The 144,179-nt window shown below is 37.9% G+C and overlaps 1 protein-coding gene across 1 annotated transcript; it reads right to left on the reverse strand.

Moving 5' to 3' along the window:
• Nucleotides 1-2,033: 2,033 nt before the first annotated feature.
• Nucleotides 2,034-97,661, reverse strand: TNFRSF19 (TNF receptor superfamily member 19). The gene is made up of 10 exons (XM_043998307.1): nt 97,121-97,661; nt 75,101-75,188; nt 72,419-72,529; nt 56,542-56,720; nt 52,936-53,021; nt 16,533-16,697; nt 15,881-16,006; nt 12,499-12,601; nt 11,081-11,483; nt 2,034-5,721 (listed from the first exon to the last, which is right to left on the reverse strand). Exons 2-10 carry the CDS (start codon nt 75,161-75,163, stop codon nt 5,713-5,715), a joined length of 1,245 nt encoding a protein of 414 aa, XP_043854242.1. The 5' UTR covers nt 75,164-75,188; nt 97,121-97,661; the 3' UTR covers nt 2,034-5,712.
• Nucleotides 97,662-144,179: the final 46,518 nt, after the last annotated feature.

Below are 144,179 nucleotides of genomic sequence, written 5' to 3' on the forward strand. Positions count from 1 at the left end.
TATTATGCAGGGTGTCACAAATGTGCAGTTGTAAGTTGCTAAAGCTTAAAGTTGCACTAAGACTTTTAGGTTACTCTGTATTTTAAACATCTTGAGGGGAGGGATAATGTTGTTCTTCACATTTGTAATCCCAGTGTCTAACCTACTAGCTGTGTGACCCTGGGCAAGTCATTTAACCCTTTTGCCTCAGTTTCCTCATCTGTAAAATGAGTTGGAGAAAGAAATGGCAAACCAATTCAGCATCTTTGTAAAGAATACCCCAGAAGGGGTCAGAAAGAATCAAACACAACTGAAATGACTGAGCAGCAATAACATCCCCAGTGCCTAACAAGGTAATAGGTACTTAATAAATATTTCTTCAATTGATTAGAGAGCACCCTTGTGTAATTGTGGACACATAGCTGAACTGTAGAATACAGAATCCCACTTTACATGATTGTTGATTCTAAAAAAAGCATTTGATATGGTAGATAAAAATGCCAGGCAGGTGGATAGAGCACCGGCCCTGGATTCAGGAGGACCTGAGTTCAAATCCGGCCTCAGACAGAACACTTACTAGCTGTGTGACTCTAGGCAAGTCACTTAACCCCAGTTGCCTCACAAAAAAAAAAAATTTTTTTCTTTAAATAAATGACACCTTAAAGACTCTCCTAGAGTCCCTGATACATGTATCAAAATCATACAAGAGTCTTTTAAAGACATAACAACAGAGATAACTTTGATGACCCTGTGGTTATTGATATCTAGTGAAGCATACAATGGGGAGATATATATGCTTACCAAAGGTGTTGGCTACTGCTGTGGAGCAGGTTCAGGGGATTTCCCCATAGATAGTGAGGTCCTCTAGATATTCCTGTTTTGTACTGATTGTATAAAAGTCTAAAAAATTGCAAAGCTTCCTAAAGAGATCCATAAGCAGTCAAAAGTATTTGGCTTGGGGGCAGCTGGGTGGCGTAGTGGATAAGGCACTGGCCCTGGATTCAGGAGGACCTGAGTTCAAATCTGGCCTCAGACACTTGACACTTACTAGCTGTGTGACCCTAGGCAAGGCACTTAACCCTCACTGCCCCACCAAAAAAAAAAGAAAAGAAAAGAAAGAAAAAGTATTTGGCTTAACTATCCCTAGGAAAAACCAAATGGATGAATGGTACCTGTTAAGATTATGATATGAAGTTGGGAGGATAACCCACAAAACTCTTCTCTGTGCACAATGAGGTGTTCCCATTACTAAATAGAAACAGGAGTGTGAATTGAATTTCAGCTGAGAATTTGCAGAGATCTTTTTAATATTCTAAAGCTTCCCTCTGAAAAAAGGTCCATATTTTTAACAGTAATATTCTTCTCTCAATGTTGTATGGTTGTGAGTCATAATATGCTCCAATTTCTGGTGAACTAAAGTTGAGGTTCACTCAAAGGGCAGTGGCAATAGACGAATGTACATTGAAAATGACGAGTCATGAAGTGGTATGGGGTAAAGGATGCCATTGATCGAAGAGAATGATAAGAAAAAAGGGTGAAAAGGTCACATCACCAAAAGGATGGATAGTTCACATGCCCTACTGATAACCATCTGATGTTAAGAGAATTTGAGGAAGAGCCCTATCACTTCCAGTGGACCCCTGTGGCAGATTTATAGGAAACATTCCATGATGGACAGGTGTGAGCAGGAGGATATGATCTACAACATGGACAAGGGTATCCAAATTGGTGAGATCACAGATCCATTGTGGTCATGAAGAACACCCTTATTTCCTTTATAGCATGGGAAAAAATATCGGATCACGCTAAAATGCATGCATAGCGAAATGTAGAGAGTAATTGATTTGGAGTTGATACACTTGGATTTCAGAATTTACTCTCTATAAGCCTCAGTTTCTTTACTTGTAAAATAAAGGGTTTGGATGAGATGACTCCTATAGTCCCTTTCAAGCCTAAGTATATGAGTTTATGGACTTACAAATCTTCCCTTTTCCAGCTTTAAATATTATCATTCCATGAAATAACTTCTTAATTGGACACACAAATAAGAACAATTTAAGTAACAACTTTATTCACAAATAAAAAAGCATCACACAACTATTTATACAAGAAAACTATAATTTATAAAATTAAAAAAGTTTCATATGCAAAAAAAGCAATGATGCAACCTAAATTCATTCAAGCTGATGCCCTTAAAGTGGCAATGGACATTTTCTACTGGCACAGACCACAGTGCTTGACCTAAGCAACATAAACAATAGCAATTCAAAGTAGAAAAATCTATTTTTAAAAAAAATATGTACAATTTACATTAAGGGGGGAGGGGAAGGGGAATCCTGTGCTTTAATTCAGTGATCTCAATAGACACTTCATTCTTCTGAATGAATTTCATGCATAATGCTGTTACTTAGTAAATGTTTAACAACCAGCTCTCCAAAACAAAAAAGTATGCATGACACACTTTTAAGTTAAATCTGCATTATTAACATTTTTCCTGACACTTTATTAAGTTGAGACAACCAACAAGACAATAAATCAAGTCCTGATTTCCAGCATTTGCTGATTTTCAAGGTGTAAATGCTCACACTGGAAATTTAATAATCAGCTCTTGAGAACTGTGCAAGTTGGCTCCAGCACACTCACAATGCTTGAACCCAAATGCTCTCCCAGATTGTAAACTCCAACAGGCTACATGCCTTAAATCATGAATTATATGAGTTCCTTTGAATACACACCCTGAAAGGTCAGCTTGTTGACTACCATGCAACATTCCAACAATATCTTTAAGAATCTGAAGTGTGCACTGCATTTCTCTATTAACTAAGCTAAGAGAGTCAGCAGAACATTATTGTATGCTTCCTCAGCAGGTGTTAACAAAATGGCACTGAAACTCAAAGCATTTCTCCATTGATCAGAAATGATGTTTTGAGATCCAAGGCCAAAATCTCATTCACATCTTTGAGTGTTCTCTTGCAGGTGTCTGTCATTGAAGTCAGTAAGAGTTCTTCATATGGAAAAAAAAAATACTGAGAGGATCAAAGGGTGATTTAAAAAAAGGAAACAGTGCCACCACTCCTTTTCTTATAACAAAAGTAGAAGGATGTAGGGAGAAAAATATTGGATTGGGAGCCAGGAGCCCTGAGACCTGGTCTTGCCTATGTCACTAGCTAGCCATGTGACCTTGGACAAGTTATTTAAAGTCACTGGGCTGAGCTTCAGTTTCCTTACCTCTAAAATGAGAAGTTTGGATCTGGATAATTTCTAATGTTCTTTCTATCTCTAAATCTCTGAGTAGATGAAAAACCAATTGGAATCAATCACATGTGTGTATGAGTTACAGTAAATTCATACAGATGAATGCTGTTTCCTAATATTTCTTGGATACTTTCTATTTGTTGACCTAAATACAGTATGACTCACTTGTGGTGAGACTTTGATTATATTTTCAAAAGTATTTTTTAAAGATTCTGTGGAAAATGTCCATGAAAGGGGTTTTCCTGAAGATGATTTTCAAAAGGGTCAACAGTATTTACATGAGTAAAATGAGCTTAGACTTTTGACCCAATGATGAATTTCAGAATATCTCTACATATAGTCCTTTTAGCATGAAAACTAAGTTTCCTCTTATGGTTCTGCAGAATTTCTGTTAGCTCTTGGTTAGCAAAGTGTCTTGCAAAATAATACATACTGGAATTTCTTGTTAGTTACTATGTTTTTCTTAGTACTGTAACATACAAGATTGCTGTGATGCAAATATTTGACTTAATTGATAGTAATATTATATATACATATACATATATATATATTTTAAAAATATTTATTTATTTGTTAGTGAGGCAATTGGGGTTAAGTGACTTGCCCAGGGTCACACAGCTAGTAAGTGTTAAGTGTCTGAGGCCGGATTTGAACTCAGGTACTCCTGACTCCAGGGCCGGTGCTCTATCCACTGTGCCACCTAGCTGCCCCACATATACATATATATTTAAATTCAATTCTGTTTGTCCACGTGGTAGACATGGAAGATTATAGACTAGGAGAAACCACGTCATTTCCTTTTTCTGAGGTAATGAGATGGGAGAACAAATAAGACAAGCACACAAAGATGTACCTCAACCCCACATTGACTGGAGAGAGGCAAGAATACTTGTAAGAGGACACCTTATGTTTTCCACTATTGTCAAACCACAGTGTACAAAATGAGAGGGAAAAATATGCCTGAAAATATGGACTTTAAGAAGACTGGGGAATAAATGAATGTCAGCTTTCAACCTTATATACATAAAAGGACTGGGGGCGGGGAGAGGAAAGGGGCAATGCTGATGAGATAAAAACCAATGTTTAAAAAGTGCAAATGTGGCCAAGAGTTAAGAAGAATTAGTTAAAAGACACAGGGCAAGCCTGATTATCTAGGCTGTAGTAGTGAGACAGAGAGCCCTTTTTAACTACTCAGACAAAAGAAGAGGGAATGAACTCCAAAAACATGCCAGGCACATCTCCTTTTCACCCTGACAGGGCTATTTTTTCCCTAGCAAATCACTTCAGAGTTTCCAGTACACATCCAGGGGATAGAGTGAGTGCCTTTATGACTTTCCTATATGGTCCTATATTCAGTTAGTAATTATGATGGAGACAGGGAGAGGCTTTAATACCATAACATACTGGTACTGGTCAAGGGCCCCCTTCTAATGTAACTATGTACCACCAGCGTAAAATACCAAACTGTGAATTCTCTTCTGATTTCACTGTATTGTGGAGTTTTGCCAAAGGCTACTAACAGATTCTACACTCTCATGATGAATGGACCTCTATGTTACAGTTTATGAAGTCTTTGATACAAAATGCACTACTTTAATAAAAGCTCTTTATCCTAGCAATACTGTTTAACTATGTCATAGACATTTCTGAGCACTGGAAGATCAGCCTTGGAAACTGAGGTAACATAATTAAAAGCTTCCTCATCAATACATACATGTGTGTCTTGTCTTTTGTACACAAAGGTAATCCACTGCTAGTAAGGCATGTGTATTAAGTTAACTTGGGGGGGCAACAATGGTGATAAATTATGACCAAGAACATACATTTGTCAGCTACTTGGTTACCACTGGGGGTGTAGTCTATGTATGAGTTCTTCTATGTGAGAAGCTAACCAGTCTGGGCAGAGCCTCATTAGCACTCTAAGCACCTGGGCTAGGGATCTTAGACTACCAAAAAAGGACTTTTTTGCACAAGCAGAAGAACTCACTTTGGAATTCCTTCCACATCAAAACTAAACAATTTAAGCTTATGTCTAGTATGATGCCATTTACTGTCTGTTTTTTTCAAACAAAACATGGATGCCTCACATATGCCCCATCTTTTCAGTCTCATGCAGCCATTTGGCAGAGGAATATAAGTCCCAACTCAATTCTGTTTCCTGTTACATGGACATAATCTCCTTGGCTCCAAGATCAATCCTTTAGTCCTTTCATTCACTCATGTAGCAGGGAAACTGCTGGTTTGGAAGAGATGCAAAGTATCATGAATCTGCCATTAGTCTTTTCTCAAGTTATGCCCTGGGGTTTCAGCACCCAGCTGGTCTGGCTCAGACACAGTTGGCTGAAGGACTTGAAATGTGGCCAGTTCAATTCAGCTTCGTCAGAAACCATCCAAGGTCCAGACTGGGTTCGGTTCCCCAGTGTTAGCAGAGTGGCATTAGGGTTATGTACACTTCCATTCCTGGTAGAAAAGAGTCCTTTAGGCTTCCTAAAACCACAACAGAAGAAAAGACCATTTGTCAAATGCAAACCAAAGGAAACACAATGTAGATCAGAGACTTACGAAGAGCAATTGCATTTTCAAATGTCCCTTTTGCTCAAGTTTTGTGCTGGGGTCATATTGTATGAACAAAAGGACCTTCACTCGTTCTCTGATGTTGGATGATATAGTTTCAAACAGTGAGCAGTAGAGAAGGCTGGGAACAAAGTGGACATTTTCAGAGCTCCTAAAACACATCTAATGTTTGCAAACTCTAAACGTTAATAACAGTTAGAGACAGCAAATGATACAATAGCCATATTCCATAAATTCATTGAATCTCTAGTCTAATTGCTCAAGGTGGCAAAAACAACAACAAAAATAATAACAGCTAGCATCTATACAGTGCTTTCAGGTTTGCAAACAGCTTTACAAATATCATCTCATTTTATCTTCTCAATAACCTTGGGAGGGGGTGCTGTTATTATCCCCATTTTACAAGAGGAGGATACTGAGGCAGGCAGAAATGAAATGACTTGCTTAGGGTCACACAACTAATTATCTGAGGCAGGATTTGCCCTTGAGTCTTCCTGACTCTAGGTTCACCACTCTAACCTTGCTTCCTTAACCCACTATGCTGCTTAGTTGCTAAAATGCAAATAAGTGATACTTATCATTCCTGTATGTTGGACTCCTAAAGTATAAATAAGTTGCATTGGGGCAGAGTGGGGGAGAGAGGTTTATACTTTGCCTATTTTTCACAGAAATAGAAAGGAATCTATGTAAAATGCCTTGATTGATTTGCTAAAAGATACTGTAATCAATTAAGCAAAAGGAGAAAGTTTTCAGATAACTATGGGGAATGAAAAGACTTTTTTTTTCCCCAGTAGTCTCATGAGATTATGTACAATCAGCCTCTGACACATTTTTCTAGCAGGAAGGAACCTCTGACCTCTTGAGGGCAACTTGAGGAATAGGCACTTCAGGAGGAAAGAAAGCATTATGTTTGGCCCTCTCAAAATAGGATATTGACTTCCGGAAATCACAAAGCAAGGATACATTAGGCCAAAAGGAATAGCATATAAAAAAATAATAATAATGTGAATGAGCTGAATTAATGTAGTAAAACTACCTTAGTTCAGATGCTGCTAATCTGTGATGATTTAGATAAGACCTAGGCTGAAAATGACCTTTTGTTAATACCTATAAAGAGATTCGCCCAGCAAAACATTGTTGTGAACAAGAATGAAAGGGAAATAGAAATAGGTGCTTTCAAAGTGGTGGTTATCCCGAAAACATTTATTTTCTTAAGTAATTAAAGTTATTGACAGGGTAATTATAAGCCAGTCTTATTAAGATAAATTAAAAGATAAATGCTTATTAAGGTAAATCCTTAGAAGTATATACTAACAACACTGGTAGATTAAGTCACCATATGTATGTGAATTAATAAAAATAATAGCAAGCATTTATACGGGGATTTAAGGTTTACAACTGTCTTTACAATTATCATTTCACTTTATCCTTAGAAGAACCCTAGGAGTTAGGTGCTATTGTTATTTCCATTTTTCCATTTTAGAGATGAGGAAACTAAGACTGAAAAGAGTTAAGTGACTTGCCCAGTGTCTGAGGCAGGATTTGAATTTAGGCCTTCCTGATTCTAGGTCCGTGGCTCTCTCTACTCCACCACCTCTGAAAGTAATGGTTGTATTGGGAAGAAAAAAGAAAAGGTGAAATATTGCCTATAATTTAGATTTTTAATTGATTCATATGAATTCATAACTTTGATGACCAACAACCCTGACTTTCTCTAAAATTAGCCCAAATCAGTGAGACTTTACATCTTTAATATTTTCTAAAGCTGTGCTTTTATTGGTGGGGGCACTCCAAGCAAGGACACAAATGGTGACCCCATCCACACTTAATCAGATGATTTTTCTGGGTCTAAAGATGAGTCCCCTGGTTGTGATGAGCCTCTGGGCACTTCAGTGGACCTGGTCCTGAACGGGCCAATCTGTTATCAGGTCTCTTCCACCCAAGGCCTTTTCTGTTTGGTAAGACTTGCCTCTGGCCCTCTGCCAATGGCCTTACAGATCTCAGGGCCACCTTTCACTCCAGGATGAGGTCCTGGAGGAAGATCTTAGAGAAGGAACTTTCCTCTGCAATCAAATCCAGCCTCCAGTAATTTGGATTTTAGAGAGCTTTACCTGAGCTGGACTGAAGTATTACTAATACAAAGAGAAAACAGTTTGCCGAACATATTAACCACAGCTAGTAAGATTCCAAAGGGTACGCCTAGCCCTTAAATCTGAGGGAGTTATCTTTAAGGACTTTACTACAGTAATTGTTTGAATGCTAATGGGTATTATTAAATACAAATGAGGTATGGGTTTTTCTGGTCAGTAAGGCAAACTCATATATTCGAAATAATCCCATTGCCATATATTAGTGAGGTTTAACTTGTCCATATTCTTTTTTGGATTCTTCAAAAACAAATGTGTGATTTTGTAAGGCCTCTGAATCAAAATGAAAAAATGCAGATCTTCCTTAACGTGCTTTCCTTCCTATTACCCATCTATGCATCTCCTTTGTCAATCAAAAAGCATGTACTAATCAACAAATAGTAACAAGATGTTTCTGTTTGTAAGGTGTTATATAACTAAAACCTTAAGAGAATAGATGGGCCTGGAACAATATTGAGAAGACCAACAGACTTACACCTTCCTAGAGAAGAAATATTCTGGGAGACCTTTCTTTATCAGGCAACATGCCACAGTGGAACAGAATGCTAGACTTGGGATTGGGAAGACCTGGGCTGTAATCACATCTCAGACACTTGCTAGTTGTATAACCCTGGACAAATCAAGTAAAAACTCTTTGTGCCTCAGCTCCCTCATCTATAAAATGAAGGAATTGGACTAGAAGACTTGAGGCCTCTTCTAGCTTTAAATCTATGATCTTAGAATATTTACAAATTACATGTAAAAGGATTTTCAGTAATAATACAGATTACCTGACTAATATAACATTTATATATGAAATAATGTTATCATTACAATCATGTATGTTAGTGTTGAATGTTTTGTTGTCTAGAAGCAGCTAGGTGGAACAGAGAGCTAGATCTGAAATTAAGAAGATTTAAGTTTGAATTCAGCCTCAGATATTTACTGGCTTTGTCACTCTAGGCAAGTCATTTAACCTCTATTTCAGTTTCTTCAAATGTAAAATGGGGATAATAACAGCAAGCACCTACCTCAAAGTGTTGTTGTGATGATTAAATGAGATAATATTTGTAAACTGCTTAGCCCAGTGACTGGTACATAGTAGGCTTTTAATAAATGATTTTTTCTTTTCTTCCTTCTAGGTTTTGATAATTTATTTATTTTTTTTGCAGGCCAATGAGGGTTAAGTGACTTGTCCAAGATCATACAGCTAGTAAGTGTCAAGTGTCTGAGGCTGGATTTGAACTCAGGTCCTCCTGAATCCAGGGCCAGTGCTTTATCTACTTCGCCACCTAGCTGCCCAAGGAAGGGTAAATTAAAACAAAAAACACTGCCCCATTTATTGCATAGTCTAAGGGTAATATTATAAATTAATTTAAAAAAACCCTTCGCAATCACAAAGGCATGATAATTCTTCCATTCCACCACCAGGAAAATAACGTGAAAAAAAAATGACACAAGAAGCTCATATAGATAGGGCTTTTCACGGAAATATTTCTTTTCTGGAACCCTTATAGAACTAAGTCAAGGTTAGAATATGGAGAGTCCCCACCAATATTACATCAAGATATTTGATGAAAGGCCATGAGATAGTTGATAACTAATCATTTTATATACTGTCAACACACTTGGTTAAAACGAAAAAAAGCTTGGCTTAAGAGTTCTGTTGCTAGCATATACTTATTCTAATTATTCAGCCTCTCCCATAACAATGGTTGGCAACAAAGGGAATAACCAAAACCTGTCAATGGAAGAATCATAGACTGAGAGAATTTAGTACTGGGAGGGACTTTAGACAACATCTAGGTTAAACCCTTTATTTGAAAGCTGAAGGAACAGAGGCCCAAAGACTTGTTCCATACAATCAATTGGTTAAAAGATTCAATGTATTAAAGGTAATGTTAACAACTGAAAATTTGATCTGTGGAAACTGACAGAGATGCAAATAGTATTTTAGGTTTTAGAGAAATAGGGGATGTTAAAGACCTTCTAGGTCAATTATCTCATTTAACAGATGAGGAAATTGAGGCTAATTGACTTGTCAAAAGTCATACAGATAGTAAACAAAAGAGTCAGAATTCAAAGGTAGGTATTTTGATTTTAAGTACTCCTGATATTCCAAGATAGTATAGATGTTCAAATTTAATTTTCAAAGTATCATGACTCAGTATAAAAAGCCTGAGAAAATATTTCTTTAGTCAAATGAACATAAGCCACAAGGGGTCTGACTGTCTCTAAAAATGCATGTTAGATGGGATGGGAACTACTCCATCTTGCTGACCCTGTCTGATTATTATTTACTGCCCATTCTTCATAGCTGGCTTCTCTCAAAGCACACATTTGGTGAATACAGGGAAGGCATTATATGAACGGGCTCAAGCGACCACTGAGCCTCACTCAGAGAATTTGGGATGAACTCACTTTCTGGCCCCACTCCCTTCTCTGCCTCCCAGCTAGGGAAAGGGCACATCTGTTCTCTTCTACCAATGCATTGACCATTCAAAGACAAAAGTCCGCACTTTCTCCACCCACTAAAGAAACATATACACGTTATTCTAATTCATAAACTATTTTCATTCTGCAAACATTTGTTAAATGTCTTAAAAAATCAAAGACTTTTGATCCAGAAGAGATGTTAAGGGATCATCTAGTTTGGTTTACTCTTTTCAATATTTGTGTAGGGCCAAAAATTCTCATTGGAGTCTCCTGACAACGCCATGAAGCATGTCATGGAATCATTATCTCCATTTTACAAGGAAACCGAGACTCAGAAAGTTAAAGTGACTTGCCCAAGGTCATGGAGCTGCTAATGAGAGGAGTTGGGACTCAACTTCAAGCCTCCTGGACTCTAGTCCAAAAGTATTCTGTACTCAGTATTCTGCCCCAACCCTGAGGTTATGGAATATGTCATGAATTTTTATATATAGGAATTTAATATACTCAGAACACTTCCAGAAACCTGTTCCCATTATTATTATTATTATTTTTGAAAAAGAAACAGAATATTAAATTTCTCATCGATAGTACTCTGCGATCTGGGCAAACCCTATTCTCCAATAACTAACCTTGGACTAGCATTTCATTTCAAAGTTGATCTACTACATGCAGATGCTAAGTCAACACTGATATTAATCATCTTTTCTTACCTGGAGGGAATGTTGGGGGACCATGTCCATGGCATCCTCATTCTCTTGCTCCAGTTGGTTTCTAAAAGATAAAGTCTCCTGAGTTAGTGACGGGTCTGTTGGTGTGCTTTGTTGAGAACATTCAGTAGCTTCTGCCAAGTCTTCAGGATGAGACTGAAGTGGAACTGCTGTACCCACCCGGTCCTGGCTACTGTTTGAATCCAAAGTGGCTGAGTTTTCAGTTTCCAGGTTAAGCGAATTTCTTTCTCTTCCATTCAGTTCCAAGTAAGACTCAGAGAGAGAGAGTGTGTCGCTGCAAATGGGATTCTGCATGAGCGGCCAGGCATCTGAAAGCTCACCACAGGTAGAGTGGGGAATGGAACCAAAGAATGTTGGAAGCATTTCCCCCACTGAACTTGCATTCCTGAGAGGGCAACAAAGGGAAAGTAAAGTTAAATTTTAAAAGGAACATCAGAAAAACTGAATGGAGAAAACTTATTAAAGATTAATGTTCAGAGACATTACCAACTAGAACCTGTATGTGGTTCTCCCTGAATTGCAACTTTACTGCTGCCTGCTATTTTAATTTACTTACCTCACTAATTTAAGCTAAATTAGTTTATTTGCTTTCAAACCAGATCAGCTGACCAAATAAACATTTTTGAAATGCCTACTATGTGCTGTTTTTATTTGTCCTTTGTTCTTGAAGAGGACCATGACATCGGGGGTGATGACATGACTTGCAGTGAATTGGATTTAAGTGAGAGAAGGCTCTGCAAAGTCACCAATCTCACTCTCTCCTCTAGAGCCATCTGGGTCCAGTGGCAAGATATATATCAGCATGACTGGAGATGGCCCTGGATATTTAAGGCAATTGGGGTTAAGTGATTTGCCCAGGGTCATACAGCTAGTAAGTGTCTGAGGTCATATTTAAACTGAGGTCCTCCCTCAGGGGCAGTGCTTTATCTAATGCATGACCGAGCTGCCCCACTATGTGCTAGGCACTGTGCTAGGACCTAAGGATACACAGATGAAAATGAACAAGTCCCTGCCTCAAGGTGCTTATATTCTATTGGATATCCATAAAACCACCTAAACCAGGTAGTCATTGAAAAAGTCCATCTCCAGTAAAAATACATTTAGACTTAACTCAAAGCCTTGTATAGGGATTAAGTGTATTCAGTTGGCAGAAATAATAAAAGTCAAATGGAAACAGTACAAGTGGATGGTAAAGTATAAAGAGTGCTGGATTGTAAAGCAGCTCTAAGTGAATCTGCCTTCTTCAGGAATTTCCCAGAGGAGTAATCAGACACCTCATATGTGACTTCTCTTTTTAAGTTCAGCATTTGGAGACAGAGAGCTCTATTCTGGCATTTGTGAGTCAGTCAATTCATTGCTTGGCCTTGAAAACATGAAATGTCATGAATGCCCAAAGTTACCTTTCATGAAGGGTGGTCCTGGAGTGGAGGGCACAGCCATGAGTGCCACGATCCATGCTACAGGTCTCATCACAGCACAAGGAGGGAATCAAGTGAACTGGACCTGTGAAGAAGACAAGTGTTTTAAATAGGATCATGAGATTCCTTCAGGTAACTCCCATTGCAACATCCTTCAGTTCAGCAACTTGCCATGAATTTCTTAGGGCACTGGGGTTAGAACAGCAAAACCCACATAGTCTCTGCTGTCAAAAAGGTTGAAGGGGATTCAACATGTACACAGGAAAGTAATGTAATGATTGGAATGATGCCACCTACTGGAGACTTGCTGTGGGAAAGCTCCGCCATGAGGAAAATGCCTCAGAGGGCAAGGCCATGTGGCTGTTCCTTGGCGTCAGGAAGTGACGTTTGCTCATGGGTGCTGTCTATCAAGGCTACCAGCCAATCAACTTGAGGAGCCTCCTATTTTCTGGGAGGAGACAGGAAGGAGGAAAGAGGGCCTGCGTGGAGAGCTCTCACTTTTTTGGGTTCCTGACTTGATGGTGGTGGTGGCGGCAGAGGACTTCACAGGAAATTTGAGGAAAGATAGGAATGCCAGGCTGTTGGAATTCTGTTCTTAATCTTTTTCTTTCTATTTTTCAATAAATCCTTAAAAACCTAAACTCGTTTTATCAGTGATTTTAGTCAGTTTCCCCCAAAACTGGGGGAACAGATTAGAATCCACATTTAGAATCTTAAATTACACAGTTAATACAAAGGGTATACAGCATAATACAAAACAATTTCAAGAGGAAGAGAGGGCTAATAACTGGGAGCATCAAGAAAAGAAGCAAGGGATTCTATGTGGTGGAGGATTAGAAGGGAGTGCATCCCAGACATGGGGAGCCCTGTATACAAAGAAACAGTCACAAGAGATGAACTGTCATGTATGGAAAATAATCTTGCTCTTCTTAAAAAAAATTGGTTTTAGTTTGTCAGGGTTTTTTTCCCTCCCCTCCCCAACATCAGTTCAAAATGTATGTACATCCTTGAGTCTTTGTGTCAGCCAGACTAGGCTCCTCACTGTTCCCCACCCACAGGATGCCACCTCTTATTTCCCAGCCTTTGCGCGGGCTGGCTACTATGTTTGAAATATTCTTCCCTTTCCTGTCTTTTAGAACTCCTAGCTCCCTTCTAAGAATTGGGATTGCATTGGGATCACTAGCGCCTAGCGCAAAGCCTGGTACATAACAGGCCATTAATGAATGCTTCTTGGTTTATTGATTTCTTTGATTCTTACAACTGTAGTTAGCTTCTTTAAAATAACTTTAACCAGGGCAGCTAAGTGACACAGTGGATAGAGCACCCACCCTAGATTCAGGAGGACCTGAGTTCAAACCTGGCCTCAGACACTTAACACTTACTAGCTGTGTGACCCTGGGAAAGTCACTCAACCCCATTGAGAAAGAATGGTGCACCCAACTCAGATTGCCACCCACTAGTTCTTCAGTGGTTTACAAATGGTCTACAAATCAGAGCATTCAGAATAGGCAGCAGTTCTTAAAACTTTTTGGTCCCAAGAGTCTTTGGTATTCTTTTTTTAAAAAAATAATAAACATTTTTATTTAAAATTTTGCATTCCAAATTTTATCCTTCCTTTCCTCCCTCCCCTCATCCCAATCAAATATAGGTTATACATGTGCAACCCTTGGTATTCTTAATTCTTATGGGTTATCTCTATCAATGTTTATTGTATTAAAAATGGAAATATCTTAGTATTACTACGAAAACAGTTTTGACCTTGCAGGCTCCCCTGATAGTCTTAGAGATTCTCAGGGGCTCCCAGACTATACTTTGAGAACCACTGGTTAAGAGACAGGGACTTGGGGCAGCTAGATGGCGCAGTGGATAGAGCACTGGCCCTGGAGTCAGGAGTACCTGAGTTCAAATCCAGCCTCAGACACTTAACACTTACTAGCTGTGTGACCCTGGGCAAGTCACTTAACCCCAATTGCCTCACTAAAAAAAAAAAAAAAAAGACAGGGACTTAACCTGTGATATCATTTTTATAGGGAGCTTCCTGGTAAAGAAACTTCCCTTACCAATACAAGATTGTGTCTTCTCTGCACTTACAGTCTTAGAGAGTTGCCTAGCATGCTAAAAGGTGACATGATTTGCCCAGGGTCCTACAGTGACCACATGTCAAAGGTGGGACACGAACCCAGGTTTTCCTGGTTTTGAACCATCTCTCTATTCACCTTGCCTTTCTCCATCTAGAGTGTCTACCTGCATATATAATGTGTCATTGATATCATGAAATTCCAGAGTCCATCTGCCATTCATTCATTCATTCATTTATTCATCATATAAAAATTACTGAGCTCCTTGATACACACACATACACATATAGCTCATCACTATACCAGACACTACAGAGAATACAAAGATAAATAAAATCCCTAGCTTTATATGCAGCATGCTTTAATAAACTCAATGCCTTGTACTGAAGATAGACATATTTAATTTCCATTTGTGAGAAAATCCATAATCTTCTTGCAGGAAGAAATTAAAGTATTTAGGAAAATTAATTTTCTCACATTTTTAGCTTTATGCATATAGTTTTGTTGCATACAAGTATATTCTGTCGACTTTGTTCTCTGATGGACTTCGAACTGAGACCTTTTAGGTCTGTGCTTCACATTCTGAATCCTAGATGGGAGCCCATGAAAAGATTTTCCACTTGTTCCTCTGACAGGAGCAAAACTGTCAATCTTTGTAAAAACTCAAGATTCTTGAACTACCAGCCTCGTAGGTTATCCTCCTCATCATGTGAATAAGATTCTGGAGAATCATATCCTTTCTCTAGGATCCTTCTGGTTGCCTTGGTTTGGATGACTGATAGTCCATCAGTATGGTGATTAGAACTTTGGGGAGAAAACATTTTTGTATGAATATTTCTAAAAATCATTTGATTTCTTCAAGGTTTTCTGGGATGGAGGCCCATGTACACAATTCCTGGGTCTGAGGCCAAAAGATCTCACACATCAATTTAACTGTCAATGATTGAACTCCGAGAACTGCTTTATAGGGAAGGCAGGAAACAAACACTTGTCTAAACAGGCAGGGTGTCAGGTTGTTTAAGTGAAAGCTCCATTGACCCCAAGCAATGAAGATGAACTCACCCAGACATTCTAGGGTTTTAATGAGGTGGCAATTTTCTTTTACCACTTAGAATCAGAACCAAACCATCAGAGAGAAAGGAGGGATAATATGACAATACCCTTTTTAACTAGAAGACCAAGTAAAGCATCTCAATTCCTAGGTAAATGTGCCCAATTCTTTCTGTTCCCACTTCCTTTGGGCTACCCTTATTCCTCTAATATGTTTGTAATGAGGCCTTACTTACCACAAGTCTGTGCTGAATCTTGATGGCATTGACAACAAGTTCTGTGAGGATATTCATTAAGCTGAGCTCTGTCAAAACATGACAGCTCTGACCCATTGTACTGGATATCCTGTGATCTCATAGACCCTGTTGGTAAAGAGGGAAGAAGGAGAATGCATCAAGCTAACTCTTTGTTTCTGCACTTTCCTTTATGAAGCAGATATTAACATGAGAATGTGGAAAATTCCAAGCCAACCTTTTCAAGTTTTTTAAGAGGAGAGAGATCTAGCATTTTCAATGACTGGTAGGTTTAATCTTAAAATGAGATCACTAAACATGGAAAACCACTTGTCAAGAAATCCAAAAGTAGTAAGATGCTCAGGTTACAAAAAATTCCGAAGTTCATTTTTATCTAGTGGCATTAAGATGTTTCATACTTGTCAACATTTCTATAAAAATGCCACTCATTTCCTTCTGCACCTCCTCCTTCTCCCTGTCCTCGGGCCTCCCTGAGACTAAAAGACTATAGGGTTTATTTTCATTAATCTCCAATTACTTTAACAGTTCATTGGTTCTCATTTTAGGCAGGTTTCCTGTCAAACCCTTTAATGGCTCTGGTGATAATTCACTTCTCCAGTTTCTTACTTAGAAACAGAAATAGTGAGGGACTTACAGCGGGGCTTCTTCTCCATGAACTGCCTCTTACAGTAGATGACACAGAGGATGAGGAGGGCCAACAGAACGGTGGCAAGTGCGCTACAGATCACAGCCGCCAGAGCTGTGTCTCGAGGACTGGAGGTGGTAGACGGGATCTTCACAAGGTTCACTTTGGTTGTACCTGAAAGAGGCAGGAAAGACCATCAGCATTAATTATAACAAGTGGAACAAAGTTGGTGACTTGATAGTGAATAATCAATCATACTGCTGATCCTCTGTACTGGTCAGATCACATTTGGAACACTGGGGTCAGTCTTAGGCATCACATTTGAGGAAGGGCAATTAATGAGCTGGAGAACAACCAAATCAAAAGAGACCAAGTTGGCGAATGGCTTCAGGATGTTACCATATGAGAATTGGTTGAAGGAAACAGGGATCCTTAGCCTGAAGAAGACTCAGGGAAGGACACAACAGAGTGCTGGGAATAAAAAAACCTCAGTTCTAACCCCAGCTTGTCCCTTGCTATGCGACCTTGAACAAGTCATTTAATTTCTCTAGCCCTCACTTTCCTCATCTGTAAAAAGGGTATGTTGCAGGGGCAGCTAGGTGGTAGAGTGGATAAAGCACCAGCCCTGGATTCAGGAGGACCTGAGTTCAAATCTGGCCTCAGACACTTGACACTTAACTAGCTGTGTGACCTTGGGCAAGTCACTTAACCCCAATTGCCTCACCAAAAACAAACAAACAAATAAACAACAACCAAAAAAACCTAAATTAAATAAAATTTTAAAAGGGTATGTTGCATAAGAAAACTCTAAGTTCATAGCTCCATAGCTAAGGTCCTGATTCTATGAAGGGCTGCCATGCAGAAGAGGGGCTTTCTCTGAAGGATCTTCTCAGAGAGTGTGAGATTCTGAGATTAACCATTGTAAGCAATGTACGAATAAAAGGGAAGACTACTTATTTCCAAAGGCACGTCATATGCAATAAGTTTTTTAAAAAACCAGAAAAAAACCTTCCTGTCATATTTTGTAGGTTGTGCTGAAACACACATTTTAAAACCTCAGTAAAAAAGAAAATTCTTGGATTATTCCTGATCACATATGACATCTGAAAGATTCAAATATCCTCATGGCTATATTTGGTAAGTTGTAGGAATGTCTCCACCTGCTGAATTTTGGAGAAAAGATGGTCATAGCATAGAGTGGTCACCATAATAAAAGCCAAGTAAGCAACATTACCAAGTAAAAGAAACTGTTTCTAGTACAACTAAGGCATGTCCATATTCCTCCTTTAACTCTACCACATTCTACCACATATTATCCTTACCTATAGACAAGTCCTTCTTTTGCCTTACTGCTAGAACAGCTTGTCAATTCCTTGAGGAACAATGCATTAGACACCCAAACCATCCTGAACATAATTTTACATCACTTGCTGAATGAACTTTGGGTGGATATTTGAATGAAGGGAACATGCTTTATTATAAGGCACCTACTATGTGCCAGTCACTGTACTAAGCATTTTAAAAACATCTCATTTGATCCTCACAACAGCCCTGGGAGATAGGTACTACTATTATCCTCATTTTACATATGAGGAAACTGAGGCAAACAGAAGTTAAGGGACTAGCCCAAGATCACACAGCTAGAAAGTGTCTGAAGCTAAATTTGAACTCAGGCCTTCCTAACTCTAGATCCACTACTCTGTCTACTGTACCACCTAGTCACCTCTAGATAAATTTTTTTTTGGTAGGGCAGTGAGGGTTAAGTGACTTGCCCAGGGTCACACAGCTAGTGTCAAGTGTCTGAGGCTGGATTTGAGCTCAGGTCCTCCTGAATCCAAGGCCAGTGCTTTATCTACTGCACCACCTAGCTTCCCACCTCTTGATAATTTATGAGGAAACAGTACTAGCAGTAGGGATTAAGAAAGGTTTTAAGGGGGGCAGGTAGGTGGCACACTGAATAAAGCACCGGCCCTGGATTTAGGAGGACCTGAGTTCAAATCCGACCTCAGACACTTGACACTTACTAGCTGTATGACCCTGGGCAAGTCACTTAACTTTCATTGCTGGCCCCCCCCCCCCCCCCGGAAAGTGGCTTATGAAGAAGGCTGTGTTTGAATTGCATCTTGAAGAAACAAAGCAATTCTACAAATCAGAAATAAGGGTCAAATTCATTCTAGGCACAGGAGATGGTTTATGCAAAGTCCTAGAGATGAAGTGTCACATGTGAAGTTTATAAAGAGAAAGTGAGAGGTCAGTTGTCTGGTTGTACGGGAGTATGGGAAATGTATGGAATATGGGAGAAGGATATTGTACAATGATGTTGAAAAGACAGGTGAGGGCCAGGCTTTCAAGCCCAAACAGAAGAATTTACATTTGGGGAGCAACTGGTGGTGATTGAGTAGGGGAGTCACACCACCAGATTTATGCTTAAAGAAAATGCTTTGGCAACAGTGTGTGGGATGGACTGGGGTAGGGAGTAGCTTGGGGCAAGGAGACTCATTAGAAGGCTGTTGCAATAGTCCAGGTGAGAGGTGATGAGGGCTAAAGGAAGGCAGTGTGAAGAGAGAGAAGGTGTCATATCAGAGATGTAATGGGAGAAACAGCAAGATTCGGTGATTAGTTGTATGGCTTGAGTAAGAGTGGAGGTGGGGGAGAGGTCAAGAAAAATTCCTATTAGATCAAAGGATGGCCTTGCCTTTGAGTGAAGTAGGGAAGTTTGGAAGAAGGAAGGGTTTGGGGTAAGGGAGGAGATAATAAATTCTGGTTTGGACAGACTGAGTTTGAGATGTCCAGGCAATTAATAATGTGAGATCTGAACTCAGAGAAGGGATTGGGACTGGATATATAGAACTGTGAGTTATCTAAATAGACATGAAAATTAAGCCCACAGGAGCCATTTTAGAACCTGAATGTTCATTTACCAAGAGCTGATGTGTCTTAATGTGGCAGAAGGAACTAGATTGACAATGATTCCTAGAATAATTTGGACAAATCTGAAGTAGGTATCCAGTAACACCACTAACAAGTATTTTAAATAGCATTTACTTCTAAGTATGCCTGGTATTTACAAGTGTATTTTATCACTGAAAACCCTGTGGAGATATCATCATCAATTAAAAAAAAATCTTATTAAAACACTTATCTTTGTATGGTGCAAGCAGACATTGTCCCTAACCTCTTAGAGAGAGAAATCCATAACAGCTTATGTCAATGTGGACAAATGAATAAAAAGATACGTAAGCATTGTGGCAGCTGCACAAACATGGAAAACCAAATAACAACTAAAATATATATGCAATTAAAGCAAATTATGTTACAGGGTTGAAAGTGAACATGGAAATGTCAAAGTGGTACAGATGGTGCCAGGAAGACCCACCATCCTCTTTTCTGTTGTGTGAAAGTAAATTCTACTCGTATTAACTACCTTTAACTACGCATCTTCCTCAAGAAAATATGACATCTTAGAAATAGCTGGTTTGGGGGAATATAATTGGGCATTTTTTATATTGTTAGTTGCCAAACTCAAAGTCAGCTATCAATTATGTCCTAATGTGCCAGGTTCTGTGCTGGGCATCAAATACAAAAATGAGATGGTCTCTGGTCCCAAGGAGCTTATAATCTATGAGGCAAGACACAGTATTAACTATCATGTTAAGATCACTGATTGTCTGTAATAAATTCAGTAAGACTGAAATTAAGTGGAACATAATGGGGAATGGGAATGTTCTCATTGAATTTTCAGATTGATTATTAATTGCATAATGCTAGGGCCAAAAGGAACCTCAGATATCTAATTCCCTCATGCTACATATGAGAAAAGAGACAGCTAGGTGACACAATGGATAGAATGCTAGGCGTGGAGTTAGGAAGTCCTGAGTTCAAATCCAGCCTCAGATAATCACTAGTTATGTGATCCTGAGCAAATCACTTACCTCTTAATTCACTGGAGAAGGGAATGGCAAACCACTCCAGTATCTCTGCTAAGAAAATCCCATACAGGGTCTCAATGAGTCAGACATGACTGAACAACAAATGAAGAAACTGAGACTCAGAGAGGTTGTAATTGGCTCAGGGTCCTGGCTAGTTAGTAGTATTGATTCAGGGGTGAACAGAAAACCCTTTTTATTTCAATACTTGTTGGAAATCTTGGACTCAAACATTTATGAGTCTATTTTCTTTCTGAAGTAGAGTTTAATAAATACAATTTGATACTTCTTTCATGATTATTTTTGATATTTTAGATTTGTATAAAAATAAATTTTATTTATGCTTTTTGTTTTTACTTCACAGTCATTTTTGGATATACCCTCACTCACCCACTCAGTCAGTCTCATGTCATTACAAAGAAAATGAGTTATGCAACACCAACGGCCCCAGAGACTGCATGTGACAATGTATCAGCCTTATTATTTTGAACATTAATTATAACTGAAACATTCTTTCCACGTGGAGGGTATTCTTAAAATATTGGACTGAATGGGTGGTGACCTCAGAACACACCCAAAAAGCTGTTTCTTAAGATAAATCCTAAGTATCTGCTTGGATCTGTGGCATGAACTGCACAGGAAATAAAGTACTGGGACAGTGTGTGTATGTTTGTGTGTGTATATACACACATACACACACATATATGTATATATGGGCATATACATGTATGCATATGGAGATATAGACATATATACACATGCATGCACATGTATATGAGAGAGAGAGAGAGAGAGAGAGAGAGAGAGAGAGAGAGAGAGAGAGAGAGAGAGAGAGAGAGAGCGCCTGGGAGGACCTGAGTTCAAATTTGACCTCAGACATTTACTAGCTATGTGACCATGGGCAAATCACTTTACCCCTGTCTGCCCCTCTTGTAAAATGGGGATAGGGGCAGCTAGGTGGCGCAGTGGATAGAGCACTGGCCCTGCATTCAGGAGTACCTGAGTTCAAATCCGGCCTTAGACACTTAACACTTACTAGCTGTGTGACCCTGGGCAAGTCACTTAACCCCAATTGCCTCACTAAAAAAAAAAAATTAAAAAAAAATGGGGATAATATTAAGACCTAGTTTCCATGGTTGTCATGAAGCTCAAATGAGAAAATAATTGTAAAGCATTTAGCACAGTGCCTGGCACAAACTAAACACCATATAAATATTATCTGTCGTCGTTGTCATCATCATCAGTGGGTTGAGGATTGTGTTTATGCAGAATTCTGATTATCTGGTTATCTGCCAGTTTGTGTTAGTTGGATTCCAGTTGGTTTTAATCAGAATCCATTGGGAAATGGATTTGAAACCACTTCATATTTACAGCAAAAATCAAGCACTGTTTTCCTCATCTGTGGGTTTCTTCTATAATGAAACTGAGATTTCCAATTCTTTCACTCTAAGTGATACCACCCCCACACCTCTGCTAAGTTCCCTACCAGTATTTTATTGGGTATCTAAGATACCGCTAGTGATTTCTCCACCACCTCACCTCCAACCCCTCTATGATTTATTAGGGTTCTGATGGTGCTTTGGAGGAATGGGGTGTGTAAATTTGCACATCCTTTGTAAAGTTTTACCTTTACCACAAATGAAGTAATCTCTTTATTAAGCAGTAACTGAAGGCCCTGTGTTATGCTGAGCACTTTAGCAGAGGTTGTGGGGAGATATTTGTAAACAATAGATAGAGTTCATGCCCTTATAAATTCACTATCTAATAATCGGAGTGAGTGCACAAAAAATTATAAGTAACTGGCAAAATACATGCAAATCCCTGTATGTTCAATTCTTTGCACTTGGTACATGGAATTCAAAAGACTCAGAAATCCAAATAACAGATATGCCCCTCTCTCCGGCCAACTTCTCCCTTGCCCATAAAAAAAGTTCAGGCATGCCAACCGTATGTTTACCCTCACTCCCTTTTTTCCCCTGGCAACAAAGACAATCAAAACAAAATTGGAAAAATGTGACTTGAGGCAAACAAGGAGTGTGCTTGCCTAATACTGAGCTTTTGTGTGATGGTAATATCATTATGAGTGAAGGTCTCCACCTGTTGAAATCTTACCCATTCTTTAAGACCAAAGTGCTACATTCTCCATATCCTTAAAACACCATATAAAATGTGTTAGTTTAAAGGTTGGTCTGATTGCCCAAAGCAGAACTAAGTAATCACCGCATCGTAGGACCACAGATGTAGAGCCGAGAGAGGCCTTGGAGATTTTCTAGTTTAATTCCCGTATTTAACAGAATAGGAAACTGACACTCTGGCAGGCATCTTTTCCCAACGCTATGCTTTGTTCTTCATTATGAAGGATGACAAGTGCTCCAGGAGGAACCCTATGTCTGGACCTCCGCCTCTTTGGGTCCCTAGTTACTTCTGAAGCTTAACTGGGGCATTACCTGAATTGGGACCTTTCCTGATTCTCCTTGTTGTTCAGTCTTTCAGTCATATCCAACTCCTCATGACCTTATGGACCATAGCACACCAGGCTCTTCTATCCTCCACTATGTCCCCAAGTCTGTCCAACCTCATGTTCATTGCTTCCGCAAGAGATTCTTCTTCACCCCCAACCCAAATACTTCACACTTACATATGTGAATGTGTTATTTCTCTGCCCTCTCCTCTACAACTCCCAAAGAATTTAAGGTCTTTGTGGGAAAGAAATCTTTTTATTTGTCTCCCCAGAGCCAAACCTTGTACCTGGGAAATGGTAGCTATGCCTTACCTTCCCCCAAAGTTCCTTAAAGACAAAGACCATGTTTTATACATGTTTAAATCCTTCCCCCTCACTCCCCCACCCAAAACCTAGCTACACAGTATTTTGCATATGGAAGGTGATCAATAAATGTTTTCTCGGTTATGAAAGAATACTGCTATTATTTCAACCAATGATTAGCTTTGAGAACAGAAATGCAAACAAAATTTACAAATCTGAATTTTTTTCTCTTCTAAAGTTCTTTATCCTTTACATCTATTTCATATAAATTGCAATCAATTCTTTGGTTTTTAATGTTCTTCCAGCATAAAATTATATTTAATGAAAGTTTAAGGAAACCCAAAGCTGAATGAACCTATTTCTATTGACATTTTCAAGTGAAAAGTATTCATGTACAGTTCTTTACAATATCCAACGAGGCAAAGATAGAGTTTTTAGAGTGGAAGAAAGCCTTTTGTTAATCCACACTGGTTAAACAAAAATATCTCTGGTAACACTAAACATATGAAATCCAGATGTGCCACTAAAGAGCTGCCAATAAACAAAAGAGTTGAATTTTTTCAGTCGATTTGTACCAAGTGCCCTGACACTGGATAAATGTAAAATGAATGCCTTCCTCTTTTACTGCCTCTTCTCAAGAGTTTGGTCATAAAATTGGATTTTGTAGTTTAAGAACTTCTGGAAACTCTTTGCCTAAAATGATTTTTTGAGGGCTAGTCTATCTAAGTGTAACCATCCATGCATCAACAACAAATGTCTTATTATTGACATCAACGAATTGATAAATGGAAAGGAGTTTTCTGATTTTTTTTAATATAGAAAAAAGTCATTTTGTGTGGGGATTAGGTATCAACATCAAACTTTAACAGAGAGGGAAGAATTCACTAAATGTCTTCTATTATGACTAAGGAAACAAGCCTGCTATTCAGCTTAGAAGGGTAGCTAGGTGGCACCGTGGATAGAGTGCTGGGCCTGGAGTCAGAAAGACCTGAGATCAAATCTGGTCTCAGACACTAGCTGGACAAATCACTTAACCTTGCTGGCTTTAGTTTCCTCATTTGTAAAATGAGCTGGAGAAGGAAATGACAAACCACTCCAGATGGGGTGATGAAGAGTCATACATGACTGAAATGACTGGACAAAAAATTCAGCTTAAAACTAAACAATTTATGGGGGCAGCTAGGTGGCACAGTGGATAGAGCACTGGCCCTGGAGTCAGGAGGACCTGAGTTCAAAGCCTGCATCAGATACTTGACACTTACTAGCTGTGTGACCCTGGGCAAGTCACTTAATCCCAATTGCCTCACCCAAAAACAAAAACAAAAAAACTAAACAATTTATGACAGTACAATATCTGGCAGTGTGAAACCACAAACTATGATAAGAGAGGTAAACCCTAGCATTAGGTACTGGCAAATTGCCTGTCAGCGTTCATCATTTTAATAAGATTACCTAAAACAGGAAAAATACTCTTTTTAGAAAATGATTAAAGAATTTAGAAAGATATTAATAGTATTGGGATAGGGTGGTGGTGGTGGTGTTTAAAAGAACTAAAAAGGCATAGTCAGCGCAAAAAACTGGATTTAGTCAGAGGAACTGGGATTGAATCTCTACTCAGTTACTTACTGTGTAATCTTGCATAATCTTGAATGCTTCTTGTGTAATTTAATCTTTCTGTGTTTTAGCTTCCACATTGGTAAAATAGGGATGGGGTTAAGTTGGGAGATGGTGCTGGATTGGACAAAATACTTTCCAACCCTAAATCTATGATCGCATGCTAATTTCTAGCTCTAAAGCCTGTGATCCATTACCATCTTGACCCCATTTTTTTCTAACAACCCAAATAAATAATTTCCCTTTGTATCCTGATGTTTGCTGACAGGAGGTAAAGAGCCATCCTACACTGTGGTAAACACTGGAGATATTGTCTCCTAACATCTGTAATAGACAGTCAGTTGCATGTATGGCTAAGATCCAAGAGTTCATCATGTCAGACCACAGTTTTCAAATATGCTCCAAAGTGCTGACTTTGAAGCATTTGGTTTCCAAGTTAATGCCCTATAGTGTTTTTAGGTGGATTTTTTTAAACTTAGAACTTTTTTTTTAAGTGCAGCTATGCAAGTATCTTTTCATTTGTTTAAAAATCTTGCAACACTTGTTTATAAATACAGGACTTCAGAGCTTGATTTCTTCTTTTCAAGTATATTACTTTGACATAGTTATAATTACTGCCACTTTGATGGTTTAAATTTAAGTGAATCAACTCAGAGCCCTGAGGTAGTCTTCTATTTTCATTATTTTAACACTAAAAGTGAAGATCCAGACAGTTACTCTATTATGAGCAGAAACTCCCCAGTGAGTATGTTTAGATGTCTTTGATTTCCATTTGAACTTGAATATACTCATCATTCATTTCCTCTTTCAAAGTCTTTCTCTGGTGCTCCATCAGGACAAGGAGATGACCCTGACTTTTTGAAGACTGTTCCAGGGAAGTGTGCATGCTCTGACAAGTCCAACCAAGGGGCAAAGGCTTCAAGTCTGGGCTTGGTGACAGATTGTAGGTCTGTTGTCTCTGAGGGCCTGCCTGGCTCAGTTCAGAGAGATTCAACACCAAGTTGGCTGCAGAGCAATGAATTTTTCAGCCACAGAAACTCTCAAGGAGCAGCTAAGTTATAAAGGGGTTGTGACTGTGGTCACTGAAGAAAGCACCCATCTGATGAAACCATTGCTCTTTGAAGTATTAAATTTGCTCTCGTTTTATTATGCCTTACTTAAGGGTTGAACAGTTAGGTGGTGCAGTGGATAGAGCACTGGCTCTGGAGGCAGAAAAGCTCATCTTCCTGAGTTCAAATATTGCCTCAGACTTACTAGCTGTGTGACCCTGGGCAAGTCACTTAACCCCATTTGCTTCAGTTTCCTCATCTATAAAAATGAGCTAGAGAAGGAAATGGAAAACCACTTTGCTGAAAAATCTTTGCCAAAACCCCCAAATGGGGCCACAAAGGTTCAGACATGATTGAAATGACTGAACAACAACTTAATAAACTCAATAAACTGAGGCAGTATCCTTGGGGGGAAAATATCCCCATAAGATATGATTCAGAGAGATTAGTGAAAACACCTCCACCATGTGGAAGGTAACTTTAGGTTATTCACTATATTATAAACTGAACAAATGTTTGGATCCTTGAGATGTCTACCCAAGTCTGTATCAAGAGCCTCTATCATTCCATTTATCAATGGTATTTTTCTTAGGGCTGGTCTGATACTGCAACTAGTCTGTGTTGTGTCAACTAACTGCCAGATATGAAGGAGGAAGGATCTTAGAGTGGATTTGGTTCCAAAATTCTGTACTTTCTCTCTTCAATGGTGATACTATCATCAGCTGCAAGAGCTCCACTTCCATTTTCAAGAACTATAAAATTTCTCTGATTACAATCTTCTCTCATTCCATCTCTCTGTTACCCTTCCTATTATTAAACTTCTTTTTCTTTACTGGGACCTCTAACCTCTCCACCCTTCAGTACTTTCTCAGACATCACTCGTGCTCTGGCTACACTGTCCTCCCTTCCTAGTCACAACCCCTTAGTGAATCAGTTCAATTCTGTACTCTCCTTTATGCCAAGTGTCAAACACATGGCCCCATGAGGCCTGCTACAATACCAAGTATGGTCCAAACCAGATTAAAGTATCATTGGGAAATATTTAACAAAATAAAGAAAAACACAACAAAACATAAATAATATTTTTTAAACTATGTCAATCTGCCACCCACAGTGATACATAGGTGTGGATAAGTGACCCCTATTTCTATTTGAGTTTGATGCCCATGCTTTTATACTGAAATCCCTTGTTCCCTTGTATTCTCACCACCCACACCTTACCAAAGCCCAACCCTGGATCACTCCCCCATTCACTTCCTTTACTCCTATTCATATGGTGCTAAAAGGAACTGGATAGAAGTAACAACCATATTGACTAAGTTGCCTCCAAATTTATGTCATCTAATTTCAACTGGGCCCTCACTCCTGAAAGGCAATCCTTATATTTCTTTCTAGTTGGTTCTCTCTCTCTCTCTCTTTTTTCCGGGGCAATGTGGGTTAAGTGACTTGCCCAGGGTCACACATCTAGTAAGTGTCAACTGTCTGAGGCCAGATTTGAACTCAGGTCCTCCTGAATCCAGAGTCTGTGCTTTATCCATTGCACCACCTAGCTGCCCCCTCTAGTTGGTTCTCTATCCTACTCACTACAAGGACTATTCTAAACTGTTTCTCAGGCCTTCCATACAGTTCACTCCTCTATTTTCTCAATTGAGAAAATACTGTATCAAAAAAATTGAGGTCCTTCATAATGACTTCTCTCTTTTCTCCTTCTTCTCATCTTCCATCCCTTTGGCATTATCCTTCATGATCTTCCTTCCTATAATCTCTGTTGAAGGTGGCCCTTCTGTTTGCCAAGGTCAACACTTCTACATGAACCCTTGATCCCATCTCCTTCCACTTTCTCCAACAGTTTGCCCCCTCCCCCACTATGATTCCTTCACTTTCTAATTTTCAATCTCCCTATCTACTGGTTCCTTTCTTGCTGCCTACAAACATATCCAAGTCTCCCTAGCCTTAAAAAATAGTTTGTTATATACTGGCATTGTTACTAGCTTTTGTATCTTCTCTTTTCCCTTTTCTACTTAGACTCCTTAAGAAAAAAACACCTTTAATTGACGTCTCTAGTTCCTTTTTCTTCTTCTCTTCTAAATAGTCTATAATCAGTTTTCCTACCTCATCATTTAACTTAAAGTGCTTTCTCTGAGGTTACCGATGATGTCTTTTGTTTTGTTTTGGTTTTGTTTTTTAAATTTTTAGTGAGGCAATTGGGGTTAAGTGACTAGCCCAGGGTCACACAGCTAGTAAGTGTTAAGTGTCTGAGGCTGGATTTGAACTCAGGTACTCCTGACTCCAGGGCCAGTGCTCTATCCACTGTGCCACCTAGCTGCCCCACCAATAGGGCATATCTTAATAGGCATATCTATTTTTTGTCTTTATCCTTATACTTCTTGCCCATTCTCTTGCATTTAACACTATTGTCTACCATCTCCTTCTGCACATTTTCTCCTATCTCACTTTCATGACACAGCTCTCTCTTGGTTCCTCTCTTACCTTTCTGACCACTCCTCTGTGTCCTTTGCTAGATCTTCATTCTTCTGGATGCCTATGTAACTCTGGCTGTCCTTCAAGGCTACATCTTGGCCCTCTTCTCTTTTCTCTCCATACTCCCTTACTTAGGGACCTCATCCATTTCTATGGGTTTAATGATCTTATCTATGCAAGTGACTCTCAGATACACATATACAATAATATCATTTATGTAGTTCTTTATGGTTTGCAAACCACTTTACAAATATGTCCTTTCATCTTCACAACAACTCTTGGGAAGTACAGATGAGGAAACTGAGGCTGACAGAGGTTAAGTGACTTCCCTAGGGTCAAAAGTAAGTAAATGTCTGAGGCCATATTTGTTTTGTTTTGGTTTTGGGGGGCAATGAGGGTTAAGTGACTTGCCCAGGGTCAAACAGCTACTAAGTGTCAAGTGTCTGAGGCCAGATTTGAACTCAGGTCCTCCTGAATCCAAGGCCAATGCTTTATCCATTGTGCCATCTAGCTGCCCCCCCTGAGGCCATATTTGAAATCAAGTTTTCTTGACTCCAGGTGAAGCATTCCATCCACTGATCCACCTAGATGCCTAGTCTTATATCTAGCCATAGTCTCTCTTGTGAGACCCACATCCACATCACAAACTACCATTTGGACATTTAGAACTAGATACCTTATAGATACTTCAAACTCAATATAAAGAACTCCTTAATGTTTTGCATGACTACACATGTATAGCTTACATTGAATTGCTTGCTTTCTCGAAGGGGGGAGGTGAGGAGGAAGGGAGAGAATTTGGAATACAAAGTCTTAAAAATGGATGTTAAAAATTGTTTGTACATGTCATTGGGGAAAAATAAAATGCTAAAGAAGAATTCCTTATCATTTCTCCCAGAATCCATTACTTCTCTAAACTTACCTATTACAGTCAAAGGCACTGTTATCCTTTTAGTTACCCAGTTCACAATCTTAAAATCATCCTTGACTCTTCAATCACAAATCTGGTCTCAGACATTTACTAGCTGTGTGACACTGGGCAAATCACTTTACCTTCCTGTGTCTCCGTTTCCTTATCTCTAAAATGAAGGATCTGGCCTCAATGGCCTTCTAGTTATAAATCTATGATTTTGACCCTATGAGTAAAATGTGTAATATGCAAACAGATGTTAAAATGTAAAGTGTAAGTTTAATATGTAAAGAGATGTCACACAGCCAAGGATGTGTCTGGAAGATTTTATAAAGCCCAAATCCAGTTTTTTAAAAGGTTCACATTTTGAAGCAGAAATGCTAAAAGTTTGACATAAAACCTTTAATTTTATTTCTGAAAATTCACAATTCAACAAGCCTTTTTGGTATTTTTAAAATTTCTAGTAAATTTGGAATGTCTGACAGAATGCATCATTGTAAGAATTTTAGTTTCTGTCATGAATGACAAGATCTTAATCTTCCATTTCTACCTGACACATTATCTATTCTGTTAGAGAACCTTAACTAAAGTCAATAGTTTTAACTGACCCATTTTTTCAAAGAACAGCACATTGTAAAGTAAGGGAGATAAGGCATAATTCAAGTGTGGTAATTGACTAATAATAGGATACGTACAGACTGAACACTCCTGAAAATCAGTAGTTTAAAGATAAGAATGCAGTAGTGATACAGTTTATATAATAAAAGGGATAATTTCTACTTTTAATTAATTAGTAGTATCTCTTGAAAAGACAGAGGATACTTCTGCTTGTCTAAAACTGTTACTACACCACCAGCATATAATGGAGGGGTCTATATGGCAAACAACACAAAGAATGACAGCATGATAAATTCTTTCTGTATTGAAAACACATTCCATGAAGCTATCAGAACCAAGGGAATTCTGTCTTACAGAATACCAAATCATCCAGATGTTTTATCTATACGTGCCCAGCAACTGATTTTTTCTTTTTTTTTCTTTTTTTTCTTTTTTAGTGAGGCAATTGGGGTTAAGTGACTTGCCCAGGGTCACACAGCTAGTATTAAGTGTCTGAGGCCGGATTTGAACTCAGGTACTCCTGAATCCAGGGCCGGTGCTCTATCCCCTGCGCCATCTAGCTGCCCCCCAGCAACTGATTTTTAAGAAATGGAATTGACTCATTCTGCTTTGGTTTTGGTTTATCACACTTTAATACATATTAATCATTTTTCTCACTTCCCTTTGAAGGCGTATGGATTTGATTTCCAAAAGTTTGAGATAGAGGCATGCCTACATTGGCCCAATAAAGCATTCTTTAAAAATATCTCTACATGCTTACATCCAAATAGTCTGATTGTGTGATGATAGGAGGCTCACTACACTATTCTAGCAATTTCATACAGTTAATTTGTTTGACTTTTTTTTTTTTTGCGGGCAACAGGGGTTAAGTGACTTGGCCAGGGTCACACAGCTAGTAAGTGTCAAGTGTCTGAGGCCGGATTTGAACCCAGGTACTCCTGAATCCAGGGCCGGTGCTCTAATTTGTTTGACTTTTAAAAGCATAGTAAAAATATAGACTTCTCTGGGATATTACTTCAGTCAGTTAAAATTCTCTTAGCAATGGGCACCTGACATCATGTGATCATAGAGGAGCTTGGGAAACCAAAGGTTTTTGAATGAATGAGCACTGACTGCTCTTGAAATCTAGTCATTGAGTCTGATGTCTATCTCTATGTGATTTGACATTAAAAGTGGAAATGAAGAGGACAAAACATTAAGTTTCTCTCCAGATAAGGTTAGCTTCCACTTCTTCTAGACAAATGTGGTCTGTTATTATGATTACTAGTTTTTATTGATAGAGTACCTCACATGTAAAGACTCACAGGTCTTTACCAACATAATCCCTGTCTTCATATTAGCCCAGTGTGATTGACAATGGCATAGTGGAAAGAACACTGGACTTGGAGTCTGAGAACCTGTGTTTGCATATGGGGTCAGATGCTTGCTAGTAAGCGTGAGCCTCAGTTTACTCAACTATAGAAGGAGGTAATAATACTTGCACTACCTACCTTACAGAATTGTTAGAAGGGAAGTCCTATGTAAAACGTTATATACATGTGAGTTATTATTACTTTATACTTTAAAGGACTTGTGACTTTGATGGGACAATGTAGCAATGCAGATCCTAATCCTTTCATGCCTGAGTAGTAGTCTTCAAGAGTTGTTCTGACCAAAAAAATTGATCCCTTAAGTTGCTAATCTTTTGGTGATGAGCCTATCTTGTGGATTATATAAGTAGTGAGGAGTAAAGCCCAGTTTCAAACCCAGGTCTTCTAACTCCAACCCCAAGATCTTTTCCAATATATCACGACTTCTAGATAACTAGCTGCTTGTAGTCACCAGGACTTACAGGAATTTTGCTTTATTATTTTTATTTATTATCGCTATATTAGGCCACTGCTAAAAAAGGGGGGGGGGGCGGGATACTGGGGAAATCAAAATGACTTTGATTGCTATGTTTTCATCCTGTTAGGCAGGAAGCTCTGTGTCAGCATGGACTGTTTAATTTGAACTTTGTGGTTCCCCTAATGGCTACAGAGGTCTGTAGACAACAGGTTTTTAAGAAATGCTTGTGATGATGCAGTGGATAAAGTACCAGCCCTGGAGTCAGGAGTACCTGAGTTCAAAACCGGCCTCAGACACTTGACACTTACTAGCTGTGTGACCCTGGGCAAGTCACTTAACCCCCATTGCCCCGCAAAAAACAAACAAACAAACAAAAATGCTTGCATTGAATCAATTTTTTTGAATCATATTCATTTTGGTTATTAGGCACTTTTGCCATTATACAGGGCTAAAACTATGCTGCAGAAACATAATTAGCCATTTTTTTTAAAGAGAATGTGTACAGTTGATATAATCAATGGAAAAGCAAGAGAAATTATAGCATCTTCACTCTGACAACCTTCAGTCCACTTTCTTGGACAGCTGCATGGAATGCAGCAGAAGTTAGTACTATGATAAACAAGCATGGTCCTTTCTTAGGAGTCAAGGATCCCAGATAAAGGCTTGAGTTAAGTACTTAATAGTGTTAGGTGATGAACAAAATGAATTAAAAAAGCATTGAATTTGGAGAATTAGTAAGACTGGATTCATATCCCAATTCTTCTGCTTACTACCCATGTGACTTTGGCCAAATTCATCTCTATGAGCTTCAGTTCCCTTCTCGGTAAACTGAGTTTTGAATTAGATGGTCTTTAAAGTTCCCCTCCAGCTCCATGAGCCAGTGACCATGGCCCCTTGGTTGGATACAATCTAGGATAATGACATGTGGTTATTAAGGACAGTGAAAGGTAAAGAAGAGCACATAGAATTGTGCCTAAAACTTTGTCTTCTTTCCTCATAGATGTTAATTAATAAGTGTTTGGCTAATTGACTTGAATAAACTCAATACTTAAAGAATATGTAAATGATTGGTGCTGAGTAACAGGGGGTTCATGAGAGTTGTATCTCAGGGGAATTAAAGATGTAACTATTTAGTCAATATTTTTCCTAACCCTTTTCTATCTTTAGTTTCATTGTTGACATGAGCCAAAGAAAAGAAGATCATAAATCACAAGATCAAAGATCTAGAGCAAGAAGAGACCTTAGAAATCAATTAGTCCCACCCCCTTCATTTCTCAATAAGTAAAGTGAGGTCCAGAGAGGTTAAGCAACTTGCCTAATGTCACACAGGTAGTAAGTGGTAGAGCCAGAATTTGAACTCAGGTCTCATGACTCTAACTCCTCTCCCACATTGCCTCCCCACTATGAGGTATAATTTGCATATTTTATCTTATGAATAAACCAGTTTGATTTAGTTCAGTGAGATTGAGAGGCAACATGGTGGCAACTAAGGGGACAAGGACACTGGATAACCTTAGTTCAAATCCTGCCTCTGATATACATTGGATGTGTGACCGTGGCACATTACCTAACCCTGTTTTACTTCAAAGTATGTTCTAAGATTTTATATTGTAAGAGCTAGTGAAAATCTCTACTGTTAGAAGGAATTCCCCCACTAGGAATTTTCTACACAGATCTAGAAGAAAAGAAAACCCACACTAAACAAAAATGTACAGTCAGTGAAATTTAGATTAGCATCTTTAAAATTCTTATATGTAAAGAGGAAAAAAAAAAAGAGAAATTTAGGAGGTTGGTAGGGGAGTGGTGTTTAGTACATGGCTTATGAATGAAAAGTTCCCAGGACCTAAGGAAAATCTAATCTATGGAGGCAATATTTTCTACTATGTCTCTACTATTCTACTTCCTCTGTCCTTTATTCCTTATGTCATACACTTACAGCCTTTTAGATCCAACCCCTTTCTGATGAAGAAAGGAGGATCAGAGATCTGTTCTAGGTCATTCTTTTGTTCACAACTTAATACTGAATCGAAGTGAGTTTTTTAAATAAGAGGCCTCAAACATTTTTTATAGGGACACAAACAATTACCAAAATGATTATTAATTGTTTTTCTTCCCAGAACATAGTGGGATGGTATGCCAGTATTTTATTTTATTTTATTTTTTGGAATTAGGTACTTTCAGATTTTGGTCATAGTTGGAAAAGGATAAAAAGTATGAGAGTTATACCATCTTATTTCTCCCTTCACACCACCCTGGCACTTACATTTATCACTCTACCTCCCCAACCATAGTGAATCCTTAATAGAGGATCACTAAAAAAAATCCCTGCCCCCCACCCCTGCCAAAGTTCTATGTGGAATATGTAATAGGGGGTTTTAGAATTTACTGGAATCTTGGAGTTTGTACTTGAGAGGGACAAGTATCCCATCTCAGGCCACTTTACAAATATATTTAAATTAATTTTGTTTTGAGCATTTTAACTTTTAGGTGGTTACTGTTCGAGATACTGGGATACACAGTTAAGTGTTCTAGGATTAGGACTGAATTTCTAATCTAACCACTTAGTCATATGCTCATTATTCCCTATGATTGGTTGACCTTTGAAATTAATCCATAGACTATTCTGTTCTGACTCTAAAAGTAAATTTAACAACAGGACCTATATAATACTACAAAAGCAGTTGGATGGCTTAGTGGCCTTGGAGTTCGGAAGACCCGAGTTCAAATTTGACCTCAGACATTTAGTAGCCACATGACCCTGGGCTTAACTTCTGTATTAATCCACGAGAGAGTTTCATTGACTGATTTCCTGGCCAGTTTTTACCTCATTAGATTAGAGATAACCAAAATCAGTTACAACAGAATTCTAAGAAATCATATGGGATGTGGGAAATGTGTAAGAATTTAGGAAAAATAAGCTTTCTCTTCCCTTTGCTCAACTTTTTTCCCCCCACAATCAATCCACAAAAACACGGATTTACATGTATTTATATATCAAAGGATGTGAGCAAGCAGTTCTCAGAGGAAGAAATACAAGCTACCAAAAATGCTCTAAGTCACTAACAATTAGTGAAATGCAAATTAAAACAACAAATGTGAATTAAAACATCTCACACTAATCAGATTGGGAAAGAATATAAAAAAAGTAAAATTGCTTAAAAAAACCCCACCAATGTAGGCAGTATATTTCTATTTATTAATTCTGGCCTATAATGATAAATACTAAGTACAGTGTTCATTCCATTTCCATTATGCAAACCAAGTCCTTAATATTTTAACATGAAAAGTTTCCAATTTTGACCATTTATAACACTAAGAGAGAGAAAAGGGACCCATATGTCCAAGAAAGCAAGGTCTTTTAAGATTAAGATTAGTTAAGGCAGCAAAGAAGTGAAAACTAAAGGGATGCCTTTCAACTGGGGAACAGCTGAACAAACTGTGTCAAGTTAACATAAGAGAGTATGATTTCACTCAAAGAAATAATGATATGGACAGTTTCAGAGAAACCTGGGAAGACAAAAAGACTTGATGCAGAGGAAAGTGAGCAGAACCTAGAGAACGATTTATATAATAACAACAACACTGCTAAAAACAACTTTGAAAAACATTCCAATGCAATGATTAACCATGATTCCAAAGACTAATGCTACCCACTTCCCTACAGAGAAGAGATGGCCTCAAGGTGCATAAACTTTTAGACATGTTCAATGTGGGAATTTGATTTCCTTGGCTATGCATATTTGTTAAAATCTTGGTTGTGTTTTTTTTTTCCCTTCAAGGCAGGGAGATAAAAGGAAGAGAGAGTAGCACCCCAGTTGCCAAAATAAGAAAAGAAAAGAGAATGATTGAAGCAATTTAAATATGCACTAAAGAAAAAGGAGAAGCCAGAAGGAAACACAGATAAGTAGGATGGCTTTGAAATTTCTATGCTGAAATGAATGCATGCCTAAAAGGAAAATAAGTCATACATTAGAGAGATTCATGGTATAGTTCCATATACACGCCTCTTTTTTTTTTTTTTTTGGTTCTAATCTGCATATAAAACCATTCACTTTATTTGGTGCTTTTGGAGTTTAGAATTTTATATACACACATTTACTCACACACATACTTTCCTGCTTCTTTTGCATGATTTTACCTACCTAATTAGTGATATCTAGATGCTTCCCTTCTTAATAATGACTCACTGTACGTCTTACAGGCCACATAGGGTTCTTTTTTCTTGAAAGAGTGGATAAAGGGAAGACAGTAATAGCAATCTTCAAAGTGGGTAGTAGCTATTCCAAATAGGCAGGCTGTTCGATAGGCCTTTACTGAGAATACTGACTATATAACTGATGCCAGATAACTTTATATAAGCTGCAACCAAAAAACAGGGAGGAGAGGGAAAGTAAGACATTCCAATTTAAAAGAGGGGGGGGGGCAGCTAGGTGGCACAGTGAATAGAGCACTGGCTCTGGATTCAGGAGGACCTGAGTTCAAATCCGACCTAAGATACTTAACACTTACTAGCTGTGTGACCCTAGGCAAGTCACTTAACCCTAATTGCCTCACCAAAAAACAAAACAACAAGAAAGAAAGAGAGAGAGAGAGAGAGAGAGAGAGAGAGAGAGAGAGAAAGAAAGAGAGAAAGAGAGAAAGAGAGAAAGAGAGAAAGAAAGGAAGGAAGGAAGGAAGGAAGAAAGAAAGAAAGAAAGAAAGAAAGAAAGAAAGAAAGAAAGAAAGAAAGAAAGAAAGAAAGAAAGAAAGAAAGAAAGAAAGAAAGAAAGAAAGAAAGAAAGAAAGAAAGAAAGAAAAAGAAATTCTTTGGGGCACATCAAGGAACGTTCTCCTTGAGAAACTAAACCAGAGGACAGATAACGCCTGGAGAGATAAGCTGAACCAAATCGGACAGAGCTAGCTTCGGATTCCTACCCTTCATTCTGGTCTCCCTTACCCTGGGGAGATAAATTTGGGTGTGGCTGAGGCCTTTGCATTCTGAAGAGGGATCTGTAGCCACCCCTCACCCAATTCCCCCAGCTACCACCAGTGGGGGATGGTCCTCCCTCACTAAAGGAATTTTTCACAGGCAGATGGTCCACCCCCATCAGTCCTCTATAAAAGTACGAGGAGATTTGGTACCTCTGAGCCATGTGCTTTGTGCTAATCTCCCCATGAGAAGTCCAAGGATTTCTTTCATGGATTCCCTCCCCCCACCCTTCCCTTCCCTTGCTCCTAAATAAACTACCACCTTATTCTAACTACTTTTGTGTGCAAGAGGGTGTAATTCTTTAAAGAGGAACTCCCAAGAACCCCAACCCCTAACCCGCAGCAGTACCCCATTTTCCCCCCATTATGAAAGAAAGAAAGAGAGAGAAAGAAAGAAAGAGAGAGAGAAAGAAAGAAAAGAAAGAATTCTCTTAATGTTCTAAATTGGAAACTACATGTCAAAATATGAAGAAGCACCTGATTTTCATAACATGAATGAAATGAACACTATTTAGTACTTAACACTATAGGTTAAAATTATTAAATAGAAAATGCTGGCTATGTTTTTTGGTTTTTTTGGTTTTTAGCAAGATAAGGATTAGAAAAGCATTCCTTTCTAGTTCCAGGGTTATTTCATCTTTTTTGTTGTGAAAGTCTTCACAGGATGCATTGCTGATGTTTACTCACTTCTGATGCAATGAAGCTCCAAAAATTTGACACCAATAAACTAAAAAGGACATTTAAAAGAACCCCAGTATTATGGCCTCTTCAACATCTGTGCTGAGGGATGTGCTAGCTCAAAAAAATAGTTTTTGTGTATCCACTGGGACCAACAGACAAGACTGCCAGCTGGGAGTTAGAACAAAGATACGGAACTTGGGCTTTTGCCCTTCACATTTCGTACAGGCTCTCCTTAACCTTTTGAATACCAGAGCCAACCCTCACAGCTGCAATCTTTTATACTCTTGATGGACAAATGACCTTGCTGATAGTAATCCAGAGAGAGAATGAGGGTACTACCATTTTGTAGCAAAAACTTTGGGATACAAAAACTCTTAGGCTGACTATGAGATGATTTTTACTTACCTCAGAGAGTAATCACTGAATCTTTTATGACTTCTCATAAGATGATAACTCTACAATTACCATTATCTAACAGACTCTCTCTGAGAAAATAAGGCTTGGAGTTTGTCGTATGGATTTGCTACTTAATACCATATTTTTAAAGATGAGAGAAAAATTTAAATTCAAGTTTCATTCAGTTCCCTCTTATTTAAAATGAATGTTGCCCATTCAGGGAAGCTACCCTGCTGACTAAACCTTTGGTGGCAGCAAATGCTTTGGGAGGGACTTGAGGAAGCAAAAATCCCTTGAAGCATAGAACTTCAAGTATCTTCTTGATCTGCCCATTCTATGTCTAGCTTTGTCTAAAGTCACCTGGCTCTCATTCAGCTACTTTTTACTAAAGTGACCAGTCAGCTATGGGGGCGGAGGAAATGACTGCTTGATTCAGTAAAAGACAAACAAGCAAAATGAAGCAGACAGGTGTTCTGATTTCATTGAAGATTTGGTAGGGTCAGTTAGGAGCAGTGAATTGTGTGTATGTCAACACATTCAGCTCCCCCCTGCCCCCACCATGATCATAAGTTACCTTAGGTTCTGTTCCCTAAACTCAGACCATGTATGTCCCTTATACTTGGGCCTCTTTTGATTGGAGTCTGAATGTGTCCAAACCAGCCCATTAAGCCCACTATATAATGCTTCAGTTTCCCATTCTGTCCAGCCATACACCCAGGCCATCTCCTCATGTGTCTGCTAAAGAGTTTGTAAACATCCTGCTTTCCCCCTCTCAAGAACAAAATTCTTTCCCCCTATGTGTTGCCTTCCCTATTTAAGCTCCTATGTTAGTGGTTGTCTTAAAAATTGTATTTCTAGGGGGCAGTGAGGTGGCACAGCAGATAGAGCACTGGCTCTGGATTCAGGAGGACCTGAGTTCAAATCCAGCCACAGACACTTGACACTTGCTAGCTGTGTGATCCTGGGCAAGTCACTTAACCCCCATTGCCCCACAAAACAAAAACCAGCAAAAAAACCATTGTATTTCTAGCTCTCAGCTTAGTGCCTGGCACACTGTATGCTTTTTCATTTACTTATTCTGATAGGAAGGTTTGTTTGTTTGTTTTTAAGCATGGAAACAGGGTACAGACAGAGCAAATGGACTGGACCAAGAGAAAATGATTCAATATGCATATCCTATGTTATCTTAGTATATATAAACTTAGAGAGTCAATGGCTCTTTCCCACCATCTATTTAATTTCACTTTATTTCTCTAACATAGAAGCTAAAATTGTCTTTGGCTAGCTCAGGTATTTTTCAAATTTTCTGGGGGTCTATCGTAACAAAACAAATCCATGATACCATAACATCTGTGGGGTAAACTTCTGTAATGTTGAGCCTAAACTGATTGCATCCATATAGAATTAACAAGAATTGGTTAGTTCTGAAAGCTGCTTGTTAGTGATTCCCCAAGCAGTAGAGAGAAACGGATTGTAATATCTAGGTTTGGAGTTACAAAGGTTGTATTTGAGTCCTGCCTGTGAAGCTTGCTCTTTGTGTGACCTTGAGTAAGTCACTTTATCTCTCTAAATTTCAGCTTTTTTATCTGTGATATGGGGATTAGAATATCAACTTTTCAGAATCTATTGCCAGGCAAAGGCTTTGTAAACATTAAAGTATCATATGAATGAATTATAAAGCATTCTAGCAGTTGACATAAAAACCTAAGAAAACAGTGGGAATTATGCTTTTCAAAGCTTTTGAATATTTTGAACTAACAACTAACAATATTGGGGGGGGGGAACACCCAGTGTGTAGATAATTACATTTAAGAGTTACTTTCAGGGGCAGCTAGGTGGTGCAGTGGATAGAGCACCGGCCCTGGAGTCAGGAGTATCTGAGTTCAAATCTGGCCTCAGACACTTAACACTTACTAGCTGTGTGACCCTGGGCAAGTCCCTTAACCCCAATTGCCTCACTAAAAAAAAAAAAAAAAAGAGTTACTTTCCAATTCTAAATTTCTGCAAAAGGTATCTAAATGGCATTTAGTCCAGGTCTGTATTCATAGTAGGCATTCAATAAAATGCTTTTTGGGTGACCTGAATGAATGCTCATTACACATCTCAGTCTCAAGCATGAAAAAGTAAATGTAACTAGTCTTATTTGGTGGTGGTGAGGATTCCATATGGAGTCTAAGGAATTGATGACTTTCAATGATTATCAGATGTTTTAAGTCTCAAAATCACTTGTATTTTGCAAGAAAGTTTTTGTTGTTGTTGTTGTTAAGTTGTTTTCAGTCATGTCCAACCTTTTGTGACCCCTTTTGGGGTTTTCTTGGTAAAGATACTGGAGTGGTTTGCCATTTCCTTCTCCAGGTCATTTTATGGATAAGGAAACTGAGGCAAATAGGGTTAAATTATTTGCCCAGGGTCACACAACTAGGAAGTGTCTGAGGTTAGATTTGAAGTCAGGAAGATGAGTCTTCCTGACTCCAGGGCTGGAGCTCTATCTACTGTGTCACCTACCTGCCAAAGAAAGTTTTTAAAAGTCTAATAAAATTCATGCCATAGCCTTTTGAATTCTTGAAGAATAAATGAAATATCAATGGAACATGCTATCAAAGACAAAAACAATCTCCGAGGGGATTACATGACTAGAGCTTAGCTATGACTTTATGGTCCTGCAGATTTTACACAAAAACAACCTCTAAAGGTCACTAATCTTTAGTTAATGCTGAAGAAAATTCCTCTCGCGCTCTCTCTCTCTCTCTCTCTCTCTCTCTCTCTCTCTCTCTCTCTCTCTCTCTCTCTCTCTCTCACACACACACACACACACACACACACACACACACTGCACTTTTGTAATTCTAGAAGAAAAAAGTATTTGTCATATTTAGTTAGTAAATATGACAGATTGATTCATGATATATCTTGGATTGACACAAGGTCATAATGTTGGGTTTTTTTTTCTTTGTAGGGTTAAAAACACAAATGAAATATACAGTCTAAAAATACTTTAGCAGCATGGATGAATGGTTCTACCTCCTTTAAAGTTGACCTTAAGTATCCATCCTTTCTTTGTACAATCTCAAATTACACCTTCCTAATGCCTTCTTTTTCATTGTTTGGTCACACAGCTAAGTGTCTGAAGATGGATTTGAACTCACAAAGATGAGTCTTCCTGACTCTGGTCCAGCATTCTATCCACTGAATGTCTTTTCTACCTTACAAATTATTTTAATTTAATTTGATTATTTAATTTTATTGTTTTATGATTTTATGTTACAAATTATTTTCCAGGCAGGATAAGCCAATGACATTCCATTTCTGATTCCAAGCCTTTTAGTGTGTGGCTCTTACACATGCCTTCTTAGTTCTTCCACCACTCCTTTTCCTCCTTTAAAGTCTATCTCAAGTGCTAAGTCTTTTCACAAGTAAATGAAAGTGGAGATGAGGACGACCCCCACCATCAGGACACACAATCCAAACGATCCAAACCAATTCCTCTGAACCCATCATTTGCCTTAGAATGTGAACTCCTAGCCAGCAGGGGTCTTCTCTACCCTTCTTCTGTATAGTTCTAGGTACAGTGTAGGAGTTCAAATATTTCATAACCTGGGCTCTTTGCTCAGCTGTAAGGGAAAGAATAATCTTTAAAAGGTTCTGTTTCAACCCAGAAAAGGATATTTCTTGCCATTACTGGGTCTCCACTTGCAATATTTGTCTACTTCGTCACTGTTTGTATTTATTTATTATAACTGCTTAAAACAGGCAAACACAATTCATCCTTCCTTTTGTAAAATTCCACAATAACAGACTGGCTGGACTTCATTTTTCTTTTCTTTTTTCCAAACTTATGCTACTTCTCTATATGAAATATTTTAAATTCTGGGATGGCCTTTAATAAACTACAACCTGTTTCTTCATAAGTAAATATTTAAACCCGGTCACCGTTTTAAATGTCTACAACAGACAGAAGATAAAAGCCAGAGGAGTTAGATTTATAGCTAACTGGGTAATAATCAACTGTTGCTAGTTTTCCGAGGTCCTGATCAAAGTTTCAAAGCCTCACTATGAGCAAAGGAAGTTCATGCCCTCCTGCTAATGCTCCCAGGTAAACAAAAAACTTTCCAAAGCATCCCCCAGATACAAAGGATAATGTCAATTTACTGAGTTGAAACATTTAAACTTTTCCTTTTCATCTGTAACAGTCAAATAGAGTTAATGGCCTGCAAATATTTAGACTATTTCATATTAGAAGAAAAAGAAGAGCAGTTCAAAGAACGTGATGCAATTCTTTCATTCTTTGGAATTTCTGCAGGTTTCCCCAACAATGATGGTCAATAACGCTAAGAGGGGGATTACATGTTTCCGAAAAGTTAATGATCACAGACATTGGGAATTGAATTTAAAGTGCCCTTTCCTTCAAAAAGGAGGAAGGATTTAACACAGAGTTTTAAAACTCTGTGACTACATTTGAAATATCAATAACAGCACATATTTCAGAGGGAGGTTGTGAGAATCAAATGAGAGAATATCTATAAAGCATTTTGTAAATCTTAAAGCACTATGTAAATGTTTTTATTAATATTGTAATTATAATTATTATAGTTGACTTGGTGGCACAGCAGAAAAAGCATAGGAATTGGAGTCAAAAGACATGAATTCAAATCCAGCCTCAGACACTTACTATCTGTGCTTTTTAGTTGTGTGAGCCTGAGCAAGTCATCTAATCTCTGTCTGCCTCAGTTTCCTCATCTGTAAGATGTGGATAATAATAGTAGCTACTCCTCAGGGTTTTTATGAGGATAAAATGAGATAATATTTTTAAAGCATTTTACGAACCTTAAAGGGCTATATAAATGAGTGGTGGCAGTATGAGTAGAGAGGAGACAGATGTGAGAGGGGTTCTGGAAGACTTTGCAGCTGGATATATGAAGTGAGGGAAAGGGAGGAATCAAGGATGACTCCAGGGAGTGAACCCGGGAGACTAGACGTACAGTGGTTGCCTCAATATTAACAGGGAGTTTGGAAGAGAGATGGATTTTAGGGAAAAGGTAAAGTAATGAATGAAATATTTTAGGTACAATATAACCCATCCATGATGCTTGTTGATTCTTTGTTGCTCATTGTATCCTGTTTTTGTTTGTTCTTTGTTCTCAAAGAGGACCATGACATCACGGTTATGTCATGACTTGCAGTGAATTGGATTTAAGTGAGGGAGGGCTGTGAAAGGTTACCATCCTCACTCCTCCAGAGCTATCTGGCAAGATGTATATCAGGACAACTGGAGATGGCCCTGGATGTTTAAAGCAATTGGGGTTAAGTGACTTGCCTAGGTTCACACAGCTACTTAGTGTCTGAGGTGAGATTGGAACTCAGGTCGGCCCAACTTCAGGGCCAGTGCTCTATCTACTGCGCCACCTAGCTGCCCACCATTGTATCTTAGCAAAAACAAAAAGAAGGGGTGGTGGTGGTAAGGTTCTTTTTGTTTTTGTTTTTGTTTTTTTGTTTTGTTTTTTGGTTTTTTTTAGTGAGGCAATTGGGGTTAAGTGACTTGCCCAGGGTCACACAGCTAGTAAGTGTTAAGTGTCTGAGGCCGGATTTGAACTCAGGTACTCCTGACTCCAGGGCCGGTGCTCTATCCACTGTGCCACCTAGCTGCCCCAAGGTTCTTCTTCATTATCCACTGCTAATGAATGCAGCGCCTGCTCTGTTGAGGCCATGAAGTGATGATCTGAGGTCCTGTGTATACCCTGGGAGGCCAAGGTGAATTTATCTGTGCAGGTGCCTGGGTCACAGTTAAGTTATAAATGTTCTAGGAAACAGTGCTCAGAGAAAAAAGGGAGAAGCTGGGAGCTCGTAAAGCCATAAGATGCCAGTAAAGGAGAGGGTTTAGAGAAGAGAAGTGTTGGATAAAGGAAGAGATGGGGTTCATTTGGAGACAAGCTCTGTAATTGGCTGTGGTAAGGACTGTGAAATGTGACCTATCTTTTCACCTTCCAATTGAGTATTCCATGGGGTCATGCTATATCCCACTAGGAGGGCCTATTTCCTTGGTGGGGCCAAGACCAAATGGCTTTAGTCACATTAAGGTTAAATGAGCTGCTTTTAACTGAAAAAGGATCCTCTCTACCCAATAAGTAATTCCTTAAAGTAACACACAAACAGCAAAAACTTTAAGCTACAGAATCCTCATCAAAGTCAGTTCTACTTTATTAGTCCTTTAGTGTTGGTATCTTTCAATCCAACACAGAATAACTGACTTATAATTTGTCTATATATTTTTTTACATTTCCTAAATTTTCAACTTCAAACATCTCTATTTTTAGTAAGATGCCTCAAATGAAAAGCAACCCTTCCTTTCTTCAAATAAAAGAAGAAATATGTAAGAACAAAAATAACAGTAACAACAAACAGTCTTCCATTCTTAAAATGATTATACCAGTGTGAAAGACTTACTTAGGGTCATTGGTTCTCTCAGGCCACTTTCAGACCACCCTGGCCCTGTGGTAGTGAATTATACCTGGTTCACCACAGTAGCCAGAGATAACACACATGCCAATGTCTCTAGACATCTAAGTTATCTTAAGAACTCCTAAGCAGCCCTGCCTAAACAACAACCACAAAAATAAATAAAGAAAAGACATTTTTAAACTATAGATACTAGAAGGATCATTCATGTAAACCGGACATATCCCAACTACAAGTCTAAAACTGAGGAATATACAAAATGGGTTTGTTTCCTTTGCTGCCCACTGAAACTCTTTCACTTATCCCTTAGTGTCTATTTCATTTATCCCATATTGTATCCCTTTCACTTATCTTATAGGAAACTGTGAAGCCTAAAATTCTAGCTGTGATGTTTAAAATCTAATGTGTGGTTGCCTGACCTGACCTCAGTATGGAAGAGAAACTAGCTAAGATTTACTGATCAATTCAGCAAGAGTTTAGGCTTTAAAGAATTTATTAAAGAGTAAAGACAACACATGGGATTCCGTAACGCCAGAAAAGTCTATCTACTTTCCTCTCTTTTTCTCTGTCCGCCTTTTCTCTGTCTCCCACCAAGCCAAAGTCCTGAATGAAAAGAAGGACCCTCCTTTCCTAGCAGTCCATGTGAAGTTCCTCAGGGCAGAGCTCTGATTCTCACAGAAACCTTAAGGCAGTCAGTTATTATTAATGTTAATTGCATGCATGTCAGTTACTATTTTTCTTATTTAACATATGCACATTTTGGGGAACCATAATTTGCAACATTATTGTGAGTTATTATTAAACGTTACTAAGGCAAACTATCTTAAATAATTCATTTCCCCCTTTCCAGAGACTAGCAATATTGTTGGTCTTACCTTAACATATGCCTCTCTTTTAATTAAAAAAAAATGCTTGCTTTTTAATTGATTGCTTTTGTTCCTTAATTGAAATGAAGAATAGTACAGTCAACTCCCCCCTCCCCAAGATTATTACAGTCTCAAACTAAGGTTATTCATTCCCTGATGCAAAGAACTGTTAACTGTTTTCTGAAGTATTTGTTTAAAAGCTAGCATCTCTTCTACCTCCCACACATATGCTTTATCTTATTTCTTATCTTAAGATCACATGACTTGTTTTACAAAAGCCCCAAGAGGAAAGTAAACATCTAAATTAAACACACTTAAATAAGATCTGACTGTGAGAGACAGTTTTGAATTTTTTCAGAGCCTATTTTGTTTCACCACAGTCTGTACATGTGCCTAGAAAAAATGATATAAAAACTTCAGCAAAAAAACCCAGAGCAAATAGAGATTTTTTAGAAATCAAACCCATCTTAATGACTATACACATCATACCGACATTTAGGTTTACAGATACTTGTTCTTTCTTTTCCTTCTTAATACTCTTTCTTTTTATAATAGTTAATATTCATTAAAGAGAGGCCACCTGGAAGAATGCATGAAAGAACAGTCTTAGAAGATCTGGATTCTAATCCTGTAACTGACACATATTAAATATCTGACAGCAAGTCACTTAACCTCTCATTTCCCCCAGGTAATCCTCTAAGACTAGAAGCTGACAGCTCATCTACATCAGTAAAGGTGCTTTCCACTCTGGGAATTTCCTATTCTGAATGGAATTCACAGGTTCAGACTGCTCTATCCTCTAATGTTCCTCTCCCACTCCCTATCCACCCAAAATTCCCATTAGATAAAAGTGAAACCCTTCATGAACATGTTATAATAATACTACAGACTACTGTTCACAAGAAATGGGCTTTGGACTGTTTTTCCTAGGATTTGTACTGAGACAAATGCCTAAGGCAATTGAAAAGAGAAAATGACAAGTCTAAGTAGGAATCGCATCTACCACCTTAGCTTCATCATTTCACCAGGCTAATCAAAGGAGCTAAACAGTCAGACACCCTCTATGGTCTCATAGTGAGACTGAAGTAGCCTATATAGTTTTTTTGTTTTGTTTTGGTTTTGGGTTTTTTTGGCTAAGTGACTTGCCCAGGGTCACACAGCTAGTAAGTGTCAAGTGTCTGAGGTCGGATTTGAACTCAGGTACTCCTGAATTCAGGGCCAGTGCTTTATCCACTGCGCCACCTAGCTGCCCCCCGCCTATATAGTTTTTAATCTATGGAGTAGAGTGCTGGACTTGAAGCCAGGAAAATCTAGGTCCAAATTATTCTTTAGACTTACTGTTTTTCGTTTTTCAGTCGTATCCGACTCTTCATGAGCCCATTTGGAGTTTTCTTAAGACACTGGAATGGTTTGTGATTTCCATCTCCAGCTCATTTTACAGATGAGGAAAAGAGGCAAAAGAGTTGAGTGATTTGCCCAAGGTTGCATAACTAGTAAGTGTCTGAGGCCAGATTTGAACTCAGGAATAAGAGTCTTCTTGACTCCATGGCTGGCACTCTATCTCCTGTACCACCTAGCTGCCCCATTAAACTTACTTCCTGTGTGATTATTGGTAAGTTAACTATACCTCTTTGGGTCTCAATATCCCCACATGTAAGATGTGGCATTTGGATACCATGGCCTCTAAGGTCCCTTTGAGCTTTAAATCTACAAATTGTCTGGCTGGAAAAACTAGATGAGACCCCAAAATGAGGTCTCCCTGAAGAAAAAACAGCTGCCAGTTGCCAGCCTATATCCACAGCATAGAAATATTACAAATAGCATATCTGAATGGCAATAATAGAGAATCATTCCATGTGTAACGCCGATGTTAAAAGACTTGAATGGTTATCCTTACATTTTGGTGATTCCCTATGAGTACCATACTTGGGAAAAAAAAGTTTCACTGAATAAAGAGGACTTAACAGCATTGAAATAAACACTACAGGGAATATGGGTACACACCTCTGACATAGGCAAAACTGAAATATTGAAATTTACTCCACAGTAAATACTTAATGAAATACTTAATTTAGTGAATTGAATTGGTTTATTTGAGTTCTATGAAAGTTAACTTTACTGGATTTTCTGCCTTTCCTCACTGTTTTCTTCTCCTGTTTGATATACCATTGTGGTTTGTAAAATACATGGACTTCCTTTAGCATCTCTGCTGTTTTTTTATTTTGTTTTGTATATGCTTGTCACTTCCACTCATACATTCTGTTTATTTCTGTCATTGGATTCCACCAAGTCCTACAGTATATGAACTAAGCAACTAGAGAAAGCTACTTGTTATTCCACTGGAGAATTAATGGGAATAAAAATTAAAGGAAATTTTCATTTCCTCATTCATTCACCATTTATTAAGGTGTTCACTATATCCAAAGCATTGTACTCGACACTATAAACTGTCAAGAGTTAAAAGATAAATAATTGAAGAGAAAAAAAGATACATAAGACATGGTTTCCTGCCCCCCATGAAGTTTCCACTCTAGTATGTTTTATTCAGTAAAGTTGTCACCTTATTTTTCTTTAAATCTTAGACTAAGTATGAAAAAAACTATTTGATATTCACATTTTTACTGTTATAATTTAATCAGAAAACCATCCTTTTCATTCAAATATTTGATTTATAAAGATTTTATATTGTTTTATATGATTCTATAATATGTTGCGGTTAAAACTTTCATCCAAATAAACCTTTCTCCAATTCCTATCATAAAATTCAACACGTAAATATCTGATTTACATAAGTTAATTTCAAAAGCAACTTCCCATTAATATAGGCAGCCCTTATGTATACATATCTGCCATTCATGTGACTGTAGTTGAGATAGATTATGAAAGACAAACCAAGAAGCTGGAAAACTTTTTGTTTTAACAAAAAATACCTGTCCTGAATCAACAGTACTTTTCATGAATCAATAAACGATCAGGAAATTTGGAAGACGTGATATTACTCTCCCACATGTTCTATTCTTTTGTGAATGATGCATCTTAAAGAGGCACTTTGATTCCATTCACAAAAAGACAATTCAAAATCTATATCAAATACCAAACTCTAAAATAAGCCTTGGTCTTAGAATCAGAAGACCTGAGTTCAAGTTCTGGTCATGCCTCTCATTTAGCACAATTATTAAAATGTAAAGGAAAACTATGCAACCGAGATCTATACATTCATAATAATAGTTGATTTTATTTAGCTCTTTAAGGTTAGAAAAATGCCTCAAAATGCATTCTTTTTTGATCTTCCCAACAACTCTCTGAAGTTGGCATAATCAGTATTATCTCTACTTTACAGATGAGGAAACTGAGGCACAGAGAGATTAAGTGGCATACCTAAGGCCACACCAGTAGTAAGTGGCATAGACAGGATTCAAAGTCAGGTCTAAGCTCTGTGGACATGACAATAATATGATCATCAAGAGCCAGCAGGAGGGGAAAAAACCAAAGAGGTCACTGTAAGTAGGTGAACATCAAACCATAAAGTAAAAAAAAATTATCATTCAAGCTATGCCATATGATTTTCCCCAAAAGCTCTTTACATTTTATTGGCAGAGATCATCCTTGGTTTAGTTCTGGAAATATTCCTCAGATTAAACTCAAGATGGCATGTTTTTCTACTGCTTCCCAAGGACCATGAAATCTGTTAAACCTATAACCTTAGTTTAGGTGAACATTTTCTTTGAAAGGTCAATAACTAAGTAAATTGTCTCAATTATTCTTTTCTTATGTAAAGAGCTCTACGTATGGGGGTCAGCTAGGTGGCGCAGTAGATAAAGCACTGGCCCTGGATTCAGGAGAACCTGAGTTCAAATCTGGCCTCAGTCACTTGACACTAGCTGTCTGACCCTGGGCAAGTCACTTAACCCTCATTGCACCAACCAAAAAAAAAAAAAGAAAAGAAAAGAAAGAAAGAAAGAAAGAAAGAAAGAAAGAAAGAAAGAAAGAAAGAAAGAAAGAAAGAAAGAAAGAAAGAAAGAAAAAGAGCTCTACGTATGAGTCATTCAGGAACCATTGCGAACTCCCTTCATTTTAATTTTCAGTGTTATCAACCTGAGAAAGCCTTTTGGGACGAACCTTGACTTGTGCTGTACAGGGATCTGTGTTTTCCTCATAGGTGCTTTTATAAAAGACATCAGTCAGCATTTGGGATACTACATACAACTATGATTCCCCTTTACAAAGGGACATGTAATTTTCAGGTCAAGGTCTTCTTGGACTCTTCCTTTCCTTTCTTTTCTTCTGTTCTTTTCTTTTCTGTCCCCTCCCCTCCTCTCTTCTTGTCTCTTATCCTCTCCTCTTTTTCTCTCCCCCTTCCTCCATCCCTTTCTCTTTCTCTTCCCCCATAGTCCACTCTCTCTCTCTCTCTCTCTCTCTCTCTCTTTCAACCTGGACTGACTCACCCCTCTTTTTGACACCCTGTGAGCCTTTTGCTTCCAAGGGCTCAACATATTAGTGTCAGACTTAATGCAGACAACCAATTGGCTTTAGCCCTACTGTAACTCAAGGAGCAGGGATTACAGGTATGCACCAGCATACACAGCAACATTTCAATTTTTCAAAGGCTGTATCTGTATACGCATATCCACATGTATGTGGTTTGTGTAAGATATATATACAAAAAATAATACCCATAGAATATGGGTATTATGCATTATATATATCATATCATATATAACATATTATAATATCAATATAGAGATAGACCACAAATATCTTTGAACTTCTGATATTCATTCATGCTTAGCTAGAATTCTGACAGCAGGAATTTCCCTAGCTTGGGGCTTCTTGACCAGAGAACATTGCATTTAAATTAAATTTCTGGGGGCAGCTAGGTGGTGCAGTGGATAAAGCACCGGCCCTCAATTCAGGAGGACCTGAGTTCGAATCCAGCCAGACACTTGACACTTACTAGCTATATGACCTTGGGCAAGTCACTTAACCCTCATTGCCCTGCAATAAAATAAAATAAAATAAATTATTGGTAAAAAAATCAACTCTTTTCCAGCTGCAACCTAGATGATGTTTTCTATATACCAAATAAATAATAGCCACAGATAGCAGGCATAGATTATATTCCCTTTCTTTCCTTCTCTTTCCACTAATGAACTTTCTCATAGGGGTCATATCTTAAATTTCATTATGTATTAGATCAGAGTCAATTTGGTCTCTAATAGAAAATTTGGGAGATGTGATATTGCTCTCCAACACATTCTGTTCTCTTATGAATTATGCATTGTAAAGAGGTACTTTGATGCCATTTACATAGAGACTATTCGAAATCCCTATCAAATACAAAACTCTAGAATAAGCATGAGTTTTAGAATCAGAAGTTCTAGGCATGACACTTAATAGCTACATGACCTTTTGTAATGGTTGGAATGATGCCACCTGCTGGAGACTTACTGTAGGAAATCTCCGTCATGAGGAGAAGGTGTCTGAGGGCAAGCCATGTGGCTTTTCTTTGGTGTCAGGAAGTGATGTTTGATTGTGGGAGGAAGACGGGGAGAGGCTTGTTCTCTCACTCTCTTTTGCCAGGACTCTTGTGGAGAGCGGAGCAGGAGAACTGTAGCTCCCCGAGATAGACAGCTGAATCTAGGCCTTTCTCTCTCTCTTCACCAAATTCTTATTCTCCTTATTCTCCTCTTATTCTGCTAAATGTTTAAAAGTCTAACTCTTGCTAAAGCTTATAATTTATTGGTGACCATTCATTAGATATTTTAGACAGACTAGCTAGAATTTTAGCTCCTTACACTTTGGACCCTAGTTTCCCTCATTGTATTATGAATAGGGCAATACTAGATGGGTTAATAGGCAGTACTAGATGGGTTCTAAGAATCCTTCTAGCTCTGACATTCTTAAACTTGTGAACATGAAGGAAAAATGATATATATAATTTAATATATTATATAATTTATATATAATTATATAATATATAAAATTTTATATATCTATATCTATCTATCTATCTAAAACACACCTGATACAAAATATAGTCTTATACCCAGAGAAAATTAGGTGGCCTGATTTTCCTTGGGTATGAGACTATATTTTATAAAAAGTGGGGTAAATATGAAGAACTATGAAAGTCAGAAACTGTTCTCTTTTGGTTAGCTTTTTCATCATAATAAACAAGAGTGCACAAGATGTCGCTTTTTTCTTTGTACAAGATAATCCGAAATAATTAAAAGGCTACATTTTGTAAAATGCCCCCTAAAAAATGAAAACTGGCATCTGGCCTCATCTATTAAATATTACATTGCATTTTTTGTGTGTGTGTGAGGCAATTGGGGTTAAGTGACTTGGCCAAGGTCACACAGCTAGTAAGTGTCAAATGTCTGAGGCTGGATTTGAACTCAGGTCCTCCTGAATCCAGGGCCGGTGCTCTATCAGCCACCTAGCTGCCCCTGTTACATTGCTTTTTGGTGAATAATTCATTTTTATAAAGATCAGGAAAGAGGTCCTAAGACATAAAAGAGAGGGATTACAATAGAGTGAGGAGAGCAATGGTAATCAACAGTACTAGTAATCAAGAAGATCTGGGATCATATCTCAGCTCTGATATTTCCTACTTTTATGATGTTGACTCAGTTTTCCCATCTGCAAAATGGACATGATGCACTTACTGCTTACTCATGTGGTAATTGAAAGGAAAGTGTTAGGAAGCATTGTAAGGGCTGATAAATGTAAGTTTTCTTTTGAAAAATTATTATAAAAGGGTACACTAATACAGAACCTTAGAATAGATAGACATATTATCTAATTGTTGTATTACTATCTGAAAGTGAACTAGCCATAGATGAGTGGAATAAAACCTTTCTCTTGAATTCTTGCCTTTGATCAGGGCCAATGATTAGAATTCTTCTCTGGTTCTTAGTGGCCTTCCTGACTGCCAACAATGGAGCATCTTTTGCTCTCTTCAAATTCTGGCACCACATCTAAGAGCTATCATGGAATGCATACTTCAAGCACATTGGTATGCCTGTTTGGTGGCCCTCTCCCTGTCCTATTCACCACTGTGTTTTCTTTAAGGGCTAAAAACTTTTCTAAGAAGCTCCATTAAAATAACCCTTATTCTGTTAGAAAATGTCATTAGTTCAACAAATGAGAGTTGACTGGTGGTAAGCATAAAACAAAATATGAAGTATGAACAAAATACAAATATCTGGAAGTAATTGTGATTTTGTCAGTGTGGAGAACTCTCAGTATAGAAACTCTTCCAAGTGCAGGGTCTCATTTCAACAATGCAGATCACAATCCATCTATAATTTAATAAAGTTCTAGGAAGTTGTTTAAAGTGCACAGAGATTAAGTGACTTGTCCAGGATCACACATAAAGTATTAGAGGAAGAATCTAACCCAGGTCTTCCTAACTCCAAGCCTACTACACTATCTATTATACCATACTACCTCTCTTGAATGAAACATAATAGTAAAATAGCAATAATTTTCTTTAAGATTCTTATGAATTGGGGGCAGCTAGGTGGCACAGTGGATAGAGCACCGGCTCTGGAGTCAGGAGGACCTGAGTTCAAATCCGGCCTCAGACCCTTGACACTTACTAGCTGTGTGACCCTGGGCAAATCACTTAACCCCAATTGCCTCACCAAAAGAAAAAAAAAGATTCTTATGAATCCAGAAGTTTTGTTCCCTAAAACATCAACAAATGAGCATTAATATCCTGGTAGGGAGTTTGATAAAAGTTCATGCCCCCCACTAAGCTTCACAGTGAGAAAAATTTACTTCATTTCTCAACTAATGAAGCAAGCAAAAAGGTCAAGGAGAACTCTGGCCCTGTCTTAAGCAAATTCACTCACAGTGAGGCTCATATGGGGGTGGTGGATCTCCACAAGGTACACACTCCATGTCTTGAAAGCCAACGAGCTTTGTCTTCCTGTAAAATCTAGAAAAGGAAAGAGAATTAATTGTTATTGTCTCTTTCTCCTAAGCTAATGGATGTAACAACAGATTTCTGCTAGAAAATATCAGATGCTTCTATTACAATTACTTCTCTTACTAGTCCAAATAAAAACTAACTTAAACCTTAAAACATGATTATACCTCAAGTATTGAACCATCAAGAAAACACAGTTCTGACCACACTGTGGGATTTTTAATGGGCTTACTGAACATGCTTAGGTAGACTTCACACATTCTGAACCAATCCCAAACAGAAAAGGAAGAAAAACAAAGAAGCTAATGGCTCCTTGCCAAGCTGCTGTAATCCACACCAAACCCATTAGGAAGGAAACTCTTGTAATATTTAGAATTCAGGTGCCATTGTCCATAACATCAACTACAATGAAGTCAGAAGTACTACCTGATGAATTTGGACAATGTACCAAAAATATGCCTATTTAAATAAAGGTTAAAGTTACATGTGGGCCTAAGCTAGGTAAATAGCTTATCTAAACTGAGGCTTGTCAGTTTTCACTATGAAAATCAGACCAGTGTTTCACTCCTGCTTCTGGTTTTTTGGGGGAAGGCAGGGGGGTGCTACCATGAAATTTACTTCCTATGCCTCAATTTTACTGTCTAAAAACAGGATTAAGACCTATCACTTGCTTCAGAGATGTGGGAAAGTGAAAATGCTTTTTTAAAAAACTGAAAAAGCTTTGGATAAAAGCCACTATATAATTACCACCTGCCTCATGCATTAATGCTAGTTTGAAAAGGACATAATATTAAAAAATATTCATGTAATCAAACCATGAAACTACAGATAAACCCTTCACAGAAGCAAAACCCTATGGTTTAAGCAGGGAGAAGAATTAGCTAGAGAATTCTGGCTATCTTCATTGTCCTTTTTTTTTCTCAGACTATTCATTTGAGTTCTGTCCCCTTCCCTCTACTTTTCCTCAGCCTATCTATCACATTTGTTCCATAATTTCCAAAAAATACCTCCCAGTTATTCACCCTTCTCATCTGAAAAGCTTCTTCTTCCCTTCAGTCTGAGCCACCATATTCTCCACCTAGGGTTTCATATTACACATCTGCACTAAATTCTACCTTGATTTTTAAAATGGTAAAGATCCTACGTCTACATTTTGAAAGAGACACTCATGGCCATAGTCATAAGGAGCTCATCCTTAATTTAAGTCACTTTTTAAGAAGGTTGTATTTTTCCATAACCCTTCAATGAATATCTAAATAACAATATAGATAATAGAAAGGAATAACTAGTTGGAGAGAATGTGCATTGAGGAATGAAGATTCCCAAATGTCCAAATGGGAAATGATCTAGAATTCATATAACATGAGGAACAAAACTGGAAAGAAAGGGAGTCCCTATCAACTGGTGAATGACTGAACTAATTATGGCATATGAAGGTAATGGAATACTACAGTATCATAAAAATGACGAAGGGGAAGGTTTTGGAGAAACCTAGGAAGACTTGTATGAACTCATAAAGAGTAAAGTCAGCAGAACCAGGATAATAATTTATATAGTCACCACCTTGCAAAAACAAATGACTTTGAAAGATTGAAGAACTCTGATTAATGCAATGATCAACCATGATTCCAGAAGACTAATGATAAAGATACGTAATAACAGAGGTGATGGTTGAAATATTTAGAACAAGACATGATTTTAGATAAGGCCAATATGGAAATTTGGTTTTTTATTATGCATTTTTACAAAGGTTTTTTTTTTCTCCTTCCTTTTTTCCAATTGGATAGGAGGTGAGAGGACGAGAAAATAAATGCTTAATTGAAAAAAAATGTCAAAATAGGGAGAGAACCAGAGGTATTTAATCTAGGAAATGTGGGACACAGAGAGGCCATGATGGCCATCTTCAAATATCTGAAAGGATATAACACAGAATTTGGATTAAACTTGTTCTGTGTATCTCCAGAGAGTAGAACTAGGATAAATGTGAGGAGGGTACAGGTAGGAAAATTACCAAAAAGCTAACAAATACAGACTGTCAAAGTGAATGAATTGCCTCAAGATGTGGTGGTTCTCCTTCACTAGAGGTCTTTAAGTAAGGTCTGGATGACCACTTTTTAGAAACATGTTGAGTATGCATTTCTATTCAGGTACATAATGAACCACATGACTTCTGAGATAGCTTCCAATTCTAATTCTATGTTAACAAAGAATTAGTTTGAAATCGATGTTGTAATTGTAGAATTCTCCAGGTACATCAGAAAGAACATGGGGCTAGGAGTTTAGGAGATATGAATTGTGGACCTATCTCTGTTACAATCTATCATTTTGGTCATTTTTACTCCTCTGGCCTCAGTTTCTTATGTATAAAATGAACAGGTTAGATTAAATTCACTCCATCTCTAATATTTCATGAGTTTATAAGTCAGACTGAATTCATTCACTTTCAAGTCATGTGAGCTATGTAATAACTTCCAATTTCTGAGCTTTTGATTTTAGTAAAAATGGAAACATTGGGATAAATACAAACAAATTCAGGTCATGAAGCTTTGGACCTTGCCTTCAAATTGAACTCCACACAGTTAAGTTCAAATTAAGTTGATTAAGTGCCTACATATGCAAGGCACTATTCTTGGGTATTGAGAACACTAAGACAAAAAGGAAACAGATCATGCCCTCAGAAGGAGTTTATTGATAGGGCAAAGGGGGCATGTGTGGTAGAATACAACATGTAGCCAAGGAAGTAAATACAAAGTAATTTACAAATGGGACTAGAACAACCACCTCGTAGGATGAGGAAGGGCCTCCCCCAGGAGGTGGCACCTGAGTAGTGCTTTTGAGGAAGCTAAGGACTTCATAAGGTTAAATTGAGGAGCAAGAATATTCTGGACATGGAGCACAAAGTACAATAATTTAGCTATTAAAATGCAAAGGGAATAAATGACAAAGCACTGAAACGACAAACTCAACAAATCAAATCAACAAGTACTTATTGAGTACCTCATATATGCAAAGCACTGTTGGGGCCTCAAAGAAATATAAGACATGGACCCTCCATTCAAGGAACCTATAATCTAATTCACAGGGTCATGTTTAGAGGTGGAAAGGATCTCAGTCACCAAATTCAATGTCCTCATTTTATAGATGAAGGAACTGAGACCCAGAGAGGTAAAGTAACTTGCCCAAGGTCACAGATCCTCTGATTCCCAATCTAGCATTGTTTATACAATATTTTAATGACACAAAAAGATGACAAATAGTTTGAGTTCATATCAGCATATTGATTTAATAATTAATATAATGTTAAATAACCTGAGCAAATATTAATATAAACTTAATTAATATAGTAAATAATTCGAGTTGCATATTAATTTACTAATGAACATAATGCATAATTTAAGAGTCAATATTAGTGTATGAATTTGACAATATAATATTTAAGAATTAATATTGGTAAATATAAAATTGAGATTTTTTTAAAAGGAAGAAAGAATTTTTTAGAATGATGAAAAAACAGGAATATTTAACTTACCCTGGTAAACAGTCCCCACAAACAGCATCATTGGTGACAGAACAGTTAGCTTTCTGAAATCGGTTTACTAATGCACAATCCAGACAGGGTTTGCATTTCTGAAAGCCCCAGTCCTCCTTGAATCTGTGCGGCCTGCATGTCATGCACTGTGCATCCTCCCCATAACCAAAGCCACATTCCTGTGGGGATTAACAAGCAATAGAAAGCTATTCAGACATTGCAATCGTGAATGAGGAGGGACTGCTGGGATAAAATGAAGACCTAGTATAATAATTACTGAGGGTAGGCCTTCCTAGATACAAAAGCAGTTCTTTCAGCAAGTTCAAATGTGTCTTCCACTGCTAATAATCTCTCTTACTTCTAGAAGTATACTTAGGCATCCACTTTATTCAAGAAACCACTGAGTATTTGAATAATAAAGGGCTGCAAGGACTCCCACTGGTACATTATTACTAGCTTATGGTAGAATTATTGAGCTTTCTTGTTTTCTAATTAAACCAGTCATGTGAATGTTCAGATTCTAAAACGAATGGACTATTCAGTAATTCACTGGTAGAGGCATAAAAAAGTACTTTGATATTAGGGTTCATATCTTACATGAAGAAAGATAATGATGTAAAATTTCACATGAAATTTGCATGGTTATGAAAATAACCAAATATACAGGTAATGACTGAAAGGGTCACATATTTTTATTACCTAATGATATTTAGCAACTTAATAAGCTCAAATTTTATTTAATAAGGTATTCACATACTTCTTAAAATTACCCCAACTATGCAACCTATGATGAAAATATATTGTGAATAGCTTCTTAAAACTTCTGATTTGGATGCCAAGAAAAGTGTTTTACTTGTGCTACATATTATAATCTTAAGAGGTCCAAGGGTTGCAAGCTGGACCATTCTGAGAATGTGTCTATAGATATGTGGTCAATCTAAGGAGTGACAGGACTTTCAGTTAAATTCTTAAGGCCTTAGATTCTTTATCTGCAAAAATAAAGGGGGTGGGGTAGAGTTTGAAAATTCTATGATTCTATGTCACATATTTATCTTTTCACTAACTTTATGGAATTTGATATTATCTTAAATATTCTAAATCAAGTTATTACCTAAAATGAATTAATTTTAAAGCATCCATTAAGTGCTTACTACATGTCAAGCCCTGTGCTAAACCCTGGAAATATCAATACAAAGGCAAAGATGGTCCCTGTTCTCAAGAGAGTGACATTCTTACAGGGGAGACACCATACAGATAGCAGTGGTGGCCAGGAAATGATCATTTCATTTGGCAAGTTGGAGCAGTAGTTCTCAAATTTTTTCATCCCAGGATTCCTTTATATTAAGGACCCCAAAGAACTTTTGCTTTTGTGGGTTATATCTACCAATATTAACCATAAAAGAAATTAAAACTGACATTTAAAAATATTTATTAATTTCATTTAAAAACAGTAATAAGCTCATTACATTAACATAAATAAGATTCTTATGAAAATAATCATTTTTAAAACAAAAAAGTTTAGTGAGAAGAGTAGCATTTGAAAATTTTATTTTTGTCATCCTATTTTAAAAATAATATTAAACATTTTTATTTACAGTTTTGAATTCCAAATTCAATCCCTCTTTCCCTCTCTCCCCTTCTCCCTCCCTGAGGCAGTAAGCAATCAGCTATAGCTTATACATGTGCAATTATGTAAAACATTACCATATTAGTCATTTTGTATAAGAAAACTTGCATAAAAGAAAAAATGAAAGAAATTGAAAAATAGTATGCTTCAGTCTGTGTTTAATCAATATCAATTCTTTCTTTGGAGGTGGATAGTATGCTTTATCATTAGTCCTTTGGGATCATTTTGGATCATTATATTGCTAAAAATAGCTGTCATTCAATAGTTCTTCATCAAACAATATTGTTGTCACTGCACACAACATTCTTCTGGTTCTACTCCCTTCACTATACATCAGTTCATATAAGTCTTTCTGGAGTGATGCAAGGAAATCATGAAAAAAAGTCAACATCTTGGTAAAGGAGACACAAAAATATACTGAAGAAAATAACACTTTAAAAAACAGACTGGGCCAAATGTCAAAAGAGGTACAAAAAAACCAATGAGAAAAAGAATACTTTGAAAATCCAAATTGTCCATATGGAAAAGGAGGTACAAAAGCTCTCTGAAGAAAATAACTCCTTAAAAATTAGGATTGAGCAAATGGAAACTAATGACTTTATGAGAAATCAAGAAACAATAAGGCAAAGACAAAAGAAAGAAAAAGTATTAGGAAACATGAAATATCTCATTGGAAAAACAACTGAAATGGAAAATAGATCCAGGAGAGATCATTTGAAAATTGTTGGACTACCTGAAATGATGAAAAAAAATTGCCTAGATGTCATTTTCCAAGAAATTTTCAGGGAAAATTGCCCTGATCTTCTAGATCTAGAAGGTAAAATAGAAATTGAAAGAATCCACTGAATACCTCCTAAAAGAGATACCAAAATAAAAACTCCCAGGAACATTATAACCAAATTCCAGAGCTCTCAGGTCAAGGAGAAAATACTGTAAGCAGCTAGAAAGAAATAATTCAAGTATTATGGAGCCACATACAGGATAACACAAGATTTAATAGCTTCTACATTAAAGGATCAGAGGGCTTGGAATATGATATTCCAGAGGGCAAAGAAATTGGAATTACAACCAAGAATCCCCTACCCAGAAAAACTGTGTATAATCTTTCAGGGAAAAAATGATAATTCAATGAAAGAGAGGATTTTCAGGTATTCTTGATGAAAAGACCTGAGCTAAATAAAAAAATTTAACTTTTAAATACAAGACTCAAGAGAAGCGTAAAAAGGTAAACAGTGAAAAAAGAAATAATAAGGGATAGTAAAACATATGTCTTTCCAGGCCTTTCTGAAATCATCCTGTCATATTTTATAGCACAATAATATTCTATCACCATCATATACCACAGCTTGTTTAGCCATTCCCCAATTGATGGGAATTCTTTTGATTTCCCATTCTTAGCCCCCACAAAAAGAGCTGCTATAAATATTTTTGTACAAATAGGTATTTTTCTTTTTTTTGGAGATGTTTTTGGGATATAAACATAGCAGTGGCACTGCTGGATCAAAATGTATGCACAGTTTTATAGCCCTTTGGGCATAGTTCCAAATTGTTCCAGAATGATTTGATCTTTTCACAACTCCACAAACAGTGGATTAGTATCCCAGTTTTCCTATATCTCCTCAAACATCTAATATTTTCCTTTTTTGTTATATTTGCCACTCTGATAGGTGTGAGGGTGATACCTAGAGTTTTTTTCATTTGCATTTCTCTGAGCAATTGTTGTGATCATCTTTAATGTCTAGCTTATTATAAGACAGCTGGATTCTCGTCCGTTTCTGCATGTAATCTATTGTGATCTATTGTTTTATATTCTTTTAATATACAATATTTTGTTATAATATATTATCACATATAACATAACAATATATAATCTATATTATTATACATTGTTATTATATATTATATATTGTTTAAAGTATATGAAGAAAATACAGCGTCACCTCAATACATAGTTGGAAAGGGGTAGTTTTAGTATGGAAATAATATATTAATATTATTAGGAAAATAGTTTTTACCTGCACACCTCCTGAAAGGGTCTTAGGGACGCCCTGGGACAATAATTTGAGAACCACTGAGTTACAAAGATGGTAAAACAGAGTCACAGAAGAATAGGTTGACACCCCCTTTTATAGGAGAAAGCCATCTAGAGTAGGTATATTCTTCTTTCACTTTCCCCTTAGTCATCTGCAATCTGGCTTCAGACTTCATCATTCAATTAAAATAACAGATTGGGTCTCTCCCTACTCTAATCCACCTTTCCCTCAGCTATGAGGGAAGCCTATTCTAGTCCCTGTGGCTTCTAGTGCCTTCCTCTCAGAAGATTTTCTGATTACTCTCTGTATGTTCTTAGTTATTTCCATGTCAGTCTCCCTGTTAGAATATGAGCTTTTTGAGGGCAGGGATCATATCTTTCTCTGTATTCTAATTGCTTAGCAGAATATTTGGCACATAGTAACTGCTTGGAAATACTTCTTGACAATGGCATAGTTGATCATGCTTCTGAAGAAGAAAGCATAGGGAGTGGAGTGGGGATTGGAGCAAGGAAATAAGTGGTGGCCAGAACCAGGTATTGAACTAGTGGATGACTGAGGTAATGTACCAGTCAGGACAGTGGAGCCCCAGGCATTGGATAAAAGGGTTCAGAATGCATGGCATAACCTGAGTAAGGTAATTACCCTTTCTGTGCCCTAAGCAACAAATTTTGGAGCAAGTGTCAACAGGCAATGGTCAAGGGAGTTTCCTCACTGGGAGCTTCCTGTACTAAATAAAATCACAGTTCCAGTAAAAAAAAGAACAACAAAAAGAGTATATATAGAATGCCAAAATGGAGCACATTTGGACATGATGCATATCTTGGACTTAATTTCATTATAGGAAGATTATTTCAATCTAATTTTTATGGGAACCAGGATGATAATCTTATGAGACAAGCAACAGCTGAATGCTTCCTTTTCCTTAGATTTTTCACATCTCCCTCCTTTGCCTATTCACCACTACACCAAATGGTTCATTACTCCATTTTTTGTGTGTGTGTGTTCTCATGTCTGTTTTTTATACTTTGTCTACCTTCCCCATCAGCCTGCCAGGATTCTTATCTTGCTGCTTTCCTATGCTCTTCAGTAACAGTTCTTCATTCCCTTCTAAGCTGATGCTTCTAATCTGCTATATATATATTAGGAAATTATATTCTGTAAGGGGCTAAAATCCTAGCTATTCTGTCTAAAATCTAATGAGTGGTTGCCAATAAATTATAAGCTTTAGCAAGAGTTTAGACTTTTAAGCATTTATTAAGGAGAATAAGAATTTGGTGAAGAGAGAAAGAGGCCTAGATTCAGCTGTCTATCTCAGGGAGCCAATGTCTTCAGCTCCTCTCCCCACTGAGGTCCTTGCAAAAGAGAGTGAGAGAGCCACCCTTGTCCCTTCTTCATCCCACAAGCCTCCTGTCGAACTGGGAACATCCCATCCACATGCACACCCAGCTCCAAGCTAATTGGCTGGTAGCTTTGATCGATAGTACCCACAAGCAAATGTCACTTCCTGACACCAAGGAACTGACCTTGCAAACCATATGGCTTGCCCTCAGATGCCTTCTCTTCATGGCGGAGCTTTCCTACAGTAACTCTCCAGCAGGTGGCATCACTTCAATTGTTACAATACCCATGTTTCCAGTCTATGCTTGAATATACTCAATGAGCTCCCTTCAGCTTAATTCAACAAGTACTTATTAAACATCTGCTATGTGCCCAGCACTGTACTAGGTGCTGGGGATATATATATTTTTTTAATATTTTTGTTTAAAGTTTTGAGTTCCAAATTCTCTCTCCTTCCTCCTCCCTGGGGCAGTAAACAATCAGATAAAAGTTACACATGTGCAATTATGTAAAACATTTCCATATTAGTTATTTTGTATAAGAAGACTCAAATAAAAGAAAAAAATGGAAGAAAGTGAAAAATAGCAGGCTTCAGTCCATGTTCAAACAATATCAGTTCTTTTCTCTGGAGGCGGACAGTATGTTCTATCATTAGTCCTTTGGGATTGTCTTGGATCATTGTATTGCTGAGAATGTGTTGGGAATGTTGAAATATAAAAATGAAACAGTTTCTGCCCTCAAGGAGCTTACATTCTATCAGACGTTTGAAAGAAACAAGGGATTCTAAAGAGACAGAGATGCTTTCCAAAGGCATGGAGGATGGCTATCACAAAGGCACAGAGACTAGAGCTCTGGTGTTTTGTGTGATAGCAAGACAGTCAATATGCTTTCCCTGGGAATCGGTTCTGAAACTTCCATTTGAAGGTAAAGTTCATATTGACAGTAAATAGCTTTTGAATGAGGGTAGAAGGGATTCTCCTCAAAACAAAAATCTAGAATTTTTACCTAATTACTTTTGCTAATTAAACAATGGAGAAATAATGTTTGTAACTTTGGCCAGTTTTAAACTAGTCGAATTGTTTTTTTTTAAATTGAATGATTTCTAGATTTCTGAGACATGAATGTCTCACATTGGCCTTGACTTATCTGGATATTATCTTAACATTTCAAAAAGCTTAGTTTGCCTTTCTGTTGCCTTTTAGTGGATTTATTTTTCAGAGGCTAGGACAAGGGATGTTTGTACCCACTAATTTTTAGGGAGTATTTTAAAAAAACTTTCAAGAAGATGACACTGGAAGTCCATTGTAATTTAAAGTACCACCACCACCACACCGCTACCACTTTAAAAAACATCATCCAGCTGGCAGATCATAAAATTCTGGGAACTCTATGCAAGTGCCTGTTCAACCCAATCCCATAAATCTTGAAAAGACGAGGATTTCAGAGAAGTTGTTTCCAATTATCCAAAGAAGCAAATTATAGTGTGTAGGATATGATTGTTTGGGGCACAACAAAGAAAACTTATCAAAGCATTTAAAACTTACAGACTTGATCTGTCACATTTCTGATGCATCATAAACATCAGAGTCACTGTAATTACTTTAGATGTCTCTAATAAAGTAAACAGCATATAAATATTAAATTGCTTACAATATAAAAATTTAAAACACTCCAATGTCTTCTTTGATATAGTCTCATTAAATTAAGTAAAACTGTTGGTTAAAGGTGCTTTAAAATTCTTCACAGTAGAGTAAAAAATAGCTAGGAGATGTGAATCACAAGAGCAGAAGGGAAATACGTAGGAAAGCAGTATTTAAAAAATAGAGTACCAAAAGAAAAAAAAAGAGTGCAGTGTGTTCTACCCTTTAGACCAGAGGGGCTCATTCTAAATAGCATATCCATAATTTTTCCATATAAAATTAGCAGATAAGTAAGTGCAATTCTTGGAAATGGTTTCTTTCAAAATGTCATGATCTCCTTAAATGACCTCTCCCTTTTGGACTTCAGGTCACCATGTTGATGTTAGACTTCCAAAGGTAGTAAAACTTTTTAAGCAGAGTACAACCTAAAAATGCCTGGTATGAAACTCTGATTACATGATACCAAATCATCTATTTGTCTTTCACTGTTGACTGTTGTTTTGAATGAGAAAAACAGTAGGTTTTCTTAGTGACACATCAATTGTTCTGAAGAGTGATTTTCTGGACTGTTTCTGTGAAGCTGGGCTCATGGAATGAGCTCAATAATTCTTGGTAAAAGTGCTCTTATGCCAGCCCACTGTTGGCTTTTCTGTAAAATAATTTTATACTGACAGAGATGGACGACAGAACGTGATGCAGGGTTGGAGATGCAGGTTCTTAGTCATCCTATTCAGTCAGGTTTTCTATATATACATTTTCTCCTTCCCATCCTTCTTAGCTTCCTTCAAGACTCAGCTCAAATTTTGCCTTTGACAAGAGGTCTTTCCCATCTTTCTTTTCTGAAATTGTGTGCTATGTGTGTGTTTCTATATGTCTGTCTATCTATCTATCTATCACAGTTAGATAGCATAGTGGATAAAGTGCCAGCCCTGGATTCAGGGAGACCGGTTCAAATCTGGCCTCAGATACTTCCTACCTGTGGGACCTTGGGCAAGTCACTTATCCCTGTTTGCCTCAATTTCCTCATCTGTAAAATGAGCTGGAGAAGGGAATGGCAAACCACTCCAATATCTTTGTCAAGAAAACACTAACTGGGTCACAAAGAGTTGGATATGACTGAAATTATTCAACATTATCTATCTATCTATCTATCTATCTATCTATCTATCTATCTATCTATCTATCTATCTATCTATCTATCTATCTATTTATAATAAACATAGTTATTTACATGTTGTCTACCCCATTAGAATGTGAGCTAAATGAAGACAAAACCAGTGTTTTTACCTTTCTTTGTATCTATATCACTTATCAGCATTCCTGTCATGTAGTATGTGCTTATTAAATGCTTGTTGACTAACTTACTATGTCTATGAGCAGTTTCTATCTGACCTTGACATAGATTCAAGAGCTGGTGGGACCCAACTGCCTCATTATATTCTCAACCCCATAACCCCACCCACCCCTTGTAAGCCCCAGATGGTGAGCCTCCCACAGTAAAATCACTCATAAACCAGCCATAATCACCTTTTTGTCTTTTCTCCCTCCTCAAATCACATCTATTCAAACATTCTTATCTTGGATGAGGAAAATGAGGCACAGAGAGGGTAAGTAATTTGCTCAAGGACAGACAGGTAGCAAAAGTCAGTAGTTGAACTCAGGTCCTATGATTCCAAATTCAACGGAACAAGCATCGAGAGATGTACCTTCCATCTTTCACTGTAGATAAGGCTGAGGACTACCTGAAAGAACCTCACAAAGTATAAATAGTCTGTGGCCTGTCCTATAATTTTGAGACCAGTGAGTGGTCTAAAATGGTCTTTATTTATGCATGTCCTGAAATAAAGTTTGTTCATGAAATTCCAAAGTTAAGTGATCAATTTCACATTTGGAACTAGTAAGAATTTTTGTGGATAGATTTTAGAGTATCAAAATGAAAATTATAAATTAGATTCATGTCAGTGGTATTTAGAAATTGGCCCTCTTCCTTCCTTTAATAAAACAGCCCAAGGAGTTTTCTCAAGCTTCCAGTTTGTAAGATTCTGGAGTTGGGTTTTTTTTTTTATTGTTGCTATTGTTGTTTTTAGAAAAATTAAAAGCTGGAGCTTGTTAGTATTTGCCAAACATCATTCAGCTTCATCAAGTATAATTAAGCCTAAGTAAAATGAGCAACACTTTAATTAAATGGTGGGAATAAATAGCTTTTATGCCTACAAACTACATTAACATTTTCCCTGCATCTCTTCACATGAACTAAAGCTACCTCCAAGTGAAGAAGGAAACTGAAAAAACATGGAGATAGACACCCACCTATGTGGGAGAAGGAATGTTGTTGTTTATGAGAGTTAATTTTTCACATTAACAAAAGTCATCCCAATAATTGGTTAGAAAAGCTTACTTTGAAAACGGTGCCAAAGATTCAAAGCCCAACTGTTTCTAGTGGTTCATGCAAAAACTAGTTTCCTGATTTATGGCTGGGAGATGCTCATGTTAAAAGCACAGTGTTGGCACTTAAGACTTAAAATGGAATACTTGCTGAAGAGGCACAGTCATGGCTGGGCAAATTCTAGACAGTGAAAACTAAAAGTCTAATGTGGTTACTTTAAGAAAACAATATCATACTCTCCCACAAATCCCAAAGTTTTGTTTATTTTCTTGAATTGAATGGAAGCCCAATAGCTTCCTCAAATCTCTCCAACTCATTTGTGGAGAAAGTTGTACAAAATATACGTGTTGTTTATGGAACAATTTATACATCTTTTCATGTTCTTGATCTTCAGATAAACAGAATCATCAGATCTACTTTTACCAAAAAAGAAAAAAATTCCTAATTATTGGTTCTACAAATTATAATAAACTATAGGGCAGCTAGGTTGCATAATGAATAGAGCACTGGGCCTGGAGTCAGGAAGACTCCTTTTCCTGGGTTCAAATCTGGTCTCAGAAACTTACTAGTCATGGGACCCAGAGTAAATCACTTACCCCTGTTTGCCTCAGTATCTTCATCTGTAAAATGAGCTGGAGAAGGAAATGGCAAACAGGTCCAGTATCCTTGCCAAGAAAGACCCAAGTAGGATGATAAAGAGTCAAACACTACTGGAAAAACAACTCACACTACAAATAGGTGGGAGAAACATAGGTTTTATAAGGAATGCATTAAGTTGGACCTCACTGGGCCAAAATTCTGTAATATATTTTTCTGGTAACAATGGCAAATTACCTTTTTGGTTTTTTTTATGGTGTAGCCTTGTTATAATTTTTAAAACGCACCATCAAGTCTTTTGAATCTAGAAACCAGAAAGATTGCAGTGAACTAGCTTCTTAGAAAAAACTGATCTCAGGGGCAGCAAGGTGGAGCAGTGGATAGAGCACTGGCCCTGGATTCAGGAAGACCTGAGTTCAAATCTGGCCTCAGACACTTGACACTAGCTGTGTGATGCTGGACAAGTCACTTAACCCTCATTGCCCCACGCCAAAAACAAAAACAAAAACAAAAAACTGGTCTCTACAAGAGGGAGCTTAGTCTGTCAGTCAACAAGTACTTATTAATCACTGACTGTATTCTAGACCCTGTGCTAAACTCGGAGGATACAAAGAAAGGCAAAGAAGATAGAACCTGGAGTGAGAAAAACTGGGCTCTAATCGCATCTCTGACACTAACTAGCTGGATAACTCTAGACAAACCTCTTCCCTTATCTAAGTCTCAGTTCTACCCTCTATAAAATGGGCATAATGCTGGCACTGCCTATCTAAAATTGTTACTGTGAAGAAAGTGCTTTGTAAACCTTCAAGTGTTGTTTAAGTGAATTATGGTAACATGGTCTTTAAATATTAGGATATTTAATTGTGTAATTATTGTGATTTGGAAGTTCCATTTCTTGTCAATTACTGATTCTGAATTGTCATTGAGACAGTTTCTTGAGAAAAGGTCTTCAAGCAAGATGCATTATCAGAACCAGAAGCAGTTCCATTGAAATCACATCACCAAATAGTAGAATTAGGAAGAGTGCAAAGGCATACAGTGGTTGTAAAATTTTGGATTTCCTCCAGCTTGTGATCATCAAATGCCTAATCTAGGGATACAGCAAGGATTTTAAACCTGAGATAATTAAGCTTGGTGGTGGTTGTGTTTTCTAATCTGAGTATCAACATAATGGTTTTCTTTGTAATCCTATGTATTCTTATTTTATGTATTAAAAAAAAAATTATTCTGAGAAGGGGTCCAAAAGCTTCACCAGACTGCCAAGGGGGTTGAAGACACAGAAAAGGTTAGAAACCCCGAGTCTTTGGGGGGCATTTTAAGAGGTAGGGACTATAGTGAGAGATACTAAAGAAAATAAGAGAAAACTAGAAAATTCCAAAAGAGGGAGGAAATAATTTGCCCAAAGCAAAATGCTAAAGGAAGAAGCTATTGCAGGGCTTAACATGTTTCTCCAAGAAATCACCATTCAGCAAAACAAAAAGACCTCCGACCAATTTTGGGAGAACTTCAAGGTTTGCTAAGTGATAAAAGACACCTTTTGAACTCATACAACTATGCAAGGCAGAATATACATTCCTTAAAGTGCTTTTTTAATAATTTTAAAAAATGTATTAGAAATGCTAAAGATTAATGATTTAAGTAAGCAAAAAAAGTCATTTTGGAATCAGGAACTGCTGCTGAGGCTTCTTACTACCTAGTAATTGAAAGGAAATGAGAAGAGGTATGGGAAAAACCACTGACCATGAAGGGTAGTGGGATGCCAAAGCTCCCACTTCCTCCGGAGAAGGATGGTGTACTAGTAGCATTAAAAAAACAACAACACACAAACAAAAAAAAACCCCTTGCTACTGAGAACCTTACAGGCAGAGACCCAAGAGTAAGAGTTTAATCCTAGACACCTTGAAAGAAAATAAAGACTTGAAAAACTTCCAAAGAAAATAATAATTAGGAGTAATAAAACCACAGATGGAAAATTTTAAGTATACCTAGCTCTCACCTGCAATATGTTTATGACCTATCTTTAAGTTATACGCATAAACTTTGAATTAAAAATAATCAGAGTATAAGTCATTGTAAGCAGAAAAGATGTTACTATAGATAGAGAAACGTGGTTTAGGACAAGAAAATGAGGCAAAGAAAATAGCTTATTCTGTAAGCTTTCCACGTTGTCTGAAATGTGCTGTCTTTTTCATGTCAAAGTAGCTTTAGTTGTGGGGACCTCAGTAATTGGATCCAGTACTTCCACTTTCCCATAAATTACTTAAAGATGCTGCTGTTTACTGTACTTTTTAGATTCAAAACACTTAGCCTAACCATAATCTTAAGCTTCAATCGAAAAGTTAAAAGAGTTCTCTCTATTTGTACTTCATAAAAGGGAAACAAGAAGACCTCTCTTATAACTACATATTTAGTTTTCTAAGTAAAAATCTCCTTTAGAATATTATCCATGGAGTCATTTTTTAATCATAAATTTAAAAGATGTGCAGATGTTATAAAACTGCTAAGCAAATAAGACTTATTTTTTAGTAAGAGGACTTATCCTTTTAAATGTTTTCACCTACATAAAAATACTTATACTTTGCTTTCATAGGAAAGTCATATGTAGTGGTTAAACCCCTAATATGAGGAACAAAGAAGAAAAATGAAAAAAAAACATTAATTATAGTTGAGATTTTTCTTTCTTAGAGTGGTTAAGGAAAATCTTTTACCTTGATTTTAGCCAACTAGTAAATACAGATGTATTTTGCATTTTCTCAAGCATCTTTGAATTTCACAAGTTTTTCATTTAACACTAGGAAGTAAGGCTCACTCACCATCTTAATTTATTAAGAACAGAAACCAAGATAGAAAGTTAAATAATTACCCTTTGAAGAGCAAGCATGAAATAAAAATAATTTATGGATTCATGAATTACTTCAGCTTTGGCCTTTAACCTCGACACATACATTTTTATCGTTTAATACCAACAATAAAGCCCATGAAGTCTAACATTGATGACAAAACCCATAGAGACTCTTTAAAAAGAAATTTCTCTATGAAGTATAGCATTGTATCCTAAGGAACACATGATAATATGGAACATATTTATACATTCCCATGAAACCCAAGACTTGAATCTTTAAACTTATTACTGTTGTGACAAAATATGGAAAAACAAACCTTCTTCATCCAATTTATCTTGCTTCTTCCAAACAGAAAATGTTAGTAAATATTGTACATCTCTCTCTCTCTTTTTTTTTTTCTGTTTCATGGGCTGATATGGTTGAAACACTCATCACCTAGAGCTCAGCCTATGTTTAAAAGCCTCTCTGTACCTACTTATGCTGGTCTTTGGAAAGTAGATACAGTCTGTGACCTGCATCAGACTCAAAGCTTCTCCAGCCAGCATGGTAGGCCAGTTAGGGCTTGAACCCAGGATCCCTTCTTTGCCATAATGAAGCATTGAAGTAGAATTGTTATCTAGAAATATGACATTACAAAAGTCCCAAGATCCATAATGATTTCCCCTTTTGCAATTTCTACCCTAAAAATAAGCTTTAATTTTAAATAAAGGGAAACATTTAGCATGGATAAGTATGGGATTTAAATAAAATACAGAATTACAATTTTTCAAATGTGATTATTTTACTCAATAAAACAACTTTGATCTAATAAAAACACACTGGGATTTCAAAATTTCGTTGTACTTCTTTCTTTCTTTTTTTTTTTGGGTGGGGCAATGAGGGTTAAGTGACTTGCCCAGGGTCACATAGCTAGTAAGTGCCAAATGTCTGAGGCAGGATTTGAACTCAGGTCCTCCTAAATCCAGGGCTGGTGCTTTATCCAGTGTGCCACCTAGCTGCCCCAACTATTTCATTTTTTGATAATTTCCTATATTCCCCATTTAGTTAAAAATTTAACTTCTGTTAATCAGTCAATAAGCACTTATTATGTGCCTACTATATGCCAGGCACTGTGCTAAGCACTACAGGTACAAAGAAGGACAAAAGATAATCTCTGCTCTTGAGGAGCTCACAATCTAATGGAGGAGACAACATGAAAACCGCTGTGTACAAATAAGTTATACATAGGATAAGTAGGAATTAATCAAAAGGTACAGAGTATACTTTTAATGTTTTTTGTGATTTAATTTTTAAAATTTAGGCCATGCATACATTTTGAATTTATTGTGTAATATGGTATAACATTTTGGTTTAAACCTAATTTCTGCCAAAGTAGTTTCCAGTTTTCCCAGCAGTTCTTATAAAATAGGGTGTTCTAGATAATTTATTTTTGGGGGTGGGGTTGAACACTAGGTTATAGAGTTCAATTATTTCTGATTCTTCTTTGTCTATCCTGTTGTAATGATTTATGTTTTTATTTTTTTAACCATTACCAAATGGGATTGATAATTGAGGTGGAGGTTTGTTGGTCTGGAAGTGCTATTCCCCCTCCATTTCTGCCTGTTTTCATTATTTTCCTTGGTATTCTAGATCTTTTGTTACTCTAAATGAGCTTTGTTATTATTTTATCTAGTTCTACAAAGTACTCCTTAGGTAAGTTTGATGGGCATAGCACTAAGTTTGTAAATAAACTGGTTATATTGTCATTGTTATTCATCATAGCCCAGTGATAAGCACTGGACATAGATAAGAAGTTGTTCTTTATTACTTTTAGAAGCATTTTGTAATTGAAATTATACAGTTATTAGGTGTGATTTGGTAGAATGACTCCCAAATATTTTGTGTATTTTAAATACATTTTTGTACTTACAAAATACTTCTGTATTTTTTAGGCAGAATTTATGAAAATCTGATTCCCATCTTAATAATAGGAATTTAGAAGGAGAGAATGTTTTCCTGAGTAAGAGCTTAAGTAATAAGATTCTCAAGTCTTCCCTCCCTATCTGATAAAAACAAGGCAACTTCCAGATTAAATTTACTCTTCAACCTATGTATGTCTATATTTTACATATAAGCCACTTTACATACAAGAGCAAAATGTATATCTGAACACAAATGTTTAACAATAGAAGTTGAAAATTATCTGTTGAAATGCAACTAGATTTCACACAGAGTTCAAAGAACAGATAATTCAAAACCAAATGTAAAACACAGGATGTTTAAATCACTCTACTTATTTAACACACCAATTCCAAAGAATCTGCCTCCCATGAAACTACTAGTTCAATGCATAATTCTTTGTTTCCAGCTGTTTGTAGATCATTGATCAAAAATCTATGAATGACAAAACCAGTCTTTGAACAATGTCTAGCCTGTGGGTAGAGAGCACTTCTCTTTGGAGCAGGCAGACTTAGTAACTTTAAACAAAAGGAAAACTCTATTGTTTGTGCCTTTTTGAACAAGAAGACTTTGATGCTTTCTACAGCTCAAGAAGATACATCAATGACTTAAAAGCTCCCCAACAAGCAGTCAGTCTCCCAAAGTGTCAATGAAAAGGGAAACTAGGCTCCACCTTTCTTAAAATGCATCCAGGAAAATAGAGAACCAAAATTCTTTGTTGGTATATATTGTCCCTAAGTACTGTTACAATCTCAAAATGAGGCAAAAAAGCCCCATTTACCACTATTTTTGAACTCAATTTTAATAAAAAAATGACAGCAAAAATATTTCTTTTCAATGATACTATAAAACAGCTTGGGTGAGTTCAGATGACTTTTTTTTTAAAATAAAAATATGTTTACCTCCATCCAGTTTGGGTGGGAAGTACTTCTGAAGGAATTCTTCAATTCCATAAAAATGATAATCATTTACTATGTGTGGTTCATTGGTGAACTCTGTAGCTCACTCGAAGTAGAACATATATTATTTATTTCTCATCTACACTACTATCAAAAACATTCACCTTAGGAAAAAAGCTGACAATTATGTCACTGAATGTCAACGTTTCTCTTTATTTATTTTGAGTTTATTTTAAAGGTTGGGTTTTATAGCATGTCAACTAAATGTTACCTAAAAACATGACTTTTTAATCTCTCATAACTTTTGTTTGATGGAAGGGCCTAATTTGTGATCAAAATTGAACTAAAAAAAATCTTCCTCCAAAACATATCTTGTACATGTTTGATGCACACAGATTGGGAAAAAAACAACCAGCTTTTTTAAAGGCTGTGGTGTTTGTTTAAAGCAACACAATGAAGCAGGATAAAATGATCAGATTAATACAAATTTTCAGAAGACTTGCATATTGGGGAAAGAAAATTGAGCAAGAGTAAAAACATTTCACTATTATCTTATCATGTATGTAATAGATGTACCTTAGAAAGCTCCATTCCTGGGCCACATTGTTTGCAGGGGACACAATTTCCAGAGCGATCCCTAAATTCTTGCTGTCTACAATCTCCTGTTTCAGACATTATTCTATGTGGCTAAAAAAAAAATACAGAATATTCACAGTGAATTGTTAACAATGATACATCACACTAAAGTACCTTGAGTTCTTTGGAACAGAAAATTAAAATGAACAAAAAAAATCAATGTATTGTTCTAATAAAGCTGTCTGAAATAACTACTGTCACACCCAGAAATGCTAATTGAGAAAGAAATAAAGCTCATTTTCACTTTTTGAAAAGAGGCCAACTTCAGATGTGCTGAATAAGTCAATGAGCCTAATTCTTCTGGGTACTTGAAAGACCCTTCTTTCTCCTTAACACAGAGGAAGGAAAAGTTTCTCCCCTTGGAACCAAGTTTATTCAACTGCAGGGCAGAATCGCTGCTTTCCTCAGACAACTTTCTGACAATTTGGGTGAAAAGCAATATGTTATGTCCTTGAGGGCTCTGGCTGTAGCCTAAGAAGGTCTGTAGCCTAGAAAATGTCTAGGAAAGGAGTGGGCATTCAGAGAGAACCATTCTTCCCCCGCCCTGGGGTTTCATCGTTCTTCTGCTCGGTAAACTTCCAACTTAACAGTGGCCCATTCTCTCATCAGCAAGTAAGAGGTTACATTTACAAATATAATGAATTGGGATGGCCAGTTACACAGGATTTTGCAATCACTCATTAGAAATTTCCAAGTAGATTTAATGTGATTGCCATTTGTTTTGCAGGAACAAATTCAGTTCTTTTCCAAGTGGACTAAGTGTACATTTTACTGAGAACCAATGAAAGAACAATATATACTTGCCCTTATTGGTTTGGGTACTGGCTTTGGAAAATCATTTCTGAGAGTTATTGGATAAAAAGTTGAAATTTGTAAAGTGTTTTAAAGTTTGCAAAGTGCTTTACACATATGAGCCCATTTAAACCTCACAATAACCCTTTGAAGTAGGTGTGATTAATATGTCCTTTCCAAAGGTGAGGAAACTGAGGTTTGGAAAAGGTTAAGTGACTTGCCCAGGGTCCCACAGCTAGTAACTGTCTGAGGCCAGATAACCTCTCAGGTCTTCCTGACTCCAGCTCCAGCATTGCTCAATACTCCTGCCTGTTCTAGTTGGCAAAAAAAAAAAATTTTAAAACAGGTTTAGAAATATTTTGAGTTCTTCAAGAGAAAGATGGTATATAAATATGAAACTATAGTATCATCATTATTGAGTTCTCTTAAAATTTTATTGAGTTAAACTGTTTGGGGAAGGGAAGTCTTAAATTAAGATACTTTCTTGCAGTCAAGGCAATGAAGTTTCTATGCTATTTTCCAAAAGAGTCTCTTCAGGCTCTAAATCTATGTGATTAAAAATGATTTAACCCACATTTGAAGGGCTCAGGGAAAACCAGGGCAACCAAGGACTCATCTATGATATGGATTACCTTATATCACTTGTCCCCTGAAGGCTAATACTTATTTTTATATTTTTCCATTCCTTCTGTATCCCCCTGTCCCTCAATAAGCCACCTTATATTTAATAATACAGAGGACATTTCTTCAAATGTATTTAGCACAGAATCATGGATATTTGAAGAGGGCAAGGGCTGTCTCTGTCTACTTGTTTGGCACAATGCTTTACTCCAGTGCCAAGCATAGAAAGGCATTTAAGAGCTTTTAGGCAGAGGCCCATATAGCAAGGTAGGAACACCACTGGATTTGAAGTCATGTGATCTGAGTTCTTATCATGACCTTGCTCTTAAAACCTCTGTAATCTTGGGCAAGTCACTCTCCAGACCTCAGTCTCCTCACCTGTCAAGTAAGCTGTGTTGGCCAAGATCATCTTCCCAGTCTCTTCCAGCTCTCAATTCATAATCTTATGATGTGATTTTTGTCTAAGACCAGAGTGAGATATAGACATCTAAACTGAGATGAAAAAGGCTGTTTCAAAGACATTTAGAGAGAAAAATTCAACACAGCCTCCCTTCTGGACTACTTATGCTTAACAGCTTTACACAAATGTTCCGTGTCTACCTGAATTTCTCATTGTAGCTTAAGCCCCTTTCTTCATACTCAGTCCTCCATGGAGAACAGTTACTGTCCTCTGTATAATAACCCTTCATATATTCAAAGATCATTATTAATCTTTTCTTTATTATGTCTCCAGATGAAATAAATTTCAGTTCCTTTTAACTTCCCTCATAGGGCCTATTTTCCAACACTTTTAATCATCTTAATGGTTCTGCTTTGAACCCTTTCCAAGTATTCCACAAACCTTATAAGCCATGTAGTTGGGAACTGGAAATAATACTTTAGTCAGGAATGGTCTGACTCGTGCTGAGTATGGCACATTTCTATGAGCCACAAGATAATTTATCATTGTCATGGGGCTAGAATGTTGTTGCTCCAATTATTTGATTTCCTCTCTATTTCAAAGAAAAGAATTTAAATAATGCTTTCCAAAGTTGATTGGACATTTCTGTCCATTTTAGATTCATTAATTTGTACTAAGGAAGTAAAAAAGAAATTATTTGAAAGAAAAACAAAGGAGTCTGAGACAATTATAGAAAATACTCTGGGCCACATTAATTGTATTTCTTTCCTCACATCCAAATGAAAAAGTAGAATGAGGGATTTACTTACCAAATGTACTAGCAAAAATGCTATTGTGAATAATAGTTCTTTTGGTGATCTTTTAGATTCCATTTTTTTGATGAACTATCTTCCCAATCTGAAAACCAAAATTAAAGAAAATACATTTAAAATTTTAAACATGGATGGATTTACTTTGAATTTGCTATTTGAAATCCAACAAAGTACTTATATGGTTGTTATTCATTATTTAAGAGGAATCATATTTAAAAGTCAGCAAGAACAAATGACCAAAGTTTATTTTGAAAACACAACAGTGAAAAATTAATTTATCTTGCCCACAAATTTTATTTAAAACTCCAACAAGCTTTAACCTCCTTCATTTTCCATTTGAAATCACCACTGAGTGGAGTATAGTGCACACAGTGGACAATCACATCTCAAAGAGGGACAATGAAAACGACTACTGACTTCAAAGGCAATTCATTCCCCATGCAAGGATGAACTTAGGCTATGCCTCTGGGATGTCAGAACAATCAGTTAATGAAGTCAGTGGAGTCAAACAACCAGTCAATTCACTAGTGAGAAAAAGACAGTTGAACAACTTGTTTGACTTGTCCATTTGGACACAACCGTCAATGAGGTTAAATCTGTGAGTTTGGCATTTGTGAAATCTGATGCACACCAAAAGTATGTAAATTAAGTACAAATGAAAATTAAGGGAAAACAAGAATCATAGTGGATTTAGAGCTGAAAGGCACCTGAGAGATGATAAACCCAACCTTTTCATTTTACAGATGTGGAAATTAAGGGATACAAGAGGTTAAGTCATTAAGGCAGTTTTTGAAAAATTAGTAAACTGGGTAATTCAGAAAAAGAAAACTCAATCAAATTTTTTTCTTAAAGGGAAAGATTTTTTTCTCTGTCCCAAAATGCTTAAAATACTGTAATTTGCAAAGCCAATAAAATTAATTTTTCACATTTATACAGTGGCAAATGAAAAAGACATCTCCTTAAGAAAAAAATAATTGTTTAATGGATAGCTTCTAGGTGTGCATCCAGCTGCATTATTGAAAAGTGCGTTGAGAAAGCCCAGGGTTTCTTTGAAGCAGAGGCTTTTAAAACAAATAGATTCAAAAAATGTGATCTTGTATGTTAAAAAAAACAAAAAAACAAAGTCCACAGCCTCCTTCCAACTACCTTAAGCAAAACCTCCTCTCTAATTCTCTCCTTCCCCAAACAAGGCAAGTCACACTAGCATATAAAGAAAATCCAATCTTTTAGTTGTGGTTAGTTAGCCAGGGGGAGACCCATAAGACAGCACAAAAGAAGAGAAAAGGCAGAATCAAATTGGCTATTTTAACAAGTCAAATAGAATGAGATTATTTAGTTAACTGGTACTTTTTGATCAGAGGTTGAGGTCAATTTAAAATAATCTAGTACTTCACATAAGTGGCCTTTAGTAATTGTGTTCTGAAATGAATAGGCCACTCTACCTTCGAATCCAACACTTGAATCTATATGACTTAAATTAATGCTATAATTGTTTAATCACTCAATTCCCTTATATTTGTGAATACACAAACAAATAAAAAACAAATCACAATGCCTTAAAACTCTCCTTCATGATTATTTACATCTCTTTAGGATCACAGGATAACAGGATTATAGATAGAGATGGAAGGGACCTTGGAAGTCTAATATAACTTTTACAAGAAGGGGAAGGGGCAGCTAGGGGACTCAGTAGATAAAGCACTGGCCCTGGATTCAGGAGAACCTGAGTTCAAATCCAACCTCACTTACTATCTGTGTGACCCTGGGCAAGTCACTTAACTCTCATAGCCCCGCAAAACAAAAACAAAAACAAGAAGGGGAAACTGAAGCCCAAAGAGGTTGACTTGCTCAAAGTCACAAAAGTAAGCTAGCAGATCAAGGATCTGAACCCAGGGCTTCTGAATCCAAGCCAGGATTCCTTCCACTAACTCACATTGTTTAAACAAAAAAAGTACCAACAACAGTTAATGAAGTGATGAATTCTTAACAATTAAAAAATATCTGTCACTCTAATTTTGAACAATTCTTTTAAGAATAAAAATTTAGGGGCAGCTGGGTGGTGCAGTGGATAGAGCACCGACCCTGGATTCAGGAGGACCTGAGTTCAAATCTGGCCTCAGACACTTAACACTTATTAGCTGTGTGACCTTGGGCAAGTCACTTAACCCCAGTTGCTTCACCAAAAAACAACAACAAAAAAAGAATAAAATTTAAAATTTCTATATAAAGATCCTAATATCAAAAGACTGAATTTCATAGAATGAGAGAAAAGGATTAATAAAGATAATCAGTGACAGTCAGTTGAGCATCTACTTTACACTGGATTTATATGAGGAGTGGACAGACATCATCAGTTGGTGTGTGTGGGGTGGGACAGCCATGGAGGAGGGAATTGAAATACTAATAGTCATGAACATTTATATCCAGTTAAAAAACAACAACCTGGCTTTGGCCTTTCAACCCTTGAAACCTAATGGGAACAACAACAACAACACACACACACAACACATACACACATACACACTTACTCACTGAAATGATAGACTATCAGATCCAAAAATGATTATGCCTTTTATTTATTTATTTTTTGTCAGGGCAATGAGGTTAACAGGACAAAATAGTTTTTAAATACTGGGTCTCATAAGAAACATCCTCTCTTATTTCATTAACATGTGCCAAATTGGACCAAAATAAAGAGTTGAATAAAGAATTCAAAACTAGCTGTCTCATGTCTAACATTTTAAGGAGACATGCATTTCTCCCAAGAAAGAAAATCTTCTAGTAATAGCACTGGTGGTGGGAGGGAGGCAGGATGGGCAGGGGGGGAGCAAAGCAAAACCCCATTTGATTGTTCTCTGATTCCTTTACTACTGTACCACTCACTAACAATGTGATCTTGGGTAAAATCACTTAGTATCTCTATACCTCAGTTTCCTCTTCTTTAAAGAGAAGGGAGACAGCCTCACTTATCATCCCTAATTCACTAGATTATAGTGAGGATCAACAGAGATAATGCATGTGAAAGTATTCTGAAAATTGTAAAGTGCTCTACAAATGTGAGGTATTATTATTAGCAGCATTTGGCAACTGACCCGATAATTTCTATTCCCAAAGATCTAGGAAACAGAATAGAATCTCAAAGGTCACAGTGCTCACCTAAGATTCTAAGAATGAATTTTATTGAAATGACAGTGGGATGAAATGGGCTTTACCAGTTAACTAACTATGGGAGCTTGGATGAGTCACTCTACTTCCTTGTCCCTCAGTTTCCTCATATGTAAAATGAAGGGATTGGATTGGATTTTTCTATTCTGTCCTTTCTTGGATGAGATAGGTTTTTTAAAGGGGCATTTTAACAAATGCGTGTACATAATAGGAATAATTTAACTTTTTCATAAGATAGTCTAAAATCAAGGGACATTTTACAAGTAATTTAGCTATGATGAAGTGTCAGGAGTATGAACTTAAATTTCCTGGAATAAAATGAAATGCAGTATGAATTTCTTTGGCATTCAAAACAAGGGGAAAACTGGGCAAAAAAAAAAAGCCAAGCATTTTAAGTAATAATATTGAAAGTTTAAAATTAAGTAAAAAATTACATTTCAATTATCGAAATGCCATTTAACTGCTAGACATCTCTTTCTCAAAGACTTTTTTTTTAAGTGAGGCAATTGGGGTTAAGTGACTTGCCCAGGGTCACACAGCCAGTAAGTGTTATGTGTCTGAGGTCGGATTTGAACTCAGGTCCTCCTGACTCCAGGGCCGGTACTCTATCCACTGCGCCACCTAGCTGCCCCTCAAAGACTTTTAAACATAAATTTTTACATTGTTCAATCAGTGTTCAATCGATGACATCAAATATAAAGTTATTAAGAATGTCAGGCTCAAGAATGGTTGTGATTAGGGGCAGCTAGGTGGCGCAGTGGATAGAGCACCAGCCCTGGAGTCAGGAGGACCTGAGTTCAAATCCGGCCTCAGAAACTTAACACTTACTGGCTGGGTGATCCTGGGCAAGTCACTTAACCCCAATTGCCTCACCCCCCCCCCAAAATAGCTTTAAGAATGATTGTGATTGTGTGCAATCGGGCAGCTGGTTAGAAATGCAGCTGTGTGTATATACTCTGCTAATACAAATTCATCCTGTACAATACCCCCACCCATCAGTCTAAACTCTTTTTTTGAGGGGAGGGGACATAATAACCTTTGCTAGATGGTGCAGTGGATAGAGCACCAAGCTTGGAACAAAAAGACTCATCTTCATGAGTTCAAACCTGGCCTCAGACAGTTACTAGCCTATTTGCCTTAGTTTCTCATCTATAAAATGGACTTAGTTTCTCATCTGTAAAATGGACTGGAGAAGACTCCAGTATCTTTGCCCAGAAAACCCAAAAAAGGTGTCACAGAGTCCAACCTGACTGAAGCAACTCAACAATAACTTTTGTGCTGAACCAGTATCATTCATTGATGTGAGGGAGATGGGGTGGACTAATCTTAACAAGACAATTGTATTTAAGGAGCATGGACAGGTGAGACTGGCAGTACCAAAGACTGGTGGGGATCACACAAGCCCCAATTCCTTGTAACCCTGTGCACTTATTATTCCTTTATGACTGAGGAGTAGAGGAAGCAGTGAGTACTGTTGCTCCTTACCTTCCTGAAGCAGATCCTTCTGACCATGCTTTGTTGCTTCTGCCATATACTTGTCTGTCTGCAACTGTACTAAGCAACTACATCACAAAGAGGCCCACTGAGCATAACTAGAAGACTTTTAATTTACATATGCCAAAATATGATCATAATAGCAACAACTATCATTTATACGGTACTTTACCTATATTATCTTATTCAATCCTAACAACAACCCTGGGAGGTAGTTGCTATTATTATCCCTATTAACAAATAAGGAAACTGAGGTAGACAGAGAGGTTTAGGTCATTTACCCAGGATCATGGAGTTGGCATATGCGCAGCTAGATAGTCCTGGAGTCAGGAAGAAGAGTCTTCCTGAGTTCAAATGTGGCCTCAGACACTTAGTAGCTGTGTGACCTTGGGCAAGTCACTTAACTCTGTTTGCCTCAGTTTCCTCATGTGTAAAATGAGCTGGATAAGGAAATGGCAAACCACCCTAGTATCTTTGGGGTCACAAAGAATCAGAAAATAACTTAACAACACCAAATAGGATTGGTATGTGTTTGAAACAGAATTTGAACTTGGGTCTTACTGCCTTCCACAAGTGCTCTCAGCACTGTGCCACCTAGCTACCTATTAAATAAATCATCAAGGCTCACATCTTGATAAATGGGGCTGACAGTGCATCTATTTCTCATTTCCCCAGCTTCTAAATGGGAAAAACCCAAGACAGTTTTTAAAAAGGACACTCCAAGTCCCTTATCTAAATATACACATACTTGTAGTTACCCATGATGGGGTAAAAGGACTTAATATATGTTTATTGACTGACCCCCAACTTATGTGAAGAGCTAAACTGTTAAAAAGAGAGTAAGGGGGGCAGCTAGGTGGTGCAGTGGATAAAGCACCAGCCCTGGATTCAGGAGTACCTGAGTTCAAATCTAGCCTCAGACACTTGACACTTACTAGCTGTGTGACCCTGGGCAAGTCACTTAACCCCCATTGCCCCGCAAAAAAAAAAAAAGAGAGAGAGAGAGCAAAGATCTTGATGCTTAACATTTAAGTTTTTTATTTTGACAACAGTCTTTCCCTCTTAATCTTTGATTCCCTATTTCCAAGAACAAATTCTATGTACAATTTTGCCAAGAACCCACATTGTGAATCTTAAAAGAGTATTTCAAAACAGCCTAGATAATTTTTCAGAACACGTCATTTACTTTACTTTATTTTCCATACTTTATATCAAAACCACTTGATTTATTAGCCACTAGATGCAGCTCATGTTAGAGGTAACCATTTTCATGTAATAATCATATATTAACTTTATATAATGAAGCCATATTCATCCCTTACATTTTTCCAATATGCAATAACCTGAATTTAAAAAAAATCAACTTTAATGTAAACTGGCATGCTCACAATTTATAAAAAAGCAGGGTTGAGGTAAAGCCAGTGCTATAAATGCAGCCTTTAGTATTTTAATACCTAGACTGTAATCATAAATGGATTAAAAACAAATGTCAGTCCTAAATGTCAAGTGATGCAAAATGGATCATAAATATAGGGTACTCCTATCTTCGGGAGGGATTACAACCACTGGCATCTCCTATGGTCTCTACTCTTATATTTTAGCTTTCAATTTCACTCTATTCAGCTATAAAATGTCCTTGTGGCATTGTGTAACTGGCAAATCTGGGTGCAGCCTGGGAACTCTTATAGAGGTGTGCTGTATTACACATATTGATGTTGGCCTAGAGATGGAAATGATTTTCCTTTTTGCAATCATGAAATATTTTCTACAAGCTTTAAAAATGTCTGTTGCCAAATGCAATATCTTCAAACATCCAGAGTTCAAAAACATTAAGACCTAACATTAAGCTCCAAAAATTATGCCATTTTGGGGGGAAAAAAGTCAAATCAGTACAAGGTTTTTCAAGTCTAAACTCTCCTTCCTATTTTACTCCTCCCCCAAATGATGAATGAGTTTCACAGGTTAATGGGTGGATATCCTTTTTACACTATATGACACATTGATACTTTCAAAATTGTTGCCCAGTGATGATATATTCACTAAAATATCATAAGAATGTATGGACCTGCCTCATAGACCTGTTCCTCCTAAATTTGGAGCAAACATCAACTTGAATGTGAAAGGGGCTTTAAAAGACCACATTTCCCTTCTTTTGGAAGCAATTGGGCTCCTCCATCCTCCAAATATAGCTTTCTAAGCTATTCTTTTAAAATATATCCTGAGGAGATTACAATACCTTCTTTCATAACCCACTGCAGTCTTCGTTTCTCCAGGCTAAATACTCACCATTCCTTTCAGAACCTAGACAAGCTGATTGAGGAGCCCCTTAATAACATTCACTCAGGCTGATGAGTGTTCATGGTTCTTTGTTTCATCTCAGTGTTGGGGTATTTTTATCTCAGGTAGAAAAATCTTTTTTAAAGGCTATAGAGACCCACAGGCATACCTTTTAAGACTCACAGAACATAATGTGATTCCATTCAATTATCCTAATTTTTATTGTCAGCATCTCGGGAAGATAAGAGGCTGTGAATGAACTGTCATGGAAAAAATTTCATCAAACTGCCTGTTTTTGATTTTTGTCTTCAGCTTTGAAGTTGACTTTTAAGTCTCTAACTATTTAATAAAAATTGTCATCGGGCAAGCTTTTTTCAACTGGTTTTATAATGCAGGTCAATGCAGTTGGAAAACTGCTGAATTTGAAATCAGAACCCAGCTTCTCAATTACTGCCAGTGTGACCTTGGCACAGCTAGGAGGTACAGTGGCTAGAGTGCTGGGCCTGGAGTTGGGAAGACTCATCTTCCTGAGTTCAAATCTGGCTTCAGACACTTCCTAGCTGTGGGACCCTGGACAAGTCTTTTAACCATATTTGCCTCAGTTTCCTCATCTGTAAAATGAGGTGGAGAAGGAAATGGCAAACCACTCCAACATCTTTGCCAGGAAAGCCACAAATGGGGTCACAGAGTTGGACACAACTGAACAATAATAATAACAGGCTTGGGCATGTCACTTCTGTGTCCTGGCTCTCAGTTTCCCCACTTGTAAAAAAGAATTTGGACCAGATGACCTCTACAATTCCTTTTAGCTCTGAGTTTATGATCCTAAAATTGTCTTGTGAAATTCATTGACTTGGTATGTACACTTATTCTAGGTAGGCAAACTTTTTTTAATTTTAATTTTTTTTTTTTTGGTGAGGCAATTGGTGTTAAGTGACTTGCCCAGGGTCACACAGCTAGTAAATGTTAAGTGTCTGAGTCCGGATTTGAACTCAGGTCCTCCTGACTCCAGGGCTGGTGCTCTATCCACTTTGCCACCTAGCTACCCCGGCATACTTATTTAAAATGCATTAAATGAAAATAGAACATGAACTTTTTGCTACAGTTTTGAATGTTTTCCTCCAAGTATTTGTTCATTAGGTTTAGAATCAGTTAGTTTTTTTCAAGCATTAAAAAGGTAATTTGTTGGGGCAGCTGGGTGGTGCAGTGGATAGAGCATCAGCCCTGCAGTCAGGAGGACCTGAGTTCAAACTCGACCTCAGACACTTGACACTTACTGGCTGTGTGACCCTGGGCAAGTCACCTAACCCCAATTGCCTCACCAAAAAACAACAACAAAAAAGTAGTTTCTTATCAAATGATAAGGGGTATAGATTCATTCCTTTAAATAAATTTGAAAACGAAGAGTCAAATTCTACTTTAACCTTAAATCCACCTCCAATTCTATTCATGAGTATGAATGGAACTTTTTGCTTTTGATTAAGTGTTTACTCAGTAAATTCCAAGTTCCTGAAGTAGAATTATAACTGAGATAATTGTGGGCAATTAGTATGGGCAGTATGTGGCTGGTTTTGTTGCTGTTGTTTGTCCTTCATTCTCCAGGAGGACCAATGACTTCAGAAAGGTGATGTCTTGACTTGCAGTGAACTGGATTTAAGGGAGGCAGGGCTGTGCAAAGTCACCAAGCCTCACTTTCTCCTACTGAGCTACCTGGGTACAGTGGCAAGATATAGAGCAGGATGACTGGAAATGGCTCTGGATGCAGTAGAAGACCTTGGCCTTTTTAAGCAAAATTCTACAATCTATGTAAACTACAGATGATGATCATCTGAAGTGATCAGGCTATATGTATCTTTCTTTTTAAAGCCTCATGGATATGTAACCCTAGACAAATGTAAGACTAATTCAAATGTGGTCCTAATTCAAATCCCTAGTATAAGGGACCTTACCAGGTAAAAAAAAAAAAAAGCCAAGACAAATTTTCATGTTCTAAAATTCAGATTCAAGTGTAAGACTAATTTTAAATATCTACAAAACCTACTTTATGGCTCTTTAATTAAAGGAATAAATTACTTCTATGGTTATCCAGGAACATACAAACCAAATAAATCAGCTAGCACTTAGTATGGAAAGAAAATAATATAAATAAACACAAATTACGTACTCTATGGAAACAAAATAGTGAACAAGATATTTTCATTAAAGGAAAATTGCTACAAGAAACAGACCACTGTTGCACGTATAGTAATAATTTCACATTGTCCTTAAAGGCTAAGAAAAAAATAATTTTAAAAGAAGACAAATTTCACATTAAAGTGGAATTTGGGTCCCTAAAAATACTTTTTAGCATAACTAGGTGAATAAAATGCCAAGAATGGCCTTATAACATGCTCATAGCCTGCATTAATGATGACTGATTAAAGTCAAACTACACATGTCTTTCTGGAATTAGTTCAACAATGAATTGTGACATTAAGCAACCAAGTATTTTTTCTTCCGTCTCATGTGTGCTCATTCTTTTCCAGTCTATATCTCCCACTTATACACAGCATTTCATTTTTTAAAAATAGTTCTTCTCACCAAACTACTGATGGATAGTTTGTAGAAGGATGGCAGCTTTTGGTATTAGGACTCACTTACTGTCAATTGCCAAATCTAAATTCTACCTGAAAACTGGTCAGTAAATGATATATGAAACCTCACCTTCTTGAGAAGCATATAGAAATAAAGGAGCAACAAAAAATGCCTGAGGTATATCATTACCTGCACAGCATAAAAGATGCACAACATAAAAAATGTTGAAGAAAGCCTGTCCTAATCAATATAATCTGTTCCTTGCAAAAGTATCTGATTATGAAATAATTACATTAAAATTAATTCTTCAATTTATGCATATCCTGTTTAACAACAACAGTTGCTGTCAATATAGTGAAATCTTTTTTTCCTTGTTATTAACTTTTTTTTTTGGCAGGGCAATGAGGAGTATAGTGAAATCTTAATCGAGTAAGACTTACAAGAAAAAAGAATACATCTCAGTTAGCCAACATACATGTTTTAAGTGCCTACTGTGTCAATGTCCTAAGTGCTGAGGATATGTGAACTTTACACAAATATACTGCAATTAACAAAAACTGTATGGGGAGTTGGGGGAAGTGCTTAAAAATTTTACTTTTGTTCATGCAAAAAAAAGTGATCCCATTAAAGATTTCTTCCATTCTAAAAACAGGCAAGATTAATAGTGCCCCATAATCAAGACAGTCCACTCATTTCAACTCATCCAAACCTTTATTACCAAGGTCATAATTAACTCCACGTTATATTTATCTCCACAGAACATCACTGGCAAATGTAGAAGGACTTAAAAGTTGTGAGGATCAAACCTTCTTTCCTCCTTTAAACAGGAAAGAAAAGGCAACCACAAATCTGTTTAGCTCTCTCTACTACATCATTTTTTTTTACATTAAAGTCCTTCATAAATGTCAACCTTCAGCAGAAAGGATAGCATATGTTTATATAACATTTATGAGGCTTTTGAAAGCCCCTTCTACCTCCCCGGCTACGATTCTTTTCAGTAATTGCAGAGCCTAAACTTGTTGATATGAAAGGCTGTTTCCAGCTGCTAAAATCAGTAAGCAACTCAGCAGTCCTCCATCCTGGATGCCCATAGGAACAAGCACCCTGGCAGCTTTCGCTTGCAGTTATTTGGGGTTATTTCCTAGGTGGCCACTAACAAAACAGAAGCCACGCGTTTGGAGACAGACTAGGCAATATTAGCAACTTTTCTCTCTACCTCTCACCCAAATCTTGGAGCACTCAACAAGGTCCTTGGACAAGCCCATGATTTTGGAGAGTCAAAGTAGCCTTCCCTTCCAGAAGAGAATAAAGTATTCCCACTCCTCTCTCTCTGGCTCCGAAGTGCTTACTTGCCCTGCCAAACTTGGAATCCCGCAGTTTTCCCTCTTCCCTGAAAGGCTCAGCGATCCCTTGGCCTTCCTTGCTTCCCAAGGCGCCTGCCATGCAGTGCGCGCTCTATGTCTCTCCAAAGCCAGCCACGCTCACACCTTCCGGGGCACTGGATGCGCTCCCACCCCAGGCGATCGTAGATCAGCTCCCGCCCCTCACAAGCGGGACAGCCCCTCTTCTCTGGAATTGCCCGAGGGCGAGCAAGGTGCCGGGCAGAGCTGGGCAGCAGCCTAAGCGAGGCGCCCATCCTGGGGCAGCTCACCTTCTCCAGTTCCTCGGAGGCCGCTCCGGAGCGCACTTCTCCTCTCTTGGTTCCCTACTTCCCCTCCGAGGCCCGCCAGGGTCAAGCCCCACGCAGCTCGGCGCCAGGTTGAGCTGCTCTGGGCTAGAGGGCAGCGGGACTCGGCAATGGAAGAGGTGGCTGGTCCTGGGGGCTTGGCCCTGGCAGCTGCTCCTCGAGGCTATAGCCTCCGCACAGCGCCCTCCCGTAGCCCGGGCAACAGCAGCCGCCGAGCCACCGCCTCCGCCTCCCCAAGTCCTTTCTAGCCAGGCTCCCTCTGAGCAGCCCCGCCCTTCTCTCCTGTATTCTCCTGCCTCCTCCTCCTCATTTTTGCAGGCCCAGCCCTCTTCTCCTTCTTCCTAGTCAGCATTCTCTGGAGGGGCGCCGGCACCACTCGGCCGGCGCCCCCTTTCCGCCATCTGTGCGCCGCACCTGGCTATGTCCTACCTTGCTCCAACGTAACTAGCCGCTATCGGGGGTGCTAGCAGAAGCTCACCACCATGGCCACACTGAGGGGCGGTGAAACTCGTGCCCTCCTTCATCAGGGTCTTGGGGGGAGAGGGAGCAGCAATAGCTTCCCTCCTAGGATGCCTGAGAGGTACTGGAGTAGGTAACCAAGGCAGGAGGTAGTATCAGCAAGATTACTGTGTGCTTCTTGTGCTTTTTCTGGTGAGTAAAGGGGGAGAAAGGTTGTAGTGGGTGAGGGAAAGGAAGGGAACAAGCATTTATTAAGCACCTATTAAGTACCAGGCACTCTGCTAAGCCCTTTACAAACATCTCATTTGATCCTCACAGCAACCCTGGGAACTAGGTGAACCTCATTTTCTAGTTGAGGAAACAGAGGCAAACAGGTTAAGTGACTTGCTCAGAGTTACACAGCGAGTGTCTGAAGGGGGATTTGAACTCAGCTCTTGCTGACCACAAGGGCCCTATTCACTTCTGCCACCTAGCTGCCTAAGCAGAAGGCTTCTCTTTTGCTGTTGGCATTAAATTCAACAAATACATATTAAGTGCCCACTGTGTGCAAAAAACTTTTAGATACTGGGGGGAAATAAAAAGGTAAGGAAGAGCCCCTGCCCTCATGAAACTCATAATCTAATTGGGAATAACACACAAACACAAATAACTAAGTATGGTTAAAACAGCTCTTTCCCCAATATTTAGGCTACTCTTCCAAAAACTCCTCCGACTTTCCCTTGCTGGGCTTCCGATCTCACTACCCTGTGGCTCCTATCCTAGTAGCAAAAGGCCGTATATTGCATTTGGATATCCTTGGTTGAGGAAAGTCCCTACATGCAGCACCTATAGGCAGATGCGTGTGCCATGAAAGAGGGGTGGCACAGAAGGTCAAGGAGATCTCTGTTACCCACACTGTTTGTTTAAAAAATATCTTTGAAGATCTAGTATAAATGCATGGCACTTGAGGGTGATTGAAAGACATGTAAGATTAGCATCTCCTCCAGCAGCCAGGTGCTGCAGTGGATAGAGTGCAGATCCTGAAGTCAGGAAGACTCATCTTCCTGAGTTCAAATCTGATCTCAGCCACTTCCTAGCAGTGTGACCCTGGGCAAGTCTCTGAAACCTGTTACCTCAATTTCCTCAACTGTAAAATGAGCTGGAGAAAGAAATGAAATGGCAAACCACTTCAGTATCTTTGCCAAGAAAACCCCAAATGGGTTCATGAAGAGTCCAACTGAATAACAACAAGACTAGCATCAGAAGTTCTTAGATGGGGTATATGAACTTAGTGGATTTTTTTAATAACTGTATTTCAATAGACTTGGTTTCCTTTGTAGTTTTATGTATTTTGTTTTACGTATTTTCAAATATTCTTCTGAGAAGGTTTCACCAGAGTCCCAGAGGAGTGTAGCACACATGTACTCATTAAAACCCTTCAACTAGCTCCTTGCAGCTTGATGTGTGCTAGTCAAAGCCCTCCAGATCCATTTTAGGCTTTTTGAAGTCAAAGGCCATACCATATACTTCTTTACTTATGAAGCACATGACTCAACACATCCTGGCATGTTCTCCCTTCTCATCTCTGCCTCTTGGCATCCTTTGAGCCCCAGCTAAAATCCCACTTTCTACAGGAAGCCTTTTCCAGTCCTTCTCAATTTTAGTACTTTCCCTCTCTAGGTTAACAATTTATTCTGTAAAGAGTTTGCTTATACATAGTTGTCTGGATGTCGTCTCCCTCATTAGACTATGAATTCCTTGAAGACATGGTCTTTTGCTTTTCTTTGTATCTCAATGGCTTAGCACAGTGTCTGGTGCATAGTAGGCACTTAATAAATGTTTACTGACTGTCCAAATATTTGTTGATGGCTGGTTGACTGAATGAAGATGATGGCTTACTCCTACCATAAATGGAAATGGTGAAAGTTCAGAAGAGCCCTTCATAATGAATATGGCCTGTCACACAGATAGCAAAAGGGAGGTTTGAACCCATATCCTCTGACTCCAAAGTCACTGCTCTTTCCACTATACCATGCTGCCTCTCCTAAATGTATAGATTACTAAGAAATTTCAAATATGTAACCCATAGCTTAGAACTAGAGCTTCTTATTGTGGGGGACCTGAGTTCAACCTTGAAGATTTTTCAATAAGCATAATCAGTTTGCCTCTGAACCCTGGGGCTCAGAGACCATCTGATTTTGGCTAATTTCTAGCTTTCTACTATACTAACTCCTTTATAACAAGGAATCAAACATAGAACACATTTTTTAATTTGATCATGAAAACAGAGAGGACTTTTTACCCAAGTCCATAGTTAAAAAAGAGCAACCTCTTTAGTGAGTTCCATGTTCTCGAGGGAGCTACATCATGGCTCTAGTCTTACAGTGACACCCTATAGTTAAACTCTCCCCACTCCATCCCCCCAAAACACACACACACACACACACACACACACACACACACACACACACAAAGAACCCTCTCCAGACCTTCACAGTCTACATCACTCAAGTACCGGTTAAATACATTATCTATATTTGTTCTTCCACCGTGTGTCTATGTTGCCTCATGGCTCCAGCCCCTCCTGTGATCCTTGCATGAGTGATCTTTCTCCCTTGTTCCAGTTCAGTTCTAGCTCTGTTGTGAACCAGAAACTCCTCTGTTTAATCAAAAAACTCCTTTATTACTCCACTACTGCTAACTTGTGTTCCTATAGCAACAGATTTTGTCCAAGGACTCCTCACTTTTCCACTGCTTCTGCATTTACCATCTTCATCTGCTCCAAATACCTTACATTGCTGCTTCCATTATTCCCAAGTATTTCCCTTTCTTCTGGAAAATGTTACAGCCAGGGCCAATATGCCTTTGGTCTAGTTAACACAGCTCCATCCCCTTTGTTAGTCAAACATACGACTGCACCTGGTCTGTAAAGATAAAAGCCCCTGAGATAGTTATGAAGACCTTGGTTCTAAACCTTCACTCTTAGCTAAATTGAGTAAATTCCATTCAACTTTTCCCTGCCTCAGGGTACAAGTAATATGCCCCAATCAGCATCTTTCAAAAAAAAAAAAGAATCTCTTTAAAGTTGGGTTGAACCCGAAGTCTTTATTCACTTTTTCTTTTCTTTCTTTTTTTTTTTGGGGGGGGGGGTGTGAGACAATTGGGATTAAGTGATTTGCCCAGGGTCACACAGCTAGTGTCGTTTCTGAGGTTGGATTTAAACTCAGGTCCTCCTGAATCCAGGGCTGGTCCTTTATCTACTGTGCCACCTAGCTGCCCCGCTTTATTCACTTTTTCAATTTCCATCATCTCTCAATGCCCTAAATCCCAAGCCATGCAAATTACCCAGAGATTTGAAGAAGTCTGAGGAGAGCACCCGGAACCTCCTAAGTGAACGGGTAAAGCTGGCAGCCATTGCCATCAAGCTTGCCATAATGGCAGATGCCTACTTCCTTACTACCCATGACCTTATTTGATTCTTACAACAACCTTGTAAGAGAGGAAAGACATTGTTGCTTCCAGTTTAAAAATGAGAAAACTGAGTTTCAGGGTGGGCAGGTAACTTATCCAAAGTTATAATAATTGGACAAGCCTAGCCCAGATGCTAGGCCTTCTGATTCTGTCCTTTTTACCACATTCACTCTCCATTTTGGTCAGAGTAGTTAAATGGTCAAATATATTCAGGAAGGTTAGCTTGGCATAAATGTGAAGGATGGGTTAAGGAAGAAAATAAGAATTTAAGTGCCTAATCTGTGCCAGGTGCTAAAAGCTTTACAAATGTTACCAAATTTAATCTTCACAACAATCCTGACAGGTAGGTATTATTATTATTCCCATTTACAGTTGAAGAAACTGAGGCAGACAGAGAGAAAATGACTTCCCCAGAATCATATCATTTAATAAATATCTGAGGCCATTATTTGAACTCAGGTCTTTCTGACTCCAGCCCCAGTTCTCTATCCACTGCACCATCTAGATGATGGGAAACAAGTAGGGACAAGTTGACCAAGTAGAAGGTGATTGCAGTATTACAAGTAGGAGGTAATGAGGATCATAATTAAGTGTGGTAGCAGTGGAAATAGAGAGGAAGGGACAAATGCAAGGGATATAGCTCAGGCTGGATTAAAAATAAGTGAATAAGAGAAGTATGAGTCAAAGATAGCCCCAAGGTTGTAAACATGAAAGATTGGATGGATTAATGGTAATGCTACTGGTGAAGTCAGAAGGAGGTACCATTTTGAAGGAGAAAATAATAAGGTTGGTTTTTGGACATAGAGAAGTTGGGGTGTATTGGTGATAAAAATCAAGACAGAAAAGTTCTGTAGGCCACTGGAAGTGCAGATATGAAACTCAGGGAAATAAAAAATTTGCAGTCACATGCTTTGCCCTGTTCAGTCTGGTATCCTCCCTGTTCCAAACCATAAACAGACCATGATCATTTTTGCATCTGTACCTTTTGGTTCATACTTTCCTCTGCCAGAAATAAATCTTGGTCCTGCCTCCTCCAGGATTCCTCTCTGATTTTTCAGTTTCCATTGCTCTCTCTGTTCCCTGAATTACAATTGTATTTATAGTCATAGGCACAGTTGAGCAATTAGTGAAACTTAATTCTTTCAGATGTGCTCATTTTGTCTCTCCCTGGAAGACTGGAAGTTCCTGAGGGCAGGTTATGTCTCATATACTATCAAGTGCAATACCAGGCATATATAAAGAGGTGTTGAGTCAACACATTTTTTGTTCTTCAATCATTTCTGTAATGTCCAACTCCTTGTCACCCCATCTGAGATTTTCTTGGCAAAGCTAATGGAGTGTTTTGCCATTTCCTTCTTCGGCTCATTTTTACAGATGAGGAAACTGAGGAAAAATCATTGAGTGGCTTGCCCAGAGTCACACAACTAGGAAGTATCTGAGACCAGATTTGAACTCAGGAAGATGAGTCTTCCTAGCTCCATGCCTGGAGCTCTATTCACTGTGCTACCTAGCTGCCCCCAACACTTATAATGTAATTAAATTTAAGATAATTCATAACATGAAGTTACAATTTTTCTACATTATTTGAAACTCATAACAATAAAATACTTTCAAAGAAAAGAGCATTTTTGTGCTATGGACATGCCGTGTTATTTATGGCAGTACTTCTGTATCAAATTATCTTGCACATTATATATACATATAGCTTTTATTTAAATAGTGGTTTATGTATGTATATACACATATATGTTACGTAGATGATTTACCTACTGCATTCATTCTTTCAACAAACTATTAAATGTATTGTGCCACAATGAATAAAGCCCCAGGCCTGGAGTCAAGATGAGCTGAGTCCAAATTTGGCCTTAGACACTTACTAGCTGTGTGACCCTGGCCAAGTCACTTAACCCTGTTTGCCTCAGTTTCTTCAACTGTAAAACGAGGATGATAATAGCATTGATCTGGCATATTTGTTGTGAGGACCAATTGAGATAAGACTCATAGAGCACTTAGCACAGTGTCTGGCACATGGTTATTGCTATATGAATGTGAATCATCATTATCCTTATGATTATTATGCACCAATGACGTGCCAAGCACTGTGCTAAGGATTGGGAATAGAGAGGTAAAAATGAGATACTATCTATCCTAAAGTAGCTGGCATTCTAAAGGAAACAACCCATCCTCTTTATAAGTAAATGCAGAAGATGCACAAAGTAAATCCAAAGTGATCGAGGAGAGGCCTAGCAAATGGGGAAAATAGGAAAGGTTTGCTACAGGAGATGGACAGTAATTCTAAGAGGCAAAAACTAGGGAGAATGTTCCATAGGGCACAGCCTATGCACAGAATCTGGAGGGGAAATGTTGTCAGGGACTAACTACTAGGACAGTTTGGCTGGAATATCAAGTACCTGAGAGGTAATGATACTTAATAAGTGTGAAAGGATAGATTGGAGAAATACTATGACTGTAACCAATGCACTGGAGGCCAGACATATAACCAGGTACATATATGTGTGTATACACATGTGTATATGTACACATATATGTCCATACATGCATGATATTGAGGCTCTTCTGACATCATTACTTAACATATATGATTTCTGCTAAATGAAATTATGCAAAAAATGTGTCATAATTTAGAGCATAGTACTCAGAATCTGTTGTTGTTCAGTCATTTCAGTTGTGTCCAACTCTTTGTTTCCCCATTTGGGATTACTTGGCAAAGATACTGGAGGGGTTTGCTTTTTTCCTTCTCCAGCTCATTTTTACAGATGAGGAAACTGAGGCAAACAGGGTTAAATGATTTGCCCAGGGTCACACAGTAAGTGCCTGATGCCAGATTGGAAGTCAGGGAAATTAGTCTTCCTGACTGTAGGCCCAGCATTGTATACACTGCACTATCTAGCTGCTGAGATCTTATTCCCTTTTAAAACAAATCTTTGCCCCAAACAATTCCTGGATCATTAAATGCAGGTATCTTTTATATGAAAAGAAGTAAAACTCAGTCAGTTCTACTTTTTCCATGGTAGAGAGATTAGAAATTAGAAAAAGAGAGGCTGGAGTCACCTTTGGTTTGGAGATTTGAAAAGCTTCCAATGCTTCCTCCCTCATTCATCTCCCCTCTTTCTAATTCCTGTCTATTTAGAGGAAGGAGGGTAAAGTAGCAGCAGAAGTCTGTGCTATGAATGTGAACAGAGATTGTCCTCCCTGGAAGTACCAACTTCCTTTCAACTCTGATAAAACCAGTTTCTCCATGTTTCACTTTAGCTTGAATTCTTTCAAAATCACTTCTTTCCCTTACTATATCAGAATGCCTCTGGTGTGAATTTTGTGTTTTTGTGTCTTTGTGGATAAATGCCTGTGGCATCTTCATCTCATTTTGCCGGGCCTCTTCCCTGCTCAGAGGGGAAAGAATCAGGCCCACAGAATGACCTTGCCAAGGTATAGTTTTACTCTGAAAAAGAGGACAAGTAGATAGTTCTGTGATATTTGTTGAACCTCATTTTTGTCCTATACCTATCCTTTAGTTTATAGAGTTGCTAAAGGGCACTGAGAGATTGTCAAGAAGGTTTGTGCATGAACAAGAACTTGAACCCAGGCCTTCCTGAATCCTTGAGGTGAGCTCTCTGTCCACTATGCAACACTGTCTCTGGAGTCTGTGATATTCAAATACAACACACAAAACTATTATAAAAGAAGATTATTTAAAGGGAAGATCTGAACCAAGCTAATTTTTGAAAGGAAACTTACTGCCATTTTTAGTAATAAATAAAAAGGCTTTAATAAAAAAAGTTCTAGGTGATCCTTCATAAAAATCAAATACTAGTTATGGATTGACATGGGGTTGGTCAACTTTGGTTTTGCTTCTCAAAGGAAAAACTTCTTCTGGGTTTTCCTAATTCAGCCCCATGTCAGAATAATGCTGTTTTTATCTTTTAAAAAAGTTGTGTATAGGTCTTATAAATTAGAGTTAGTGAGCAAATTACCCATATTACTTTATCTGGCATTGGCAAGTACCTTAATACATTCCTTATCTGGAATATTTGCTTTTTCTGCTTAGGCATTTTGTTTTCAAGAAAGAAAAAAGTAAGAAAAGCTACTGGAAAGAATTCTTAGTAATGTGGAAAGTGATTTTTAAAAATTATAAGTATTTCTATATATGGAACAGATAACGAGATTTGTCCACAGATGTCTCACAATAATATCAATGGGAGTTTTTAGCACATACAGCCAAAGCTTTAAGCTAGTGTTAGACTGTCTGGGGAGCTCATTGGAAAGATTTAGGAAGACTCCAAATTCTCCTTAAAACAGAGAGTTGGCTAAATACAATTTCCCATTAGTGGCATTTAGAAAATTCACAAAAACTATTTTAAATGTGGTGATAAATCACCATAATGATAATATTTTTAGAAGGCATACTTTTGCTCATCTTGCTAATCCTACTAACTCGGTGTATCTGATACTCTCTGGTAGGAATGTAGAAACCAATTCATGTGGTAGAGATGCAAAAGAAGGATAGTTGAGAAGTAATTTGGAGTTACCGTGTTAATAGACAAAAGTGCTTGACATAGTTGTCTCAGTAGCAGAAAATGCACGCCAGAGGAAGTTGCTATCTTTATATCTCAAAGACTAACATTGTTCCCCAGCCGGCTACACAATACACTTGTTATAACAGTTGTTAGAAAGTTATGCTCCTGACTCTGCTATCTGGTACATTCACCACCACCACCACCACAGCACACAGCCAGGGCAATCTTTGAGTAGTTATTAATCACGGTGTACTTTTGTAACTGAGAATTGCTAGTTCATTGACATGGAAACCTATAATTAAAGCTCTAGCCAATTGTTCTTTTTTAAACATTGTGACTTGTTTAATTTCTCAGCCTAAGGCTGTGTCTATACAATGTCAGCAGTTATTTATTTAATTTAATTAATTCAGGTAAAATGGTTTGGGCGGTGGGGGTGGGAGATACATGAAAATTGCCTGATCTGGCCCTCCTGCCTGAATTAACCACATATTTGCCAACTCTCCCCCTCCCCCCCGCCATTTTTCCCCTGTGTAGACAGCTCAAGTTTGTTATAATGAGATTAGCCAAAGGATAAATCAGTAGTGAAACTGAATTAAAAGGGAAAAAAATGAACCGAGACACTCCCAAGGGCCAGAGCACAGTATGTTGATAGGCTACTTTCTCAATTGTCACTTCATAGTCCTTTCTTTGAGTTTTCTTTGTACCTTGGTACAGCAAGGCTGGAGCAGTTATTAAAAATTTTTTTAAAATGATGCTCTGGGAGGTCATGGTCATAATTTGTTTCATTGTTAGGAGAATAAAAATTTAAATACCTCTCCTGGCACCAGTAAAAGCAACAGTTAAGACTGGAAGATTAAATTCTTACTGACAGCCCTTTAAATCACAGTCAGCTTGGCATGGTCTTAAATAACCTCCACTGACAACTATCGAAGTAGGAAAATCAAACCTACAGTGCTAATTGCCCTCCTCCTAATATCAGGCAGCTGCTTTACAAAGGAATGCAAATTAATTGGTTTGGGGAAATTAATGATAGATGAAATCAGGCCTCATTAGGCCATACTTGTTTCATCAGAATGTCAGGGTAAATGGTAACTGGCCCTATCACCATTTAGTATTATCTTGGGTTTTTTCAGGCAACACAAAATAGAGTATTGTTATGTTAACTGAATATTCTGCCCAAATAAAACAAGGAGTGGGATGAGGGGAGACATTTTTAATGAATCAATGTAAAAAACACTGATCTCTCTATTATTTCATAGTGCCTTTTTGTGATTATGTTCAAAATGAAAAGATTTCACATATTTTGGTACTTAGTGAGCTGATAAGGTACTTGAGACTGTCTTGTTTTGTTAATAATTAACTTTCTCTTTTCAAATTCAGTTCATCTGCATAGGTTAGATCAGTGTACCTTAACTGAACTTTAAGTGAAACTCAAACATATTTTGCATGAAATCTTGAGTGTTGACATTCAGATAATTTTCATAAACAACTGGCAAATTTTAACTGACAGCAGCTATCACTGCATTTGAATACTAATTTGGCAATTAATAGAAAACATTTTTGAGTCTTCTTTTGAATGGGCCTTGATCTTTCAAAAGGGGTCATAATATCTGAAAAGAGCTTTCAACCAAGTTTAGGGCAACCTGGCTTCACTTAAAAAAGGGGAAAAAGCCATTTAATTTTACACATCAAAAGCATAAATAATTAATTTTTTTCAAAGATTCTCTGCAAAGTACAGGACATGTAGTTGCAGTGTTTATGTGTATATATACATATAAATGTTCACTTAAACATGTTTAACATTTATTATATATCTACATATACATATACATAAGCACACTTGATCAAAATACACAATTTATGCGAGATACTTAATTTACTCTTTTTGTGTAAGAAGGAACTCATTTGTTTTAGGTAAACTTCCCCCGCCTTTAAAAAAAAATCAAACATTGCAAATTATTTTTAAAAAACCTAAAACAAACAAAAATCTTTAAATCTACACACTTAATTTGCATCTGCATTTATCTACAAATTTAAAACTACATCTACTACCCGGGTGAGGTATTCTGCTGCTCCTGCTGCATGCTCAAGTTGTCTCAGCCTTTTACTTTGCCTAACTGGTCTAGTCTCTTCTGCTTACTTGCAACTAAATTTTTCACAGCAAATTGTGCAAACATCCCACTGCAACACAATGCTTGCTGCATAAATCAACTATTACATTTCCTCTGACACGCAGTTAGAAGGGTGGCGTTGCATTCGACAAGCAGATTCTGGCTCGAGAGGGTTAAAGTTATTCACCCATCCATACACACACTCGTAATAATAATAAATAATACAAATAATAAAAAGCCTGCAACAAGACTTAAAATGTAGTACCTGCAACGTGCTGAAATCTCTCCAGTCTCCGCCCTTTCGGTAATTTAGTTTCACACTGGCACTACTTCTGTACCAAATGCTTCTTCCTCCCCCAAAAATGTGTGTCAGCACAAGCCCGGACGAAACTCCAAATCCAGGAAAATAAAATTAACCGTGCAGATCAAAGGCAGAGGAGCACGGAGACCAAATGCCTGTAATCTGATCAGTGATCAGATGCCATTACATCAAAGGCAGTGCTAAATTGTTTTGGCTTTTTTTTTCTTTTTAACTGTATGTTAAAAAGAAAATTCTCTTTTCAGCAGGTAGTTACCTCCCGCCTTCTGGTCCTTAAATGGCTTTGTTAAGTGTTGCTCACTTTGGCTTCTTCCCTCGTTTCTGGGCCGGGAGAATGCAGAGGATTCCTCTCTGGCTCCCCCGAGTTGAGTGGCCGGATTTGTAGCTTTTTCAGTTCCCAAGCTGTGTTGTGGATTGTGTGTTGGGAGTTTTTCCTAGTGCCAGCGGGTTGTGCTTTATCCCTTTCATCTAGGCGAACTGCAGATCCCATGACATCATTCAACGCTGTGGGACTGGTAGGAGAGCTATAATTCAGCCTGTGGGGGAATACGGAGAGCTAGCGAGAGAGGAACAAGAGTTTGCAAGATTTCTAATCAGGTTAGTCCATTGTAACTAGCACAGGGCTCATTTCAAAGTTCCTGTTATCTGCTTCCTAGGGAGAAGGGAGAGAGAATACAGCCAGAGCTTTTATGTATGATAAGATCCCTGATAAGTGCCAAATAAGAGCATTTAAAACCTTATCTTTGACAAAAATCACTGTTCCCACAAGGACTAGGGTATCCGACATTCAGAACAATTTAATATAGCTGCCAAGCAATTATGAAAAATGCTTCCAAATCGCCAGATGGACTGGGTGAATGGCAACAATAGCAACCCAACTGAATGAGAAAGAGGTCTCTAAGAATTCAAGCAAATTATCCTCTTCTTGAAAGTCGAAATGGAAGAAACCCATTATCAATTAGAGAATGGCATTCAAAATTAAACCAGGGCTGTCTGAACAAGTAATTAAATCAGCAGACCAGAATCTCTTGAATTCTGTTCTCAGATCTACCACCAACTCACTGGGTGACCCTTGGCTGGGACTCAAGCTTGTCTTTGCCTTAGTTTCTGATTTTGTAAATTAGATCTAATAACACCTCCTTATACTCAGTGTTAATAGGCTTAATTCATTAATACTTGTTAACTATTTTAGGATTTTCACATGATATGTAAAGGCAAAGTACTTTCATGTATAATGATGGACCAAAAACATGTTTTCATTTGTCTTTCTGGGGGTGATGTTACAGTCACACATGGGTCAAAAATAATGTTGTTGTTGAGTCATGTCGGACTCTTCTTGGCCAAGATACTGGAATCTCCAGCTCTCTTTTTTTTACAGATGAGGAAATGCAGGCAAATGGGGTTAAGGGACTTGGTCAGAGTCACACAGCTAGTTCGAGTCTGAGGTCACTGTGCCACCTAGCTACATTTTAATACATTTATTTATTTAAATTTATTTATTTAGTGTCTTAAGATTTGCAAAACACTTCCCAAGTATTTCATTTTATCCTCCCAACTACTCTAAGTGTAGTGCTGTAATTATTCCCAGTTTTATAGATGAGGAAACTGAGGCAAGCAGGTTAAATGACTTGCCCAGGACACAGCTAAAAAGCATCTGAGGCAGGATTTGAACATAGATTTTCTGAGGGCTGGTCTTTCTGCCTACTGCACCACCTAGCTGACAGTTCTAAACTGCACCTGAAACTTTATAATCAGACACTAATTTAGTAAATGGAAAATTAAACTCAATACCATACTTTAGTCCAATTCTCCACTGCCAATATTGAAGGAGTATCTAGCCTGTACATTAAACCTTTCCCCTTTTGTTTCTTTCTCATAATCTGTGAACACAAACTCATGATGGCCTAATTTGACTTCTCATTGTGGTAAAATATGAAGTAAGACAAGAATCTAACTTTTATATGACTGTGTTTTCTTTTGTAACAGTACCAGGCAACAGCAAAATGTGGTTTAAGATCATAGGGTCATAGTCTGAGAACTGGAAGGGACCTTGGAGGTTATTTAGTTCAACTCCTTTATTTTACCAGTGAGGAATTAGAGACCAAGTGAGGTGGTTTATCCAAGTTTCTATCTACTTTTTTCCCCACTCATGTATGGAAGGGAAATTATTTTGGTTTGCAAAAGAAAAAAATCCAACTTTAAAAAAGTCATTAATGATATTTTTGCAATACTGAAATGGAAAAGTAGAATTCGATTCTTTAAGAGCAAGAACTATCCTTTGCCTTTCTTATTATCTCTAGGGTTTACCACAGTGCCTAGCACATAGTGAGTGCTGAATAAATGTTTGTTGACTGACTGCTTTTCCTCCCTCACAGATTAGATTTTTCCCTCATAGAATCTAGAAACAAAGAGATCTAGTTAAATCTTCTCTTTTGCAAATGAGGAAACTGAGTCCCAGATAGGTTAGGTGAATTGCCTACTGTCACATAGGTGTTAAGTAGTACAACTGGAATTCAAACTCAAGTCAACTGTCTCTAAATACTCTGACTTTTCTGCTCCTTTTACATGTTGATGTTCTCAATTTCCATAACTTTGAACAAAATTATCTTCATTTTCCTTTTTTAAATTGTTAGTATATTTTGTTTTTACATTGACTTCATTTCCAAATCTGTCACTCCTCCTCTCTTCCCTGGAAAGTCATCCCCCCCCCCTTTTTTTTTTTGTTTTTTTTTTGTTTTTTTTTGTTTGGGCAATGAGGGCTAAGTGACTTGCCCAGGGTCACACAGCTAGTAAGTTGTCAAGTGTCTGAGGCCGGATCTGAACTCAGGTCCTCCTGAATCCAGGGCCGGTGCTTTAATCCACTGAGCCACCTAGCTGCCCCCCCCACCTTTTTTAAAGTGAGTCAATTGGGGTTAAATGACTTTTCCAGGGTCACACAGCTAGTAAGTGTTAAGTGTCTGAGGCCGGATTTGAACTCAGGTACTCCTGACTCCAGGGCCGGTGCTCTATCCACTGTGCCACCTAGCTGCCCCGAGAGTCATCCCTTATAAGAAAAAAATTTTAAAGAGGGAAAGAAAAAACAAACAGTTGAGAAAAGCTAACCATGTCTCTCTACCTCAGAGAAAAAAGGAAATGGATACATTTTCTCTTCTCTTTTTTAGAGCCATATTTGATCAACATAATTACAAAGAAGCCAGTTTCTTTGTTGTTGTTGTTGTTATTGTCTCCAGTTATACTTTTACAGTCATTATGTATATAGTTTTCCTGGTTCTACTTACTTCATTTTGCATTTAGTTCATACAAATCTTCCTGTTCTCCTCTGTAGTCTTGATTTTTTCTTATGGGGCAGTAACATTCCATGGCATTTACATACCACATTTTTTTTTTAACCATTCCTGAATAAAGGGGCCTTCTACTTTGTTTCAATTCATTCCTTCTACCAAAAAATTTATTTTTTGGTGTGTGCAGAATCTATTATCTTCTGAGGCAATATGTCTAGTAGAGGATTTCTGGGTCAAATTGTATGCATTTTGGTCAAGTGCTTAGCATAATTCCAAATTACTTTCTAGAATGGTTGGGCCACTTAACAACTCCATCTGAAATGTATAAATGTTCCTGTTGAAACAAATTTTAATAGCATAACATAATTAAGATAATCAGATGTACAAATTGAAAAGTTATTGGATATCATCGGGTCCAATCCCTCCATGTTACAGATAAGGAAATTAAGACCCCGAAAGGGTAAATCACATCATAAGTAGCAAAGTCAGGATTCAAACCCATCTTCTGACTTCAAATTCAGTGCTATTTCTATTGCACTATATTGCCTTGATTGGTGCAGTATAATTTATTTCAAAGATACTTTGTTTTCCGACTTTGTTTTTATGATGCACCTATAACCATGTCCCAAGGATGTCTGCTCTGAAATGATTCAATGTATTAAATAGAAAGTCACACTACCTTCACCAAGCAATCTAGTCAGACTTCCCTATTGCCAGGCTGCTAAATAATTTCCAGGTGCAGTAGACCTTGCTATCTATCAAACTTTTTCCCTGGGATCCAACGAAATGTAGAACGTTCCACTCCTTCTACAAGCCACAAAACATATATCTGTATCTAGCTTAAGAAAATAGGGCTCTTGGGGCAGTTAGGTGGTGCATTGAATAAAGCACTGGCCCTGGATTCAGGAGGACCTGAGTTCAAATGGGGCCTCAGACACTTGACACTCACTAGCTGTGTGACCCTGGGCAAGTCACTTAACCCTCATTGCTCCACCCAAAAAAAGAAAATAGAAAATAGGGCTCTGCATGTAGTACTGAAACTCTCATACATTCACCACAAATTGAACACTATTATATTATTATAAGAGGCCTTGATGCCTAATATATAGAGTTACAGGCTGGGAGTCACGAGGACCTGAGTTCAAGGGATGCCTTTGATACACACTGGCTGAGTGACCTGGGCAAGGCATTTAAACTCTCAACTAGAAAATGCCTAGTGGGTGCCATCTGCTTGGGAGGAAATTCCTCATAGGGAGTTTGCTGTAACAATGAAATCTCTGGTATAAAATTTTAAAATATATATTGTATTTAAAAGGAATGACCATAATACCTATGAGCATCTCTGAAACTTTGGAAAAGAAGTTGAACCTTCAATACACTGTAGTTTTGTCAAAGCTACAAATAAAATTGAGTAGATGAACTCAGGATTCCTGAAGTTCCACCAAGAACAGTTAGCATTCTGAGAGCAGTGTTTTGAAAACAGGGACACAAATAAATCCTAGACATAGGCTGCTTCATCTTTGTGCACTCATATGCGCGCGCGTGCACACACACACACACACACACACACACAGAACCAGAGGGGAGAGAAAAGTATTTCAAGACATAATGAGAATCCCAGTATCATCTGTAATGTAAGAGTTTATTTTCAAAATAACTTGAAAAGCTGCTTAGCTTTTCTTTGTGAATGTGATATGACATTCACAGGGAGTGTAATCTTGGAGTTACTTTTCATGTACAACAATGGTTTGGTGCCTAATCCATCTGCCCTGAGTGGGCTAATACCCCTTGTAACTAATGACAAACATCTGCAAGATGATGGTAAAATTTAGAGTGATAATTTGTTGGCACAAAATTGAGTAGAACTAAAAGGCTGCAGGGCAGTTAGGTGGTTTACTGGATAGAGCACCGGCCCTGGAGTCAGGAGGACTTGAGTTCAAATTTGACTTCAGATACTTGACACTTACTAGCAGTGTGACCTTGGGCATGTCACTTAACCCCAATTGCCTCACAAAAACCCCCTAAGAAAGAAACAAACAAAAAACACAACTAAAAAGCTGTCTTATTATATATGCAGGAATTAAGTTTGTGATTGGGGCCTCATTAGTACCACATTCCTAGTCAGTTGAGCAGACCCATTGTTGGGATGCTACTGGTTTCATTGTTATTTTTGATTGGTGCGTTACAATAAAGATGACCTGGGGAAAAACTTGCCCCAAAGTACCTTAGATGAGCTAAATTCTGTTGGATAGTATGATGACAGGAACAACTTGTGTAGAGAATACAAAAAGTTCTCTTCTTTAAAAAATTGAGTTATAGCCTCAAATGGATTGCTTTCAATTCTCTGTTGCTATATAAAATTAACTTCTGTTTCTCCCTTCAATTTGTTGTGCTTTAGTTGTTGTACCTCCACTTTCTAGGTTAAGTTCTCTTCAGAATCTGGAACACACTTCTGCCACTTCTTTACTTTAACATGTTGTAGGTCATGTGAATTATGCTGACAATGAGTTATTGGCTCAGGTTGTATAAGTTGTTTTGGTACTGAGTTTCATTGATCATTAAACTCACTGTATCAACTTGTGATTAATATGAGGTCCTATTTCCCCTTGACTAAGGATATTTTATGGATTCCATGACAAAATATTTGTGTAACAGGAGACTGGCACATTTACAGAGTCTATCAGTGTTGGCTGATGCAACTTCCCCACGTGGCAGAGGCTGGAGAGTTTGTTTCAATGGGAGTCATGATGATGTATAATGAAGTACCTTGGGAAGATAGTGGAGCATGTGTAGAGATTCTGTAACTGGCTCTAGTTGGTAAACCTTGCAGTGAATATGAAGCTCTTTGATTGGCTATGGAGATATTCAACAAGGTCTGAGTCAGTCTTGCCTTGGTATCTTTGATATTTTGTTTGGTTCCTCCATCTTAGTGGCTGTTTTTGATTCCTTTATTCATGGCATTCAGTGGGGGATGATGCTGTAAGGGAAGAGGCCTCAGGCCTTCTCCCTCTGAAGCCATGTTGCTTTGTAAATATAGGCTTCACTTCTTGGTTGGCCTCAGAATTTGGTGGGTTTTTTTTCTTTCCCCATTTTAGGTGAAAGGAGAATGGGTTAAACAGCCACCATCACTTTGATGTCCAAGGATTGTAAAGCTAAAATTCTAGCTAGTCTGTCTAAAATATCTAATGAGTGATCGCCAATAAATTATAAGCTTTAGCAAGAGTTAAGCTCTTAAGCATTTATTAAGGAGAATAAGAATTTGGTAAAGAGAGAGAGAAATTCCTACATTCATCTATCTGTTAAAGGGAGAGTGCATTCCTAGCTTTGCTCTCCGCCAGAGTCCACAGCTCCCCCTTCTTCCTCCCACCAGCAAACTTCACTTCCTGATACCAAAGAAAAGAAACATGGTCTTGGCCTCAAAGACCTTCACCTCACGGCAGAGCTTTTCTACAGTAAGCCTCCAGTAGGTGGCATCAATGAAATCATTACAGGATCAAGGGAGTAACTTCACAACCCAGCCTAGTGGTAGCTGAGACAAGGACTCCAGCTATGCCATATTAAGATGTGAACTTGTTGGGACCAATGCTATATAAGAACTGGTCACTTTCTCCCACCAGACACTATGCCCTTGAGGTAACAGGTAATAACTTTTATTATTGCTATATCTCCAAAGTAAATTTTCCTTTATAAAGACTAATTTATATTAATTTATTAAATGGAGCTGGGGTGCTACCTACAGGCACCTAATAGTCAGGGGAACATAGCCAATTCGAGGGGTCACCTCAAGCCAGTGGTAAACGTGCCACAAAACCCTCAACATATCCTAGAACCTAAAGGGGACCTGTAGCTTGCCTGGCTCCATAGGGGAGAGGGTAGTCATATTGGAGAGAACTTGTTATACTTGCAGTGGTTGTTTTTAAACTTGCTGCATTGTTCAAACATTTTTTACTGAGATTAGGAGGACATTAGAGAGACTACCAGCATTTTATTAGGGAAGTAAAACTTGCATATACAGTTAATAGGATCATAGATTTGGAACTGGAAGGAGACTTACAGGCCTTCTAGAGGGACCAAACTCTCAACTGAGAGATAAGGAAACTGAGGAACAAAGAGGCTACATAACCTTAGAGACCCTGAGGTCCTTTGACTTTACACTAACAATGCGAAGTTTTACTTACTAAGCAACTCAGTGAGAAGCAGATTTTGGAGAACGTACACATGATAAGCTTTCCAAATTCCTAAGTTTCCAGACAATCTCAATTTTTATTCCCAGTTTTTATGAACTTTGTGGTCCTTGACAAGTCAAATGGGAATAACACTACATGAATCAGAAAATCAGATTTTAATTGCAAAGCTAGAAGGAACTTCAAGGTCATTTAGTCCAACCCTATACAAATCATGCATTCTAATTAGGATACCCACCTATGGGTTGTTGTGCCAAACTGGTCTTTGTAAAATACCTTATAAAGGAAATATATGCATATACAATGTGTATATATGCATACCATGCATATATGTGTAGACAGTCTATGTGTTGTAATACAATATACATCTACAGATATGTATATATCTATGTGTATGTATATACATACATATATGTATTATATATGAACATATATGCATACACACACTTGTGTTTTTTAAATTACTGTGTAAAACTGTGTTTTCTAAAATTACTGCTACTATTTATATTAATGGCTATTGTACCCATTTTGACAGTAAACACTTATTATTAACTAATATCATATATTAGTAAACTGTTGACCACATGGGAGTTAACAGAGGCAGGAGAAAAGCCCCAGAGCCATGTGCAGTCTCTCAGAGAGAGAGAGAGAGAACACATGGCCTCAAGGAGAGTTTGGAAGCCCTACAAACCTACACTGTCCTAAGAGGGAAAGTGCACACCAAGGGACAGCATACTGAGCCAAGGGAGCGGGTCCAGGAAGCCAACAGAAAGAACCAAGAATGAGCCAAGATGGCGACCATCGGATGTTCAAGGCTTTTATCCTCTTTTGATGGGGGGGGGGTGTCATTATACATTAATCAAAGCTAATTGGTTAGTATCATTCAATACCATTGGTTGACATGACTTGAGGGTGGTCCAAATTAAAATGAACTCTACCTCAAGACATCAGGGAAAAGAATGCAAAAGACCCTCACTTAAATCCATTATCTAGGTGTCATTTAATCCCATCAGTCCTTCAATGAGCTAGACAAAAGAATCTATCTCCATTTCTTTTGTTCCCTTGGGCTTGCCCCAAACCAGATTTGCTAAAGTTCTTGGGGGTTGGGGTGGGGGAGAAGTAACTGAAAATGATTTCTGGGTCCCCCCAAGAAATTCATAATTAATAATTATTTTCTCACACACTATATGTATGTTTGTGATTTTAACCACTTGGGTGAGCAACTACTCAGTTACTTGACCCATTTCAGTGATAAGGATCAGCCTGCTCACAGGCAGTTTGGGGGGTTATCCAGCATTTACCAAAGTAGTTCTATGTTTTACCCAATATAGGGGACTCTTTCAGAGAGTCAGCAGTCTCTATCCCCTAGCTCTTCAGTAAATGTGAATGGCAGCTACTTCTCTCATTAGTTAAGAGGATGTTATCAATTTGGATTCATCCAATTAAATTCTTGGCTGGAGCCTCCACCAAAGAAGGAAACAGCCCTCCACCCTTTATGTTTTGTTTCAATAGCCCCTAATCTTGGGAACATGATATAATGGCAAAGATCACACAATCATGGTTTGACTGGATATAGTTCTTTCCTCGTGACTGAAGAAGTAAAGGAAAATTTAAAAACAAATATATACTGTTCATATGAATATATGGATCACCTGGATTTGATGGAGGTACCTTGTTATCCAAAAGTATTTTTTGTGAAACCCTGGGTTAATAGAAACAAAATGTCCTTCAACTGAACTCCAAACCTGAACCCAGATAGCTAGCAGATAAAAGAGGAAAAAGTGACTTCTTTTTCCTCAGGATAAGTCCCTATCTTATGGTAACATTTGAGCATCCTCATCCTTGGGAAACCCTTTTTTTGGAATCCTGTAGTCTTATTGATGTGGTGGGCAGAATTTGGGGTCAAATCAATTGTGAGTCATCCCAAAAGAATTACAAGAATCAGTGACTCAGTTTCCCAAGTTTTATTGTGGTATTGTGAGTGACCACAGGGAGAGAACCAGAATAGTGGATAGGTGTCTCTCAAATAGTGAAAGAAAAGACAGTTATATTTATATTATGGATAAATTGATTATCGGTCTCATTATAATATTCTCCACCTTGGGGTGGTACAGGGGAGGGCTCATCCAAATTTGGAGTTCCTGGGGTCCTAAGCCAACCCCTGAGGTGGGTACCTTTTTCAGTGGATGTGTTTTGGGGGTTACATGTCATAAGGTGAATCTGGGGACAAATTTGGCCTTTTCTGCGCATGTCTCTTTCTGGTTCCCATGGCTAGTTTCAAAACACCTTCATTTTTCTTTTACTTCTAGTCTAAGTTTCTATAGGCTGTCAATTTCTTTATTGTTTTAGTTTTCAGGTCTCCATGGCCTAGCTCCCTCTGTTCCCATTATGGGTACTGATTTCTATTGGTAAGAGAACCTAGCATCCTGACTTCTAAGTAATCCATTAACTAGGATCTGAATCCCTCTTAGTGCTCATATCTGAATTAAAGCTTGGATCTTAGGTTTTTCTGTTAACCTCCTTTTTTGCCTCCTACATCATTATCATGATACCTCTGTATTTCCTCCATACTTCTTAAAACTGAAATTGTTAAACAGCTTTTTGCTTCTGGGTTGATTTCTGTATCATACTATTGAAACTGACAACACCCTGTAATCAGTGGACTAAAACCATATATACCCTCAGAAATGGGGAGCCCCCTGAGCTTCTCTCTTAGGAGAGGAGTCTACACATGATCATGTGTTATATTTCTTCTTGGGATAAAATATTAAATTGATATTATGTTAAAAAAATAAAAAATTTCTGTAGAATATTAAAATATAGTTTTTGTATCTGCCTATTTCCTACAAATAAATCAGAGAAATAATCTTTAATCTCTCCTACAAAATTAATAAACAGATCAGAGAAATTATAATATTTTGTATCTCCTACTAACCAGATCAGAGAACATGATATCCAAACCTGTCCTCCTATGAAACAGATAACAGACAGAAAAAACATAATATCTTCTTAGACATAATTCATATTCTGAAGCCAGTCTGCTCCTCATAAGTTATTCACGTTGGAAGCTAGGAAGTGTTCCCAGTGCTGACATAGGCAAATGTACCCTGCTCCCCCAGCCCTACCCTTACATATGATTTTCTCATTCAAAGCCTCCTGAAAGTGCCTGCATATTAGGGTTACTTAGGAACCAGAACCACTTCCCTGTGTCTCACCTTCTCAGTTGTAGGCAACAACTTCCAAATCTGCCCTCCCGCTGATTTTCTCAGTGTGGCAAACTCTGGCTACACTGTATGGGGCTCTGATTGATCCTTGATGTGTGTTTAGTAATAGTGAAAGCCATGCCTGCCAGACTCCTGGAACTGCCATTCCCTTTGTCTCTCTTTAAGTTCCCACTGTGGCTGCTGCTGTCTCATGTAATGTCTACTCTTGTGTAATTTTGATCCTTCCCTCCTTCCTTCCTTCTGTGAGATTTAGAATTAGATACAAGAACATTAAACACCCTTTTAACCTTTCCCCTATTTATCTCCCAGACCAGTAAGTGGAAGAAACCTCTGATCTTTAGTTAGAGCTTTTATTGTTTGAGAATTACAAGGTGGTGATGATTAGAGAGGTAGGAAAGTAGAAGTACAAACAAATAGTCTTAAATCTAAGCTTAGTCTATATTCTGTATAGAACTCACCAAAAACCCAAGGCCACCTTTGAGGCTGAGAGCCCCGTCAAGCACGTGCTGTTACAGAGAACTGGGCCGAGTCGCACCTCAGTTAGCATCCATGTGTGCAGCGCAACCAGCAGACAAGGAGAGCGGAAAGAGAGAGCTCACTTCCTTTCTCTCCTTGCCTTTTAAGCTTGCACCCCGGAAGTGGAGTGCCTAGCAGACAGAGGTGGAGTGCATAGCAGATGCACAGCCATTTGTCACGGTCTCCTCCCCGAAAGGGTGGTCCTTCAGTTTTCGCTAACCAACAGTTGAAAACTTTCACTTTTTTACCACACTTCCTTCCTTCCTTCCTTTGCTTCTCTCCCTCCCCCCCTCTCTCTCCCCCCTCCCTTCTAGTTTTTTGTTTGTTTGGTTGGTATTTTTGCACATGACCCAAAACATGGGGCCCACAACTCAAAATATGGGGCAGAGTTAGACCTTTTTCTTATTTCTAACTGAAGTTTATCCATAGGATTATTTATTCCCCTTTTCAAGGAATAACTCAGGAAGACAGTCTCTTGATTTAGGGGAGCTGATTATGAGGAAAGTAGAGTTTATTTTTCTTGCCTTATACCTTGAAATCATAAAGGATTTTTGTAACTGGAGAAACACACACTGTTCCTTAAACCATTTTTAGGCAGTTGAGTGGAACAGTAGATGGAGCATTGGACTTGGAGCCAAAAAAACAAACAAATAAACATGAGCTCTGTGACCCCATGGCAAGTCCCTTGACCTCTGTCTGCTTTAGTTTCCTCATCTGTAAAATGGGAGTGGAAATAACTCCTACTTCCCTGGGTTGTGGTGAGGTTATTTAAATAATTAAATTATTTAACTTAGCAAATCTTTAAGCCCAATATAAATGCTAGCTATTTTTATTATCCACTGGAGTACCCTAGGAGCTATGGGCAGAAGGAACACAGTAAAATTTAGACTTGGGATAAGAAAAAAACATCCTGATTAATAATGGTATAATGAATAGTCAATCTAGAATCAATGAACCAGGGTTCAAATCCCACTTTTGACACTCTGTGTATGACCTTAGGCAAGTAGCAACCTCTCTCACCTCTCTGGGTCTCCATTTCATTGTCCAGTACTAGATTGCTTCTAGGGGAAGCTAGGTGGTACAGTGGATAGAATGCTAGGCCTGGAGTCAGGAAGAGGAGTCTTCCTGAATCCAAATCTGGCCTCAGACACTTACTAGCTATGTGACCCTGGACACGTCACTTAACCGGGTTTGACTCAGTTTCCTCATTTGTGAAATGAGCTGGAGAAGGAAATGGCAAATCACTCCAGTATCTTTGCCAAGAAAACCCCAAATGGGGTCACGAAGAGTCAGACATAACTGAAAAATAACTGAACAACAATAACAACAAAGATAGCTTCTTTCATCTCTCTCAGTTCTTGCTCTTGCATCCTATGAAAAGTGGAATGTGCTGCCTCAAGAGGTTGTGGGGTTCCTCTCCTTAGAGGCACTCAAGCAAAGGTGGATATATACTGTATATAACAGAGGGGATTACTGTTCAGCTACATGTAGGACAAGATCTCTGAAGCCCCTTTCCAGTTTTAAGATTCTACGATTCCAGTTCATCACTTGTCTTTCTCTGCTCCTGCTTCCCTGAAGAAGGCAGGAAACAGAGATTCCTGCTAGTTTTCACATGCCTCCAGTTCCTTTGTAAGTAGATTATTTGAAACACCACATTTTCCCATGGAAAAGTTTTGCAAATGGTGGTTAGACTCCCAGTCCAACCCACAAAAAACAACCCAAAAAACCCACCCCCAAAACCAACCCCCAAAACCATTTCACCCATAATCTGCCAGAACTGTATTACTATTTGTCCTAACAATATTATTGACCCTATACATCATGTTCTTACTGACTAGAAAATCAACGTGACAATATGAACCAAAGCAATTTGTGGGATGGAAAATAAGACAAAAAAAGGAATACCCAATTAATCACATTCATGAAATGGGAGTACATGGGAAACCTTCAGAATAACCCCATTAATATATATCAGAAATATTTTTACTTCATTAGAAAGTTGAATCTGAAATAGCTAATTCTGAGCTACTTTGGGAAGTATTAACCTTAATTAAAATTATTTAAAGATGAAATCAATTGTTTAATTGAGGTAGCATGAAGTATATTGTTGATGTACAGTAAATAGCAGACAGAGGTAAAACAGAGCAGATATTTTGGAAAGAGTTATTTATAAAAACATATACAATTGTTTTAACTACAACTATTCTGCAAAAAAGAGATGATTAGATATGTGGTTGATCATTTATGATCAGCTTCTTATGAATAGGTTAAAGAGAATTTATGAAAATTACTTTCTGGTCATGTGGCATAGTAGAAAAAGAATTAGATCTGAAACTAGATTATGATGGGCAAGACACATAACATTTCAGATCCTCAGTTTCCTCACCTGTAATACAGGGATAATCACACATTTATTACTTACCCCCACTGGGTTGTTTTGAGTATTTAATGAGGTGACACATGTAAAAGAATTTGTACCACATAAATCTATGTTTACTGTGATTATTGTTGCTTTTTCTTCATTCTCATATAGTTTGATGGAGTTCAGATAGCAAATAGTCCTGAGACAGGTTATTATTCTGCTATTATTTTTATTAATGTTTAATATTCTGTGGATTGTTGTATAGATAGATAAAATGACTTTTTTCTAATTGAATAAGACTATACATTCATCTTCTGTAGGCTCACTGAAAGGATCCTCTGGAAAGTTCCAATAGCAGACAAGATGATGGGGATAATATGTACTCCATCTTGCTCCCAGATGGTTTTGATTTCTTCTGATTGGTCTTTATATTATGAAAGCTTTTCATTCCAGGCAGCTTGGAGATTATGAGCACTTGGAATGGTAGCCTCTATTGAAAATGTTCTTAAATTTTTATGGAGAAATGTTATCTATGGCCAATTGTGGGCAAAAGTTTTGATATGATAATGCTGTGGTTTCAGTGCACTTTAATTCTCATAGATATTTTGAGGTCTCTGTAAGGATGAGACTCAATTAAATCAATCAATCTAATACCCCACCCCATTTAAAGTGAGTGATAGGATGACATGCCCAGGTATACTATCAAGCAAGATAAAGTCTCAATCAATCAATAATTTTATATTCAGCATGGAAAGTACTTGGCTAAATTGGTATGATGTTGATAGAAATAAAGTCCAGATTGGTTGAAGGAACTTAGTCATGTTCTGTGGATCATATACAAGATAAATACTAGTTTATAATCAGAGTTATTTGAACTTCTGAGATAGGGGAGAGATATTTGAACAAGAGAAGAAAGAGCATTGCAGTAAAACTCTTTAGGACGTAAGTACCTCAACTTTGGCCACAGTATAGGCCTTCTTCTTTGGCCACAGCCTAGGTTTCCATCTCCCTATTTCTTGGATGGAGGAGAACCTTATGAGATGTAAAGGGTTCAGAGGATTTAAGATTTTCCATTGACATCCATCTAACTATTATTCTCCAGGATAGCAGAGACTGAAGACAATGTTAGCATCAGGAGCCAAGAATGGACAGTGTGATGTGAGAAGCCATATTGGTGGCATCTCAAGGAGCCCCTAGCAAAGAAGCCAAACCATGTCAAAGGGGAACATGCTGAGCACAACCATGAAGGGGACAAGAGGATTTTCAGCAATCAAGAAAAGCAAGCTACCATTTTCTCCATATATTCTCTAAACTTGGGCTCACTTCTTCCTAGACTCAATATGTACTTGTGGGAGAAGAGGCCCTACACTTTTGGGTAGAATGGTATATATCAATTGTTCTCACTACACCACTTTAGTAAGTACATTTTTCTAAAAGCTAATTGAATCTAGCTAACTAAACAAGATTAACCGATAATCATTGTGTGGAGCAAGGGAGCTGGGGTACCTGCAGAACTCATGAGTTATAGCATTGGAATGACCCAGTCTTACCTCTCAGGGCTACCCCTAGAGCCTTATGGGGATGCAATAGCTACTGTATGAACATCTTGTTGGCCTATGCCAGTGGAAGTTAGGAGAGTAAGTCTCACAATTTACTGATTAATAAATTTCTAATGTGCAATTCTAGTTAGTTTTCTTTCTTTGTTTCTTTCTTTGTTTCTTTCTTTTTCCCTTTTTTTTGTGGGACAATGAGGGTTAAGTGACTTGCCCAGGGTCACGCAGCTAGTAAGTGTCAAGTGTCTGAGGTTGGATTTGAACTCAGGTTATCCTGAATCCAGGACCAGTGCTTTATCCACTGCACCACCTAGCTGCCCCCCCAATGTACAATTCTAGATAGCATTTGTTTCCTACTAGGTATTTGATAGGTACTAAATTTTTGCCACTTGCAGGGATATATTGTGCAGTTTCTATCCTTTTTGCATAATTAGTATTGATCAGTATGTTCTGTAATTTCTAATAACATGCTCTTAAGTCACTCTTCTAATTCTGTAAACAGATTTGCATGGCCTAGCTATTTGTTCAACACTTCTTTGTTGACATATTTTTGATTGAGTTCATGTGAATGTTGCCCCTTGAGAGTTTATTGATTCCACTAACAGTAATAGCTAACATTTTAAAGTTTCCAAAGTGCTATATATATATATATATAATCTCATTTGGACTTCACAGGAAACCCCTTGAAGTAGGTGCTATTAAATGTTAAATGACTTGCCTGTGGTCATACATCTAATAAATCTCTGAGGAAAGATTTGAACTCAGGTTTTCCTGACACCATGGCCAGTGCTCTCTCCCGCATACCATGTAACTTTCACTCTATATTAGCCATTTCATAGGCTCCTTCTGGAGATAAAGCCATTTCAGTTACATTCAACAAATCTAATGGAACAAACCTATTGTGAGCCTTTATTATTGTTGTGTGAAGTTATATCTATTTGTTCTAGAAGGATTTCTATACATTTTTAACCTTTTTATCATGGTCTCTTCTTGTCACTTGTTCAAAGATTTTTGTTCCTATCAGTTCCTGATGTTTCGTGAACTTAATTTAGATAATTGAAAAACCTAGTTACTGCAGCAGGGGACAAATTAAGATCAAGAAACCTGACATAAAATACCAAATTATGAAAAACTTGTCTTTTTTAAAAAGCAATATAGATTCTTATTTTTGTTGTTCATTCATTTCTGACTCTTTGTGACCCCATTTGGGGTTTTCTTGGCAAAGATACCAGAGTGGTTTGCCTTTTCCTTCTCTAGCTCATTTTATAGATGAGGAAATTAAGTCAAACAGGGTTAAGTGACTTGCCCAGGGCTACACAGCTAGTAAATGTCTGATGCTGGATTTGATCCTAGATTTGCTTTACACCAGGCCAAGAGCTCTAGCCAATGTTCCTCCTCATTGCCCTAATATAGAATCTAAGAAGCACACATTTTCCACAGTATGTTGAGTTGAAAATTGATTTTATTTCAAGTTGTTACTAGAAGTACAAGCACTGCTTTTAGGCTAGGAAGCAGTGTAGTATAGTGGAAAGAGAGCAATACTTTGAATCAGGAAGACCTAAGGGCAAATTCTACCTCTGACATTATTCCTTTTATGACCAGGGTCAACTCACTTAACCACTCTGAGCTTCAGTTTCCTCATTTGTAAAATGGGGATAATGATAATGCATTTAAGGACTTAGCTCAGAGCTGTTATGGAATTCAAATAAAATAATCAGTGAGCTTTTATTAATTCTCTATTACATGCTAGGGACCAGGCATACAATGGCAAAAATGAAAGTCTGGACCATCAAAGAGCTTACATTCTAACAAGGGAAACTATATGTACATATATTAAACTGGTGCAGTGGATAGATCCCTGGGCCTAGAGTTAGGAAGACCTGAGTTCAAAGCTGACCTCAGACACTTACTAGCTTTGTGACCCTAGACAAGTCACTTTACCCTGTTTGCCTCAGTTTCCTAATCTGTAACATGAGCTGGAGAAGAAAATGGTAAAACACTCTATTATCCTTGCCAAGAAAACCCCAAATGAGGTCACAAAAAATCAGAAATGACTGAAACAATCAAACAATGCAAGATACATGAAAAATAAATAAAAGATCACTGGGAAAAGGACACTAACAGCTGGAGGGAATAAGGAAAGTCTCATGTAAAAAATGTTGCCTTAAATGAACTTTGAAGGAAACTCAGCATTATAAGAGATAAGCTAAGAAGGAAGTGCATTCCCATCATTGACAGGCACAGGTGACAACTTGTGCAAAAGCATAGATGTGGAAGATAGAGTGTCATGTGTGAGGAGCAGCAGGTAGGCCCTTTGAGTGACTAGATTTGTGAAGGGGATTCATGTATTATTGAGTTGGAAAGGTAGGATGGAGTCAGGCTATGAAGGGCTTTAAATACCAAGCTGAGGCATTTGTGTGTGATGACAAAACACTTTGCAATCCTTAAGATTTCTATAAGTACAGCTATTGCAACATATACAGATGTTTGTAAATATAAAGTTACAATTATAATTACAATATCTCAATATACTACAGCATATTGATATTAACATAACAGAATTGTGATACATAATTATAATACATTAATAAATATTGTAAGTATATATGTAATTATAAATTACCATTATAATTTATTCTTATTATTATAAATTGCACACAAATATACAAAATAAAAACACACATTTCCTCAAAATGTAAAATATGCCTTGGTTTTGAGCAACTCATTAATATTTCTAATGATAAATATTTGAGATTTTTGATCAAAATAATATTGCTCTTTTGTCACTTGATTGTAACAGTATAAAAATACAGTTTTTATTTTCTATAGATTGAACACCCTTTGCTATGACATCTTGAGGGGAATGGACCATTTTGATGATATCACCCCAATGTTTGTTTTTTCTTAATTTAGTTATGCACATGTATGTGTTTTTCCTGGGGAGAGTGGGACAATTTTATTTGTTTTGACTTTTTCTTTCATTTTTTCTCAGTAGGATAAGAGTATTTTGAGGACAGCTCATTTTTTTTCTGGAACTTTGCTGGGGGTCTTTCTAGCCTTTACAAACATTTCTCCTTCCAGTTTGGCCCTTCATTCACCTTTGTCTCCTGTGGAAGTTCAAAAGTATACAAAACTATAAATGCTAAACCACTTACTTTCATGTGAAGCTCAAAAGTCCTTTATCTGTGATGATGAAGTTCAATGGTGATATGTCCTGAAACCTTTATCACTATTAAGTATGAAAAAGAAGGACTCAGGTTTTTTTTTTGTTTGTTTTTCATTTTTTTTTTTTATCAGAGAAGGAAAAGATGATACAAGTCAGCTGGGACTTCACAGCTTTCTCAAAATAACTCCATGAATGCAGCCCAAAGAACATTTTCCAAAAAAAGTAAAATACTATCTTTGTGTTAAAGTGGTTATTGTTGTTGTTGTTTTTTGTTTTTGAAGAAGACCAATAACATCATGGTATGATGTCTTGATTTGGGTATGAATTCGATTTGTGAGGCAAAGTTTAGTAAAGTTTTCAGCCTCACGCCCTCTTACAGAGTCATTAAAGTACAGAGGCAAGACAAAATTCAGGATGACTGGTGATGGTCCAGGATGCAGTGGCATCTTTGATGTCTGACCAAGCTCTAAGTGCTTCACAGCACCAGTTTCAGGTGCTTTCATGCCCACTGGAACAAATTGTTTTCAATTGCCCATTCTACCAGAGGGGAGTTCTGCACATGCTTGGGGTAGGCATCCCCCTAACTCACCAACAAGTTTGAGATCTGTCAGTTACTCTCAACCTGTTTTAGCCCATTTGCCAAGATGATTTTACCAGGGTGTAGCAGCTGTGCATGCTGCAGCTTCTTGGGGCCACAGGTGAAAGTTGGGTGATAGGTGGACACTAAAGGTGACTGAAAAGCCCTGAAAAAGGCTTGGCAAGCTCTCACACCAGAGGTGCTAGTCCTCCCTGAATACCCCATTCACAGTTCTAAGAAATTTGATGAAAAGAACAACATATCCATAGATAGTTCCTTAAATCTGAGGTGATACATTCATTTCACAGAACTGTAGAATTACATAACTAGAAAGATTATTATGTTTATTTCCCTTGACTAGGCCTCCATTTGATCTGTCAGCATCCAGAAAGGAGTGCATCTGAATGATCCCAGACAAATGAGGAGCTGTCTCATTTTTATAGAACTCCAGAGAAGGTCTATAGTCTTTTTGAATAACATATTCTCATATTTAACAAGTTTCCCTCCCATGAATTCTTCTTTGATCTAACGAATATTCCAAGAGTAGCAACTTATGTCCATTTCCTCTTGTTCTGACTTCAGTGGAGATGGAGACTATCTGATGACCATCATCTCTGGAGTTTTGTTTGCTTAGGATGGACATAGAAAACATTATATCTCAAACTCCTATCCAGTGCATTAATTCCTTTTACAACCCCACTTGTAGCTGGTCATCCAATTTATACCAGAACATTCCAAAAAGTGGGAAATGAAGCATTGAAAATTGCATGGCATTCCATTTCTAATTTGCTACCAAATACCTTCCACCCATTGGTTCTGCCTTTTACTTGTGTGTATGTGAGGGGGTGGGGTAACTAATGATCAAGGCCTAGTTCTGGGAATATGCACAAGGGACTTTCCATAAGTGGGGTCTAGAGAGCTTACTTCTGGAAGTACATGATAGTGTACAGTGGAGGGACCTCCCTGAATCAGAGCATATGTTTCTTGTCGACTTACTGCATGGTCAAGCAAAAGCATTTAATTGGTTGCTAAGCCAAACAGAATACACATATTAAAAGTTTCTAACTAGCCGAATAACGCTCTTTTTCCTGGTGGTGATCAAGGCAGGACCTTCCGTAAGCCTTCAGGTAGGGAGAGTGGCAGCTACTTCACCCATCCATGCTTACTCATGTCTGGAATGACTTTGTGATCTTTCAGAAGAGAGCTGGGTGAGGAGATAGCAGCTCTAGGGAGTCTTGCTAAGTGATCACTTTGAAGACAACAATCCTCATTTGGATATAGATATTTTGGAATGTTGGTTTAAAAAGCAAACCTCTTTACTAAATCATGTACCTTATTGGGTCATTTAAAGTCTATGAAGAAGAGAAAAATAGCAATTGAATAAGGTTTGCAGTCTGCAATACTAAATAAAGTGAAAGACTTACAACCGAAATAGAAACACCTTTTACTTTGTGGATCCAGGATCAAACACTGCTTCGTATCTTTGTTTTGGTGATCATTCAAGCCAAAGTTTTGAGACTTTGTTATATTGTTAAGTAGTATCATGGTGAAGAATCAAAAGATACAAAATCCAATGCAAATAAGAGTTGATGCATACTTTTTTTTTTGGCTGGGCAATGAGGGTTAAGTGACTTGCCCAGGGTCACGCAGCTACTAAGTGTCAAGTGTCTGAGGCCGGATTTGAACTCAGGTACTTCTGAATCCAGGTCCAGTGCTTTATCCACTGCACCACCTAGCTGCCCCGATGCATACATTTTAAAGGCAGAGATGCTTTGCACACAGCATCAAGGTGCAGGGAAAGAGGTGAGGGATGTTGAGCAACCTTAAGAAAGCAGAACAAGTTTCTGGTTTGAAGCCAGTAGAAGGCTCAACAATTGGATCTCTCATGTCTGTTTGCTACAGGGTGGTTTATAATAAGAACAAGAAGGCAACAAAACAGACATCTACAGTCCGGATCCTCAAAAAGCCAGCAAATATTTCTGTGTCCTTAAAAGATATCACCAAATGTCTAAAGCTTGCAAAAGAAACCCTCCTGCATTTTACAACTTTGCTAAAGGCTTGAGATTCATAGCAGTAAAAATTGGCAGGAGTTACAAAAAATCAAATAAGACTTTCTATGACATACATACATATATATTTCATATGATTAGCTAGCTATAGATCAATTAAATAGTTGCCTCATTTAATTGATTTGTTTTTTAAAGACAGCTTTATACATTTGTGTATTATTTATATTTGTATAAATGTACCCTATTCTTCATATATTTGGGTATATAAAGTGCTTTTCTAGGAATAACCAATTATACAATTGCTTTTATAATGAAATCTGATTCAACTCCCATAATTTTCTTTTTATTTTTTTTACTCCCATAATTTTAAATTACAGCATCTATATCTAGAACAAACTGGCTATTTGTACATGGAAGAACATCTGACAGGTGTCCTGCCTAGTTGACAAAGTAGTGAGTTCTCTATTACTGGATGTATATAAGCAGAGTTAGGAATTTTGTGGAAAAGATTCATGTATCTAGAGTGGGGTATGAGTAAATTACCTTAAGAATCATTGGAAGGGGAGCAGCTAGGTGGCACAGTGGATAAAGCACCGGCCCTAGATTCAGGAGGACCTCAGTTCAAATCCAGCCTCAGACACTTGACACTTACTAGCTGTGTGACCCTGGGCAAGTCATTTAACCCTCATTGCCCTGCAAAAAAGTAAAAGAAAAAAGAAAAAAAAAAGAATCAATTGGAAGGGATCTTTGAGGCCCAGCCTAACCCCAAAAGGAACAACAGTAACAACAATAATAATTAATATTTACATAGTGCTTTAAGGTTTGCAAAACAAACCTTTACATATACAAATCTTACTGTAATGTTAAACATAAAGAGCTTAAAAATGCAGACTTTTGGAACACCCTGCATTGTGTATATATAATATTCCCTGCAAAGTTCCAGCCTCTTCTATCATTTACTTAAAGATGCAATGAAAAATTAAATATTTCCCTAGGCAGCCCCTTCTTTGGGGGAGCTCTGTTAGAAAGTATTTCCTGATATTAAATTGAAGTTCACTTACCTGTACCTTCCAGTCATTGTTCTTTGTCCTGCCCCTATGGGGCCAAGCTGACCAAGTCTAATCCCTCTTTTTTTTTTTTTTTAAGTCAGAGGGTGTTTTGCTTGTGTTTTTATTTCTTAGTGTTTAGTATAGTGTCTGGCACATAGTAGGTTCTTAATAAATGCTTGTTGAATACATATATGCATTCATGAATGAATAGTAATCCCTAGCATTTATATAACACTTTAATATTTACAAAGTACTTTACATACGATATCTCATTTGATCCTCCCAATAGCCCTCTGAGTGACATAGGTGCTATTCTCATTCCCATTTAACAGATAGGAAAACTGAGGAAAAATGAATGATTTAGCTGGCGTCTCACACCTAGTAATTTTCTGAGTAAGGATTCAAACTCTTGTTTTCCACACTGCAGATCTTACACTCACTGACAGGAAGCAATATTGTACTATTACATTAATAACTAATTTTCATCCCTCTTTCACATGAAGGCCCTTCTTGAAGTTGGTGTCCTTGACCTATTCAAATTTTTCTATTCTTCACTCTCCACTTTGTAATAATAAATTACAGGCAGGGGAAGCTAGGTGGCGCATTGGGTTAAGCACTGGCCCTGGATTCAGGAGGACCTGAGTTCAAATCCAGCCTCAGACACTTCACACTTACTAGCTGTGTGACCCTGGGCAAGTCACTTAACCCTCATTGCCCTGCAAAATAATAATAATAATAGTAATAATAATAATAACAACAATAATAATAATAGATTATAGGATTTAAGGTTAAACAAGACCTTGGAGGTCATCCAGTCCAATCCCTTTATTGTAAAAATTAGGAAACCAAGGCCCAGAGTTCCTTCAATGAATCCTGGTCTTCAAGGGTATATCTCCAGTCCTCTTACAATCCTGGTAACCCTCCCACAGATGCTCTCCAAGTCAATAATGTCCTTCCTAAAATATGGTTCCCAGGGCTTAACACAACATTACAGAAATAGTCTGACCAGGTGAGGGTTGCAGCAAGGCCACTGTTTCCCTTGTTCTGGGCACCAAGGCTATTAATGAGGCTCAAGACCAAATTATCTTCTTCTTCTTCTTCTTCTTCTTCTTCTTCTTCTTCTTCTTCTTCTTCTTCTTCTTCTTCTTCTTCTTCTTCTTCTTCTTTTTTTCGACTTCCCCGTTACAGATCCTTTTTGCATGCTCTCTAAGGCTCCTTCCACTTGAAGACTGTATAAGTCTATGTAGATGTTTCTAAAAAAAGAGTAATGAATGATTATATTGAATGAAAACTATCCTTTGGTTTGTTGCTGAAATTGCTATTTGTAGAACTTGGCTTTGTTTATGACAGTCTTTAGATTCATGTTTTCCCCCATGGCTTTGCTTAAATAAATCTGATTTATTTTAAATTACAGCAGGTAAAAAAGGACAGACTTTATATTTGGGCAGGGGAAAATGTATATGGGGACCTTCTGCTGCTCTGTCTTTTGTAAGTATCTGTGCAAAAGCCAAAAGATAGATCGAAATTTGGCAAGATCTATGCTTTGTGAGACTTGAAAGAAGATAGGTTTGATTTATTTTTTGGTGGTATTGCTATATGACATATTGCAGATCTGCAGGATGGAGAAATCCCATCCGAGTAGAGGAAGTTTCAGATGGAATCATGCTGTGCATTTGAGTTCCTAGGAGGCCTCCTATTGAAAGGATAGTCTACTTTTAAAAACTCCTCTATGACATCCCAAGTGACCATCTCCAAGAGAGAAAGGAAAAAGTGGAGGCATTCAGGTGTTTTTTTTTTCTGGTTTTTGTTTGTTTGGGGGGGTTTTGGTGGGGCAATGGGGGTTAAGTAATTTGCCCAGGGCCACACAGCTAGTAAATGCCAAGTATCTGAGGTCATATTTGAACTCAGGTCCTCCTGAATCCAGGGCCAGGGCTTTATCCACTGCACCACCCAGCTTCACCACCTAGCTTCCCTCCCCCCCCCCCAAACAAGGAAATTAGTAACTGGGCATACAAAGCATGCAGCTTAGCCATTTCTGTCTCTGTAAACTGCCCTTACTATTTTTGTTGCTGGAATACGCAGTACAGAGAAAATAGATAATAGATAGAGGCTTCTGCCAAGGCTTTTCTCCCTTTTCTCTTTATTTATTTAACCTTATGTTTCATATATTCAATGCTACCCATGTGTGATGTTTAAAACATGAAATATACTGCTGTATTATCTAACAATTGCATCTATATGCAAAGTTTTACATAATCAACAACACTAACAATGGGTTCCTTTATTTTGCTTTTTGAGGACAGCTTTGTGCACTGGTGGAAGGATTGCAAAATAAGAGGCTGTCTCCAAATGAAGTCCCTGAGAAAAAGATCTTTTATGTTGGAATTAGCATGGGATATTACACTAATTCCTCTCTAAAGAGCTGGCTTAAAGAAAGAAGTCTGGTGCAGTGATTTTATCAGAAAAGGTATCTAGAATCTTCCTTCCTTCCTTCCTTCCTTCCTTCCTTCCTTCCTTCCTTCCTTCCTTCCTTCCTTCCTTCCTTCCTTCCTTCCTTCCTTCCTTCCTTCCTTCCTTCCTTCTTTGTTTCTCCATTTCTGAGTCATTGGGAAAGTCTATGGAATTGGAGTAGACCGTTTCTAAGATCCTTCCCAGCTCTGATCCTAAGTAGAGATAAGCCGTTGGTTCAAACTGGAGTCACCTTTATTTACCCATCTATAAAATGAAGATGATATCCCTTGTCATATCTCTTAGCATAAAGTCAAATATTAATGAATAAATTATTTGAAAAGATTCATAGTTCTTTAGATAAAAGATACTCCCAAAGTGATAAATATTACTATTTTTATTATTGTATTGACTATTGTTCGTGTTTTATTTATTATTGCTGCTAGGGATAGGGACTAGACCTATGCATTAATTAGCATAAGGAACTCCTGGGGAAGAAACTCCTACTAATGAAAACTGGAATTTTCCTTGCAATTTGTAGGCTTAGAAAGTTGCCTAGAACACTGAGAGATTAAAAGAGTTGTCAAGAGTCACAGAGCCAGTTCTTGTTGTTTGTCCTTCATTCTCAAAGAGGATCATGACATCAGGGGTGATGTCATGACTTGCACTGAATTGGATTGAAGTGAAGGAGGGCTATGCAAGGTCATCAACCTTACTCTCTCCTCCAGAGCCATCTGGGTCCAGTGGAAAGATATACATCAGGACAATTGGAGATGGCCCCAGATGTTTAAGGCAATTGGGGATAAGTGACTTGCCCAGGGTCACACAGCCAGTCTGTCAGAAGAAGGACTTGAACCCAGCTCTGGCCTCCTATATGCCACACTGCCTCTCTGTTGCTATTACAATTAGTATTCTTGTAATAATGGTAGGAAAAATGATAACTCTAGTGAGTCAGCATGCCTCTCTAGCTGACAGGGTGCTGGTCTCTTATTTAAGGAAACTGACCTTCAGCTCCTGTCTCTGATACTGGTATAAATGAAACACGTAACTTAAACTCTTGGTTGTGTGGGTAGCTCTGTAAGATGACAAACTGCAGGAGACTTGCCCATCCCAATAGGGAGAGGGAATTCCCTACACCACTGGTGTTGAAATGAAATAAAATGGGGATCACTAATTTGTTAATGAGGATCCCAGGGGCTCCATAGTAACAATTTTAATTTATTATTTTTAGTTTATTTTGTTAACTATTTCCCAATTTTATTTTTAATCTGATTCAAGAACACTTGGGAGTATTGAGGCCTATATGAGGGCAGCTTGTTTGATACCCCTGTTCTACAACAATGACATCACAGTTCTCCACCAAAACACAAACTGTTTCATGCAAGAGTCAAATAAGTAAGGGATTTCAAAAGACAGGCAAACCTTATTCTCTAGGTGCACATTTCCAAAGATCTCACAGGCAGCCTAATCCTTTTGTCCAAGCTGAAGGATACAGTGAAGCGGAGTGGGTCTAAAATCACCCAGGAACCTTTAGTAAAGAGGAAGTAACTATCAAAACTTTAGGGAAAATAATAAATGTTGGAGAAATTGTGGAAAAATTGGAACACTAATGCATTGTTGGTGGAGCTGTGAACTGATCCAACCATTCTGAAGAGCAATTTGGAATTATGCCCAATGCGCTATAAAGCTGTGCATACCCTTTGACCCAACAATACCACTGTTGGGTCTTTTTCCCAAGGAGATCATAGAAAAGGGAAAAGGACCCACACGTTCAAAAATATTTATAGCTGCTCTTTTTGTGGTGGCAAGGAATTGGAAATTGAAGGGTTGCCCATCAATTGGGGAATGGCTGAACAAGTTGTGGTATATGAATGTAATGGAATTCTATTGTGCTTCAAGAAACAATGAGCAGGAGAAGTTCAGAGAAACCTGGAAGGACTTTCATGAGCTGATGATGAGTGAGATGAGCAGAACCAGAAGAACATTATACACAGTACCATCAACATTGTGTGTTGATAACTGTGATGGACTGGATTCTTCTCACCAATACAATGGTACAAGAGAGTTCCAGGGGACTCATGATGGAAAAGGCTCTCCAAATCCAGAAAAAAAAGAGAACTATGGAATATGGATGCTGATCGAACCATGCTATTTCTTTTGTTTTTGGTGCTGTTGTTTTTCTATTTTGAGATTTTTTCCTTATTGCTCTGATTCTTCTCTTATAGCATGACTGATGCAGAAATATGTTTAATGTTGTTATGTATGTGTATGTGTGTGTATATATATATTTATATATCCTATATTGAATTGCTTGCTGTCTAGGGGAGGTGGGGAGAGAGGGGAGGGAGAAGAATTTGAAATTGGAAATCTTATGTAAACAAATGCTGAAAGCTACCTCTACATGTAGCTGGAAAATAATAAAATACTTTTATTTTAAAAAATAACTTTAGGGAAATAAAAGGTTCAGAACAAGAAAATACATTTCAGATGTAACCTTCAGAGACTGTGGAACAAGAAACAATGTCTCAAAGAACTGTTAAGGCAATTCAACTTTAAAAATATTTCTGGTCAATGATGAGCAGGAGGAGTTCAGAGAAACCTGGAGGGTCTTGCATGAGCTGATGATGAGTGAGATGAGCAGAACCAGAAGAACATTGTACACAGTATCATCAACATTGAGTGTTGATCTACTGTGATGGACTATATTCTTCTCACCAATGGAATGGCACAAAAGAGTTCCAGGGAACTTGGGATGGAAGAGGATCTCCAAATCCAAGAAAAAAAAAAAAGAACTGCGGAGTATAGATGCTGAATGAACCATACTATTTCTTTTGTTTTTGATGCTGTTGTTTTTTTTCTATTTTGAGGTTTTTCATCATTGCGCTGATTTTTTCTCTTATAACATGACTAATGCAGAAATATGTTTAATGTTATTATGTGGATATATATATACATATGTATACATATACACACACACACACACACACATATATATGTGTGTGTGTATATATATATATATATATATATAAAACCTATATCAGATTACCTGCTATCTAGGGGAGGGGGGGAGGGAGGGGAGGGGAGGGAGGGAGAAAAATCTGAAATTGTAAAGCTTATATAAACAAAAGTTGAGAACTATCTTTACATGTAAGGGAAAAAATAAAATACTTTATTAATTAAAAAAAACCAAAGAAAACAAAAAAATATTTCTGGTCCATGAACCAATTAATTAATTTGATCTTAATACTTTGTCTCAGATTAAAGAATGGTGTAAACAATGAGATCTTTAGGAATAAAGCAGAACAAAGTCCAGTTGAAGTTGAAAGAACACAGATTTCTAAGAATGAGGGCTCATATGTAATTGTTTATATAAATATATTGAGCTAGATACCATAGAAAAGTGGTTTCCAAACTTTTCATTCTTGGGCCCTTTTACAATCTTAAAAAATTATTGAAGGGCAGCTAGGTGGCACAGTGGATAGAGCACTGACCCTGGAGTCAGGAGGACCTGAGTTCAAATCTGGCCTCAGACACTTAACACTTACTAGCTGTGTGACCCTGGGTAAGTCACTTAACCCCTATTGCCTCACCCCCCCCCCCCCAAAAAAAAAATATATATATATATTCAGGACCCAAAGAGCTTTTGTTTATGTAGGTTACATATATCAATGATTACCATATGAGAAATTAAAACTAATAATTTAAAATATTATTTCTTAATTTATTTAAAACAATTATAAATCAAGTTAATATAAATAGCATGTTTTATTCATGAAAAATAGCTATATTTTCCCAAACAAAAATATAGGAAGAATGGCATACTTCTACATGTTTTTGTAAATCTTTTTAATATCTGCTGCTATATTCAGTCTGTTATGATGTTATTTTGGCTCAAGCATATGAAGAAAACCCAGCCTCACACAGATCTGTTGTTGGGAAAGGGAGGAGTATTTAATAGGCAAATAATATCTTAGTATGATTATGAAAAGAATTTTCACGGGCACTCTGAAAGTGTCTTGGGGACTTTCAGGAATTTGCAGACTACACTTTGAGGACTTGCATCATAAACAGTAGATGCAGTGTAGGAAAGAGAGCAATAGGGCTACCCAAAAAGTTCATGAGAGAAAAAATCCAAGGAAGAAGAATCCTTGGCTCATAACCTCTTCATGTAATCTCAGAGTTGGAGGGGACCTCAGAGGCAATTTAATCCATCCAATTGAATGAAAATCTTCACTAAATTATATCTAGCAAGTGGCCTTTACTTGAAGACTTCCCAAGGAAGACTTAATTTTGGGTAGTTCTGTTAGGGAATTTTTTTTTTTTACACTGAACAGAAATCTGTTTTTCTGCAACTTCTAACCATCATTCCCAGTTCAGGCCTCTGGGGAGGAACAGTACAAGTCTAATCATTTCCCACCTGATAAGCCTTCAAAAACTTGAAGATAGCTATCAGATTCCCTTAAGTCTTCTCTTCTTGAAGTTAAACTGATGAGTTGCTTCAAACAATTAACCTATGGCTTATACTCAATCCCCTTTGCCATCCTGATTGCCCTTCTCTGGAGTCTTTATAGTTTGTTAATGACCTTAACATAACACTCCAAATGTGCTCTGACCAGGCAAGAGTCTAATGAAATGATCCAACAGTTTTACAGTGACTTTGAAAGTAGCCTAGGAGGGTATGAATTTTGGGGGTTGTTGTGTCTCACTGTTGACTTAAATTGAGCTTGCTGTACATTAACACCCCACTTCTTGGATATTTAAGATGTTATCTAATTGTCTATCCCCCATCTTGCCTGTAAAGTGGGTTTGTCTTATCATTAGTGTTAAGACTTTAACTTATACCCTATTCAGTTTCAAGTTGTTAGTATCTGTATTCAATTTAATGCTAATAGTCTTAGTCTATTTTTCTAACTTGTTAAGATTTGCTTGGATTCTATGACATTTAAAATCTAATGTGTGGTTGCCTTTTTTTCTGTCCCCAGTGTGGGGGAAAACTAGCTAGGATTTACTTATAAGTTAGAAGCCTTAGCACCAGTTTTTGGCATTAAGTATTTATTTAAGAGTAAAGCAAGAACACCTGGGTCAGAAAACCAAGAAAAAAACCTATCTATCCTATAGGAGAGATAAGGGTTCAACCTGGCCTCCTTCTTCTCTCTAGTCCTCCACCACAGGGATGTTCGGGAACCAAACAGAGATAGGAAACAGCCCTTCCTCTTCCTGCCTCCCTCCTCTGGAAGAGGCTGTCTTTCGACCCAATTGGTCAGCGTCACCCAAATCCCTTGGTTCACTGGACTTGAGGGTAGTCCCATTGTTGAGTTCAAAGTCCTTAGCTTCTGAGAACAATACCCTATTGAGGGCTGGCCAGGTGTGATTTCAATTTAATTAAGTTTAAGTAGGTTAATCAGCAAAGCCAAAATCTAACTTAATTCAATCAGTCTAGATTAATCTTCTCTGGTTAGGACCTTTGGGCATTGACAAAAAGCCCATTATATCTTACAATTCTTTGTATGACTCTGTCAGCTAGCATGCTAGCTTTCTTTGCCAGGTTTATATCATCTGCAAACTTGATAAGCAGGGTATCTGTGCTTTTCTCCAAGTCATCAATCCAAAGATTAATCATCACAGAACCAAGCACAGACCTCAGGGACCCAACATCAGAGACCTCATTCCAAGCTGACAGCTAACCATTAAAGACTACTATTTGGATCTGGTCATTCAACTAATTCTGAATCTATGTTCTTTTGTTATCCTCTAGACTACCCCTTCTCACCTTGTGTGGTAAAAACCAGAAGTTTTAGCTGAATCATTTGAGAGTTGAGTGCATGCTACTGAAGTGGCTTTTGAAGGATTGCCCTTTTGGGGAAGAGACCACGACAAACGGCCATGCGCCTGCTGCTGCCTGGAGAGCTGGCCAAGCATGTCGTGTCTGAGGGCACCAACTTCCAGGACACCAGTTTAAAAACTGAGGGAGGAACAGAAGTGAGCTCTTACTGTATTTTTAAACTTAGCTGTGGCGGCGCACACATGTGCTGGTTCTTAGCCTGGCAGGCATTTTGGGATTCGATGAGTTTTATAAAGGAATATAGACTAAGCTTAGATCTAAGATTATTCATTTGTATTTCTACTTTCCTATTTCTCTAACTGGTATCACCTTTTGTTGTCTAATTAATTCCCAAGCAATAAAAACTAATCCCTCACTGATTAAAGCTCAGAGGCTTTTTTTCTTAGTGGTTATGTGTGTGTGTGTGTGTGTGTGTGTGTGTGTGTGTATGTATGTGTATATATATATATATATATATATATATATATATATATATATGAAAAGTTAAAAGGGGGAGTTTAATGCTTGTATATCCAATTTTAAATCTCACACTTGCCTATGAAAATAGTATGCAAGGCTCTATGAATAAATGCTTATTGGAGTCTAGGAAATGAGATTACTCTGACAGGATCAGTTCATGTTGACAGCATGCTGACCTGTAGGGATTAAACATCCTGGGCAAGTCACTTCAAAAAAACCTCTTCTGTTTGCCTCAGTTTCCTCATCTGTAAAAATTGTTGTAAGGACCCAGAATTTTGAGTGATTAAAGGCAAACTCATTATTCCATAGTTTGCATACTTTTCTCTTTTCCCTTTATTGAACATCAGGACTTCATTTTCCTTCATCCAGTTCTACAGCAATTTCCCCTTTCTTTTCTTTTTTTTTTTTTTTGTAGGCAATGGGGGTTAAGTGACTTGCCCAGGGTCCCCTTTATTTTCAATCTTCCCAAAATCACAGATGGTGTTTCAGCCATCATGCCTTCAGTACCTCCCTATTGGCTACTAAGAACAGTTCAAAATCTTCTCCTGGCATTCAAAGCATTCTGGCACTGTGTATCCTTCTCCCTTTCTGGGCTCATTCCATTTTCCTTCCCTCCAAGTCCTCTACACTGGAGTCAAACTATCCCACTTTCTGCTCCTAAATACATTCTGGGCTCTCATGCCTCCATTCCTTTGCTTAGGCTATCCCTGTTCCTATAATGCCTTCTGTCCTCTATGCGCTCATGACATTTCCCCCTATCCTTTAGAGTTAAACTCAAATTTAACTTACTCCAAGAAACCTTCCATGGCCAGGTAGACCCTCGGCCCCAAGAATTGCTAATGAACTTCCTCTTCATACTTCATATTGAGTTTTGCTTTGCATCTCTGTAATGCATTTATCATGTAATAGTGTGCAGTATGGATTTGTGTTGATGTGTTAGTCTTCTACTAGATTGCAAACCATTTGTGGGCAGGGATTATGTCTAGTGTAAAAATTTTATCTGTCCCAATGCTTAGAAGTGTTGTATATAATAAATATTTGCTGCTTTGTTATTACTATTGTAGTATAACAAATAGAACTATTCCATTTGAAATATATTGGGGGTACCTGTCCCTGTTCTAAGTTGTTGGGGAACTTAGCTGGGGTTTCTAATATATTGGTATTTATAAATTAGAGGCTATTGCACCAGTTTTGGGCATTGAACATTTATTAAAGCATATTAAATGTTAGTAAAGAGAGAGCACATGGCTCCAGAATTCAGAATCCTTACACACCTAGAAAGAGAAGAGAGGGGAGCCATATGGTTGCCTCCTCCAGTGTCCCAGCCAAGAGAAATCATGAGAGAATGCAAGCTTCCTGTGGTCTGGAGGAGAGGAGGCCCTTACATACTGCTCAAAGCTAATTGGCTACCATCATTCAAATCTATTGGTTTACTGGACTTGAAGGTGCTCCATATTAAAATAAGCAGTCCTTGCTGAGGTCAGAGTCCAGAGGACAGACCCTCTGAGGGGAAAAGTCTTTCAGGTAGATCTGATTTTAATCTATTGTCTACTGAGTTTTTGAGTCAGTCTGATCTCCAACTCTACTGACCCTGGGCTGGCTCTGAGAAACCAGCCAGGACCCAAGTGTGGGGGGGTGTCCCTGGGACCCCCCCAAAATCCATTATTAATAATAATTTTCTCACACAACCACTATCGGGGCAATGTACCTACTTATTCATTATTGTTGTTGTTCAGTCATGCATGTCTGAATCTATGTGACCCCATGTCCATGGCATTTTATTGGCACAAATACTGGAATGGTTTGCCATTTCCTTCTCCAGTGTGCCCCCATTTTACAGATGGAACTGAGGCAAATAGGGGTTAAGAGATTTGCCCAGGGTCACACAGTTAATGAGTGTCTGAGGTCAGAATTGAACTCGGATCTTCCTGTCTCTAAAGGGCTCATTTACTCTGGACCCACACATGAGGATCAGACTGGGCTCAGTCTTAGAGGAGTCTGGCATCTAATAAAAGGGGTTAGGCTTCTTTTTTCATATTTTTGGGCACATTATGTCCTCTACCCTGGTGTCTTGTGGAAAACTTGCTTCAGGCTCAGATTTGGCTAGTATATAAAGTATCTCCAAAGTAGGGATTATAAAAGTCCTCAAGGTACAATATAAAATCATGTATGGGACAGATATTTATTTCTTAGATACAAAACAGTGGTTAAACACAAAACACAGGTACATATTAACAGAAAGTCTTAACTAAACTAAACAAGTGGCAGTACTACTGTTATACTCTACTCAGTATAAACCTCATTAAAATATAAAGCAATCAGCAGGGCTGTTGAATAGACATCATTATATTTCACCTCCTTCCTTACTCTTCAAATCCAAGTCTACTGGTGCTAGCCTAGAAGTTGGGCTCCCTTCCCTTGATGCTAGTCATCTTTTCTGATGCAGACACTTCCCCTCTTGATAATATCCAGTTCCATCCTATGAACCCACAGCCTTTGGCCCTGTAACTGTAGGGTGAAACCAAGCTTGGACACACTCATCTCAAAACCAATGTTTGGTCACTTCCTATTCAAGGAAAGGAAACACAAAATGAAAGAGGCAGCTGAGGTCCCAGGCTTAAGTTCATCTGATTGAATCTTCTTGTTCTCTCTGCCATATGAGAATAATTGCCTTATGGCCTGTGGTAGGGAAAAGGGTCCTATAACCTCCTTTATCCCCTTACAGAAAGTATAGTGAAAGAGTGCTGCTTGCCAAAAGGGAAAACTGAGAAAAGAGTTAAGGATGTACCACTGCTAGGTCTAAGACACCACCCCCCCCCCAAAGGAAAAGGACCTATTTGTATGAAAAATATTTATAGCAGCTAAGAATTGGAAATTGAAGGCATGTCCATCAATTAGAGAATGGCTGACCTAGTTGTGATATATGATTGTAATGGAATACTATTCTGGTATATGAAATGACAAGCAGGTTGATTTCAGAAAAACCTGGAAAGACTTACATGAACTGATAGTGAAGTGAATAGAAGCAGAAGAATGTTGTATTCAGTAACAACAATATTGTAGGATGAAGAAGTGTGAATAACTTAACTGTTCTCAGCAATACAATGATACAAGATAATCCTGAAGAACTAAAGATGAAGCATACTATCTATGTCCAGAGAAAGAACTGACATTGTTTGAATAAAGACTGAAACATGCTATTTTCTCTTTCTTTTTTATTCATTTTCTTTTATTTAATTCTTCTCATAGAAAATGAGTAAATACAGAAATGTTTTACATGATTGCACATATATAACCTATATCTGATTGCTTATCATCTTAGGGAGGGGGGAGGGGAAGGAGGGAAAGATAGAATTTGGAACTCAAAATGTCAAAAAAAATGATTTAACATGTAATTGGGGGAAAATAAAATATATTTTAAAAAAGAATCAAGGACATAATCACTCCCCTTTTTAAAGTTCACGGAGTGATTAGCTCTTCCCACTCTGTAGCCAATAAGGGCATTGGTTTGTCATCTCAATGTGCAAGTCTTTTAGGGCTGAGTCACATATAACCAGAAGTCAGAGACTGTTCACCTCCAAAGGACTCACATGCGGAGCCAGCAAACATGGATAGCCAGAAGCAGGGCTCTGTATGTGCCCTGTTTAACCCCCAGTTATATGGAGAGTCTCTTCAGGGATTGCTATGTTGCCCTCCCTCCTAATCCCTGCCCCTAGATCCCTTGATAGCCAATCTTTTGCTTGCAAGCTTCCTCATAGGTAGCTAGGCTGGCTACCTGTTGCTGGCCTGAACTTATTGACTTTCTAACTTGATAGCACCTGCCAACATTTATGCTCTGTTGGCACAGCCTCCCAGAACCCAAGGTCACCTTCAACCATAATAAGGAAGCAGTGTAGTTCTTTAGTAGCAGAACTAAGCATAATTTATAATTATGGAGAATGTGACAATTTGCTTAAGTGTTTTCACCTTCTAATTCACTTAATCCTCACAGAAGTCCTTGCATACAGGAAGTGCTTAATAAATGTTTGTTTACTTGCTAGGCAGGTGGAGCAGGTATCATTGCTCCCATTTTACAGATTAGAAAATTGTGACCCAGAAAATTTAAGTGACTTGCCCAATGTCACATAGGTAGAAATAAGCAGAGCCTAGGTGTTTGAATAAAAGTCTAGCAGTGCCCTTTCCATTATGCCAGACATAACAGAGCATAGTGATTTGTACACAGTAGACAATTAATGGTTGTCCAGTGAAGCATCTTTATGTAGTGAGAAAACCACCATTCTAAAGTAGAGTACTGAAGAGAATCTTTTCATTGAGGGTAATTTTCTAAAACTCGTTAGTCAGTGGTTAAGTTCTTAGAGACACAAAATCTTAAATTCAGAACATTGTGACAAAGGTAGAAGCACCAGGGAGCTCAGTTTCATTATAAGAAGTTATGCTTTTCTTTGAGACAGCAGGTTTTAGTGAGAAGAGTGCTGAACCTGGAGTGAGAATATCTGTTTGAAGCTGTTTAGCTGTGTGACCCTGGGCAAGTCACTTAATTTCTCTACACTTTGTTTCCCCTATCTAGAAAATGAGAAATGAGGCTAATGGTAATGCTTCGTCAATATGCACTTCATAAATGATGGTTGACTGATTGTCTAATGAAGTTGTTTGGAGGATCAAATAAAATGACACATTTAAACCCATTTCTAACTGTGAATTAATAGCTATTATCATTGTCACTGAAGTAGAATCCATACAAACCAAATAAAAATTGTCCTGAGATAGTCTTATGAAGAAAGGGCAACCACCAGTATTATTCATTGCTTAGGCAAATAATTTTTTAAGGATATGCAAAGTTAAATCACCTTTTAATTCTTGAAAGTAAAGGGTATCGGGGCAGTGCAGTGGATAAAGCACCAGTGCTGGAGTCAGGAGGACCTGAGTTCAAATGTGGCCTCAGACACTTGACACGTACTAGCTGTGTGACTCTGGGCAAGTCACTTAACCCTCATTGCCCTCCCCTCCAAAAAAAAGTAAAGAGTATTGCCATTGGATGTGGTTATTAGTGTCTAGAATAATTAATTTCATTATTAAACTACTCAGATGATGAATCAAAAGCATTTTGTAACAAAAAGTACCTAACTACCAGAAAATGTTTTTAACCACTCTGGTACAGTAAGGAGTCTGCCAGAGAGGGACTCAGGAAAACCAACCTCTAATTCCTGCTATGCCATAACCTGTGTCTCTTCTCTCATCTGAACCTCAGTTTGCCAATCTGTAAACTGAAGGAATGGGACTAGCTTGTCTAAGGTCATATTCAACTCTAAGAGTGTCTGATTCTTAGGTATAGGTAGCTGGTTAATTAACAAAAAGTACAATATTAACAAACATACACATAAGCGGCAAATATTTCCAAATTGCATTGTTATGTTAATATGTTAGCAATCATTTTAATATGTAATTAATCCATTTAATAATACATTGTGTTAAAAAAAAAAGGAATATTCTTTGTCCTTAGAGTCTTACCTTTTGAGACAGGCAGCTAGGTGGTGCAGTGGATAGAGTGTGGACCTGGAATTTAAATCTAGTCTCAGATATTTTCTAGATGTATGACCCTGGCCAATTCACTCAACCACTGTCTGCCTCAGTTTCCTCAGCTGTAAAATGGCAATACTAATAGCACCTACTTCCTAGTGTTATTGTGACAATAAAGTGAGATAATATTTGTAAAGTGCTTTGTAAATCTTAAAATGTTATTAAAATGTTGGCTATTATGATTTTCATCATCATTATTATTATAGAGATATTTTTTCTAACACAAAACTCACTATGAAACAGAAGCCGTATAAAGTAGGTACGTCATTTTTTGAGGACACAAGAGGTATAGGAGTAGCAGTATGGTCAAATATAGAGTTAGACTGATAGACACAAAAGGCAGCTAGAGAACAAGAGACTTGGACAGAAAGAAAGTTTCTACTGATTTTTTGACTGGTCTAATCATGTATGATATGTTCTTTTAAATAGCAGTAGTAATCTTTCTCAGAAAAAAAAAATTCTTGCTACTTAGGCTAAATGTTCCTTTCTTAACTGCCTCTTTTCTGTTCCCAGCTGTGTATCCTCCAAGCAGGCAAAATCAGGAACTCTCCTTCATTGGTGTTAACAGCTTTTAAATATTTGTAGACTCTTATCGGTACCCGTATATCCCCTCTCCATCATTACTTGGCCACCCTACACGACCAAGCTCTTTTGATCTTACTACTTAAGTCATTCCCTTTGATCACTATGGTGCCTGGGATCTGGACCCCCTCAAATATTTCAACTTACTCCTGTTATCAAATATTGTCCTGATATAAAAACAGAACACTCCAACTGGTCTCTGGAGAAGTGGATAGTAAGGAAAATGTTCCTTTACTGTTCCATGATGTAATTCCTTGGAGAATTTGACCCGATGTAAGACCTTTCTCTTGAGCTATTGCATCAAATTTCAGCGTGCTAGTTAGGTTGTTAGACCCTTTCACCCACCTAACAGGGTCAGCTTCATGAATGGAATGATTACAGAGAATCAGGAAGGGCTCTCTGTGCTTCTTCCATCCCTCATATTCTTCACCCCAACCTCCAGGCAAAGCCTTGTTTTTAGCTTTTGCTTGCAATTCCTTTGACTAGGGACAAAAACAAAAAGCAAACTTTATTCCAACATTTGCAGTTCTTCAGGGAGGACACATCTCCCATCTCTATTCATCTGTACTAGCTGGACCTCATTCCTGGAATGCTCTGCCCTCCTCAACTCCATCTCTTAATTTAACTATTTTCTCTCAAGACTCAGATCAAAGCCCACCTTCTGCAGTTCTTTCCCAGTTCCCCTAGCTGACAATTACTTCTCCCTTTAAAAATTAACTTCCACCAACTCTGAATACATTTCTATGTACCTAGTAATTTGTATTCTGTTTCTCTGGTTAGAATCTATCCTGAGGGCAGGGGCTTTTCCCCACTTTGCCTTTCTTTGTATTCTCTGGCATGTAGTAAGAATTTAACACTAACATGGTTTTCTTAAAATTCAAGTCCAATCATGTCACCTCCTTACTCAATAAGCTCCAGTAGCTCCCTATCACTTCCAGGAGCAAATATGGAATGCTCTATATTTAGAATGTTTACCATCCAATGCTCTTCATAACCTAGCCCCCTCCTACCTTTCCAGTCTTAGAACTTACTCCCTGACATGTACTCTTTGATCCAGTTACACTGGCCTTCTGGCTGTCCCATGAATAAGATACACCATCTCTCAACTTCCAGCATTTTCTCTATCTCCCATGCGAGGAATGTTCTCCTTACTCCACTCAGACTATTGATCTCACTGGCTTCCTGTAAGTCCCAACTAAAATCCCAACCTCTACCAGATGCCTTCCCTAACCCTTCTTAATTCTAGTGCCTTCCCTCTGTTAATTATTTACTGTTTCTCCTATATATAGCTTGCTTTTTATATATTTATTTGTATGTTGTCTCCCCCATTAGACTGTAAGCTCCTTGAGGGCAGGGATACTCTTTTACCTCCTTTTGTCTCCTCTATGCTTGGCACAGTGCCTGGTACATAGTAGGTGCTTTATGTTTTTATTGTTTAGTCACTTCAGTAACATCTGACTTTTCCTGACTCCATTTGGGGTTTTCTTGGCAAAGATACTGCACTGGTTTGCCATTTCCTTCTCCAGCTCATTTTACAGATAAGGAACTGAGGCAAACAGGGTTAAGTGACTTGCCCAGGGTCATATAGCTAGTAAGTGTCCGAGAATGGATTTGAACTCATGAAAATGAGTCTTTCTGGTTCCAAGCCCAGTTCCCTATGCACTGCACCATCTAACTGTCCCAATAGGTGCTTAATAAATGTTTATTGATTGATTTTCCCCAGTGTTATTTTGTAACATGTAGGCTCTATTTTATTCCATCTTTGTATTCTTTTGTATTGTTTTCCTATCATGCCTACTTTTCATATTGTCTTATAATTTCTCTTGCAAAATTTACTTCCTATTTCAAATCATTCCAGACAGCCTTCTCTCTTTCCCCCCTGTTTTACAGATACTCTTATCTGACACCTCCAAGATAATGTTGAGTGGTTCCTATGAGTGTGTTCTTCAGATTTAAATATTAACTTCACAGGCAACATTTTGTGTCTGGATGCCTAAAATTTAAACCTTTATCATCAGTAGCAGGAGCATGCTTAAGATCTTAATTGCACAGATAGTGATAAAAGAGAGTGAAACAATCTCAAAAGTAATTGTTTCTCAGCCAATGTAGAGCTTTGTAGATTAAAATCAGCCTCTAACTTAGACTCAGCAACACAGAGGAAATAGCCATTATAGACCACAGGTGCAATACTCAGCATGACTGACTTTTCAGAGCAGACACAGGGTTGGGGGGATTTTCAAGACTGAGAAATTTGTCTTTATTAAAAACTATTTACTAGCTGTGTGACCCCGGGCAAGTCACTTAACCCTCATTGCCCAGCCAAAAAAAAAAAAAACAAACTATTGAAAAAAACATCTGAGGAGTTTGGAGAAAAGAGTTTGTACTGTTTCACTCAGAGCCTTGATTGATACAGATCTCATAGGATCATGGATTTAGAACTGGGAGGGAATTTTGTGGCTGACCCCCTCATCTTACAGCTGAGATTCTGAGGCCCAGAGAGATTGTCACACAGGTAGTAAGTCCCAGATAGAGGAATTGAAACAATGTGCATCGGACTCTCATTTTGAGACACTTTGCAATGTAACAAAGTACCACCTTAAATCTCACTTTGTCCCCATTTCCAGGTGTCTGGTGAGAAGAGGAATATTCCACCACAAACATATCACTGTCCTTGAGGGAGCTCTCTGGGGCCAATCAGAACAAATTGAACACCTCTTCCGTTCTGTCAATGTGCCTTTAAAAAGTGCCTCTCAGCCCCCCCCCCCCCAAATAATTGCCTCTCCAAGTCAAATGCTGTACTCCAGATGTGGCCTAACTGGGGCAGAGTACAATGGCACTAAAATTCCCCTCATTTATTTAGTTCACTATATGTCTTTTAATGTTATTTAAGATCAAATTAACTTTGGAATTGTTGGCTTTACATAGGTCTTTTCTATGGAAGTGTTATGTAGGCAAGCCTCCCCCACTCTACATTTATGCAGGTAAGTTTTTGAACCCGTGTCAGATTGAACATTTATACAGCTTGCTAAGAGCTGGTTTCTGGCTAGTCTCTTTTCCTAAGTGTTGAGGAAATGATTAGTGGTGGGTAGAGGCACTTTTCATATGTGTAACCTAATTTTCCTCTATTCTTGCTATAATGGTTTTCATTTTTACATCCTTTTACTTCAGCAATGATTTCATTCTGGTTGAATTTTAACTGTATTGTGTTCATCAACCGTAACATTCATTTCCTCTCCTGCTTCTTCTGTGTGATCTTCTCTGTATTTGAGATGCTTCTCAGAACAGCGATCAAATGAAAAAAATTATTATTTCCCTCTTTCCCTCTTCCTGAAGTTGATGAAGCAAAGAGTTTTCTTAACTGTGTCCAAAGAATTGAATTTGCACAAAAAGACCAGAAACAAAAATATTTATCCTAAAGTATAAGTGCTTATGTTCTGGGTCTGGCTTGGATTTGTGACATACCTCAATCGCATGTTTCCAGAAATCTGCTTTATCCTGGCACAGTCATCACAAATATTTTCCGTCAGCTTCTATAAAAGTTCCTGGTCTAAGACATGGAGGTGTCTTCCGTACAGAGTTGGTTTACCTACATTGGTGATCCTCATTGCCCAAATACCTTTCTAAATGCTGACTGAATTTAATTTGTTTATACTGTCTAAAATTTGTATTAGTTCATTTGTGTTAAAACAAATTTTTAAAAAAGAAAAAATACATGTACTTCTGGGACCCAGTAAGGGGTTACTACATGGGCAGCGAAGTGGCGCAGTGGACAGAGTATGGAGCCTATAGTCAGGAAGACATCTTCTTGAGTTCAAATCTGGCTTCAGACACTAGCTGTGTGACCCTGGGCAAGTCATTTAACCCTGTTTGCCTCAGTTTTCTCATCAGTAAAATGAGGTGGAGAAGGAAATGGCAAACCACTCCAGTATCTTTATCAAGAAAACACCAAATGGGGTCACAAAGAGTCAGACACAACTGAAAAACAACCCAACAACAAGAAGGAGCTACTAGTCAATCAGACACTGACTCTACTACTCCCACTCCTTCCAGAGGGGACCCAGAATCCCTGATTCTCTTCAGACTTTAGACCCACTGTTACCTTCCCCCTGGTGATGAGCCACTACCCTCCAGGCTTCTCACTCTGAGGAGAAGACACTTCAATACACCCTAAGGACTACTGGGCTTTGCCATCCACAATGCAGTTCAACCTTCCTACCTGTGTTACCTATTTCAGTTTTAAGTTCCTTGAGAGGAGGATTGTCTTCTTTTTTTTTGTTTGTACCCTCCGTGCTTGGCACATAGTAAGCTCTTATTAATTTTTCCCTCATTCATTCAAAGACAAACTCTCAATTTTGGAGAGGTCTATACTCAAATTGAACTAGTATACCATTATTTTTAATGCCAAATGTTATCTTGAAAAAGAATACCTCCAGTGATGGCTACTTTTTGGAATTTATAACTTGTGGTTTTCCCAAAAGGAGATTGGCTTGGGTTCTAGTCATGACAGTCACCTACTATTTCTGGACCTTGGCTTTCTGACTTGTAAAGTGAAGATTGTGGTGAATTAAGTGATTTCTTTTTTGTTTGTTTGTTTCATTTTGGTGAGGCAATTGGGGTTAAGTGACTTGCCCAGGGTCACACAGCTAGTAAGTGTCAAGTATCTGAGGCCGGATGAATTAAGTGATTTCTAAAAAGTATTCTAGCTCTGTGATTCTATTTCCTCTATTATTTTATGATTCCATTCCATGTATAGTTTCAGTTATGTTGAAATTTCTGTGGACCTCATTTCCAAAAGGAGAACCAACTATACTTCAGGTGTAGATATGTAAAATGAAGGAACTGGTCAAAATCATCTCCAAATCATTTTACCTCCAAAAATTCCATGGTTAACAATATCCCAGATTTTTACATGATCTTAAATGGAAGTAGTTCCTATTTTATTCTTCAGATGTTTGTTGTACTCTACCACCATTGCCTCAACTTCTGAGAATAAAAAAAGAAAGCTCTCATGTGAAGCTCCATGCATTTCTTCTAGAGGTCACATAACTCATTCCCATTAGTAAGAATCTACTATATACAAGGCATTGGGCTAGATTTTTTTTTTTTTGGAGGGGGTTGCGATATGAAAACCCTTTTGGAGGTAGGTAGAATATAAAAGCCATTACATAATCACAATTTAGCTGTAGGTTCCACTCTTGTCATCTATTTTATATTACTGTGAAGCATAGATGAGCATAGAGAGTAAGCCAGGTGTGGCAGCAAACCCAGTGCATACTCATAATAATAATACTTGTACTGACAACACACATAAAGAAAATATTTCTTTTTACAGCCAATGGATCATCCCTTTTTTTCTGGGAAAAATCTTACTTTTCTAATGGTAACTGTCAACAATAGCTTAAGACATATCTGAGTTGGGACAGATATCAGAGGCCTTTTCATGTAATCCCCATCTGATCAGGAATCCTTTCTACATCTTGAACAAGTTCTCATTTAATCTCTGCTTAAAGATTGCCAAATTTCTCTCTCTCTCTCTCTCTCTCTCTTTCTCTCTCTAATTGGGGCTAAGTGACTTGGCCGAGGTCACATATTTAGCAAGTGTCTGAGGACGGATTTGAATTCAAGTCTTCCTGACTCCAGGGCCAGTGCTCTATCCACTGTGCCACCTGGCTGCTCCAAGAGCAATATTTAGAAGTCACAAGGAAGGAGATTTAAGTTTGATTGGGGCTGTTAGGTAGTGCAGTGGACAGAGCACTGGCCCTGAAGTCAGGAAGACCTGAGTTCAAATCTTCCCTCAGACACTTGGTAGCTGTGTGACCCTAGGTAAGTCACAACCCCAATTACCTTAAACATTCGGTGCCATCTCCAGCCATCCTGTTGTATATCTTGCTACTTGACCCAGATGGCTCTGGAGAAGTGAGTGAGATTGGTGACCTTGCTTAGCCCTCCCTTGCTTAAATCCAGTTCACTGAAAGTCATGATATCACCTCCTGATGTCATGGTTCTCTTTGAGAAGGAAGGGCAAAAATCTGTTGCCCTTAGTTCTCCCCACTCAGGTCCAGTTGAAGAAAATGGAATTGCTTTCCTATGTGACATGAGTTCTCTTGTGTCTAGGCTAAATGGTTTCAATTCCTTCAGCATATCCTCAAGTGACAATGTCCATTTACCCTTCTGTTTGCTCTTGGAAAAGGCCATTGAATGTCCTTTCTATAGTGTGACCCCTTAATATGGTAGAGTTGGAAGGAATTGACCAAGTCAGAGGTTTTCAAACATTTTTGTTCACTGCAGAATATTCTTTACTATGAGGAATCCCAAAACACCAAATGTTTACATTGGCAACACTACAGGAGAATCCGGAAATTTTCACATGCATACTTTCCCTTCAATAAGAACAGTCATTTTTGTTGACTTTTTTGCAATTTCAAGATCTAATGTGTTTTGAGATTAATAGATATATGCAATAGGAAAGTTTTATTTAACTTGTGTTTACCTATTTTATATATAGGTAAGTAAAATATATAAAACAAAATGTTTCTGAATATCCTTTTATCTGCAATGGTGTAACATGCAAAATTTTGTGGTCTACATAGTATCACATGATATATATTTTGAGAATCACTATTCTAGTCCAAACAATACTGGAAATAGTAATTATTTACAGCCTTGTCTGGCTAGATGACTTCTAATTTCACCAACAATCCTAAGTTCTTCCATATCTGGTATGGTGTAGAGATAATTCTTTATATCCTAAAGTATTTGTCTTCTTGGGAATTTATTTCTCCTTCATCCAACCTAGCAATAGTTTACAGAGTGAAAAAATAGGCAGTGATTGACATAATGGGAGAGTATAACTATATATGCCTTTAAATCTTTTGGGAAACATAAAGTTTAACCCTAAATGTGGATTACTATTTGCCCTGAGTTAGAGAGCTTTTAATATCTCTTTACAGAATCTCATTCTTGCCCTCCTACTGTGCTGAGCAGGTTAAAACATGCTTAGATAAACTCACTTGGGAGAATTTCAAGTTTAATGTCTTCATTGTGAACTCTGCAATTTAAGTCATAATGGATAGATATAATACATCTTGGTTGTAATGACGACTGTAGCTATCAAATTAAATGATATACTCTAGACTATTATGGTTTCTTTTAAGCCTGAAAACTTAGGGAAAGATAAAAATGAATGCCTCCTTCAAGTCAGCTCAAGAAACAAGATGGGAGTAAAAAGGGGAGATGACAAATTCAAATGTCTAAAGTTATATTCTTCAGAGATGCCCTTGAATTATCTGCTGTTTGCAAAACACTCTCTAAAGCTACAGAGAGAGCAATATATGACAGGCAGAAATTTACCAAATATTGAGATTTAAAGAATCATCTCTACACAAATTTAATTATCTGGAGAATCATAATAAGGCTATTAGTGGCATGGAGTCATCTAGCTGGTCAAGATTTCAACTTTATGTCTACTATGTACAGCTTATTTATTTGTAAAGTATAGATTAAATTTAACCCAGCCATAACCAGACTACCCTGATTGGCAATGTCCTTTTCTATATTTTGGTCTTCTCTCTTCTATTCATTTTTATAATTAGTTTTCAATTATGATATTCTTTTCTTTTGTTTATTTTTGTATCACTGTCACTTGTGACAATTGGAGTGACACCACCTTCTGGAGAGTTACTGTAGGAAAGCTCTGCCATGAGGAGAAGCCTTCTGAGGGCAAGCCATGTGGCTTGGAAGGTCAGTTCCTTGGCTTCAGGAAATGACATTTGATGTTTCCAGTTTAGACAGGAGGCTTCTGGGAGGAGGAAGGAAGCATTGCGTCTTTTTTTGTTCCTGACCTCGCCATGGCAGGTCGGATGATGGGGGTCTCTTAGAAATAGTTAGATTTTTACCTTTCTCTCTGATTATTAGATCCTAATGCTCTACAATCTTTCTCATGCCTCAAACAGAAACCTTCCCTTCTAACAAATAAATATAATCAAGCAAAACAAACTCATACATTGGTCTGAAAATGCAGGTCTCATTCCAGACCCAAAGGATATCACCATTCTGCAAAGAGCTGGGAACATCCTTCATTTGGAGTCATAATTGGTCATTGCATTGATCAAAGTTCTCGCTTTTCAAAATTATTTCTTTTTATCATAGTCATTTTAGGAATTATTCAAGTTAGGCTTGCTTCTCTGTAGTGCAATAATATTTCATTGTATTCATATACCATCTTTTTTTGGCTTCTTCTCAGTGTCTCAGTCATTACATTTGATCTTACCAGATTGTTTTCCAGAATGGGTGGACCCATTCAGCACTCCACCAAAAGTGTATTAGCATATCTGTCTTCCCATATTCTTTCCAGAAATTGTTGTTTTTCTATTTGTTGTTGTTGTCATAGTTGTTGTCATCTTCATCAATTTGCTGGGTGTGAGATGAAATGTCAGTTTTTAAAATTTGCATTTCTCTTCTTATTAGTGGCTTTACAGGATTATTTTCATATATTTGCTGATATCTTGCATTTATTCCTTTGAGAACTTCCTGTTCCATATTGTTTAACCATTTATCTTTTGGGAGATGATTATTTGTTAACCTTGAAGACCAAGAAACTTCATTAGAACTAATCTAAAATCTCTTTAGCTGTAATTTAAATTATTTTCTTTAATTTTTATTATAGTCATTAAAAAATTGGTTATGTTCTTCAATACTTAAAAACAGATGCTAAACCAGGATGACTTCCTTTCCTTTCCTTTCCTTTCCTTTCCTTTCCTTTCCTTTCCTTTCCTTTCCTTTCCTTTCCTTTCCTTTCCTTTCCTTTCCTTTCCTTTCCTTTCCTTTCCTTTCCTTTCCTTTCCTTTCCTTTCCTTTCCTTTCCTTTCCTTTCCTTTCCTTTCCTTTCCTTTCCTTTCCTTTCCTTTCCTTTCCTTTCCTTTCCTTTCCTTTCCTTTCCTTTCCTTTCCTTTCCTTTCCTTTCCTTTCCTTTCCTTTCCTTTCCTTTCCTTTCCTTTCCTTTCCTTTCCTTTCCTTTCCTTTCCTTTCCTTTCCTTTCCTTTCCTTTCCTTTCCTTTCCTTTCCTTTCCTTTCCTTTCCTCTTCTCTCCTCCCCTCTCCTCTCCTTCTCTTTCCTTCCTTTCCTTTCTCTCCTCTCTACGTTCTCTCCTTCATTCCTTCCCTCCTCTCTCCTCCCTTTCTTTTCCCTTTTCTTCCCTTCCCTTCCCCATTACCTGAAGACCAGGTGCGTCACATTTCACCTCTCCCCCAGGGTTCTAGTCTTTTAAAGGAGTTTTGGGGTATCTAGTCTCTGCCATTGGCTCAAGCCTTCATCAGTGATATCCTCCCAATTTTAGGGATCCCTTATACCCCAGTTCCATTTAACCACTTAAGTCAGATTACCTCTTACAAAGGAATATTTACTTTAAAGGCATAGAAAGAACAAGTATACAAATATCCCCCTCAATACCTGGGGGGCATAATTCTCCCTTATACCATTTCAGTCTCTGGGGAGCAGAGGTGGATTAGGTTCACAGCTTAAATTAGTTCCTTTATAGCACAGTCCCACTAAATTCCAAGTCCAAAATATCCCTGGGCTTGCATCTCACACCTAGGCTTCTCTGAGTTTACTGGAAGCAACATCTGGCCTGGGCTTCTGCCTCCAAGGTAAACATGGCCTCCTACCACCTGCGCCCGGAACTGAAAAGTTCAAATGAAACAGATCCAAACTTGAAACCTATTTCTCTGAGCCACATGGCCTAAAGTGGAGGAGGGGCAGGGAAGGTAGGTCTTTTCCTCTGTCAAGTTTAGTTCATGGAACCCCAATGCTTCCTGAAAGAGAGTGAGTGTATCAGTCAGGTAGGTTAAAAGATGCAATTTGTTTTGGCTACATGCAACCAATGGAAAGAACTTGTTCTAACCCATGTGGTGGCAGAATGAAGGATGTCTTCTCCTAGAAGCCTGTCCCAGCTATCTCACACCTGGGTGCCTCCATCTTAGGGGATTTGGCCATGTGCAGTAAATCCCCCTTACATTTTTTAAAACTGTATTTATTTATTTATTTAGAAGTTTTCCCCACCTTACATGTAAAAACAAATTTTAACAGATTTTTAAAGCTTTGTGTTCCAAATTCTCATCCTTCCTCCCTATTCCCCACTTAAGAACTCAAGCAATTCAATATAAGTTATACATTTTCAGT

The sequence above is a fragment of the Dromiciops gliroides genome, chromosome 3 (assembly GCF_019393635.1).
Source record: "Dromiciops gliroides isolate mDroGli1 chromosome 3, mDroGli1.pri, whole genome shotgun sequence".
Lineage (NCBI taxonomy): Eukaryota > Metazoa > Chordata > Mammalia > Microbiotheria > Microbiotheriidae > Dromiciops > Dromiciops gliroides.

Coding starts and splice junctions, on each gene's coding strand:
- TNFRSF19 (XM_043998307.1), bottom strand. CDS start 75,163: ATGGAATCTAAAAGATCACCAAAAGAACTATTATTCACAATAGCATTT. Junction 16,698..52,935: donor ACCCCCATATGAGCCTCACT/GTGAGTGAATTT, acceptor TGCCTCTTTCAG/GTACAACCAAAGTGAACCTT. Junction 11,484..12,498: donor AGGACCACCCTTCATGAAAG/GTAACTTTGGGC, acceptor TTGCCCTCTCAG/GAATGCAAGTTCAGTGGGGG.